General features: G+C 36.7%; 1 long non-coding RNA gene across 8 annotated transcripts; it reads right to left on the minus strand.

The window, feature by feature from the left end:
• Positions 1 to 857: 857 nt before the first annotated feature.
• LOC117244807 lies at positions 858 to 63121 on the minus strand. 8 transcript variants are annotated; one of them, XR_004498586.1, is made up of 8 exons: positions 62144 to 63121; positions 32061 to 32425; positions 26585 to 26703; positions 14908 to 15230; positions 2625 to 14306; positions 1898 to 1971; positions 1742 to 1813; positions 858 to 1657 (listed from the first exon to the last, which is right to left on the minus strand). It is a non-coding gene; the product is annotated as an uncharacterized LOC117244807 (long non-coding RNA). The 8 variants fall into 8 exon arrangements; XR_004498587.1 differs by having other exon boundaries at positions 14908 to 15030; positions 32313 to 32425; positions 62144 to 63120; XR_004498585.1 differs by having other exon boundaries at positions 14908 to 15102; positions 32313 to 32425; positions 62144 to 63120.
• Positions 63122 to 144179: the final 81058 nt, after the last annotated feature.

Raw genomic sequence — 144179 nt, forward strand, 5'->3', positions numbered from 1 at the left:
CCTTCTAGACAGAACATATACCTCTGAGTCTTGCTTTTATATGATCTTTATCTCCCTGCAGTATTTAAGTCTGTAGTAATTCAAATTCCCATTTTTGTAGAAATGGGTAAACCTAAAGATACAGGCTTATCTCTGAACAGCGTTGCTGAGAAATCATTTATCCATGGCAAATCTTCCTTTTAATACTTTACTCTTCTGTCTCTGACCATGATATTATTCAGTGAGCAACAGACCATGTGGGGGGTTCTCTAGTAAATACCGGAATGAAAAGAGATAATTTTCCCAAACACCAATTTTAAATAATGTCCAAATAATTTCAGGATTTATTTTGTTAGTGTGGTTGTTTCTTGAGGAACTGTGGGGTGAGGCATGGGGAGTGGTCTATAAATACTAGTTGCACATGTGACAGAGGACTGATCTCTTTCATGATTGAAATACATTTCTACCATTTAATTAGACTGATAACGGTTAAAGAAGTGACTATAGATGTATTGTCCCATGATAGCCTTGACACTTTTATGGTGTTCAGTTCCTATTGTGAAGCATGGATAAACCAAGCAAGCTCAATACAAAAGATAACTTGTGTGACTGATGTGCTGAGGAAACTTTGTAAATAATCAGATTAAAGTACTGTTTATAAGCACTCCCATAATAAGAAGAATTATATGAGTGATACGATGATATACTGTGAGTTTTCCTGATTTTTTTAAGCAATTCCTGTTGCAGAGTACTTGTGTTGCACTGAGTCTAAAGGCTGAACTTACCTTGGATGATTGTGTGAAGTGAGAAAAGTAGACTGGTCCTTCTGTGTGTCTGACTAGGTTAATAAACGGTTATAAAGAAATAAGGACACAACTGTGAGCTTATTTACATTTTATTTTCTTATTGCAAAACTCAGAGCGTGACATAGGTACTCGGTTTACAATTCAACAACTTTACAATATAACTGCTTTTCCATTATTATTTCTGGATATACATTTCTCTGTCATCTTTCAGATCCCTAAAAATAGCAAATGCAATAGTATTTGTGTTCTTAAAATCAGTTTCATGTAAAATTAATTAATATTTTTTGACATAACATTTTTATCCATAACTCTTAAATCCCATTTGTTCCCAGCTGTATATGTCGTGACAAGTATAGAATAAACTTTTGAACTCTTCAACAATGCCTAGTTAAATGACAACTAAATATTCTTTCCTCTTATGTTAGAGGCCTTAGGAGTGGATATACTTAGTGTCCTATCCTGTTATTTTTTCTGCACACATACTAAATAAGGACTTTCACATTTTCAGTGGCACTGAACCCTGTGAGGACAATACCCAAGAAAAACGCAGTGGGTTTTCTTTTCCAGTCATCTGAGTTAAACACACTCAAAACCAAACAAGCAAAAACTGGATACCCCCAACTATTTTTCTGACCAGAAAACTGTAGTTTAAAAGAAGTGTTTGCTTCTCACTATTGCCTTCAGAGCTGCTACTCCTCTCAACGGCAACTGTACAATGTGAGGCCACAGTTGCATTCATTGTTCAGTGAGCTTGTCCACATAGTTAAACCCACCGACAGCAATGAATGTTGATTGTGACCTTTTTGTAAAGCTTGGCAGGGTGAGGGAGAAACATCATATGATGGTTAGGTTGCTATCTTCGGTGTTAAGGCCTGAAAGCATGAAGTAAGGAGGAGGATGGTTAGCTGGAGGGTACAATCAACGGTCGATGGTTTTCACTTTAATTCCAAACTCACCGACAGCGTTGAATGTTCACTGAAGCAACCACTACAACAGAACTCCATTGACTTGACTGCATCCTCAAATTTCTGAAAGTAGGGGGGGGAAAAATCAAAATTCACACAGTGATTTTAATCATACAGATGATGCAACTTCAATCATTTTTCTCTTACCGACACCAACACCCTTCTCTGCCCATCATGTTTCAGTCTTTCTGCAAGGAGCTGGTAGTTTCCCAGACTTCTTTCTATGAAAAGAAAATATGTTTCAGTTATTCAGGCTTTAAAAATAAAGGTTAGAGATCCAGGCATGAGTTAATGTCTGTTATTTCACAAGACTGAACTTCACAGTAAAACAAAACATGAGATCTCATAAATGAACAGAGCTGGCTAAGAGTTTTTAAAATTAGTGTTGCCAATTAGAGATTGCTCTACTGAACAAAATTTCTTCTATTGACATGGTTCAATTGGATTAAAGCTTGTTTAGGATTGGTGAAAAATATTTTCTTTAAAGAAGGCTTAATTTTTCAAAAAACATCTGAGACAGAAGGCCTTTATTTCCTTACAAATCTTTGCACATGCAGAACCCGTTGTGATAGTTTTCAGGAGGAAAAAATGTCAGTGTATATCATGGCTTGACCTCTAATTATTTTCTTTTTTTTTTGTGTCAGCATGCTGTACACATCCAGCTGATCATCACACAGCGAAGTCCCTATTATTAAAAAATTTCCACAGTAACACAGCACTTTTTCCTAGTTGTCTGCGCTTTCCGACTCAATTTTCGTAATTATTAATAAAAATAAATAATAATTTTGTAAAATTTTTTTTTTTAGTTTTTGTTTTGTAGAAGAGTTTTAGAAGCTGGATATGAAGGCAAAACATGGTAATCCAGAAATTTTACCTTATTTTCATTTGTGAGCAGAATTCTTATGCAGAAGGTGTTCTTGAAGCTCAGCTTGTCACATTTCTGCTAGGTCCGCTCTTGACTGTGCTGAAATTAAGTGACTGGTTCATTGATTTAGATGAATTGCTGTTTGTTTGTTTACTTTATCCTTTGGTTAAAGATGCTCGGTACTTTCTCTCTCTCATGCTTCCATCGTTATTTATAAGACTTTATAAATGTTTGGAGTTTTGTCTGTACTTATGTTAAGGGAGCCCACACTAAAGGACTGGAGTTCATCAGTGTGCTGCCCGTGCCCATTTTGTAAACAAACGCTATGACAAGGACTTGGTCCTAACTGTTTTTTTCAAGTAGTTGCTCTGCATGTAGAGGTATTTATTACATCATTTAACTCAACTGTATTTTCCATCTATTAGAACTAAAAGAAAAAGTCATTAATATAGCCTACTGGAAAACCAGACAAGAATAGAATCAACTCATTTTCTTCTTTATGGTAGATTAGATGTGTTATGAAGGCCACTGTGATTATGAATATAGATAAATCAAATATATTTTAATTAAATGTGGCAGCCCAACTTTCTTTCCCAATACAGCAGCACAGTATATTTGCTGCCAATACTTTAGCTTTGATTATTTTTATTTCTCCATCTATTTGTACTGAAATTTCAAAGGTTTGATTCCATGGATGTTGGGAGAATACCTCTGCACACTAGCATGAGGGATGAAAGAATAAGGCTCTCCAGCTCAGTTTTATGTGTATTTTCATTTGTTTAAGGTCTGACCTGTTATAAGCTTGTTCTCTGTATGTCGTTTCTTTCAGTACTCATTCCTATGCCCTTATTGCCTGCTTCCATCTGTCACTTCATATTTCCATATGGGGGCTTGCCTGGTTGATATCTGGCAATTGGGATGGGGTGGGGTGCAGGGGAAGGAGAGGAGCTGTGTAGAGTTTGTGGCCAGGTAGATTACATTTTAGAAGGAATTACTTTCACAGGTTGTTATTAATGCTTCCCCACCCCCTAAAATAGAAAACCTCAGTATTTTCTTGGTCACCTAGCCTCTGAAATGGGCTGAAACTTCTAAGTACAAAAGGTATTTCTGGGTTCTAGCCCTGATTCATGATGTGTGCAGGTTATGCAGGGTAAATATGCTTTCATCTTCTTTCATCTGGTTTTATTTTTTTAAAAATCACTTACCAGGCTTAGCTAGCTATTACAAATGCCAGGTTTATTTTAAATTTTATTTCAGATCTGCATGCTTATGTGAACATTCAGATTGGATATATTTTTTAATTTTATTTAAGGTTAGTAGGTCATAAATAAACCAAAGCACTTTCCTTGCTTTGAGCAATAGGGTCATGATGTACATGAAATATCGCTTTAAGAAAACTGGAACCTAATGTGAATTGACAGAGGTACATGAGGAAGTAGTTCATTGTGTCGCTACAAAGGCCATAGGGATTTGGACTGCTAGAGCTGCCTGTCTTAGGAATAGATTAGATATCTTGTCTGATGACCTGTACTTAATTTAAGTGACTGCCTTTGCAAGTCCTTCCAGAGGGCAACTGTGTGAAGTAGAGCATCTCATCTTCAGTCCTTTTCCTCCTCTTGATGGCCTGACCTAAATTGAAGATATGGTTGTTGTGTTGCACAAATAGAAAATTAGTTCAATACCATGTGGACTGCACCTTCAGTTCTAATTAATTACCTTTTCCATTTTGACCTTGCTATGTTGAGTCAAATACCAACATTCCAACTTCATTGTATGTTAATACCGGGGAGCTGTTATACAGTGCACTCATGTTAACAACTGCCTTATGTAAAACAGACAAAAGCTCCCTCTCTCTGCTTAGAAGTGGTGGCGCTGTCAAGTACTACTCCGCCCTGCTTATTGCCCCACCTTTTCCTTTCTTTTCTCTTGCTCACACAAATGCTAGATGAGATATGAAAGATGTTAGCCAGATAGAAATCTGGCTTGCAGGCCACTTCAAACAGCTGCCTTAGAACTGTTCCCAGTCTTACTGCTGGTACATCAGGGAGATTGCTTAGGTGAACACACAGAACTCAGCCATGGGGCTCTTGTAGCTTTAGGTACTTTTTCTAATGGTGCATTAAAATAGTCTGTTGAGTTTGCATACTGGTTAAAATACCATGTTAACAAATTTATAAGGTAGATACTCCATGTAGTTTACATCATCATTTCTCTTCTGCTGACATGGAATTGTCTGTTAGTGGAAGGCGGAGTCAAAACTTTCTGAAGCCAAATATTCATTTGTATAAAAGGAAGACAACAGAGCAGTATTCATACTGATACTGCAAAGTTATCTCATGGATGCAGTTGTTGGCTACTTCCACCTCCCACATGCCCTCTCCCACAGTCTGTCAACAGACTTCCAGTTATACACTTGGGGACAGGAAGAAATGCAATGTGTGGATGTGTTTTTTTAATTGTCTTGCAAAAGTGAATTCCAGTGGCAGAGTCTAAAAATGGCAGTAGCACACTTGGGATCAGATTCACAGCGAGAGTAAACTGACACAGCTCCATTGACGTCAGTGGCATTTGCGTTTAACCAACTGATACCTGGATGCTCATCTGGAAAAACGTGAATTAGAATGACCAGTTATTGGTTCTTATATTTTCAATTTTTTGTGTTGTGTTCATCTTTTTTATTAAACCTTTCTAAAATGACAAATTTTCATGTTGTACTGACATTTTACTTTCAATAAATCAGCAGTAATACTAAATCTCTGTAAGTATTGACACTGCTATGCTTCCATCAAAAGGAATTAAATCCAGTTGACTGTAGTTATTAGAAATTCAATTTGTACTTAGATGACTTTGAGTTATATGCTGAAAGGAAAAAATCTGTGCACCTATCAGAAGGACAAAATGAAAAGTATTTGTTTCTTCTATGATCTTAAAAGCTGCAAGAACAGAATCGAATAACAATCACTGTAATCTAAGACTCTCCGTGTACTCTACAGATACTAACTGCAGTTGTTTCTGCAGCGTGTTGGAATGTAGCAGCAGCTCCTAATTACTGATGCAGTAAATCTAAGGCTAATGTTTTTCAAGAAATCCAACTACACAATCACCATGTTTTCATATTCCCTTAGACCTATGGAAACATCTCTGTTAACCTCTGCTGGGAAAAAAAAAAAAAAAAAAGTTTGATGGAGTATTTCACTATTTACTGGAGTACAGCCATCTCTGGGGAAAAGTAGCAGCTGAATAACATCTTGAAGCACTAGTGTATGCCAGCCTGAGACAGGAGCAAAAAACTGTGATTGCCTTGTTTAAATTCTGCATTCTACAAAGTTGCTTTTTTGTACAATCCTGGTTCTTGCTCATGGATTAGGAGGGCAGAAAACCAGAAAACACTTTGAAGTGAAATACTGTACACAAAACTGATTATAAAACTAAATCAAAACTTGTTTGACATGCATAGCCATCACAGAGTGATCTGAAGTTCACTCAGAACTTTTATCAGAGTTCTGATGGCCTAGAAACTGTGACATCTCCAAACATGTTGCTTCATACGTTTGTAGGCTTTGACTAAGTTTTTGAGAAGTTTGCTGTCCAAAAATTGACTGTGGTCTTGAAATTAAACCCATCAGCTAATATTACATGTTTACAACACAGGCTGTGAGGTGGGATACTGATTAGCCAAGCTAATTTAGGAACAGAACAAATGTGAGGAGCAGCAGTGATATTAGCTCAATCAAATATTTGATTGCGCTTCCAGAAATAATTTAATTGCAGTGCTCAAAACTATGCTTTGCCCATTAGAATTTTACCTGATTAGTATTTTGTTATATCTTGATACTAAAGAAACTTCCAAGCCCAAATTTAATGTGAAAGTACACACAGTAATATTGGCTTTTTGCTTACTTTAGCAAAAGTTTAACTTGCTGTGTCTCAGTCAATATAAATTGTTACTCTTATTTAACAAATCATAGTTGCACTCATATTCTAAACAGACTTTTATATCTGCCCTTTTGAGTCTGACTGCAATTTATTACTTTGTGTCATTGGTGCTGTTTGAAATTGCAAGTACTTTTCCAGCGTATGGGATTTAAGGCCGTGGCTCTATGAAATCTGCTTTATATTTTAAGCCAAGAAATTGGTAAATAAATTCTAACACTGCCTGAAATTTCCCAGTCTTTTGGATCACAATTCTTCACTCTTTTTTACTGGAACACATTACTATTTATGGAAGATATTCACATATTTTGGTGTCCATAAATCATATGCAAACATCTGTTTTTCAGATCAGTAGATGCTGTATGGTAACTAGTTCTTACATTAATATCCGTGAAGTAACTCTCACCTATTGATGTTATACTTAAACTTTAATATTTTAGCAAATATTTCAGTAATTCAGCTTTTCAAGACAATGTTAGTCAAAACAGTAGAAATTGCAAGCATAGTTAAGCATAGAGTTAGTTCTGTGTGGCCTGTACCTGAAAAATGCCAAGTGAAAGTTGTAAAATAGAGGGTAAATATTCATAGCATCAGGATCAACCTGGCTAAAACACAAAAGGTTATATTAGTAATTCTCTCTGCACTCATTGCTACCTTTGAAGAGAATTTATTTCCCTCCCCCTTCCTGTGTTACAGCTTTAAACAGGCATCCTTTTCTTATTTGATGAATCTGGACTGTGTGTAGTGGTCTACATTTTTGTCTTAGTAGTATGATCTATTTCCCACATGATTCTGCAGGCAAGGTTCTAAGGGCAATAATTGTGTAGCTGTGCTCTGAAAACATATGGTGTGTGCGGAAACTGGGGCTGTGTACAAGGCAAAATGTAAGAGGTGGGAAAGACAATATTGTACGATAGGACGGACACAGGATAGAAAGGCAGAGGATGAGTTTTTGTATTCTGACTTCAATCTCAGTGTCAGGATTTTTGGATAAAGAGATTTCAGTTGTAAAGAGAAGAATCTTCAGCATCTATCCTGTTTAGTATTTATGTCAAGCCTTTATTTGGTTGTAATACGTATTGTGTGTACATTGATTGTTTTTTAACATCTCCTTTGTGTTTGTATTCTTTTTCAAGAACAGAGCCTTGATGCTTTGAGATTAAAGATATAAATGTCAGCATAGTTGAATTTTCATAGGAAGAATGGATGTATAAAAATGGAGAGCAAAAACATCCCATATTTTGAAAAGATGAGTCCTACTCTAGTCAGCCATAAGACATGAGACTAGTTCTTTTTATGCAGAAAATGGACTTGCTTTTAAGTTGCCTACTAATCTTCTTGGTACAAAAACTCTCAAGCTGCTTTCGAATGAATTCAGAACCCCTTTTAGGATTTCTGGAATACTTCAGTACCATTTGCATGTTGTCTTTTATGTTCTTCACAGTGAATATGTGAAATAGATACATTTAGAAAAACATGCTTGTGGGTTTTCAAAACCTTTTGTTTAATTTTTGCTCCTGATTTAAAAAATAATTTTCTAGAATTTTCTATAGAAGGTGCTGTGAGTATAGGTTTGCTTAAGAGAGCCTCCATGTGTCCATCTCACTGCCAGAGCAGAGTGCAATAGCAATTGGCTTTAATATCCCATCCCCCTCTTTGTTCTGTGTTGCCATAGGAATGGTCTGTGAGAATTACCAAATTCAAATAATTATGGTCCTGCTGCACAAAGTTTCTTTTGATCAAGAGCGAGTCATTTGAACCCTGATGTTTAGTGGGTAATACTTACAGCCTCATAAAAGTATAGTGATGGCTGGTATCTCATAGTGCTTTGAACATGTGAAGTGCTATATAAACAGTATAGGGCTATTGCACAAAACTCAAGCTATTAGCATTTGAGGCACAGTGCCCCAGGCCCTTGGAGGGGAAATCACGTCCTCACTGGAAAAGAGGCACCTTTTTGAGTTCTGTCTGCTTCCAGATTAGGTATCAGGAGCTCTCAAGGTAGCATAGAAATATGAAAGACTTGTTTTTTCAGATACTGTGTCTACTACATTGCACTGGATTCTAATGAGTAGAACTGCAATTCTGAAAATGTGAGGGTGGTAAATCATTGGCTGGTTGCATTATTTCCTTTGCTGTAATTGTATTTTGGCATTTCTGCATTTTTTTCCTTTTTGAAATTTCTGTACGCAAATCTATTTGTTACTAACATCCTCACTTTTTTTTTTTTTAATGTGTAATTTGGAACAGATGAGAAATTATGCTTCATCTTTGTTCCCAAAAATATCACCATACTTTACAGAACTTAGACCACAAATACAATTTGAGAATGTGTAGAACACTCCATGAGTGTCTGTTTGTAAATGGTGAAGTCTTGTTCTTAAGGTAGCAATACGTTGAGAGAACAGGCCATGTGCATCTGCTGCACAGCTGATGTAACTGCCTGTTAGAGCTGAAGGTACTGCTCAGTTGGGAACAATTTTCTTAGGATTGATGGAATTGCCTGATTTGCTTTGTTTTGACTCTTTTTCACATTTTGCACACTCTGATAAACAAGGGCTTCTGCTTAGGTCCCACAAAGTGTACCTATCCTTGCAATCACCATAACATGAAGTCTGGGGCAGTAGAAGGGCTCACGACTATCTTCAGGGAGAAGAGGAAATTCCTTGAAGTCTTTTTATGCCAGTCATTGCTCCAGTTTAAAAACAAAGCAACTCTTGGTCCAGAGCTGGCAAAACATTCTTTTTGCTTTTTGATGGGGTAACTTCTCACCAGTAGAGACTATTCTAAAGGACTGCATTTTTCTGATTGCTTGTTGTGTGGCTTTTTTAATGTCTCAAGCTAAGCTCTTAGGCAGGTTAAATGGTGTAAACAAGTTTTGGATTTTTGTTACTGTTATCTAAGAACAGCCATTCAAAACAAATATGCTATTGGACTCAACTCTAAAAAGCTCTGAACACAGAATAAGCTCAGACTCTGAAGGACTGGGAACACAGCTTTAAATATTTAGCATGGCAAAACCCATTGCAGTACAATTACTTGTACAGGATCCAATGATTTTCAGCACAAATGAGAAGCATAATCCCATGTATTCAGGGAGCAAATGCCTAGTTAGTTTACTGTTTTCTGGTGGCTCTTTTTTATCAAGACCAACACACACAAACACAAAATACCTTTTCCTGCTCTGGCAGAGTTTTTTTTTAAGTAATACATATTCTTCTAAAGAAAAATAGCCCACAATAAGCAGATACAAATTACCAGAACTGTTCTAAAGGCCTTTTCTTTATTACTGAAAAACGGCATGGCCTTTAATGGTTTGTAATCTGCCTCTGTTTTTGTGGCTTTCTCAACATCCTCCTCCTTGTCCTTGTTGAGCTCAGCTACCTTTTGAAAAGCTTTGTGCTCCAGTGACCACTTTAAACTTTCTATTGACAAAATAAAGCTGGACTCCTAATTTATTTTTCCAACAGAAGGTGTGAGTTGAAAGTGGTCATTGGCCCAAAAACCTTTCTTGAAGCCGAATTTGATTTTATGGGAAGGGGGAGTGATGTCTGGTGTCCTTTTCTCTGTCCTTCAATTGCCACCTCCCAGTCCCAAGCAAACTGCAGTTCCTACATCCTTCCCTGAAATCTCCCTTTTCCAACCTCACAGCAGCAAGGTTTCCCTGTTTGGCAGCCATTTGCTGCAGCAAGGAAAGGTAGGCCAGGAAATTGTATTTGAGTCCCCAACTCAAATTGGTTTGTGAATCCAAATTCTGTCTTTTAAAACTGTGGGAAGACTGAGATTTGCAATGAAGTAAATGAGTGAAAGGGATGACAGAAAGCATGTACAGCCAACTAAGTTAATAAATAGAACTATTCTCTTTGCTTCCTATTTTGCACTTATGTGTAGCTTAAAAATACATGCAAGCACATATGCAGACCATTTAATGTGAAAAAAGAAAGGGAAATATCTCTTTGTTTTGGAAATTTAAACAGATTGGTACATCTGTAGCACCCAGAAGCCTCAAGCATTATCAAAATGCATTTTTCTACTACAGGGTCTTGCTTTTCTGCAGTACCCAATACATTTAAATGCAAACTCTGTAATTAATTACTAGGTTTAGGAGTAAGTGGATGGCATTTTACACAGTCAGGACTTCCTGTAAAAGTCTCAAGAGATCCCCTATTACCATCTCCATAATCACTCCAAATCACAAATCATAATCTGAACAATCATAGGTGATACTGGCTATTCTAAGGAGTTTTGTTTCTGCATCAGTACCTCTCTGGATTTATAAACCATTCTTTTGTCAGCACCTGCCCCTTTTCTTGCCAAAGGTAATAAAGGAGCTTGAGGCTCACAAATTACATTTTCTGTGCTGTTCAAAGCTTTTGTATTTTTATTTAGAAATATCTGGAAGAAATTCCATTTGGAGGGAAGTCCCATCCCTTAAGCCCTATGGTAACCCTATGCTCTGAACACCTAAATCAGAGACATTGTGCTGGCTCTTAGCAGGTAGGGTGAATCTCATTTTTATGGAATATGATACAGGTGCTACAAAGATATAGCTGAAAGTGCTGGGTTACAAGCACAAGGCAGCTAGGTGCATAAATATTACATGGCTATATCTTTAATGGGTTCCTGTCATAGGCTTGCTTTTGTTTAAAGATTTTCATAACCCTGCTGATTTATTGCATCTTTTCTAGAAGTATGCTGTTAGCAGGGAACTCAGTTGAAGCACTTTCAATCATGTTGGAGGATCATTATACTTTCACTTGAATAACTAATTAGTTGCAAGAAATTAACCACTGCTGTTTAGCACAAAAACACTTTCAAGAAGGGCATTCATTTTTGTTGTGGAAAATGACCTCAGGCATTCGAGGAGGTGGGGCAGAAAGGAGAAATAATGATCCTGCTGTCTTTTAATATAAGTTTTGTTTTCAGTTCCACCTGATAACTAGCAGGCAGCATAGCTGTCTGAATAGGGCACTCCACTTGGACTTTGGATAAATGTGTTCTGATCTTTCTGATCCCATGGGTCTGACAGCTGACCTCAACCTATTGATTGAGTCTGGTTTAGGGTTCCAAAAGCTGTCACTGAAGGCTTGGAGTACAAGACTGAGGAAGAAATAAATTAGTGAAGAGGGTGGAAGGAATAATAGAATATTGCCAAAGAACGGATATAACCAGTCTCATGGTTTCTGAAACTTAATTTTCTTGTTGTGAAATGTAGGTTTTTTTTCCCTTGGCACATGAGGGTCTTGTCTTGAGCTCAGTATTATTGTCACTTGGTGACAGCACTGGTAATCTAATTTCAATACGGTGAGGAAGGAGAACAAACAACTCAAATACTTAGTTATGAAGTAAAAACTGGCAGGAATTTGAAGACAAATGATTTCTGACATCTAGATTCTTCTGTAATATAAAATTCATTTAACAAGGCAATTAAATGTAGAAGGTCCTAGACACTTTTTTTTGTCTAGAACTGCAATTTTGCAGTTTTTATTGAAGAAATATATATATATATATAATTGATTTTAAATTATAAAATAAGAGCACAATGGGATGCACAGAGTAATCAGTTACCTCCTTTCAGTCTTGTCTGTCTAGGAGGAGAATTCATCAGGTATTGATAAATATTCTTGATAAAAACAAGAAGTATTGGGCAGTAAGGTAAATTTATAATTTATCCTTATAAAAATAAGGAGGAAGGGGGGAGTTTATTGGTATTTTTTGCTCTCCTCTTCCTTCTCTCTAAGCACACTTGCAAGATTAGAAAGTTGTCTTTGATATGTGTATCTGAGATGTGATATGAAAATGCTGGGAATTATTCAGCGCAAAAAGGGAGTGGGCTGCTCATGACAAACTCCACCTGAATATAAAATATAAAGGTTCCTATAATGTTTTTAGCACTTTTACTGTCTCCTCTGTTCTTTGCTGTCTTTCCAATCCTTAAGCACCTATTTCGGGTACCTGAATGTCAGGATCAGAATCTCATTTAGGTCTTTATGATTGTATTAGGTTACCTGCATAATGTGTCTTCTGAAAATAATTACATAAACACAGTACATTCTAGTGGCTATGGGTTTGACTTTTTTTTTTATATATATATATATATATATTTTCAACTTTTGGTACATGAGAATGCAGGAGACTGAGGTTTGCATATGTGCATATCAGAAAATCTAACCTTTTGCTTTCTAGAGAATTCCCTACCAGGCTTTTTAAAACAATACATTAACCTGAAATTGCATGCAGAGAATTTCAAAAGGACCAAGGGATTTTAGAAATTCTCTTTCCTTGATACTCATGGGAATTTCTGCTGAAAATCCCAGTGCTTTTCTTCTGTGCATCACTGAAGATTGAAATCTGAGTGTAAGGATATCACAGAAATCTGTGAAATTTCTTGCGCAGTTTGTCTCTCAAGTGAATACCATGTAATAGCCCATGATACTTTAGTTCTAGACATAGTGAGAGTGTGGTGCTAACACCAAGGCTGTGGATTCAATCTGCTATCAATTGTTCACTCAAGTGGGACTTGATGATCCCTTCCAACCCAGAATATTCTGAGATGTAAAAACTCATTCTTTGTAGTAATTATAGTTGAATAACATAGAACTGAATATAAACCCATTAAGAGACATCCAAGTCAGATGTTAATGACAGGAGTCTCAATTTCCCTTTTTCCTCTATGAACATGTTCTCTGCTTTGTTCTCATTACCTCATTTTGCTTTGCTTGCTCTTTCATTTTGATCTGTAACTGTTCAGTGAGTATAAAGCATCTTCAAATAATAGGTGCTGACTTTGAGGGTGGTTTCAAATTTTGGTTTAGACTTCTGCCTGTGGTTCAGATCGGATGCATTTGAGTTCTTAGATCTAAATCTTGTAATTCCTTCCCACTAGGATATTCTTATTCATGCCACAACAAATACTGACTTGCTAATCTTCTGTCATCACATGTCCCTATGTCATGGAAAATATATGGTCCTTCTTAGTCTTGTGTAATCAAAAGTACTGGAAAATGTGGAGTGTAAAAAACCTGCTTATCTAGGGAGAAGAGAACATAAGACACTTCAATAAATAAAAATTAAATTAAATACATTAAAATGTAAATGAAATACATTAAAACACATAGGTAGCTATGCCTACTTTGCATTTACACTTTAGTTATTGGATGATATCACAAAACCAGAGCTGATCAACATGAATGAATCAACAGCAGAATAGCCCTAGACCTCTTTACTGAGAAACTGCCTTAAAGAAATTCACTACGACCCTGAGGAAAAGAAATATTACTTTAAGTGGACTATAGGAAAAAGCATGTAACTATGTTCCACTTTTTCCATCTAAGAGACTTCTATGTATTACTTGTGTGTAAATGCAGCTAATTTTCTATTTTCAGTAGCTGTGGTCACATGCAGTTGAAAAGACGAAGTGAGAAAGTGGGTTGGGTTTGTCATGCATTTGAGAATCCTTGCTTTCATTGGGCCTATGCCAAATAAACCAAATGTGTAGGGATTAGCTCCTAATGCTCATTACAGGTGATTTCAGGCAAATGGAAAGAAAGTTATACTGTGGGAATTGGAAAAAAGTTCTGAATTGAAGAGACTGTGCTTTCTTGTCTGGTATAGTCCAGAAAGATCTTTTTTCTTTTTACCTTTTTTTTCTTTGCCGTTTTCTCCTCTAGTGAGGATATAAACCAACCTATTTGTCTTCCTTTCTGGTTTACCAACAGATGAGTCTGTTAACATATCCTCACGCCGACAAGTATGGTTCTGCAAAATTTTACAGAGCACAAGCATCCAAAGGCTGTATATCTCATCAGTTAATGAATTTTGACATTCAGTGCAAAACATGGCTGCTTTTCTCAAATGGGCAGCAGCTCTCCATAGAGAGCTGGTGTAGGTGGATTGAAGTTTCTAGCATTCAAAACCCCTTAAGTGCAGTGAATGAGTATAAATCCACTATCTTTACAGTTACAAATTGGAATTTTGCAGTTCTTGAGTGGAATTACGAAGAGTTCCAGTGGTCAAAACTAATCTGTTCTTTCCAGATTATACCATGTTTCATGTAAATGAACAATTAATGGTCTTACTTGCATTATGGCTTGTGTCTGATACTTTCATATATATTATAGATATTTGGCAGAGTTGAATAGTCAGAAGCTGAATGATGAACAGAGCCTGCATTCTCTTGGCTGTGATATTCAGCCCTGAATTTTTACCTTACAATCTCAATTTGGAGGAAAAAAATAAATAAAAATAGTAGGTCTTAAGCCCCAGAACTACTTTATTTCTTATTCTTTCCTGTGCTGTCTTGAGCCTTTGTATAGCACTAGTATCAACCATTCAATCAGTGGCTTTGAAAAGCACCTACCAGGCTGCCAGATTCCTCTTGCAGAGAAGCTAGATGGTGCCAGAAATCAGTCACTCTGTGCTAAATATTGCTGCTGGCTCCACTCCCCGTCTCTCAGAGTCGGTAGAAGTCTAATCTTCTGTTCTTCAGTGAAAAGATGGCAGGATGTAAAAATGCCATGTGAAGTTGCTGTTATGTAACAAATGTTTTGCCATCCTGCACGGTTAAGGAGTTAAATTGGTCTCTGGTCTCAAAGTGTGGGTATCTTCTATTACATGGAATGCTTCTGTGCTTAGCTGATATGGTATTTGTCATTTAGTTCTTCACTTGCCAGACCTTTTGCTCTGTGAATTTAGAAATTTCTCTGTTTTAAGAAAGTGGTTTGCTTGCAGTCAAGTCTAAGTACCAATATCACACAGCCTTGCATGTGCACAGAACACTCCCCAGCAGAGTTTCTATAAAGCAGTTCAGCTACCCCCAGCATCCACCAGTCAGATGATGTTTGTGCACACTTGCCATGCTGAGAATTAAAATAGTGTAATATTAAAATTAAACTTTGAAAAAGTAATGCTGATGGTGAACATGCAAACAAATTAATTCATAATTGCATATGTATCTTCATGGCATTTCCAGTTTCTGTAGAATCCAGGCACCTTTCTAAAAATGCTCAGAGTAAATTGTTTGTATAAGAAGAAATAGAATTAATTTTTCAATCACACTTCAAATATGCAGATAAATGCAGTAGGCATTTAAAACAATCATAACAAAATTTGCCTAGTGTAAGACTGATCAAGCTACTGTATTTCTGTTAAATGTGTTCCACAGCTAGGTTAAGGTGCTTAATTAGCACACAGTACTAAAATACAAAATCTGAATTCTCATAACAGCCCATTCAGTGTTTGCCTCACCAGGGAGGAGCCCAAAGCCACTGAGCACAGAATATCTCCTAGACAACTTCTCTGTTGCTTCGGCCAGGCTGGAGCTGAGACCCCCTCTGCAGAAGTGCCTCACTGGCATCATTTTAGTGTGTCTTGCACAGTAGGCCGACAGTGTGTACAGGTCCCTTTCCCTCTGCTTTCTGCTCCTCTGAGCAGGCACCAGAGCAAATCCTGAAATGAGGGAAGATTTTTGTGTCTCAATTACTGCATGTATTCTTTATTGTCAAATCAACCTTTAAATTGCTCTTTGCTTCTTCAGGAAACATTTGGGAGTATCCCTCAATCACAATGTATTCTTGTAGCTGGGGGTGGGTTTTGGTTTGAAATCCAAGGTCTGGATGGGTAAGCAGTTTCTTCAGAAAGAGGCAGTACAAGTGCCTGCTCCTTGGCCAGTTGGCAAAGAGTTTTCAAGGCCAAATCCCAGGAGAGTTTCTAGCCATATTATTAAATGACCAGCAAAAATTTAAAGGCTGCAGTTCTAGCCCTGTGGCTCTCATTATTCCCCCCATATAATTCAGGGGGACTATATTCAACCTGCAGACTTCTGAGAGCATTTTTATGTGTGCAGTTCTTTAGGCAGCTCTATGTATTTCCCAGATATAAATCTCTATGGATATTTTGGGTATCAATACTTGGAAGATAAGTGCAGCATTTAACTCAACTGTAAGTTCAGACCTCTATTTGCTCTAGCCTATTTTCTTCCCCTTTGCCTTCTAATTAGGAAACGGCTGCAATGATTGTGGGTTATAGTTGACTCCTCTTGTCCTTAACTAAGAAGCTAATGTATTCTTTGCTGGGTGTTCTGCTTTCCTCATAGGTCTAAGCTGATATTGCTCCTTCTGCTGAAGTGACAGCTCCTGGGTGATGTGTGATAGATCCTGCACAGCCAAGAAATCTGCATGCAGAATGTGTTTTCTCCAGCTCCATAGTTTTCTAGGAAGAGGTTTAGCAGGTAAACCAGAGCCCCAAAGTCTGTTTCCATTATCAAAAAGCTTAGCTTCGCCTGTTAATTCTAGAAATATAAATGTATGAACCCAGTATTTATGCATATGGCTTCGATAGCTAAAAATGTTAGCATATGAATTTGAGGGTCTGAAAAGGATTTTTAGAATGCAAATGAACTTTTTGCTAAATCTTACACTTAAATTTAAATATGAGAATATAAAAGAAAGTAATATGAAGCAAACTCTAGGGTTTATTACTCTTGTCAACAAGACAGACAAAAACAGAAAGCTTGTTATATCTTATAAGCTCTTTCCTGGAGAGAAAATGTTGGAAAACAGCTCTGAGAGAAATTTCTTGTTTAAAGATTATTTATATGGAGAATTTATAGTGGGAGCAACCTATAACCTTTTAGGCATTTTTTTTTCCTTTGGTAACCTTTATTTTGGATGCTATGATTTACCTTCAGTATAAGAGAGTTTTAGCCTTTCCTATTTGCAAAGCTGCACCTTAAAAAGTGCTATGCAGTTTTCTTCTATGCTACGTATGCCTACTCAAGCTGGCCTAATAAAGCAGTACTTTCCTTTTCAGGTGGGGATTTCCTATGGTATTTTCCTTTTAAATTGACTCTGGGAGAAGTGAACTGAGTTTTGAGCTTCCTTACTCATGTTGACTGCTTTATGACTGAAACTTTATGCTGATTTTTGTTTATTGTTCAGAAGATCAGGTTAGTTACTCTTTAAATGCCTTTTGGGCATACTTGGAAAAACTACTTGTATAAATGTGCTATAGTGTGAATCTTGCTCACTTTAATTCATTACTTTGAGACAAGTAGAACAAAGGTTGCTTATGTAAAATGAGAGCACAGAAACATGGCAAACATGCCTATTCTTGTGAGAGGTGTGGCGTGTAATAGTTTATGATGAGGTGCATTTGAAGAGTTATTATGACTGAAAAGATGCTGCCTAATACACAGGTCTGGTAGAACTGTTCTACTGCTGGTAGCAGAAGCATCTTCTACTGCTTCTGATTGCATTTCTCCCCTTTACTTTCCTGCTTCTCCCACCACTGCACCACTGTTCTCCATTTTCCCTTCATGACAGAGGAAGTTTATAGGGGAAAACTGGCTGGCAACAGAAGTGTGCTTCCAGCTGGACTCTAAAGATAAAACTCAAAAACATGTTGTAAAAATGCACTGGAAAAAGGGAAATAATAGCCTTGGAAGCTCTCTTTCTGTTGTGAACCGTGACAGCTGGACAGTTGCATTGCAAGAGGCTATGTGTCTGTGGCTTATTACTACTTGGTAATTACAAACTGAAGATAATTCAGTGTATTATTCATATAATTTTTTGTTAAAATTTTCATGGATCTTCACTTGTGATTCTGTTTAGGTTTGGCATTTTCATCGTACTGGTCTTTACATAGTTTCCTGCTTTTCTTATGTTAGGGAAAATTATGATCAGAAAGCTTTTCCTATATTAGGTGATAATATGTTTTTTCAGGACCAGAATGCAGGGATAGATGCTTCTGTGGGTTTGGAAAGTCTCTTTTCTTTTGGAATTGGTTTTGGTTTCTTTGCTTTTCAAGTATTTTCTCCATATTTCTTCAACTCAAACAAAGACACTAATGAAAACTGATAATGTTTCATCTGCTAGGTATGTGATTAAAAATGTTTGTCCAACCCTGCAGCCTAAAAAGAGGTGTCTGGATGAGCTCAGCAAAACAGTTCCCAGATTATGCAAATTCATATTCACTCCAGAGGGTATAATCTGATTAAAAAGTAATTAATTATTGAACTGATATGCAAACTCTTTCTAGTGTGGTAGCTTAAATTTTACTCAAATTTATTTGATCTTCATACCATTAAATCTATAACTGTATTTAAAAATCGTGGATATGGTAGGCCTGCTGCAAGTTTCTCTACAACCCTATGCATTTGAGTGACTGAGCAGTGAAAAGTGTGGACTGGAGGAATAGTTTCTACCTCCTTGTGTGCCCTTCAGTCCTTTCATATGTCCCTGAACAAGGGTGGTTGCTACTTCACTGTGCAAAAAAATGATTAAATATGTGCAGCTGGATTTTTGTCTGTAGAAATTAAGTATTCCAGACAGTCATGCTATCATTGTATGCAAGTTGAAATTGGAAAATGTAGTTGAAGGAGTTTATCTGGAGAAACTAGGGAAATGGTTGGAAAAAATTAATTAATGAATACACAGAAATATTTTATCAGGAAATTCAAAATTTGGTCTCCAAGAACATGACTGAGTGTAAGCAGTTCTGAATAAAAAGACGGTCTTTGAGACACAATATAATATTCTCTGATGGTCAAGAGTGGAGAAGTATCAAACATTTTTGTTTGTTTGCTGGACTTCACAGAGCAAAAACTTCCTATGTAGTTGAGAAAAAAAGCAAAATATTTTTGTATTGATTTTTGTAGAGGCTTATTTCTATCAGCACTCCTAAGCATTTAATTTTGTGTTGTTCTAAAGATTTAATTTTGTGTTGTGTTGAAGATTGAAGAACACATGTATTGGAAAAGTAGTACAACCCACTTCTTTGTGATACATCCTAAATTGAATAATAAAATGGTGTTTTCCTTTGATTTAAAAGGAAAAAGATATTAAAACATTACAAGGTGTAAAATGGAATGCATTCAATTATTAATATCCCTGAAAATCTTGGAAATATGTAGTCTAACATGGGATCTATGATTCGTAAGAGGGTACTGATCATTCTCAGTTGGTTTGTGTTCAAATGCAGTCTCCTTCCTATTCTGTCAGTGAATTTCCTGTTGCCTCATCAATAGGACATATCAGTAAGTTTAAAAATGGACCTGATATCCCACTTTGCAGCCCAGGGTAGAGTAAAAGGTATTCTATTTTTTCCCGAGTAAGCTCTTTCATTCTATACCTGAAACATAGGTTACAGCCAGCTGATTTTGAGTATGAATGAAATGTCTGTGAGGCAATATCACATCTTTTCAAGACGTCTGAGGAGCATATCTGGTATATAAACCTTTATTTAATGGTCAGAGATCACGTTTACTTAATCAGCTAAAGGAGCCAAACTCTATGCAGAAGATCTCTGGTTCCTGAGAATTCAAGCCAAGTATCTTTTAATAGATTATTTTGGGAGGGATTGTCACACTCAGAAACAGTGAGTTGTTCAAGGGCTAGCTCTGGGCTAAACAGTATGTCTTCAAAGTAGATTTTGAAAAGGGCCTGTTGTTACTTTACTTTCCTCTTAGTGAAGCTAAATGGATATTTTTGTGCTGACTTTTAAAGTTGAGTTTAGGAAAGAGTGATTACTTCTGTGCAACGTGGATTTTCTGTTTGAATTGTCAGAAAAAACCATCAGTACTTGTAATGAATCTAGTCCAGGCTGACTTCACCAACTTCTTAAGAGCCTTTGAGGAAGTTGTAGTGAATGACATTAATTGATAAGAAATACTAGTGGGGCATTGATAAATACAGTCAGATTAAAACGATTCAAAAACTGAAAGTATTTGCAAAGGATCGTCCATATCATGATGTGGTGATCGTACCAAGTCACCTGATACACCCTTATCTAGTGGTCTAGTCTAAACTGAGTGCATTTAGCAGTAGTTACCATGGGTAGTATCTGATATACCACAGCTGTTTATTTTTACAAAGGAGAACACATGTCATGAAGAACAGTTAAATGCCACAGCTAAAATGTACATTTCATCCAATTCAGTTATCAGCTAATATAAGCTTCTATGTACAATTTTTATCAAATAAATATATAAAATTTTGCCTTGTATTATTACTGACATGTGAGGGGAGGTTGGTGTCTTTTGTCTTGCTGATACTTAAAATTTGGACAAGTCTTCCAGCACAGGGTAATGCCAGGTTTTTCTCTTGTTTGAGTAGCACACTGGACTAGGTGAGAGACTGAGGTCCATTCCAACCTCACTTATTTCCAGAGTGTCTCTGACTTCAGTCGTGCTGCATATGGATTTATAAATTTTGATTGAACTCCATCAGAGGCCCTTCTGGTGATAGTTCAGACAGCAGAAGACTTTAAAGTAGATTTATTTTTACATGTTTGTCAGCTGCTTGAGAAGAACTTCTGTATCTGAATGATACTGAGCTTTCTGTTCTAAAGGTCAGGAATAATAAATACATCCTTTTGACTATTGACACTTGGAAAAAAACCTCCAAACATTTGGGATCTTCCTATGTATACGTGGCTTTCTCCAGCGTGGTGGCCTTTTGCTGTGGTTTGACTGTGAGAAAGGATGAGTGAAAAGCTGGGTGGAGTTTTGTTATGCTTCCATAGTCCCCTGTCCAATGCAAAATCATTGTAACTTGGGATGATGTTGAAAATGGAGTATGGGAGGACATAAATCACGTGGCATTGGAGGGGAAAACAAAGGAATAAAGAAGCTACATTACTAAGATATTAAAAGCTTTTTCATATAGAAAAAAATAAAATACTTTCAAGATTTCAAAAGAAAATTGTGGACTGTTTTTTGTTTTCCTCTGCTCAGTGACAACAATTTTAAATGTTTAATTGAACTGTTAAATATATTCCGTTGCCTTAGATGTTCTTGGCAAATTTAGAATATGCACAAAAGTTTTTAGTTATTCCTGATATTTAGCTTTTCTGAATTGAGACTATGCCTTTAATAAGCAAAACCCACTTCTGTTTTGCATGTGGCACTAAAAATAAGCCAATACAGAATGAAATGAACTAACTTATTTTTCCTTAATGTACTGAGAGTCTGAGTGCTAGAAATGATGAATTGCACATGCAGAAAGTAGGAAATCATGGAATCTTGAAGATTGTTCCATAGATAAACCTGTCATCTCTAGTGGAGTTGTCCATTTGAGGGATACAATCAGCACACCAGCTTATAGGAGCAGATGTCCCACCATACACCCCCTGGAGTTTCGTGACTTTGAAATAACTTCCTTGAGGTTTTTGAGATTGAAAAAGTTTTAAATGCTGGTAAAAATTCTGAATTTGGTACCTTGCTCTTTAGTGACTTGCTATGACCAGTTTAGTAGTATAATTTAGAAAAAGAAAGGTTTCAGATTTGTCATGCAACTGTTTAGAAATGTCAGTATATTTTCTTTTAAGATGATGTCAAAGAATAAGTTGTTGTTTAGTCAATATTTGTCATTGTGAATTACTGTATGAAAAGGTCAATACATACAATATTATGTTTCTGGGAAACCGTATGTCAGTAAATATGGAATACTTTACTAAAAGTAAATACAAAAAATACCTAATACTCAAAATTACCCAAAAGAAACAAGAAATCGCACCTGATGTAGTTTAGAAAATACTTTGCTTTGAAGCATATTATTTCTAACTCCCTAGCCATATCCTGTATTTTAATTTTAAATTCTCCATGACTTTTTTATCCGCCTCCGTACTATTTGTACATCTAAAAATTTTATTGCTGTAAACAGGAGACTTGGATATGTGATGAATGAAGTGTTGCAGCTGCCTGAGTAAGAAATTTTTGTGGCGCTAAAGATAGACTCATCTCTTATACCTATTCTTTGGCAGAGAAAAAGGGTGATTGAAGAGAAGTGGAGTATATGAAAGCACAGCTAAAACACAGACACAGTGACATTATAATACAGTGTCTCATCGGGTGATGTGGTGTTTTGACTACATGGCTGCAGCAGGTCTATAATTTAAGTGCCATTAATGGCACAGAAAACAATAGCATGGAGACAGGAATACTGTAAAATCTCTGGGTCTGTACTTACAATGCAGATGAAATAGCCCTTTGAACTTGCAGTGCCAAATGTTGTCCAAAGTTACCATTCTTCCATGAGGAAAGCAGTTTGTTTCTGTGGTGGTTTATATCTTCCTTTCCTAGCACAGACATTTTCTGTTTAGATTGCTTGGCTTGTGTCACTACAAAAATCCCAGGCAAAGTGGGGCTGATTCTATTTTGTCTCACTCATGTCTCCTTCACACATTCAGTACAGAATTCGCTATTGTCAACACTCATGACTGTGTTTTCTTTGTGCTTGTTGTCTTTTGAAATGCTTCTTTATACTTTCCCTAAAGTGACACACAGAACTAGTTTCACCAGAAGCTCTTGGTGTTTAGCTGTAACAGAGTTACACACAGTCCTGTGACTGCACCCGAGCTATAATATCTCATTTGTTTCCACTTGGCTGTTGTAATGTTTTCTGCCACTTAGACTTCTTGTCCTTCCCTTTGCTTTCTTTTTTCCTTTTTCTTTCTTGCCCTCATTTAAAATTATATCTGACTTTGTTTTGCTTATTGATAACTGTGTAAGTACATGTTTCTGTACCCTCACAGATGTCAAACATTAATGCACCTTGGTGTAATGTGTGCTATAATTATTTGCCAAATTGGAGTGAGTCTTTCCAGAAGCAGTCCTTAATCTTTGAAAACCTTGAAAAATGTATACAATATGTTGTGACACTTTTTTTTAAAATGTATTTCAAAGGAGGAGAAAAAATGCTGTGTAAGTGAAACTTGTTTAAAGTGCTCCACCACTTCTGGCAGGAGACTGTTAAAATAGTTGCATTGTTTCTTTATCCTGATCGAATGCCTTTGTAAATTTCACTTAGGCTTTTTCTCCCCCTTTAAACTGGTTCACTGTGTGTAGGTCTGGTACTATACCATGTAAATACTTAGTTGTTTCCAATTTTGGCAAAGTGGATGGACTCTTGTCAAAATATTCATGCAGTGTTAACAAAACTTAAAACCAGCTTACACTCCATGAACTATAATGAAACATTAAAAGTTGCTAAAGGGATAGGTACGGAGTTTCAGGAAAGTTGTTTCTCGTTATAGTACAAGTCTCAAATTTGAAGAGTGGTAAATAGGGGTATTTAGGTATGCCTTTCTTTTCTCACTTAAAAACAAATCCTACCTAAAATTCAAAGGGTATGAAGTAGGCATGGATCTACTTATTACTGAAGGTAAATAGAATTGAAGAAGAATAATTAATTTATTCTTCTTCATTTTGTATTAACTTAGAAACTTTGTATCTTAGCAATAATAGTTTATTAAGCATTTTTTTTTCCCTAGTGTCTCAAGTGTATAGAAACAGGGTCTTTCAAATCTGCCATCATCAAAATGGCTATCTACTAAACCTGTGCATTCATAGAACATGTCGGGTTCTTCCAAAATACTGATGCCAATATGTGCAAAAAAGGAATTTAATGAATGTTTTGATCTTGGAAAGCATCTTGATCAGAACAATCAATAAAATCAGAACAATCAGTACAAAACGGTATAATTGGCCAACTGAAAGCAATTGTCTTTATTTCTTTCTCAATACAGTGGGTTGTGCGCTGGCCTGGCCTGCTTGGATTTTCCCTTAACCAAAAACCAAGCCACTTCAAACCACCCCACTCAATAATATTAGTAAAGAAAGGATTTACGTAGGCCACTATTCCTGGCTACTGCAATCAGTACTCTTCAATTTTGTCTGAAGAGAAGTTAAAAATTTGTCTCGCACTTGTTGCCACAAACTCTCAGGAGTAACATGAAACCAAAGCAGAATTTGAGAGCAGTAAAAGCTAGCATTTACCCAAACTTGTTTTTAGTTAGATCAAAATATGAGTTAGTGAAAAAACTCCTCCTTAAGGAGGCAGGTTTGGTAAAATCAGTTTTAGTTATCACACAATTTTTCTGCTTGGGAAATAATTTCTGAAATGAAAGGCAACTATTCATGCTCAATGGGATTTAAATATAGAGCGAATCTGCACAATTTTTCTGTTCAGAAAAATTGTTTTTTCTGTCAGAAAAAACATACGATGCACTTCGACAAATTTTCCCTAATAAGTGCCTTGTACACAAGTAATTTCTTCAGTACCAGGATAGTTTTCTGTGAACAGTCCCAAGTATATTTTATAACCTGAGCACAGTTCATTTCCTGATGTAGCAGTGCAGTCCCAGCTGCCCTCACAAGAGCAAAATTCCAGATGTTCCTGTTTTGCTGTATGGAGTGGTGCTGTGATTGTTGGACAGCAAGGATAAAATTTGGTTTTCTGATAATGCTTTATCTGTAGAAATGCTTTCATTGTGGCTGTAGGAATGGGTGTATACATTAGAAAGGAAACTATATTATGGATTTCAGTCTTTAAATTCATTCATATGGCCCAGGTGATTGCAAGAATCACTTGGATTTGAGACTATAATGATGACATTTCTTTAAGTATCATGTAAGGAAGGAATTAGCCATCATCTAAAGCAGCGTACATGGTAACATAGCCAGTGATTTGAACCTGTCATTCATTTAATAGTTCAGGTTGGAAAAGGCACGTGAGATCATTGTGTCCAACAGCAAGCCTAACACTGCCATGTACACTACTTAAATCTTGTCTCAGAGCACCATGTGTACATGTCTTTTAAGCACCTCCAGGGATGGTGACTTCATAACTTCTCTGAGAGCCCTTTTCCAATGCTTGACAGGCTTTTTGGTGGAGAATTTTTTCCTAATATAAAATCTAAATGGCCCCTGGTGCAACTTGAGGCCATTTTCTCTTATCCTATCACTTGTTACTTGGGAAAAAAAGTACACTTGGCACTCAGACATGCTCTGCTGCAGCTTCCTGTGGGGTAGTTATAGAGAGTGATAAATTCTCCCCTGAGCCTCCAGACTTCATAATGCCAGTACCCTCAGTTATTCCTGGATAGACTTGGGCTCCAGACCCTCCACTTTAATCATGATTTAGTCAATCACTACTTTAGTCATGACTGCAGTTTGTGTATAAACCTATCTATGTAAGTGTTTCTAGATGTTCAGTTTCAGTGTTTCTCCCACTCTTTCGTGGAGCTGTTTCTATTGGACACTAAAAGCTTAATAAAGCTTGTAGCCAGTAAAAACAAAGCATGTGAGAACAACTTTAGTTGTGACTGGGCCCATATTTTTGTTATTTCAGAATATGTCCTACTATGGTCGAATGTGCATCTGTTCAGATTTCTTGAATGTGTTTGTGACTGGGTTGGGTGTGATCCCAGGTTCCTTGCACACTTAATAGCTCCATTAAATACTGTGGATATTCTGATTGTGGGTTATCCCATTTTAAATCATCTTTACAGATAATTTAAATGCCTTAGCGATCAGTTGGTTAGGTCAGAAATCTCACATGCCAACTATGGTTGCCACTTGTAATAGAAAAGATAAAATGTGAATTTTTTTCTGTTCTGAAACTCTCTGTGGCCATTTCTATTTTCCTAATTGGCTTAGACTGAAAATTACTTTTTTTAGCAAGATTTAGCAAGACAGATTCTTGATTTCACATGATGATACCAATGTTTTATTGTAATAAAAATTTGTAATCAAGATTATGGAAACTGTTAACAATATACAGTTTTGCCTTCAGGATAAGAAAAATGAAGATGATTCTTGAAATCCTACTTTGTGGGAGAAAGATTGGAGGGCCTAAGAACATGGGCTTAAGAGTATGGAGAAAAGGATCTTCTCTACCTTTTGGGCATGTAGAGTTGAACATTCAGTTTGCTTTGTGGTCTAGGTTTATTACTAAACTCTTGAGCAAGCCTGGAGGCATTTCCTAAATGACGCTGCAGCTACACAGCTTTTAAACTCTATTACCTCTCTCCTGCATTCTGCATGCCCTGTCATTTCTAATGGGCTTTCTTTGGCCCTGTGAGAAAGGGAGGTGTGGGGGTCACAAGAACCAGCCCCACATTTTATTGTGGTCCTTGAACAGCAGCAATTTAAAGGTTCTCCAGAATATTAAAATGCAAACTTTGCCTAAGGTGGGGGGAGTTCTGGGGAAAAAATAGGTAGTCATTCAACAGCAAAGAAAGAAGTGAGCTTCTACTACCTGGTGTGAGACTTCTTCAGAGTGGAAAGAATACCAAACTGGGCTGCACTTTGTGTCATATCAACAGGATGGGTTGGCCCAGTGTGTTTCTTCCACAGTGATCTTCTGAGGCTTGTGGTCTGCAAAATGCAAACATGAGAGAAAGCAATCCTATCACAACTAATCACGAAAAAAAAGTGTCTTAAGAAAATTGCTATTCACAGGAATACAGACTGGAGTGTATTTAACAGAGGGGTGAAAGTATATCTTACCATTAAAAAAAAAGTAACAAAAAAAAAGACAAAACACCTAATGACTGCCTTAAGAAAAAACCCCTTTGTTAGTCTTCAAGCACAAGAAAATACTTGACCTGTTTTGAACAGCAGTGTTTTTATAACATGCTTTTGTTGGATCACAATCTTTTTTCTCTTCTCTGTTTGATCTAAAAGTCCAACTGCGTTAATTAAAAAAAATAATGTAATGCATTAAGCTTGTAATATGATTAAAGGTATTATTAGAACTTTATAGAAGAAGTTGTTTTTTTTTCTCATTCTGTTAGTTTTTCCCTGCAATTGCAGTTCTATGAAAAACTGTAACTACATCTGGTTGAAAACTGAATCTTTTTTTCCTCTGTGGGGAAAATGCAGGAGGTTTTCAAGAAATGCATATTTCAATGGAAGCTTTTCTGGGAAGGCCTTTTGTGTGAGGAAAGGGAAAAAATCCCCCTTTCTGCCATAGAAGGGTTGATGGCCTGGTGTCTTGGTGTGCCTTCGGAATGTCAGAGCTCTGTTGTTGTTGGAGAAGGGCCTGGAAACCTGCGTTTCTGATACTTGGTGTGAAAGTCTTAATGATCAGACTATCTTCGGTCTGCCTACTTTTTCTCCTCCTCTTTCTTTTATGATAAGCTCCTTTTCCCAAAAGAAAATTAATTAAAATAACTTAGACATACCTCTTTTTAGTCTAATAATAAAAATTCAAAAATCTTTTTATCTCTCTGAGAAAGAAAGGATTATTTTCTGCTCAGTGTTAACCATGATGCATAGATACATTGTTCATGTTGTCTAGTAAAGAAAAAAGTATAATACTGATATAGTTTGCTCTTACTAATGAAATGAAAACAACTGTATGCATATGTAAGGAGGATGCTGTGGCTGAAGAGCTCTGGAGCCTTGAAAAAATCTTGTGTTTCTTCCACTGAGTATTGCAAAGAAACCCCTTGCTGTCTGTGCACTTGTACGTGTACTTATTTTACTTTATTTATACATAGTGAAAAACTAGAACTAATATTGAAAATGTGAGGGCTTCTGTAAAAAATTCAAAACCACACAGAAGTAAACAAGTTTGAGTGGAAAAAAAACCTCTTCATAAAGCCACAGTGACTCTCTATGGCAGAATATAAAATAATCAGTCTGATGTGTCTGGATCCCTTTTCCATTCATACAAAAACATGAAAAAAATCTTAGCTGCTCTAACTATTACATCATCTCTTTTGAAGTACTAATGCTAATTGAAATCAGTCAAATGTCTGTCTAAAAGCATATGTGATAAGATACTACAGATCTTTTTTCTATGTACTAAAATACAGGTATATCTGATTTTCCCTAAAGCTACAATCACTGGGGGAAAGGTGGTCCTCATTTTTAGTACTTCATGTTTTTATGTTTACCACTTAAACATGGTTTTGAATGCGCTTCTGAATCTTTACTTTGCAAAAAGCAACGGACACTGCAGTCCATCTCCAGCTGAGTTTCCACCTTGCTTAAAGACTGGTGTTTTTCTCCTTTATTCTTTAAAGAAAAGATAATTTTTAATTAGATTCTGCTTTCCAGATAAGCTGCTCTTCACCTTTAATTCAAGGGAACAGGAGGTAGTCATTGGTGTATGTTTGATCCCTGAAATATTTCAGTCTGCTGTGTCATTCAGATGTTCGTTGGGAGGACTTGAAAGTATGCTTTGGTTGCTGTTTAGAAAAATCTAGTGCCCTGTAAGTGCAATACATGATAAAAGAAAGTCATGCTTTTTTGCTGGCCTGCAGAAAAGATGGTCTCCACATTTTCTTCCTGTTACTGATGTGAAATTCTTAATTTCAAGTACTTTTTCATTTTGCTTTGACCTGTTTTTATAATTTTAGTGCTGCGTGTTTAACATGTGTGCAGCAAACTGCTGCACTATTGAGTTCCTGCAGATGTTGAGCACCAGTATGACTTTTGTAACTGCCTCTATGATGTTCAGTCACGGAAGCCTTGATTCAGGATGAAGAAACAATGTTCAGTCACAGATATCTTCAAATGTCCTGACCTACACCTGGAGAAAAACATGGCATTTTCTTACACTGTCTTTTAATGCTGAGCTGTCTGGGATGGTTTACTTTTGTAAAGTTTTAAACACATTAGGAAAAGTTTGGAGCCATCCAGTAATTGCAAGTTCCATGTTCCTTTTTGTATCTACAGCAATTCTGTTAATGTTACCTCTTTAAAACTCTTTGTTAGTAAATATCATCAGATAAAAGGCTTTTGTACTCTGGATACAGATGGACTCTGAAAAAGTCCATGAAATAAACACAGTATGACCAGCTGACTCCTGAGTTTAGGTTTACTGGAGGATTTAGCAGGCTGTTAACAACTACAAGTATGGCATTTTTTTTCCTCCTGATTTGGGGGGAATTTTGCTTATCAGATCACCTCTGTTTTCCTGATTCCCATGTGAATAAACTTGCTCTAAAAGAGACATCTCTGACTACATTTTGTTTATTACTATTTCAAAATACCTGCAAATCTGAATATAATTTTAGCAAGAGTATCCCACTGTTGAAATAGTGCCCAGGACAGTGTGATTTTTCATCTGTACTTTGATATAATAATTTCATGTATTTAACATATAATTTTCATAATTTTCAAGAGAAATTTCAGGAAGACAAACATTAAACAGAGTCATATCAGTGCATTTTTCTGGGAATGAGGTCAGACGTAAGGACTGTGTCATGGCCTGTGTTTGTGCCTGGACAAGGGAGTGAAACTGTGGGAGGTAACCTTTCACATGAGTGTGCTAGGTAGGCAGTGTTTGCAGGACCTAACATCTTTATTTGTATGTTTCAGCTGGGTTTTTTTTCTCCCTGCTCTGGAAAATAGTGTTTTGTGTGATGTATCCTAGACCTTTCTCATTCCTCCCATCTCCACCATCAAAGCATCATATCATATCATATGTATATATGCAATATTTTTTCTTTCTTTTTATGGCAGTTTCTAAATAATGCTGCCAAGTTTGTCAAGTCAGATATGTGAACAACTGTACACAGCAGTTTTTTAGAAAGTGGGGTTGAAAGGGAAATAATTAAACCATCACTACTGGCCAAGAGTTGCATTGAGGTGGTTTTCCAGAGGCAAGAATTTTAACTGTAAACCCAGGACCCATGCCCCTATTCTCTGTGCTGGTTCACAGCAGTTTTTGTCCCTTCCTTAGGTCCCACCAAAACTGCTGGCTGCAGGCCCCTCCAGTTTGGGGGTGAGGGGTGTGGGGTGTGAGGAAATTAGAAATATAAAGATTTAGTACTCACTCTTTAAAACTGGTATTCTAGCTCTTTTCCTTGCAAAGGTAGAATGAAAACCATAAACTATTGGTAAATGTCAACTAACCGCTAGACTTGAAAGAACCAGCAGCTGCTTTCTGCTTATGAAGCAGAGAAACTGTGTGGGAGGAGATGTAAAGAACCTCCTCAAATACCCGCTGTAACAGAGGGGCGGGGGAGAGACTGTACTGAATATGGGGTTTAACCTTTAGAATTCTTTTTCTGTTCTCTCATGCTCTTAGACTTGTATGAAAATGCAAAATGGCAATTGATTTTTTTTCAGGTAAAGGCATCAGACAAAGGCCCCATGCCACCTAAAACTAATTTCTGATAAAGAATGGAGTACTCAGCTTGCCTGTATCAATTTTGTGTCTGTTAAAGACTTATGGTATGAATCTCATGAACAGTTTTCAAATGTATTTAATGAATAATTGTTTGCAAAGAGCTTGAGTGTGCCTCAAATCAGATGCAGTATTTCAATGCAGCAGTATTATTAACAGCATCGTTAGTGTAGTATTGAAATGGCAACACTTAAAAATTCATCTACCACAAATCTGAAAGGATGAGTTTGTCTTGAATACAAATAAACATAGAGGAAATAGATTGGGAGGTATTAATTCATGATGTCTAAAATGAGATCAAAAATAGGCCACAGGTTTACGTTAATATAAATTGAGACAAATTCTAGCTTGGCAAAACTGACCTAAAAGCTGTCTATACAAAGCAACTAATCTTTCTTCTGCTTCTAAAAGGAAGTCCGTATCTGCTGTTGAGAAAAGACAAAGGGTTGTTCTGGGATAGTTTTTGGGGTCTTTAAGTAACTTATTTATGCAGTAATTCATAAATCCTTCATTATGTTCTGATATGAAAAAATATGTATACCCTCATTAGCTCATGGTAAAACTATTTTTAGCCCTTTTACAAGTATAATGTGTCTAGAAAGTGAGGTGGCAATCTGGCTTTTTTAATTGGAGACCTTTCTGTACCTAGATGCTGACTACTGGGCAGATGAAACAGCTCTCAAGGAATGATAAATATTGTTCAGCATGAGAAGATTGTTTTCACATGAACAACTCTCATATATGGAAAAAAAAAAAAAAGAAAATAACTTCAACTCTGTTATTTCACCTGCTCTTCTTTTAAACATGTCCTTTCTTGTTTGCTGACTACTCCCACTATGGACCACTTGTCCACAGTCTTGGGAATTACTACTAACTCCCTAACATGGGGGTGGGAAACTAGAACTGGTGAATAGGGGCTGGAAGGGTAACAGCTGGAGGATAGTTGTGACAGATCAGAATAACAGGAAGAGAGAGTAAAAAAGAAATGGTCAGCACTTTTGGCTTTTTAAAAGTGGGGTGCTGATGACTTGCTGTTATGCTTTTGCAATGTCTTGTTTCCAGACTGCTGGCTTAGTCAGCCACATCTTTAATTTGCCCAGTTTATAACAGCTGCTTTGGCTGCTACCACAGAAAGAAAAATTATAATTTCCAAGCCTTCATTTCATCCCTCTTTACCTATAATCCTCAAGTTCCAGTCTGTCTGACCACTTGACTGGGCTTTTTAATTAACAGATCTTCTTAGGGGCCCTTAAATGTGTTTTGCATATACAGGAGCACTAAACAGCCTTGGAAACTCTTGATGAGATGAAAAACATCCTGCTGGGAATATAAAATGGCACATAGTGCCTAGAATAATGATTTCCATAATTGAAATTTTCATGTGCTGTATTAAAAGGCATCATTTACCTGAGGTCCTGTTCTTTTGGAAAAAAAACCAAAACTTTGTTTTGAGAACTTCTCTGTTTATGTCTACATGGTTTTGTTGATTCCTCAAAAGAAGGCTTATGGGCTCAGCAAAAAAGGCACAAAGCTGAAGATGAAAACTAGCATTTGAATATTTTTGTGCAATTGGTGATTCAGATGTACTTACTTGATTTGCTCAAATGAGGCAGGTGGTGGAGTTCTGTAATGATCTTTACTTTGTACCCAAGACCACTGATCATTTGGCTGAGGTGGCACATTGTTAATGATGTGTTAATAAACAAAGTAATTTGGGAAGGTAGACTCTTCAATGGAAGGTAATAGCCCTCCCTGCTGCCAGTATCTTAATGTAATCAAAGAAAACATCTTGTTTTAATCATTTACTTATTGAATGGCACAGCAGCTAATCTCTGGGATGTACCTTGGAGACCCGATTACGCGTTTCATTGACATCTGGGGAACCGACACAGATGATGTTGGTCAAATTGCCCTCAGCTCCCTTCGTTGCTGGTCTGTAGCTCTGTGGTGATTTGTCTAGAAGACAAAGAAATAAAGAATTTTGTTTTATACTTTAGGATATGTCCAATAGATCAGCCAGTAATTGATCTTGACATTCCCCAGGGAAAAATTCCTAGTGTCACTGTAAAAGTCTTAGTGGTTTTGTACAATCTGTAGGAACTTTTTCTTCAGATTTTCTGATAAAATAAGTTTTGCTTCAATCTAGTTCTAAGTGAAATTAGATTATTCATAATATTAAGATGTGACACAATACTGTTATTAAGCCTAATATTTTCAATAGTTTAAACATCATAGTTACATCAGTGGTATTATTTCCATGCTGTTCTGACTTGCTGTTCATGTAGGCTCATTTAAACATGTAAAGCAATAAAAAATTGCCAGAAAATGAACTCCAGGATTATTTTTCAGTCCTACAGATAAGTGTTGGCAAGATCAGTTTCTGGAAAGTCAAATACTAGACCTGTGTGTGTTGGGTTTTTTCCATAGTGTAATTCTGAATTATTTTTTTCTTATAGAAAATTAATCCTGCTTAACTACTGAAATGCAGGTCTAAGTAATAGTCTGATCTTTACTGCTGACATGCACCAATCCTAATGAAACCTGCACCACCACTGCACTTTTTTAGTAGCTCTGAATATTATTCCAGCTTCAGCCTGTGATATTCAAAAGCACATGATGAAATACATAAACGCCTCCTCCGTCCCTGAAGTGCAGTGGGTTAGGTGATGGGATTTTCCAAGCCTTCTAAATTCTTTGCATTCAGAAAAGAAAATGCAAGAGCTCAAGTAACAAATACTTGAATAGTTTCTCAAAGCCACTTTATTAAATTGGACTCCTTTAAACAAGTTTAGTCCCAAGTAAGTGTGGTACATTAGATCTAAAAATATTTTTTTCAAATCTATACTTTTCAGTGGTATAATGGTTACTTTTTGAAGAACTTGTGGCCTTGCAAACTACTGTCATTACATAACATCTTCTCAAAAACTGGTGCCTAGTATTAACCGTCTTGTGGTTTCATGGAAGACATTTTGAGAATTTGGGATCCATCTTGTTCAGCTATGCCTTCTCTATTATGATTAATAGAGGAACATGCACGTTTGAATTCTTTGACTAGCTTTGAAAAGTCTCACATTTTTTTCTTTGTCTATTTTATAGGACATGAAAAAAGCCCCATCATCCCTCAGGGCATTAAAGCACAGTGCTTTAATTACACAATGCCCATTAATGCTAATAAATTTCATGCTAAAGACCTATGCTGTACCAGTGCCAAGTAAAACATAAGTCTCCTTCCTTTTCAAGCCCTGTGCCACACACTGCCTGGACATGCAGCCATTAAAATGAGCTCAGTTGCAACGACAGACATTAGACACAGATGCAAGATTTCATGTTGACTTTCAACAGCTTCCACAGGTTGAAATAATGCTAACATTTGATTTTCAAGTAATCTTTAAAAGTATTTAGATAGGAATAGTGTTAGGTGAGTGACAGAACATATGTGAAATCGGGTGATAGTATTTTCTACTGCTGCACTTTTTCTGTAATCTAACTTGAGTTTTCTCTGTAAAGATTACTTTGTAATGATACTCAGAAGAATGAATTTACCAGCTGTATAAGATAAAGCATGTTTGTAACTGTTCATAAATCTTTCATTCTCTGCTGTTTCTCTTACCTAGTCATTAACTGCAGCCTTTTTTTTTTTTTAAATTTTTTTTTTCACATATCTCTGCTGTTAGCAATTCTAGAATTTGACCTCAGAACTAAATCTCCTTTTGCCTTGGAATATTCATTGAAATCAGGCAGTCATATTACTCTTGATCTATGTGTACAACAACAGCAGTTCTACTTTCATGGTAGGTGGGTTAGAGGAAGAGTTTGGGATTCAGTTTAGGAAATTTGAAGTAAGGAGAATGTATCAGTAGGTGTATCAGTCCAGGAGATGCAGACTTTTTTTCATCTCTGCAGTTAAGAAAACATCCAAGATCTCTTTGTACTAACAAAATGAAAATGTAATGGTGATCTGGTCTGGTTGAGAACGGAGACCAAATGGACACAGCTATGCATTTAGGAGGAGCTAAGTGATGGTTGGATGGCAAAACACATAAAAAAACCCCAAAACAATTTAGATACTGGCTATGAAATGTTAGACTATGCTTAGACTTAGCAAGTGGGACTATAGTGGGATCAGCCAAAGGAATGTAAGGAAATTTCATGAAAAATAAATCTGGATTTGTAATTAAATGGGCAGTGTTTATCAGTGTTTTCTGATGTTCTTGGTACTTCAGCTCAGGTGTGATGTGGAGAATACCATTGGGTTTCGGTTTGGTTTTTCTTTTTTTTATAAATAGTTCTGGACTATTCCCAATCCCTGTGTAACAATCAGTGCTGATATCCTGAAGGGGACTTATTAGTTAGTCAAAGGATTACCAGTCCTTTCTTTCTTAAGTCTTTTGGCAGAGCAGTCTTCAGGAGCAGACAGAAGTGAAGAGAGGTAGCACCTGGGTTCAGTCAGAAATGTGCCACATGCTCATGGGCTGAAGGAAGAGGAACATGAGGAATAGGAGAGGGTGAGCCCAGCAGAAAGCTGAGCTCTCTGAACATTGTTCTTCCTGTAAGGCAGAGGGCCCTTGGGGGTCTTAGAGTGCTCTCAGCAGTTTATCCTCAATCACAAACCTATGTCTATTCAGGGCATTTATCATATTTTTAGAATGTTGTATAACATTTTCTATGTTCTGTTTATACTACATTTGTGTTCTGCTGAAAGACTGGAAGACTTCGGCTGAATTTGAGTGCCTCTGTAGAAGCAGTCTCCCATAAGACAAAGAAAAGGTGTATTGCAAGCAGAGAGTTTTTAAGAATGCTACATGTTGATGAGCCCTAATTATCAGAGCTGGAAGCATTTTGAAAACCTTCCTGATGACTAAAACTCCTTTTTACACCTCTGCTTCCTAAACTGCCAGTCTGGTGTGAGCTTACATTATTTTTAACAATAAGGTCTTTTGCCATTGAGTCCTAAAGGACTGGAATCACACTTAAAACAATAGACTCTAATCTTAGATGCTGTTCTGAATATCCTTCTTATTTTTAAATTAGTGAGAATCTTGAGTTGTCCCAAATCTTCCCACCATGAATTGGACTTTCCCTCAGCTTTGACTAGTTTCAAAGAGAAATCCTGTTGCTTTTTCAAAGTTCTGCCTGCCTACATTCACCTAGCTTCTGCTTATCCTGCTCAGAGGCAGACCTGTTCCAGCTCAGTGAGGAGTGCCAGTCACAAAAGTATTAAACTTGTTATGAAAAGCCTGAAAACATGGATGTACCTAGGTGCCAGGCTTTTAAACTCATTGCAACTTTATTAATGACACCCTGGGAGAAGCATCTTTTAGTAATAAACATAGTCACAGATTTGAGCTAAAAAGCTGGATTTACTTTGTTTTGGTTGTGTACTGAGGCATTATCAGGAGATGATTTAGAGCAATAGCCGTGAACTCTTAGCTTGGATCATGTTAAACTGAAGGTTCTCCGTGACTGAAAATGTTTTTCTGACTTTATGGGAGCTTTCCCTCTCCTACCCCCTGGAGGGTAAGTTTTAAACTTTGCAGTTTAAAATAGCCATATGTTAAATAGCATTTGTTGAGCTTATTCAATAAGCAAATATAATTTCACTTTTTCTTGAAACGTTTATTCCTGCTCTGCTTTTGAGATTACACACGTGCTATTGTGCAATTCTTCTCCCTAGTAGTTTCTACATGAAATCTATTTTCCCTGAAAAAATGGAATCTTTGTGTCTTTGTCTCCTCACTAGCTTTCAGGCATGTTTTGGCAGGGGCTCTGACTGTCGAGGCACTGGAGAGGAGGGGCCTTGCACTCATTTGTCAGCTTTTCTTGCATCTGTAATTTTTGCCCACTCAGCAGTACTGGAGGGGCTTAAAAAAGGGGGAGAACTTGCAGTTGTTGAAAGTCAAACTCCTGAAATAATTGCCAGACTGTAACAGTTTGGGAAAGAGGTGTGTGTGAGAGAAACAACAAACGCTTTGGCTGAAACCAGCTTTAGTTTTAAGGTTTTAGGAACTCTCTATTTCATGTAATTGCATGCCTTTTCCATATAGATCTTTACAGGCAATGGTACTGTTTTTTTATAGATTTGCTCATTATGTGTTGATAAACTGGCTTTTCTTAATGATGATGAAAATAATTTCACTGGTGTTCAAGACTTGGTTGTTTCCAACCAACAATTTAATTAAAAATGCTTAAGTCTTCTCTAACTTTCGTCCTAATCCTTTCCTCCAATCTCCCTTCACAAGCTGGGTGCTTTTATCTCCTCAGGTAATGTAATCAAACAGAAATTAGTTAATTTTTTGATTATTAGAAGACAGATCCCTTCATACTAAGAAAGCATTTTTCCTCTTCAGCTTTTTATGGAATATTAACACTGATCTGTCCTCCTTGTTTGAGTAGGCTATTTAAGCTCAGGGCTCATACTGTGAGCTGTTAATTAATCAGTGTGACAGATGAAGAAAGTATCCAACTATGAAAGAAAACCTTACTTCAGTGACTAACAATAAGGATGTGAGCCCGAGTGATTTAAAGGATTTTTTTTTTTTCTGAATGTGTGATAAGGCGCCTTAAGCTGTTTGAGGCAACGATGGGGTTTTTTTCTCAGATTGTGTCACTGCACAAACATTAAAGGGCTCATCAATATTTTGTCTTGAAAAGTCTAGACAGGAGTTAAAAGAGCCTCTCCTACAGTTTGAAGAGATCCTGTTTCCCATAATTAATAACAGGAAGCCAGTAAATAAGGCTTTACTGACAAATGAAACAGTAACATGTACCCAGAAACATTAGCTCCTGGCTGAGAAATGTAGCTGAGGTCTGCCGGTTTTAGTGTACAGGAAAAGATTGTTGTGGAGGCACATTAGAGCTTTGCTCATGTCTAATTCAGTTATGTGATAGCAGACTAATAGTCAAAAAGTAATGATAATGCATTTTAATTATTGAGAGCGATTTGTGACCTTTGTTTACATTTGTGTTACAGTCCAAGAACTCTTCCCCTGTCATTAATGGAAATTCTTTGAACTCAAAAGGAGATTTTCATGTTTATTTAAAAGCTACCAGAAGGCATTTCAGACATTTCCTGGAACAAACTGTATATATGTATTTTAGGAAGATAAGAAATGAAAGGAAACTTGAGGAAAAGCTTTAAATTTTCTTCCTTTTTGAAGACTGCATTTTCCTTTCAAAGATACCTTTTCAGAAAGTGGTTGGAAACTTTTAGAGTTAAAATCAGTTAAACAACAAAAGGGTAGTTAGACCCTCATCTCTTCTGTACCAGCGTAAAACCAGAGCAGTGCTATTTATCTCACTGAGCTGTTCATTTCAGTAACTCCACACAGTACAGGCAAAAATTCAGCCTTGCCCTTGCCACACTTCTGATTTCTTTGGTTTTTTGGGTTACACTGGAGGGGGAGGTTGGAGGAGGTTTCTGTCTGTGTAGTTGTGGGAGATTGGTTGTTTTCCTAGGGAGCAGCAATGACTGAATGCAATATCCACAAGTACTGGGAAGCACATTTAACTCTGTGTTTGTGCTGGACCTTAAGTCTGGGCTTGAATTATGGGGTCATCATCTGGCATGCTGACTATACGATACAACTGCGTAATACACACTGTCATCTTGGTGCTGACCTTGAAAAGAGATGAAAATAAATTTGTTTCACTGATTCTTAGATACACTGGACAGTAAATTCCTGCTTTAGCTGTTTAATTTACAGTAAACTATTAAATTCTTTCCCCCTGAAGGTGAGCTGTTGGGCTTTCTGCTAAAAATGACAAGATAGGACAAAATAAGCTTGTTTGTAGAGCTGATGTTTTTCCCTTTTCTGTATATTTTAGAGGATTAACAGCCGTTACTCCACAGAAGCATGGTGATGAATACTAAATAGTCCACCATAAGGCATTTTGGAAGGAATTCAGTAAATTCAAAGACACCCCAACATTGTATTCCATAACTTTTCCACTGACTGTAGCTTGAAAGCAACAGACTATATCCCAAAAGAGGACCACACTGTTTACAATACCTTGTCAGGTTAAAATGTTTCCTGGTAGTTATCCTTTTATTGTTGACTGATGAAGTGAGATATTTGAGCACACACATCTAACCTTAAGCACAGGCTTCTCCCATTTTCCTCAATGAGTTTCCATATTTTCACAGTTCATAACTGGACTTCTGTTATCTTCTAAATGCCTTTCCCTCCCCTGCTAAGTACTGAGTTCTGTCCCCTTGAATCATGCATGCCAATATCTAGCTAGACTTACAGCTTTTAAATGAGACAACCTGTGGAATGTGGTGCTACTTGACACAAGTGCTTGGCTTCTTACTGAAAATAAATAGCTCAGATGTCACTTCAAATGCCTACTGTAACAGAGAAAAGTCAGAGACAACTGTTGAAGGTGCACTGTCCAGGCACTTATAACGTATTTTATCAAGTATTTTCCCTAGCTCAGAGCTGTGTGAACTCATGAGTTCCCAATGAAGTTTATTGTGGAAACATTTTCTTTAACACAAAAAAGTTACACTACACAGCAAAGCTGTGAATAAAATTGGATTACTTTTTCATTTATTTTGGACCTTTGGAAATCATGTGTCTTGATCTATTACATGCAGCATATAGGAATAGAATTTTTCTCTAATTAAAAATGAAACAATACACAAGTCTCTTTAATACCAAACTTGAGTATCTTCAATGTCATGTCCCAGAAAATATTCTTATATTGAATCTGATCTTTGTATTCAGTTTTTGATGTGGTTTTGCATAAAAAAAGCTGAAAATTTCCATGTTTAGGGTGCTTCTTTTAGAAAGAAAGGTGATCCATCAGTGAACAGTTTGAATTCTTTGAATTGTCAGATTATATATTACCAGTGCACTGGTCATGTTTAAATGCATGTTTCAGAGAGATTAATGACTATAGTAAATACTAGACTAATGTAGAGTAGGATTCCTGACATAACTTCCATTTACTCTAAAAGATGCTTATATGAAAAGCTACGGTTCTAATAGGAGTAGGTATTTGTGGCAACATTTTGCTATCTTTAATCTTATAGTAAGTACACAGTTTCCAAGTGGAACTCTTGATAACTAGCAGTTTCCCGAATATTATCTAGATTTCCTGTTTATTTTATGTGGTATTGTAAGGATCATCTTGTGCCTTTTTCCAAAAGAATGAAGACTCTTTTTTAATAGGGTATTATCTAAACCCTACTCTGTTTAAGTTACAAGGTTCAAAGTAACTGTAGGAACTCTGATTAAACCTCAACTTTTAATACAATATTTCCTTTTGTCCTCTAGGATCTTTAATTACTTTTAGCATACTTTTCTTTGTGTGTGTGCTTGTGATTGGACTGTCATTTTAAATATTGTCTACTTTGAAGGTAAAGATTTATTTCTGATTCAACAGGAGTCTCCTTGTAAGAAACCTAACCAGAAAAAAGTAAAGGAAAAATAATTTTCATTCAACTTCAAATATTAAAGTTCCTAATTAAATTCCAGACCATTATTTAAATATGTTAAGAGTCTATGGTGCTTCACATTTACTGTAGGAAGACTTTGAAAATGTCTTTAATTCATAGAATTTGGGAAGCTCTGCTTATTTCTTTTAAGCAATAAACATACTTTGGCATAGAATTTTAAGAAGACATTCCTATTCATTCTCCTTTTAAATGAAATAATGATTTTATTGGTGAAAATACTGTAAATTACTGTGAAAGTGTTAAAGTAGAAGCAAGCAGATGGATTAAGACTTAAAGAATTTGCTCCAAAGTTCCTTTTAGCATGACTGCTGTAGGCTGCCTCTTGGAAAGTTTGGCCTACTCTTTGCAAAAGCTCTCCAGGCTGGCAGGGAGCAGGAGAGAGGTGAAATAGAAAAACAGTTCTGAATTGCCATCAAGTAATAAAGTCTAAGGATAAGCCAATAGGATATGTGAGTTCAGGCATTTAAATTTCAAAGGTGTTCACTTTAGAGAATCAATTAAAAAAGAGGTTTAGACTTTCGGTTTCTTCTTTTTAAAATAGGGAACAGAAGGTTCTAATGCTAACATTAGAAAATATCTTTGAAAGGGACAGACACTTACTGCTGCATTTATTTCAGTGATGCTGTAGAGTGGAGAGGCCTCCTGGCTCTCCCAGGTCTTTCTGTCATGCATCTTACAAGGGTTTCAGAAGGAGGGCAATGCCCTGAGAGGCCTCACTGTGCTCTCACTATTGTGACAGTCAGTATGGGGAATCAGAAATGGAGAGAAATTCCAATACTTCATGTGCAGATTCTGGAAGTTAAAACTTTTGCTTTATGAAAAACAGGAATTGGAAAAAAAACCAAAACCACAAACAGTAAACTTTTCTGTAATGCCCTCTTCAAACATTAGAAATTTAAATGCACCACTGTAATCAGAGGAAGAAATAGTAGAATTGCATCATTTTTTTTGGCAGCAGAGGAGTAAGGGAATACCTGCTGCTATTATTTCCTGATGTCCTAGTTTAAGTTCACTAAACCAATGTGCCTCATGTTCTTAGTCCTTTAAACACAGGTACTTGTGTTTTTTGATATGCCAGGAGATAGGAATATGAGAAGATGAAACAGGATTTTTATTTGTTTACTTAAATGTTCTCATACAGGATTTTGTAGCAACCTTGGTCTGTACCTTTCCAGAAGCATTACTTCTCCCAGGTGACCAGGTTAAAAAAAGTGGATTTTTGGGGTTTTTATAATAAAACATATAGGGACATAAAATAAAAGACAGTGATATTTTCCTCTTCCACTGCTTTTCCCCTTAAAGGAGATAATTTTCTATTCTCATAAAGAACAAGTACTATTCTCTTTTGTAACTATCAAGTGCTTTTCTTTTTTACTTTTTTAATGTTCTCATTTATTACTAGACTATATTATTGACATAGGTGTAGTAGAAGCCTTCGTTTTTGGTACAGGAAGGGAGTTTTGTTAAACAACTTTTAGCCTTTTTTAGCCAGGCTCTGTACAGTACTTTCTCCCTGAAGTCATTATAGGAAGTGACAGATATTGCAAACTTGTTTTATAAGTATGTAATATGTCATATAATATTTTGAAATATGCAGTGATTCTTATTTTTTTTAAGTAGTATGGCATACAATGCCTCATTTTACTAATTAAGTTAGCATATACGGACATTAACATTTAAATGCTTCTTGCCTTCAAGTTAGGGCAGGTCATACTTATCAAAGTTTATTTTCCATCTTATTTCACTTTCAGAGTTTCTATCTGCTTCTCACCTGCAGTAAGGCCATAGCTGGGACACTCTGGGGGTGGTTCTGGCTGGCTGAAACAATTTGGCCTTTCATCTGTTCCTCCACCACGAGTTGTACCGATACAGGCAGCAGAGCGGTGCGTGGCCTGGGCAGCATTGCTGCTGTGCAGGTACTACAGCCTGGCCAGTGGGGTTGGTTCATTGAAGAGGTTTCAGCAGTGCATTTCAATCCTTTTAAACTAGGAAGAAAGCTTTTAAATCACTCTCTATCCAGCAAAAACATTTTGCCTCATGATGCTGAGTTCTGACATTGCAGAAGAGTGCTTGGACTCTGCATTTTGAATGCTTCTAGACAAAATTTCTCTCTGAAAAGACAAGCACTATTTAGTGAACTGAGACCTCCTTTGTGTTCCTTTTGTTACTCTTTTTGATTGACTGTTAAAACCATTTTTCCTCTTAATTACTAAACGATGCAGAATTGCATACTCATTTCTTAAAAATGGTTAAGACTTTTCTGCCTTAAAATGTGAAGAGAGTCTTCTGTAAAAATTCATGTAAAGAAAAAAAATGAACAGGCTAAAGTACCAGAATTATTTGAAGTGTATAAATAGTGTGCATTAAAGTTTTACTGGTATTTGGCTTTGGTTTTTGGAGACCCTTTTGTGGGGGTTGTTGTTTTTAATCTGGAGATCTCTGACCTTGATGGGCCTCCATTGAAAGAAGAAATTTTAGTTATCCTCCACCTTCTAATCCCAGGCATGCTGCCATGTACTTGGCTTCCACTTGATAAAGGAGGATACATATTTGTTAAATATTTGTGTGTCTCTCTTTTAATCATATAAACCTTTCTAATTAAATGGTATTGTGTCTCTGTAAAGAAATAACTACATCTTTTGTTGGATAGTATTTATTTTATGATACTGCAATAAACAAACCAGCATTTTAACATGGTAGGCAACTTCCTGGTGTTAAAACCAACAAAAACAAGTCCAGCACATGATTCACAGTGCGAAATTTCTTGTAAGGGATTTGCTCTAAATTTAATGGTAGCTCAAAATACTTGAAGGTTTTGAACTTGTATTTCTTATTAATTCCACAACTCAGACAAATCTTTGAAGAGCCTCTGAAACATTCCCCCTCCTTTTTTAATTTTTTTAAGTGCATACCTTTCCCTCTTCATAGCTTTAAAATGGAAGATGAAGGCTGTAGTAAAAGGCTCTTCAGCTGAATTCCTGTGAAATATGGAGTTTACTCCATGCTAAGTCCCCTGCAATCAGTACCAAATACCACACTAGTATGGCTTGGAAAATACCAGCCTGAATTAACTTTGAAAAAGGCTGAAGATGTTTCTCAAGAAGAGAAGCATCTCTTTAACATTCTTACCTACAATACCATGTTGGAGGTTTCAAAGGCCAGCAAAAGGGTCTCAGGTACCTCCGTCAGCTGCATATTTGCTTAGCTTTGGTCATAAAGCAGAGGCTGAGAAGATATTTATCTTCTCTGGCTTGTTACATGTGTCACTTATTTTGTGATGGTGGAATGATCTGGCAGCAGAATTATTTTTAAAACAGAGCTGAATCTCATTTATTTTCCTCTTCCCCCAAAAATTGCACTAATCAAAGTCCAAAAGTTATCCTTCCCCTCCCCTGAATAAATTTGCATAACTCATAGCAATTGCAATCTATTAAAACACCTGAAAAATAGATTTGGATCTGGGATTGTGATAAATATACTTTATCTGGAGGACTGGTCTTAGGGCATTTCTATATTTTATTAAATGATTTAACTGGATATTTTATTGGAAAATCTGGGATGAGTAGTTTCACTTGTCCTAAATGGACTAAAAACTTTTTCTAGAAATTATTTAAGTTGATATTGTTGCGCATAAGATTGCTTGCAAATTTCCCCACAAATTTTGTATTTTGTTCTGTCTTGAGCTGTTAATTATGCCAAACAACTTTGAGGTACTTCTGGCCCACTACATTAAGTACTAAGTAGCTCAGTGGGAGGCCATGTTGTTGTGCTTGTATGAGGGTGAGATAAAGTAGCATTACTCAGTGTGTTTAATACATGTGACCACTGAATGCCAGATTGCTAATTTATACAAAGTCCTTCACATAAAGAAATGAATCACTGTATACCATTCATTGCTACTTTTTTTTAACTGACAAACTGATAAATATTTCATGACCACAGGTAAGCAGAAAACTCACTTTTTCCAGCCCACAAAACTTTGAGTTCAAAACCACTGCTGTTCTACTTTGAATTTCAGTAAAATTTAGGACGAATGAAGAGATCTGTCTGAAATAGTTGATTTACTGCTAAATGTGAAACAGCTATTTTGGAGTCAGTGTGTCTGTTTTTTGACTATAAATTCTCTTTTAATCCCTGGAAATGTTTTCTGAAGCACTTTTCTTTAAAAATGGTACCACTCCACATGAAGTTTAACTTTATGAATCACCATCCTCCAGCTTGACAGAAAAGCCGACATTCAAAGACTGCAGTACTTGTGAATTAGGAGTCAAACATGAAGTGAAATCTTCTTATGTTTTTGGCGAGAAGTGGCACTTGATCCTTAAGGCAAAGAAATTCACTTCAACCTATATGACACATCACATTACGAGTAAGTGCACTGGCAGGGCTGTAAGATGAAATGCCATTTTCTGTTAAGTTAAAAGTAGGATGTTTTTTCCATTTCTGAGAGTTCTATTGCTTCATGTACTTGCTTTTGGAAATGAAAAATGGCAATGGCCCTGTACAGAAGTGGCCTATGAATTACAGAAAAGCAGCTTACGCTGAGTAGTGTGGCACAAGAAGATGCCAGGCATTTCGTGACGAGAGAATGCAGCACAGTCACATTGAAATTACAGAGCCCACAAAATTTAGTTTTGCTAAGTCTCTTTTTCTTAAATAGAGAGGAGAATGAATAAATATAATTAGTTATGCTTTTTAGCAGGCTTATAGATGATCAATATACTTACAGAACTTGTACAGTTAAGTACACAGAAGAAAGAGATAATACAGGGGTTTTTAGGTTTGTTAACTTCAGTATCCTGATCTAAATTACTGCTGCTAGGGTTTGAGGGTGATGTACAGCTCTGTGTATCATATACCATACAGAACTACCTAGAATTCTCTACTACTCTATAGCAGTGTCCAAAAGATTGTCTGCTTTGGTTTATAGTAGGATGAATAATGGGAATAATCCTAACACAGCTTTACACAGCTTGGGAATCAGAGAATAAACAAAGTGGAATTTCTCATATTATATTCTGAATCTGGAACAGGAGCCCAGATGAACCTGGGTGTCCTGCTGGCTTCACCAGTAGCTTGGTTTTTCCTTAAGGAAGCTTATAAAAAAGTTTCAATCTACAGAAATAGGTTTTATTTAATTGTCATTCTGGCATTTACATTGGAATTGTGTTCTACATATGGATAAAAGCAACTATAAGGCCATAGAGGTGATGGAATGAATGAAGAGAATTTTATTCTTTGCACTAGAGTTTGATAAATTGCTTTAAGATTTTTCTTGTTTTAATGGCTTTGAGACAATTTTATTTTCAAGAGTTTGAATCAGTGGAAAAAGAATAACAAAGACTTAAAAACAAGAAATATACTGCAGTGAGGACTGTAACCCTAGCTCACAAAAGCTTTTGCTTATAATAATAAAGACTGGAGTTGTAATTAGCTTTTTTGGAGTGTTTTTCACTCCAGCTGCACTAGACAATACTCTGACTTGTAGTTAATACATACAGACATATCTACTTATTTTCCTTTGCATTGCAGCATGTGTACTTCCCTAATTGGCAGCTTGCCATTTATATGTGGAAAACAAGATTGTGTTAGCAAGAGGGAGAGAGTTAGATATCAAATGTCTGCAGTGCACAAATATCTAAACTAGATTACTAAAAGGAGAAGATATTTAAGTTTGAATTTAGTTAACTTAGATCATAATGCACTTAGATTTTCTGTAAGGTTAAACATGAGTTACAAATAACCAAAGTCCGACTCAGACTGCCACTGTGAGATTTCATTTTAACACCCATTACTTTAATTTAATGTTGATGTGAAATCTGTGTAGATATCCAGAAAGAGTAGATTGATTCAATAAACCCACTCAAGTTTTCTCTTAATATTGAAACTTATGTCAAACTACTAAGATACTTTTCTCCCCTAATGAAGGATGGAACTGTGAAGGCATTCTGCTTTGGTTTTGGAAGTTAAACATCACAGGTAGGAACAAGATGACTGAATACAATGTTCTAGGAAATAAATGCTCCTTACTCCATACAAGAACTAAAAAATTAGCATTAATATCCCACAAATTTTTTTAAGTGAGAGAACTGATGTAACAACAAGTACTTTATCAGGGACTGTATCACTGCCCTTTTAAATGGATGTATTGCTAATCTGGTTGAGGATCACTTGGAACGAATTTCACGTGGCCTAGCTAGACCAGCACACTCTGTCTTGAAGTAAAGCATTAAAATAAATTATCTTCCCTGGAAAAGTCTTGCTGTGTCTTCAAAATTCTCTTGCTACATGTTAACCGAAATTGATTGTGAGTAGAGCCAACTTTAATTCTGGATCCTGTCCGAGAAGTCAAACTTTTCACTAGTACAAAATACTTACATAAAACCAGCAAGTTTTAACTAAATACCTAAATTCTAGAAGACAGGATTTTAGTTCTTTTTAAGCATGGATCTTGCATGCCTTAAGACATTCATGGCTTAAGGGCAAAGAAATAAAATAAATTTTTTAAATTCTTTCAAGGAGACTCAGTTTAGGACTTCCATTTCCTTAAATTCCTTTTGTCAGTGTCCCTTTTTCTCTTCAGTGTATGACAAGTGCTTGTAGTAATTCAGGTGTTGCAGATGGATTACAAGCTGAAAAGTATTGTGTGTTTTGTGCCTGCCAACATAAGGAACTGAATTAATAGGTTTTGAGTACTCAAAAGCAATGCCTTTCTAGACAGAGTACTTGAATTAGACAAACAGACTCTGAAGACTTTCTGACACAAGCTGTCTGCTATAGCTTGCATAAATCTGTGCTGAATGAATACTTAACTAGAATTACTTGGAAAGAGTCAATAGAAGCACTGCCAAATGAAACAAACAATTCTCTTAGTTCTGTAAAACTAAGGTGGTCATCAATGAACATAGTCACTACTGTATTAATGATTTAGTTATTAGAGGTGATTGGAACAGTGGAACACTGTTGAAATCAACAAAGTTTTTTTGTCTCTATTCCAATCTTGTATTTTATTGTTCTTATCCTAAATTTAGGGAATTCAGTAGCTTCCCTGATGTAATCAGTTAGAAGTGACTATGTTCAATGCATATTATCCACTGTTTTAGCAGTCTGTATGATCTCCACAGATTTTAAAAGAATTTCCAACTGATGGAGCCAGCCTTCAACCCTGCTTTGCTGGGAGCTTATCCAGTTTGTCACACAGGAATTCATTGACTTTCGTAAATTTGAGCACATCTTTTCTTTCTTTGCCCTTTCTGTTTATTAAATGTAGTAGCCCCTATCCTCTAGACAGCTTTTGTCAACTGAAACACAGAAGGTAAACCAGGTAAAGTAATTTTCCAGACAACGCAAAGTGATTTTTAAAGCACCAACAGTAGCCTCTTAAATATTTTTGATTTAGGTGTTTCTGTGAAAATCCTGATGTCCACACATATAACTAGCTTCACCCTTTGAGCTGGCTGGTAAAATGGTGATACTAAATAAAACATAGACTTCAACAGAGTTCAGAAACAGTTGGGTGGTGTTATTGTGTAATTGCCTTTATCAATCTTTACAGAATTGTCTTCTCTCATCAGCACATCTATATCTTGTTACACAACTCTGACTCAGTTAGCCTTACAGTTTTGAGAATAAATTAGTCAGTCTTCATGATCCAGTTCCAGAGATGTAAAGGATGTTTGCCCTGCTTCATTCCACTAAAAAGGTGTTTCCCTTCAAAATATCTGTATTTTTCCTCCTCTTTTCACCCTTGCAGATAAACCAGTCACTTTCCCAAGTGCTCTAATGAAGCAATATCATTTTATTAGGTGGCTTAAAAGACAGCCAGAAAATATTTAAATACCTGCTTACTCTTGAAGTTTACATAATGCTATTTTAGCCTGAAATAAGTTTTTATTAAATTTTCATAATAAGCCACTTATTGAACATTTGTTCCTACTAGGCATCCTTTAAGAAATACAAAAAATATATTAGGATCAGTGTTACAGGACCACGAGTCAATTATCCTTATGAAGAAATAAATGTTAAAGAGCTGTTTGGATAAGAAATGTTAAGAGAAAATTGAGTTTTAATTCAAGAGTATATAGAGAAATGAGATGTTCTTTCAGCATCACTGAGATAAAGTAGTGCTGGTCTGTTGACAAAAGCACTTACAGTTTGTCTTGGAGAGACTTTTTTAGATTTTTCTAATGTCAGTGAAAGGTAGAGTTACCAGCTCTGGAAGGCAAAAGTGCCCAACTTCCGTTTGCCTCAACAAACTTCTGCTTCTGATTTTAATCAATCTGGAAGTAATTTGACTATGAAAATAATTAGCATTCTCATGAAAAATCTGTTTTAATGCTGCTTTTAACTGCTGTGTTTAGGAAATGTGCTCTTGATTTATCAAGATAGGTATTCTGGTAGGTAACAATAGGAATGGCACTATATGAGGGAGACATTGTCTCCTTGTCGTTGTTAGAGCAGGATAAAATCGGAGGCTTCTGAGGCTGTGGGAAATGAGATTTCAGTACAAGAAATGTTTTGACTTTTAGTTAAAAGATTGAGTTCTACAGTGCCACCATCTTTTAAAGATTAAATCCACATGACACTATATGGAATACAATATCCATTGTTCATACTTCTTGAATGACTTGGAATCATGTGTTAACATGATGAAACCAGATGGGATGTTCAAACAGTAAACTCCATTCAGTGGCAGCCAGATGTCTTTCCTGGAGAATGGGGGAGGGATCCTCCAAATTGAAATTTCAGAAGATGGCAACTGTCAAATTTTGAGCAATTTATTCAAGAGATAAATATGTTATATTTGGGATTTAGTAATTGCTTATCTTTTTTTTTTAGGCAAGTTTGATCTCTCATCTTTGCTCCTGTCTTTAGATATGGATGTACCACCTGACCCAAAATGTTTGTTCGTCCCTAGTCCCCCTTTTCCCCTTAAATGAGGAAGTAAAAGTAAAATTAACTTGGCAAGTATGCTGGGAGATACAGGGGTTGCTTTTGTGGCTCAACTAACATCTTACAGACAAAAAAAAAGTGGAAAAAGAGGGCAGCAGAGAACAAATTAGGTAAGTCAAATGCAAACTGCATAATGTAGTACTAACTAAATTTTAAAAAAGTTTATCAAATGGTTAGCAGCCACTCAGAGAGTTTGTATCTCTAGATTAGATTAACAAATGTTTCTATTATAAACCAGTTATATCTGTAGCTAGATTTGCAGGAAATTCATGGATATCTCCTTGTGTCTTAAAAAACAAACCAAACCAAACCCTCTTCAATTGTGCTACCTTTGACCCTTAGAAAAATTCCACTACAGTGAGCTTTCAGCCGTGTGGAGAGACTGTAAATATGTTTAGACAGGTGGTATAGTCTGAGACCATCTTTAAGGAAATGGCAAAGAAGGTCTTCATTTAGAAATGTTCTCATATAATGAAGTATGCCCAGCATACTTCAGTGCAGAATGCCTTTTCCAGTGAATCTTGCTGCTTGTCATGAATTAAAGTACAAGTTTTCAAACAAAACAATTGAAAAGCAGTCTCCCCCACATTTGTCTTTAATGCTATCTTAACATCACTTATTTTACATTTGTGCAGTAAAAGAAATGACAGCCAATTTAAGTTTCTAAATTTAAAGCTACTGGATGACAAATCTTTGGCAAGGAGGGGTGCACAATTCTAGTCTTCGTTGTGCTTGCTTCCTCCTGTTGTAGAGAGATGAGGAAAAAAGGAGCAGGAAGCTCATTAAGATCTTGTAGCCAAAGGCCACAAACCCCTCTCCCATAAAAGTCTCAAATTTTCTTGACTGTCTCCTCTTCCTTTGCAACATCCAAAACACGCAGTGAATCCTGAGGGCATCCAGCAGGAAATCACTGCTGTCTGTTCTGTGTAAATCCAGAGAAGGAAAGAAAAGGACAGGATATAGGCACTACATAGTGAGTTACTCATCAGAGAAGCATTACAGGACAGAGTAGAGACCTTTACTTAATACAATAAAATTTGGGAATTCAGCCAAGTCCCACTGGTCCTTTCAATGGCCTTGGTGTTCTCACAACCTGTTCATGCAAGGCAGCATTCTCCTTTCTCCAGGAGTGTGTTGGAAACATGATGGAGGCCTACCCCACTGGAGCCTTCTGGGGCTAAATGTGATTCCCTGTGCTGGCTGCTACAAAGGTACAGGTGCGTTGCCATCTCCTCAGAGAAACAAGTTGTGTATCTAAGAAGTAGATTAATGAACCTGATACATATTCAGTGTTAGTCCCTGATCCCTTTGAACTATTTCTTGAAGTACAGGATTTTTTTTTATTTTTTTTTTTTATTTTTTGTATAAATTTAAACCAGTATTTCAGCAAAAACCATCTTGATTCCTCTTCAGAAAGGACAGGAACCTCATCAGTTTTTTAAGTAACTTAGGTTTCACTTCCTTCACTAACAGGACGATAGAGTTAATTTATTTTTTTTTTTTTGTTTAGAAGATCTTAAATTACCCCAAATTTAATACTGAGTCTGAAAAACTCAGCTAGAATACTGATATGGAAAGAATAGTCCTGATTATTGATTCTCTAAATGAAGTTGTAAAGTTGAAGTTGTGTAAAATTTATTCCCTGAATATAAGTACAAAACTGTCATAGGATAGTGGTTAGAGGGATATTTTTTCCTCTTTAAAAAAAACAAAACAAAACAAAACAAACACCAAAAAAAACCCAAAAACCCCACAAATCAATGTTTTTTTGTGGAGTTGACCATCCAGTAAGGCAGTAAAACTTTATAATTACAAATAAATACAACTTAAAAATAAGTTTGCCAATGAGGTGAGGAAAGAGGAAGCTTGGATTTACAGACAAAATGTCAGATGAATCCCACAGATTGAAATACCAAAGTTCTCTAAGTTGACCTAGTGAAATTTCATGAGACTACTGCTTGCTTTCCTGTACTATTTTGTATTTTAAGGAAATAACAGAAACTAATCAGATGGCAACCTGGTTATTTTTTGAGGTTTCCAATAAATGAAAATGTAGATCTGAAGTTGTGATCTTGTGTCAATTTAATGAAAGTATTTCTGTGTTTTTGAACTGCTCCATAAAAAGGCACTATTTCACTTGTATTTATGCTTTTAAGTAAAATTTTTAATACTGTCATCATATGTAATGTTGTGTATTTATGTAACTAGTTCCAATTTTTACATCTTTACATTTTGCTGTTTGCAGAGGAATACAGCGATTCAGGGCAGTGCTGTTTAGAAAAGCAGATTGGATGGGGGTAGAGGAGATGGGTAACAAACTGCTAACCAGCAAATGGATTTCACAAGAGAAATTTGTCTCTAGTTTTAAAATTTGGTGAACTGATGCTCTGAAGCAAACCTGAGCTCTGGACCTGACATGAAGAGAATCTGGAAAGAAGGTTGATTTCTCTTCCTTGTCTCTGATATATTAGGAAATAATTTACTTGAAGAAAACTGGAGGATTTTTTAAGCGTTATGCAAGACTTAACTATTACATAAGAATAACAGAAGGAGACACCTGGTTGTTTGGGGTTTTTTTGTTATGGCATTTTTCAACTGACATGAAAAAAAAATATAATTAAACACAATTCAGAGATGTTTTGCCTTAATTTCCTTCTTCAGGTAAAATGCATAGTGAAGGCACTAGCAATGATTGTAAGGTAGAGGATGAGGGAAACATATTCATGAGAAGAAGAAGGTTCAGTGGACAACTTTGTATTTTAGATGCACATATTGCACGTGGGAGAGACTGATAATTCATAAGAGTAAATGAATCAAAGCACAAGAATATTATCCTATTTCTGCCATGTTGTTTTTTCAGCAAATTTAGTTTGCTATCTGACAATTGTAACAAGTCAGTTTAAAATTTACAGAGAATAAGACGGTCTCCTCTGAAAGCTGTAATTTTGACGTTCCAAAATAGCAGAAAATGAATTTATATTTTTTGTAATCTAGTTTTTATTTACTTAAATTAGAATCTTGATTATTTCAGTTTTGTTCATTTTTATACTTGTAAATCATTGTAATGTCAGTCATTTGCAAATATTGCAAAACCTTCATCTTAGTTTATAGTCCTGAAAAAAATTTTAACTAGCCACCTAAAGCAAGATAGATGAAACCACTTTTCCAGTCAAAGGATTCTGAAGTTCTGGGAGTGAAGGACCCAAATCACTGCTTCCACTGATATACAGCAGACTCAAAAGTGATGATCTTGACGAGATGGTAGCTGAAAACTGTGAGAATTTACTTCATTGTTTATTTCAAGTCCAACTCTTCAGTGCCTCTGTGTTTCCTTTACAGAAACAATGTCTGTTTTCAGTCTGCACAAGTAGTTGAATTCTCAGTGTGCAAAAAATACAATTATGACAAGTACACTTGACCTTCAGTGAAATTAAGGAGAATACCACCTGCACTAAATATGTCTTGTAAACAAATCCAGAAATCAAATCCAGTTGCATGTCTTACTGCAGTAATAACTTTTCAGGTTTTTAAAGTTTTGACTTCTAATTGTACCCTACTCTTAAACAAGGAGTGTTGATGAGTTTTTAGCAGCTGCACTGTGGACAGAAGCACTTTTTGTGCTGAGATAAAGCTACTCAGCTCTAGAAATAGTCTGTCACTTCAAACAAACTTTTTTTTAAATTTTTTTTTCCACTATTCTCTTTGAGTTCCAGTGTTTAAATTAAATTGAAAAACATAAGAAAACTGTTTCAGGACACACTTCCCAGGATATTTTGACCTCTTGACCAGTAGCCACTCCTGGAATAAACTACTATATTAAGATCCACATTTTGTTTTAAAGAAAAATCTCCCCCAGAATCAGACCCCTTAAACTATTTAGGTAATAAAGATGGCCTAAGCTATTTTTTATTTAGCAATGTCATTGGAAAACACCAAAATATTCTTTCAGAGAGGTACAGCTGCTTAGCATATCTGAAAGGTAATCCAGTAAAATAAATGTTTTAGTCCAGATGCAAACACATCTCTGTCATAGAAATTCCCTAAATATAAACCCTCATCTGAACTCTTTTTATGTAAGTCTTACCTTGAAGTAATGCTGTGCATAGAAGATGTGTTATCCTGGGTTATTCTGGCTAGACTAGTAGGGTTTTCCATGAAGCCTACCTGCTGCTATTCACCTCTTTTAAACCCATCCTTTTCCTCCTTTCTTTTCCTTCAGTGTACTGAACACTCGTCAGCATAGCTCACTGAGGAAGGAATGTGGAGAATTCAGTTATTTGAAAGTTTTAAATTTCTAAATCATGATTTTTAATCTTTGGAGGGGGTATAGTTAGCTAGTATGGATAACAAAGTGCAAGAACCATGAATTTACAGTCTTGGATTTGCAGTAAGCTTTATGCCACTGGAGAAGGATGAGTTTTAGTAGCTGGTATTACACAGTGAAAATCATCTTCAATGCCAGGTGAAACCCAAAGGAGCCAGAAGTCCAGCAGCATTGTGCACACAGAGGAAAATGGGCTCCTTGCCCGCAGTGGCAAGAAATGCCCACAGAAACCTTTCCAGAAACAACACAACACTTCTAATGGTCTTGAAGATGATGGTACCCAGAATATACTTTCTCCTCAGAAAAGTTAAACTGCAGACCTCAAAAATCTTAGCAACCATCTACTAAACATAAAACATAGAGAAATAATTATTTGTGTACTTTTATATATTCATTACTAAAATCTGTAGAATTTATAGATTTAATACATTATTTTTGTAAATCAAAATTGATATTGTACAGACTTTATGTAGTTTAGCTCTTTTTATTATTAGTTTTTAAAACTGCTGTTTTTCTTTAAAAATTTTATCAGTCCAAATCTAATTAATAACTGTACAAGAAATCTTTTCTTTTCCTGAGGAACATAAGCTGTATTGCCTTGACTATTTTGTAGCAATGGGTTTTGTTTTTCTCTTCCATTTCCATAGCAAAGAGAATTAATTTAAGAGAGATCAATAGCATTGCCGGCATATGTTGCACAGTGTTGGGGAGCATGAGATGAGTTTATACTTAATCTTGTATCTTGTTGTATAGAATTATGTAAATTAAATACCCCTACAAAGAAGCTTTTGTTTTTATTAATTTAATGCAGCAATACTAATAAGGGAAAATGTATACAACAAATCATTGTGTGTACTTAGGATAAAAAAATCTGCAAACCCTTAATATTGGGTGGGCGTAATGGATGTGTAAAGTGCTCTATGCACTTTGCACTGTGTGAAACCTGCAGAAAGTTTCCAGTAAAGCACTTGCAAAAATGTTGCACCTGGAGCAGGGAGGAGTGAAGAGGGCAAGGGTCAGCATTAGGCATTAAGACACTGACTAAACAGACTTTACACTCGGTGAAAAGTCCAGACAACCCCTGCAGTGTCATCTTACAACTCTGGTTTTCTTCTTTTCAGGACATAGTAATCCATAAATACACTCTAGTCACCGGCAGCTTAGCTCTTCCCCCGCTTCTCCCCCTTTTTAACTCTCCTTTCATTTATAATTCTTACATAAAGATCTGAATTTTTAACCCTTTCCAAGTCTTTTAATCAGCCTTGGGAACTGCTTTTCTTCACTGTTCTTCACTTTATTTGCTAGACTTATCTTTTTAAATCCTTTCCTTTGCGAATTTTTCTCTCAGAAAAATTGTTTCAAATATACTAAAAAAAAAAAAAAATGCTTGCAAACAGTAGTACAAACTCAGTGTATGGATAAGACATTCTGGGAAATTATTGGATTTTTACTTCTTAAAAAGGCAGTTATTAAACTCTGTTATCTACTTAAAAGCAGTCTTTGTTTCTGAAGTTTATTAACCAGACACTCTATGTAAAATATCTCATGGGATGTAGTATAAAATTTTTTTTTGCAACTATTTCTGAGCTTATTTGTTTGGATAGATGAAACTAGTTTCAACTGGGATGCTGAAAGAGAAGAATTGTCTTGTTTGCCTTTGTTGTTTTCTTCAGTCACACAAACAGAGAAAAACCTCATCAATTTCTCTAAACTGGAAAAATGCAGAGGTAAAACAAAGAGGTGTTTGTACTTTTATTATACAATTAAGTCTTTCCATTTTGCGTCTATTACGCTTAGTAGATGAACGCATGAGACCAAACTGATTTTAATCATTTTATCTGATCCCATTATCCACATCCCATGGCTTAAGAGACTGGATAGACTCCTAATATAGTCTGGAGCCTTAACAGTAAAAACAGGCTGGTGAAATACAGTCCATCAGTTGCATGGAACCATGCACATTTTGCTCACTTCCTCTCCTTGTTCTGAGCACTGCACGAGGCTGTGCTTCCACGCAGGATATTTTCTTCTTACTCACTTTTCACTACCCTACCCTTCCTGCAAAGCTGCTGAGATGTTCAGCAGCTCTGTTACATTGCTTTTTCATTAATTTTTACATCTTGTGAGCAACACTGATACAAGATAGCTGAAAGTCTGAGTATTTCTTTCTTAGCGTGCATGAATATTGATTAGTAACATTAATAAGAAAATGTTTCAGGTGGTTTTTTTTTGTTTTGCACAGAGATCCCTCATATTTCCTCAGGGTCAGATAACAAAGTTTCCAGTTCATGTGTGTGTCAAGGTCATTACTCAGTCACAAAATGGTGGCCTCAAAAGGTCTCCTGTCAAGTCTCTTGGCCAGTGCAGCTCACTGATTTCTGTGTTCTGTGCAGTGATTTTTAGCGTTGCTGCTGAAGGGATTCTAACTTGGTCTGTTCAGTGGTGGAAATCAAAAAGAAATAGGAACAGAAGGTGAACGTGGGAGCACAATTGAATGCAGGCAGAGCCCAGCGGAGGTATTTATTTTGTATTTACTTTTCAGGGCAATGTGGTCTGTAGAAATGAAAGACCTGTTTCAGCACGTGCTGAACGTCGAGGGTGGAAGTGGTTCTCTCGGTGGCCGACAGGCCTTAGAAGGACGTGTAGGCTCGACGCCATTCCAACATCAGCTCCTTGGTGCAGAGTGCCAGAGGCACTGTGTGTCCAGGGCCCCAGATTTAACTCTGGTCATGCAGTGCAGCATTTAACCTGCTCTGTCTCACCGGTACCCTGGGACAGTCTGTTAAATAAGCCACTGGAGTCAGTGTTTTAGTGGTAGGCCTTGCGTGAGCATTGAATCTACAACATCTTTACAGACGGAGCAGTATCATCCATTTATCCTATATTCTGATATTTTGTTGCAACTTAGTAAAAAAGAAGAAATGAATGTTCAAGTACATGAAGAACTTTAGGATACTAAGCTTGAACTGAATGTCATTGATCTCTTGAGAAAGAGGCTTTGTATCTTGTCTTTTTGTATCTTTCTTGTTGTAGAAATACCACACCAAAAATGATCTCACTTAATAACATAAACAAAAGACCATTGTTCTGTCTAGCATTTTATGTTGTTTTCAAGCATCTGAGGTCTCTCCTGAATCCTTTTCTGTGGTATCTCATTACTGACCTCGTAATTATAATCACACATTCAAAACTTAAATTCTGTTAATGTGACGTAGATGAGAAGCCAGGCAGTTAAATGACTTGCCCAAGGCTATGAAACATCTTGCTGTAGAGCTGAAATCAGACCTTTTACCATGTCTGTCTGGCCAGACCCAAGGTCTGGGCTTTGTTTTATGTTGTCAGGCATGTTTCTTCATGCAAATGTTACTTGGACTGCATGCTTGACATATAGCAAAGGCCATACTGCCCACTGAATTTTCTCTTGGATTGTTTTTCACCTTAACTTTAAAATGATTGGGATTTTAATGAAAACCTTCTTTCTTCAGGTTATCTTAATGAAACCATTTTCATAACTATTTTTCAGAATTTATATTCTACAGGTGTTGTTTATTGATTTAAGCTTATAGTGATGATATGAAACCACCAACCATTGAAGCATAATGTTAAACTGAACTGTGAGGAGTAGAGTGAATTTGTCCAAAACAGTACAGACAGAAGTCTGTTGCTACTTTTTTTTTAACCAAACTTGCTCTATATTGCTCTCAATTAGTCTTTTTCCCTAACCCCTTTTCTTCTGAAGAATTCCTTTTACCCACTTACCTTATCCATCAGCTATGTAAACACGTATGTAGGACTTTGTGCATCCTTTGCATACTCGTTAAATCTCAAATATTGTTATATTGCTTCACACACATCTCATTAAATGCAAATAAAATAGCAGGTAAGGCTGCAGTGATGTCCTCTGGGTGTGTATTTCTGTAGGTAATGTTTGTGTGTGATACACACAGTCTGTACCTTGCATGTAGATCACACAGACACAATCGAGGCTGATCACAACCAACGCAGTGTGGGTGGGATGCGTGTGGGTGAAATCTATGTAGGCAAATTTGAAGCATTTGAAGATTACAGATATTTAAGGGTCAATATTTTGTACAGTGGAAAATTGTATTTTTCAGACTCTTCTAAAAGGTGCTTTTCAAAAATTTATTTAAGTACCATATCCTTCAAATCTGCCTTCATTAGAAAAGGTAAAGCAGTTCATGTTTTAATTCAGCCACATCTTTCAGTCCTTTTTGGTCATTCTTTCCTTCAGTTTCTTTTGGGAGGTTTGTTTCCAGTTTTATGGGGTTTTGTTTTGTTCTGTATTTTTTTAATATTTGGCCATTAAATGATGTCAAGTACCTGCTTTTCTGGTGTCAGACATACATCTTCCTTGTTACATGCACTTCTAAAAGAGGAACTCACTATGAGTTCTGCCTGAATGCTGCTAGATTTGCTGCTGTACAAATAATACAAATTAAATATTCTTAATTATTTTAGCTCATACTAGAAAAGATTCAGGACAAAGGAGAGATTGATGCAGTGTGCCTTACAATGGTCCTACTGATTTCTCTACTGGCCTTTCCTCTGCACATGGTCAATTAGAATTGAAAATCCTGTGCTGATTTCATTCGCTGGAATTTTTAAGCAGGTCAGGAAGAAAGATGTTATTGAAAGGAAAAGTCTCATCTAAATAAGAAAAGAACACGTGGCCATCTGGTCTACACTGTACCATGCTGAAAGTAGTTTTGACTCTGCTCTAGTTTGAGCTTTGCAACAGTTTGCTAAAATATCAAACAGAAATATGTTTACCTTAAAACACTCCGTGCTTTTTATCTGTAAAATTGCTATGTGCAGTTCTCTTCCTATCTGTTAAGTATGAGCTCATTTGACCCTGTTACCTTATTGAGACTGTCTATGTTTCTGGTAGGTTCTCAAGTTACTTCAGCTCTGTAGAGGTATAAGTGAAACTACCAATCTTTTTAAAGTTTTGGAGATAATTCTGAGCACTTTATTCCTAGGATTAAAAGTCACACTTCTGTTTGAACTAGGAAAGGCTCAAACAAGCCAATGCAACAGGAAGCATGGGGGGAAGAGGGGAGAGGAGAGTTTAAAAAAGGAAATTGGAACTAGAAGTCTGTGTGAGTAGCACCATGGAATTTGCACAACCAAATGTAGGCCACAGGCTAAGAGACAAGCTGTAATAGATATCAAAATTTTAAGGAATGGAGTCATAAATATGCATGAGCTTCCATGATTGCATTATTTCAGCATCAACTATTAAAAAGTTTAAAGAAGTCAGTAAAAAAAACAGAGGTGAGCGATTTTCACACCAGGTAAATAAATTCGTCTTCTAAAAAACTAAACCACACAGCTCTAAATCTCAGGTGCGTGGACAACAACAGCAGGAGAGGATAATGCCATCTTTAAAGCAACACTGCTCAGGTCCTTCCTACTCTAGTGAGAGCTGTTGTACCCAGCACTCACAAAACCCAAGAGACCTTACTGGAAGAAGGGGAGAATGTTGAACTAAACATGGAGGCAAGGGCCCTGTACTCATACACGCTGGCTTAATGCTTATTTCTTATGTGATTAGATATTACTTTTGCACTAACAACAGTGCATGAATTGCCAGTTGAAATACTCTTCTAAGGCAAGGTAGTGTGTAAATCACTTCTGAAGTTTAAAGGAATTGATTTGCGTAGGATTTCAGCCTTTAGGAAAGGATAAAAATACGACTGCCTTGTCATTACCTTAAGAAAATGAAAGTGAGCACTTCATAATTTAGCTGCAGGCATTATTTTGAAACACATTTTTTGAAAGAAGTGACAAATTTTGTCCTAAAAATAATATGCAAGGATAAGTAGAAAGGAAATTATCACTTTAATACTACTGAACATGTGTACATACATAAAATTTACAAATATATACTCCTCATTGTGTAGAGTTTGCTTGTGTATTTCATATAAAGTGTGTAAACTGTTCCTTTAGAAATGCATTCAATTCCATATTTACAAAAAAAAAAATATAAAATGCAGGAATACAAATTTGACCACAGCTCTTGATTAATTCACTTAATTTTTCTGAAATCTCTATTCAGGAATTTTGACTTTGCTGTGGATATTGCTGCTACTACGTGCAATCTTTTGTTTGCATGTCTCCATTGCTATTTTGAAAGGAAGTTTTTTTTTAAAGATTAAATATGGGAAACTTATGCTGGGTTCCTTTTCTCATAGTCTTTATAAGCAATGTTAGAGAAAAAAAGCTGAAAAAATTATTATCTTTCCATTAGGATACCTGTTAGAGTAATTAAAATATAGTTTAAACATTTTCAGGGAGTAAATTAAATGCATTGTACGTGTGTGCACGTGGCTGTATGTTTTAAAATGTATTTTCTTTTAAGTCTTTCTCATACAAAGTTCACATTGAAAGGCAAATATTAGTCATCATGTTTATCACACCATAATTTGTACCACAAGACAATGAAATTCCAAAGAATTTAGAAAATAGGTTGGACAGCACAGCATACGTTTAAAGATTAAATAGAATACAGGCTTTGAATCTGCCTTTCCCCTGTATGTCTGCTAACCCCACCCATAGCCACACCAAACGGAGAGCAACTATTTTTGGGTGTACTGCATTCCCAAGCCCAACTTGGTGGCACGGTGACACTGGGCCACTCGGCATTTCTCTGGGCTGTGGCTCGCAGGGCCAGCCCAGTCCCCTCCATGCGCCCCTTCGGATTGAAGAGAAGCTATTCACAAAGCATTTCGCTACTGCCTCGTTTGAAACTATCATAAAACTGTCTAGGAGCTCTTGCTAATCCCTCTAAACGCAAATATCTTGTAAGATTTCAGCTCGACGGGCATTCAGGAATGGGTAGCTGTACAGTAGTTTCTTGCCTTTATGTAATAGATCAAATGCGCATACAAAACCTTTACACGTATTACATATTTGAGAGCTACACAGCAATTATGTAAGTGATGCATGAACTTAAAATACTGCATTGACTGTAAAGCTAGAGTAGAAATCACAGTAAAAACGGGAAACACTGCATGTCCCTAGTTACACTGTGCTGGAAAGTGTGTGCGTGTGCATATGTTTTGTACAATAATGTGTATATATGTTTACAAAGTTTCTTATTTGGTATGTTTTTTTGCAAACCATAACAAGTTGAAACTGAGCCTGGCCGACATAAGGAGGAAAGGCTTGTGTTTGTCTTTAATCTTCTCTGCAGCACAGTTCAGACTTCTGTCTGATCTGCACATAGCAGAGCAAGGGGCTTGCCGTGCATTGCGTGCAGGCTCCTTGATTGTGGAAGGGAAAAAAAATCTGGCTGGAATCCAGACAGGCGAGCGCAGTGCTCTGTTGATCATTGTGTCTAGCCTTCAGGTGTCTCAGCTCACAGTGGGCGGCGGGTGGGGGAGGGGGAGATAACAGGAGGGCAGACAAAGAATAAAACAGTGTATTTACAAAGAAAAAAAAATTCTTATGTAGGAGATTCACGTCAAATCCTTTTTTAAAAAATGCTTCTTTTAACGTTCCTCTCCCTGCAGTGGGAGCAAGCAAACATCTGTCCAGGAAGATTTATTTAAGCCATAATTAGTAGCGTCTGGAGTCTTTCAACAATTTCTCCTTATTGCATGTATTTTTTTATAATTTTTTTTTTTTTTTTTTTTTTTTTTTTTTTTTTTTTTTTTTTTTTTTTGGTAAAGAAGTCCGCTCATCTTTCACTTAGAAACTGTTTTCACTTCATGCATTATTAGAGATCCAGCCCAGCCAGGACCGAATCAGATTTCTATTGTCTTTGCTTTTCCCCTTCTGATCGTAGTTTTCAGAATCTAACTTTTGGTAGGGAAGGGGGGTGGGAAGGATCATGCAGGCAGGAGGGAAAGACCTTATTAAAGGTCTTATGAGCAAGTGGTGGGGGGTGGGGGGGTGAGGGAAGGAGCAAAAATACAAATCAGTGCTGTTTATTATACGGTTATTCATTTGGGTTCAATTTCTTTTTCAAGGAAATTGAAAAAAAAAAAAAAGCGCTGCTTTGTCTGTTGCTTCTGTTTGAGAACTCTCATAAATCTTGCCCAGAAAACAACTTGGGCTTAAGGAGATCTGGCCAGTAAAGCTCTGGGAAACAATTTCAATGTCTCCTGCTATGGATATTCTCTTCTTTCTGGCCCCTTCGTCCCCGCTGCCCCCTCCACCCGACCTTCTGACGTTATACCGTGGAGAGCCCCACACCCTTTCCCACCCCACCAGGAATCTGAGTGAATGCAAGCTGCAATCAAGAGGTAAAGTTGCTTATCAAAAAGCCTGTCCTCATGCTGAGCAGATATTATACTAGTTGTGTGTTTTCAGTCCAGCCATAAGCCTTTCCTAACACTCCCCCCGTTGCCCTGCCTCTCCCCCTCCCCCCGTGGAAGGGGTGGGATGGGAACCTTGCTCGACTTCATTGTTCCAAATGTAAGAGCTATTTGCCCCAAAGTGTCTTCGCTGTCTTTCATAGCTAATTATAATAACTGTCAGATGTCTGCAAAGTCTGGGCTGCCCTTGCTGGCGGAGTTAAAGTTTGCCTTTATGTTTTCCCCTTGGGGACAGATCAGGCCTGATTAGACACAGAGTACAAATAAAAGTGAACAACATACGTGTGTAGGGCTTTTTGTCTTTGTTTTTCTTTATGAACAAAGCAGCACGCTGGCTATGTCAGGAAGCAGTGTGTCATGCTGCATGCATGCAGGCACTGCCCTGGAGGATAACTCGCTTTTGCTTTTTTTTTTTTTTTTTCTCCCTCTTTCTTTTATTGAAGCATGCAAGAAATATTTCTGAATTTAAATAACACTTTAGATACTTGTTTATCTTATAAGAAAAGTAATCATAGATCTGGGCACGTAGCATTTTGACATTTTTAAGAGATTTGTTTTTCTGTGTGAAAATAAAAATAAATAGAGCCCATACTCACAGTTTTGTTGTGCTATGCAGGTCGTTGTCTCCTTCTGCATCAACAAGGAGGGCTGGAGAATGTCAAGGGTGCAGAATCCCAGTTTAATTCAGGAGAAATGTATAAATGTGCTTCCTGAAGTCGCCTGGAAGTCAGCCACTTGTGCTCAGACATCCCATTGCTGCTCTGCACGCTATACTATCTGCAGTTCTGAATTGAACTAAATACTGCCCATGTGAAAGACAGGGGAAACACAGTCATGTGGGACACACAAATCCACTCTATTGGCTCTGAAGGCACAACTTCAGCATTCTTGCATTTCCACCATTGGTTAACAGTTCAAGCTGAAAGAGTCTAGGTCCTCCTAGTGAGTCCGTTTTCCCTTTATGTTGGAAGAATGACTGTAGGATTTTACAGTGACAGGATTAGTTAAGAAAGGGACTGAAGTCATCCCTTTGACTGAAGCTGGTGGGTGGGGATTGGAAGCTGTGCTTTTCTCAAGTCGACGTTTTTCCTTTTTCTGCCTGCATTCTCAGCGTCAGGAAATGCTTGCAGTTAACTTGGCCAGCAGAGAGAAACTGAAGTGACTTTTTCAGGTTCGGGGTTAGGGACTTGACTTTCAGAGTAACACAGTGTTACAGACAGTACAATGATTTTCATGTGAGTAACTAATCTGTCTTACCAAACTTGATATTTTTCCCTTTTTCAGATTTTTTTTTAAGCTCAGAAAGGGCTATATCAGGATCATTTATCCTGAACTTTTGTATCACATAAAGCCAGATAAATGAATCCAGCAGTTTGAAAGCCTAGACTAATAATTTGACAACAGAATAAAGATTTTACAGAATTACTGTATCTCTGGGGAATATTATTATATGGTCTAAGTAATATTTTGAAAGAAGGAACAAATTCCAGAAAATCTGTAATTGCTGATCTCTGAGAATAATGAAGATATTAAGATTAAGTAGGAGGGAAGAAGATTGACTATTCCCTATTTTGGTATTCTGTCATTTGTCTGATTTAGTTATGCCAGCGTGAGCAGTAATTTGAAACGGTACTCAGTCATGTGTGACATACTTCTCCAATTAACCCTTATTAAAAAGACCTTTCCCAAATCCCACATGCAGGTTTTCCTAGAATTACAGAAAACAGAGGTATGGCAGGTTTTCAGGGTTTGTGTCCATCCTCATCTCTAGGCAGATTTATCTCCCCTTATGCGTTTCCAGTGCTATGTCGCCTATAGTTCTAAATACACCCAGCGTGTGACTCCTGTTGGTGGACTGTCGAACTTGGGGCCCAGTTCAACAGTTGAAGTGCTTAAATATGCTTGGAAATTTCCCAGAATAGTTAATCTGGAATAGTAAATTCATTATATGTCTGTGGTGTACACAAGACCAAGGCCAGACTGCTCTGCTGGCAATTGTAGTGTGTACAGGATCCTATTTAGCAGCTTATGCCTGGCCCAGGCTGTCAGGGCATCACTTTGGTTCTTCCAGTCAAGCTTGTTCAGTCCACCTTAAACCAATGCTTCTCCCTCCTCAGAGTTCACCCTCTTAAGCTATTTATAGACTTTTATCATCACCTCACTGACCACCCTTGTCATCACTTAGCTGAACACCATATTCCAGGTGTAGCTGCATAAGATATGGGAACATTCCTCCATATCCTGTGACCTGGTATGGCTGCAGCAAATCAATATGTGTTTGCTTGATATGTGAGCAGGAAAATTACATCTCTTAAAAATAAACTGACACACCTGACAAAGAGGATTTTAAAGAAGATGAAGACAGTAAATATTCTACTTTGAGTTAGGCCTTCTTTGCTTCTAAGTGCTAAGATGCAGAGTGTTTTGGTTTTTTTCCAGAAAGCTTATTTATAAATACTGTTTAATAGCAATATATAAAAGGTGTGGTTTGTTGGGTGGTATTGCCTGGCTTTTTAATCTTCATGAAGAAAGATAATAGTCTGGTTTGGATAAAATAAGGCTACAGCAGTAGCATCAAAACTTTCTCTCCACCCACCAAAAATGTTTTCAGCTCCACTAGGCTTTTAACATCTGGACTCCAGAACACTGAGGGAAGAGAACCGAAAACCCTGGGAGACATTTTCTTTTCTTCACTGCGCTGGTGGTCTTCATAATTTTGGTTGCTTTTTCTTGTTGTTGTTTAATTCAATTAAAGAGTGGAAGAAATACTAATAAAAGAAACCTTACTCTAGAGAGCAGTAAACTCTTTGGTTTTAAGAGCAATGCATGGTCTTGTCTTAAATACATCTTTTTCATGAATGCAATTTCTGATTTTAAAATGCTGAAAAGCTCTTTACAGAGAGGGAATAAACATCTGAGTTCATTTATTATTGTTTAGCTTTTTCCTCAAACAACTCGAGTGGATTTTAGGAAAATCTAGGACTCTGGAGCAATGATTATTTATATGCATTTCTTGAGCCATGAATCGAAGACCTAGATGATACAAGCAGACATTTTTGTGACACATAGTATTTTGGAGACCAAATTAATACTGTTGTATCACTGCTGTCTCCAGAGAGAGAAGTGCATCTTTATATGTATTTGTGCATCTAAATGGACATTTTATTCTCCCAGTCACATCCATTGAAAAGAAAAAAATGAAGATTTAGGCTACAATCATATTCACTCTCCCTGAATAATAAGCTGCTTCTTTTGCCACTATTGTTAGTAAAGACAAATTAATAATTGCAAGAGTCAAAGAATAAAAGCATCATGAAATTATCACAGTGTGAAAAATAAAGTTACTTTGCAAATTCTGTCATTGTAATAAAGTTTAACACAAGAGATAAGATGCTGTAGGAAACTGGGCTGTCAAAGTCTGGAGATCCTACTGCTCTGTGGTCCTCTGTGACTTCATCCTTTAACACCAGAGATCTCCATTTCTGGGTTTGGGTTACAGTTTTTGGTGATGCAGCTTTTTCCCCTGATCTAGCAAAGATTGGTAGAGATGCTTAACTCCTGTCTAATAGAGATCCTATTCCTAAGAATTTCTAAGCTTCCCTTGCCAGGAAAGCTAGGAAAGGAAAAACATGACTGAAGCTAGAAGTTATAGTTGCTAAAGGAGCATTTTCAATATTTGGAAGCATTAGAGAGCAGATGGTTGGGTTAAGGGTGAGGAAAAGTAGGATGGCCTTGAACATATTGTACAGGGTGCATTCACAAATAACTTTTAAAAACAGATATTGATTTTTTTCATGTGGAAATATAAGCTCAATGTCTATTTGGGAGGAGCAGCAGATTTGTCCCTTGGATTCTTCTTAGTAAGGCATACAGCATTTAGAAAGACAAATGTCAAAAATTGAGATAAATTTCTTTCAGAAACAGAATAAAGGCACTAATGCAGTTTGCATGTTGATGTGTTGCATGAATACTTCTGTAAATATGTATTTTAACTGTTCATTTAGACAGTCAATCAAATGCAGTCCTATCACGTGTATGATGCAGATCTCATGTTGCCCAGCATCTTTAAGCCTTTCCATTTTTCTTTCAATGGAAAGGAATTGAACTTCATAGACTGTGTATTTGCTTACAACTTTACCAGAGAATTTTTGCTGTTCTATACACCTTTGCTTTTTATAATTCAGCAGTAGGTGGTATTTGCTAAAGTTTCAAGCTTATATTAGTCACTGCTACTAAAATCCCTTGAGATTGGTAGTGCATAAACAAAGAAGAAATCAGACAAAAAAATAAAAAAATCCCAGGAGAAACTGGAAAATCCAGAAAAAGATGGAGAAGAAGTAAAGTCATTGAAAATAGTTGAGGGAGAGCAAGTGGATAAAGGGCACTCAAGAGCCCATGGAGAGGAATTACCAGGGCCTGGAAATATACACATGCAGTGTGTGCACATATTCTGGAAATGGTTCTGTACCCTGGTTAAGAACAGCCCAAAGCTAACACAAGGAGATTTTCAAATGTGTCTGGTACAAGAGGGTTGTCAGTGAAGGTTTGTTCTCATCTCCTGTTACTAGGAGGGGTGCAAATAGCTGAAATGTCTGAGCAAATCATCTCTGCTGCATATGACCCAGATGGGGAGGCTAGGCTGCAGTATCTGCCATTGCCACAAAGAAAAACTATGGGTTTAGCTGTTAATATCATAATGGATTTTGTGAAACTTTGAGGGGGTGTATATTTTGCTTTTGGTTTTTTCCAACTGAGTCTTATTCCTTGGTTTCCTTTATTTCTGTAGAAGTGAATGAAACCACCATGAGATACTAGGAAGATTTTCAGCAGTCAGAGAGAAAGCTGGGATCCCCTCACTAGTGAAAGTCAGAATGACTTACTCCTCTTTCCTCTTCAGGTCTTCTGTTTGCTTAGGGACAGCTTTTGGTGGGTAGCTTAGATAATATGGCTGTAATTTAACCACTATAAAGAAAAAAGTTCTTGATATCTTGATCTACATAGTGGAATTCATACATATGTTGAGCTTGTAGTTGTTGTATATTTATAAACCTGATTTTGGTTACAGGACTTAGTGAGGAATTCAGATCTCATTCAGGTAAACTTAATACAATGGGAAAAAGTCCAGGATTATTAACTAATTGATCCTAGAATTTTTACTAATTTATTGAAGTGAAAATTAAAATAATATCTTTAAAATTGTATTTGTAAAATAAAAAATCTAGATAAAATGAAATTTTATTTAAACAGTGGGTTGAGTGACATGAGTCTTTTAAAGCTTGGCTACAAATGAGGTCACCATAAAATTAGGCTATCCGGAAAAACTTGATCAATAAAGCTAGAATCAACCATGCTTTTGATCAGATAAACATAAAAATGAAAGTTAGGTAAACAGTTTCTGTATCACATCTGTGTATTCCAGAAAGCCATGTAATTTCTTTTGAATAATGCTTTTTTTCTTTCTAGGGTAATTTCCTTAATTTAAAAAAATTCTTCCATTTTTGTGTCTTTTCTTTAATTATTTGTTCTTTTAAGTCCTTTCAGAATAAAAAAATTATTTTCCCTAAAAGACACTTGCCTGATACTCAGCTGGCTCAGTTTCAGTCATAAAAAAATTAAGGCTTTATAGGGACAGACAAACTTGGTGACCATTACAGGAATTTTTTCCCTCTAACTGCTCTTGCAAGGTTATGCAGTTTTTCTGGTTTCAGATGCAAGCTCTTTCATCCCCAGTTAACCCATAGTAATATATAAATATATATATTTTATAAATTATTTCTCAAACTGTTGTTTCCTTATAGATGTCTGCAACTGGCACTTCCTATTTTAATTTCCTTGTAAGATTGCTTTCAAAATCTAGAACTTATCAAATTATATGCAATCCAGTATTTGGTAAAGAATGATAGTATTTAGCAGTTTCAAATGTAGAAGTCTATTCATTGAAAAAAATCCTGCATGTTCTATTGAATATTTTTCATTGAATCTATTATTCCCTGGGATAAATCATCTGTCTCTTCACAGAGAAAAGAGATGAATGTTGAAGTATTTCAAACTATATGAATTCCCTAAACTAAATAATGTATTCCCTGCACTGGCCCACTCCTACATCACTGGCTGCACAGAACTGTTGTATTCTAGGTGAGATTAAAGCATCACTAGGACACAAGCCTATAGCGGTTGCAACATCTTTTTCAGTAAAAATATATTAATGTAAAATATATGTTCCAAATTTTTCAAATTAATATATTGTTTGTGGACCAGGATAATAAATCTTGGAGATTATTTTTCTTATTTGTCAATAATTTTGATGTAATGAGATTTTTCATTTTTAATTTGTAGTTCTTGTCTGATATCTCAGTCTTTTAGGGATCAAAATAGTAGATAGTTTGCCCCATTTCTGTTCCAGTTTTGGGTGGTCCTAAACCAGCACAGTTTCAAAAGGAACTGTTTTTTTAAACCATCTGCCTTCCACATTTTACTCCTTAATGAAATAATTTATTTTGTTGTTTCCTTAAAGGATGTTAATACTGCATAAAAGCACTAACAATAAGTTTTCCTTACAAGAAGCCAGACCTGTTACTTTAAGGAGGCACATTTTTCATCTGGTAGCTTATGAAAATTTAAATTAAAATGATTTAATAATTTAAGCAGCATAGTTTAGTGACTTGGTGTTGAAGAACAGAGGAGTTTGAAATTGCTAGCAAAACATGAGGCATTTCAGAGAATATAGTTCTAAACTGCCTTCAGGCACTGATCCTTGCTAGGTGCATGCAGGCTACAGATACTTTCAGAAATAAATTATTGTATAGTTGAATAGAACTGCTACTCCAGGAATAAAATTTAATATATAGTTATATACTTGGTATTGATTAATTAATTTCTTATACACTACAGAGCAGGGAATTCATTTACCAGGACGGTTTTGATCTTGGTTAATGAACAAGGTGTAGACAGAGGGGACAAAAGTGGTGGGGCAGATGGAACAAGTAAATGCAAACTGCACTTGTTCAAATATTTCCAGCTGCAAAAGTATGTTTGCATATTTGTCTGATCCTTGTAGGGGAATAAAATCCTACCCTGAGTCCTCCTGCATGTCATCCTACTTAAAATAATCTCTATTGTGTTTTTTACCCTTTTTTTTTTTTTTTAATAGAGGCATCATGATGATATCTAAATATCTTATTACTCCGTCCCTTGTTCTGTATTGTTTGTTCCTTCCCATTGCTTAATTATGGACCTCATTTATGGTATTATCACAGTCTGAACTAGAAGTTTCTTGCTTGAGGGACCTTGACTGAGATCCTGACCTTAGTGAAATCAGGGAGAAGAGTGGGTTTCAGTGTCTTAAGTGGCACCAGGATTTCACCCTGCCTTTATTCAGGACACCTCTGGACAAAGGGAACAAGTAAGAATGAAGTGCTTGAGTATTAAGCCAATTAGCTCTTCTAATTAGAACATGCATAGGGAACTCTTAAACTGAAGAAAGGGTGAAATCTGCTGAATAAATTATACTCAGTAAATAGTGCACCCAGATCTAGTCCTGACAGAGATAAAGCTGCAGTGGCATCAAAGTGTCTGCTCTTACAGGGTGTTGCTCTAACATGGATGTCAAATGACAAATCAACATGAGGTGAACAGATGACTCTTATTCCCTGCCTTGCTCAGCTGGAGAGATTACAAAGGGTGGTCAAATAGGCTCCAAAAATGCTCTTATAACCTCCTTTAGCTGTAAAAGATAAATAAAACTGGCCAGGAGGTAACTTCTGTAATTCCTTAAATCTGCTTTGCAGATACTACAAAGTGTAGACTGCAAATAGCTTGGTTCCTTTTTACCACAGCATGGAGGGAGGCAGGGAAATCAGTGAGAGCTTGTGGCCAGCCCCTCCAAGACTGAGAAGAGACCTGGAAATTAAAACCAGTTCTTCTTGACTGGTGAAATAGGTGTTGCTAAAAAGGAGTTTAGCTCTGGTTCATTTCCCTAGTATTGAATTTACCTCCATATCTTTTGCTGGGCTATGATGAGATACGAATAAAAAGTGATTGAAACCCTATACTGGGGCACAGTATTCTGACTGTCCATATTCTTGAAAAATGCCATGAAATAATAATTTTGTTTGAGCTTCTGTTACCCTGGTGAGTGGCATAAGTACTCAGCCTGTTTCTCATAAAATTGAGTTCTTAATGAGGAAAAATCAAAAAAATATTGGAGAAAAAATTTGAGTATTTCCTGAGGACAGGTATGTAGGGAAGGACCTCATTCATAATATTCATAATTCTTGTAGGACCCTGGTAGAACTGTTCTGAGTGTGTGCTGCAGGAACAGGACAGTCTACGTGCAGAACCTGCCGTGGCAGCTGGGGCACATGGAGTCAGGCAGCAGCTCCAGCTTTGCAGCCTCAGAGAGGAAATCAGAGAATTCAGATCCAATGCCTCTATCCATCAAGATGTCATTCATGCATATTAAATGGCATAACACTGATAAAGTCTAATTTTAGCTAAAATAGTCTTTACAATGCCAGATTTTACTTTGGGTAATAAAACAGAATGATAATTTAAAAATTAGATTCTTTTGCTCATTTCTTCAAAAGAAAACAAAATAAAACAAAAACAAAAACCCCATTACTTTTTCTTGCCTTTTCACCCTCCTTCTTAGAGAAAGCACTACCTTTTTAGTCTTTCTCTTAAATGTAGCATTTTAAACCATAATTTAAAATCAGTTTCGTTTTGTATCATATTTTTGGTATTTTTAATGCTCTTCTAGGAACTCTCCAATGAAGTTGAAATGCAGTTTGCAGTCCTTTAAAATAGTGAAAATCTTTTTTTTTGCAGTGATGGGTTTTCCCAGAGTAAAGAGGATAATTAGGTATCTTGGTTAAATTTATGTAACTTTAATTCCAGTAAGTTTCTAAAATTTCTACCAACTAGTATCTTTCACAAAAGTAGAATTATTCTAAAGATTAATTTTATCATAGTGATAAAAACTGTACATCATAGGCAAACAATCCATGTAGAAATATGTGCTTGTTCCTTTGAGAGAGGTGAATAGATAAACTGTCCAAGGTACAGAGAAATAGAGCATGGATAATGTGGGTTTGAGATATTCTGTTGCTTAAGTGATGCATTAAATCAATATTCTGCAAAGCTTTTTCTTGTTAAGTTATTTACTTGGCTGCTGTCACAATTCACCATTTAGGTCATCATCTTTTTAAAAAATATATTTTCTTGTGGCCTAATTTAACTTCATCTAAATACTCCAGTTCCTCAAGTAATGAAACTGCTTTTCATGCTGAAACCAGCACTGTTTTAATGCCAATATTTACACTCACATTCCTTACTTGGTTAATATGTTAAGGAAAGAATAGAATTTCAAGTGAATTACTCATTTAACTGCATGGAAATCTATTACTACAAATTAATATCAGAATGAATGAAAAATAGTTTTAATAATTTCATTAAAAGGGAAAATTCTTTAATCAAGTTCTGAAAAAAGATTCATTAAAAGAAAGACAAGTGTTCTTTCTTCACCTATTTTCACTTTAACATAATATATGCATAAATGAAATGTCAGAAGTTGCTTCATTTCAACAGTCAAAACCATTCAGAAATGATTCTGGCAGTGCCTTGTTGTAACAGGAGCCGAAGGTATGCACTGGGTGAGGGCACTGCAGGGAAAGCCTCAGCCTTCACATGGCTGAGGAAGAGCTGCACAGCTTCAGCACCCTGGAGGGATTTCGTTTGCCAAAAAAACAATAGGCACATCATGAATCATCTCTGTTGTGCTGAGGTTCTACTGAGCTCCAGATAAAAAAAATCATTTTAGACCAAGCAACCCATTCAATAATTTTTTTTTCCCTTAATCAAGATTCAAAAGGATAAGATCACTCTCTTCCCTTTGTGAAATGTGCTAATGGTCTCTCATCTCTACAGTGCTGTCTGTGAGATACTGTTTACATAAAGGGGAATAAGTGACAGGGTCTACACAGACATGCCTAAGTCTGCACTTCAGTTTAGATGGTTCTGTACTTTTTAAAAGAATTTTTGATGAAACTATAATTAAAATTATACTGTGGAGGTGGTTTTCTTCTATTTTCTAAGTAGTTTCATTTAATTTTAAACTAGACTAAGAAACAGTGTTACCAAAGAGAATTTACTCATCCTTTTTAAGGTATTTAAAAAATATCGGTTGTTCAAATGGTGATGAAAACCGTGAAGTAAATGCAGAGCATTTGTTTGAGCAAAGGAAACTGCAAAGATTATGATTTTTTAAGAAATTATAAGTACTGAAGCTTGTAGAAGAGAGTTTGGAAGTGTCTGCATTCCTTAACTCTCACAAGGGATGATTCAGCTTGATCTGGAGAGATTAGAAAAAGATAGAGCAGATTCATTACTTATGAGAGGAAGTGCCTTTTCATACAATGTGTCATAAAATTGTGGAACTCACTGTCAGGATTAATAAGCTTAGACCTGTCTTAATTACTGTATGAATATCGACTGGTTTGGTCCCTTTGCATTTTTTCTTCATAGTCTCTTCAAATCCCATCAAGTTTTGTTTGTCTGTTTCTACAGTGCCTTTTCTCATTTACCTTTTCCAGTTTGTGGGAACTAAATGCAAAACAAAGAATCTACTGTCTTGCTGCTGCTTTTCTTCAAGCTGCAGAACCTTTTTAAGAACATGCACAGATCAGGCAGCATAACTGTATTTCAGTGAGAGAAGTTAAAATTTTCTGAAGTTCATTAAGCTACTTTTCAAATTAATAAGGCAAAAAGGAACTACTTACATAAATATGTGTATATGTATATATAAAAATAATGAATTAATAAAAGTAGCAAGATGATTTTCAGCCTTCTCTCCCATCAATAAGGATTGGGTTTAATACCTTTTATAATATTTCAACTATTTTTATAAGTATTGTATTATGTTTATTAACATGAAATATGACTATCAAAAGCAGTGGAACTCCATGTTCTGTCTAGATAAGCCACCTAAACTACATGAAGCAACAGTGTGTGTAATGAAAGGACTTGCAGAGTAGAAAAATACATGCAAACTGAATCTCATGAATCTCCTTTTAGTATTTTCTTTACTGGGCTAAGAGGGCCAGAGGATGCTGTCACTGACAGGGAACAAAATTTCAGAATACCTGAACTGATGAGAACAGGAAGTTCAATGAACAAAAAATTCACCCAATCCAAAAATGTGAAGTACTGACCCCCTTTGACCTCAACAAGTTGTTAATTAGCAGAGGATTAACACCCTTTTCATGTGGTGGCAATCACTAGAAAATAATGTGCATGCATCAAAGAACTTCAGGGTCTTCTAACAAAAGATTAAATATAAAGATTCTGTGGATTATGAAAGTGGAATCTGAAAGGGTCACTACACTGTCCTGTTTGCAATTTTGAATGAATTATTGACACCTTAGAAAGTAAAATATTTTGGGAAGAAGAAGACTTAAAACAGATTTTTATACAGAATTTTTATCTAGAAAAATTATTTCTATTGCATTCATTTCTCAATTTTGTGCCCTTTAAAGATTTAAAATAAGAGTTATTAGAGAAAAATCTTTACACATTTTAAAATATTACCAGTTCATTATAGGTAGAAAGAAAGGAATTTTATTTTTAAATTAATTTTTCAAAAGGGATTTAAATCCACAACCTATTATGGGTACTAATATGGGTTTGCTTGGTAGAACAAGCAAACAAAGCCAGAACCTTTTCTAAAAGAGAAATCTTTTTTCTACAAGTTGGTTGCTTCTTAATACTGAAAATATGGCTAATATTGTGAATGCACCTGCTGCTAAATAGAACTGACTTCCTTTCAAGATGCACCAATACTTCATAATTTACTTCTGTAAGAGGTTAACTTTTGTTCTGAGCTGAACCCTGAGGCCTTGAGGGGGTATTGGGGTGTCATCTGTGTGCTGTGCCAGTTTGCCAGTGACCAACAGGGTGCAGAGGGAGGGCTGTGTCCCTGCCGGCTTGTTCTGCATCACATCTGCCTGTGCAGAGTGAAGTGCACACCTCAGTCAAGTGGACAGTGCAGGGAAGCTGAAACCCTATATTGAGCCAAGAATTGTCTGGCTCTCACTCCTCCTAGAATTGCCAGCATCAGAAACTTCTGCAAGTCAGCTGGCCATCGGGGAAATTTATGCACAGCCCTGCCTTCAAGCAATCTTGTGATTTACAACAGGAAGCAGTGGGCTGGATAAGTGCTTTCCTCTTGTCATAAAGACCCTCTCTCATTTCTATATCCAGACAAATATCTGGGTCACTAAGCAAATGAAACTCTTGGTTTGTCTAATCACTTGTAGGTAGTGAGTTCTGCAGGTTAGTTCTGTTGTGAAAATGTATCTCTTTCTTTGTACTTTTGAGGAGTACTTTTGTAACTTCTTTTATCAAAATGAGTATTTCTGCTTTTATAGGGTGATAAATTCCCCTTAGATTATTTTTGCTGGTTGGATTTACTTCACCCATGTCTAGTTTCATCTTATTCAAGTCCCTTTTCTTTTGTTCTTTCCATATTACAGATTTGGCATATTTAAGTCTTCACAATGGATAGGTTATGGAGTGAATTGTATCATGAGAGAGAGGAATGATGATTCCATCTGCCTTTTTCAGAGGTGTGTTCATAGTTGCACAAGTGACATCTGGAGAGGCTACTTTGAACAGAGGCTAGACAGAGTTAAAGGGTATGTATCTGTTGAAAGGCCTTCAAAGGGAAAACCTTGGGCAATGCAAGAGTCTCACAAAGACTACATCCAAGATGAACAACAGACACAAGCTTTTCAGGCAGATAAAAGTTTGGTCTGTATGCATATCAGAAGTTAATTGTCCGATTATAGCTTCAGGTAATGCAATCACATTCCCCCAGTTTGCTCCCCCCAATTCACTTTTTGCTTATATTTTTGGGGGCCTGAGACAAAAAGGTGTTGTTGAGTTTCAGACCTAGAGAGAAATTGTTTTGTGTGAATAAAATTGGAGAAGAGTAACTGACAGGCTATGGAGTTTTAGTTATGCACCAAAGCAGTACTGATCTGAAAAACATAAAAGCTAAAACTTAAGGCATCAAAAGGAGCCCATGCCTTGACTTGTACTTAAGGTTGGTGTCACAGGGCTGACAACTGAGAAAAACACTTTTCAAATAGATTGAGTGAATTGAGTGAATCGGACCTGGAAGTTTTTGAAAGGTCATAAACAGGAAGCTGTGCAACTTTTGGACTTATTTCTTAACAGAGGCACAATTGAAGCACAAAGGCTTTCTCTCTATTGTGAACTTGATCTCCCAATACTTGTGGTAGATTCTGTATCTCCAAGGGGATTTTTCAGTCTTAATTATACTCTGATGCTGACTAGGACATGTTCTCTTTGTATGTTTGGATTGTGTCACTCACCTGTTCAACTAGTGAATAAACTGGAACCTCCTGTGAGTGCATAGGTCTGCCAAAATATACTATATTGACCAGTTAACTCCCTGATTTTTGAAACTTCAAACTTTCAATGTTAACAGCTAAAATTAAAAGATCCAATCTTCTTAAGAAGAAATTAGTGTAATGATCTCTAATCATATCTAAGTGTATAGACAAGCTATTGGTAGCCTAAATAATGAATGTATAAATAGGCACTAATTTAACTCTTCTTATGCCAGGTAAGTAGGAAGTGAATTCAGAAAAGGATCATATATCTCAGCCAAAAGCATGACCATGTGATTCTCTATTGATTCTCTATTATGCTTACTTCAGGATTCTGATTAAATACTGCCTGTCAGTTATATCTCTTCATAATTAGATAAATGTTTCAACTGAAATTCTTGGAGGGCCAAACCTAAACTGTGTTTCCAGAAATGTTCACATAAGCAACTTTTGACATTTGCTTTCTGCAAGTGTTCATGCTAGCAGAGCTGATTATTTGAATACAGTTGGAAAGCAAGCAAATTCAAATATCTATTAATGAAAGGTGTTCCTCTTCCAGATTTAGGAGCCAAGAGTAAAGAGATGTATTGTGTTGGACTTTCACCTGCACAGCTGGAACTATTTCCAGCAAAATCTGTATTGGTTTATACTGCATTAAAATTTCCTCTTTTTTATCTAAGACAGTGGTTCTGTAAATATCTCAAACTACTCAATCCCTGCCTCCCTGAAAGGCAGCACCACCCTTTCCAGTAGAAATATGTAACTGTGGATGAGAGAGGTGGGATTTTCCTTTTCTTTCACTGGTATCATTTTAGATTAGTGTAAATCAAGCATGAACTCTACCCTAGAGTATGATAGAAAAGGAAGAAACATAACCAGGTAAATTCTATTTCATATGATTTCCTTCCACTTGAAATCTTAAAATTAGATGAAGTATTTCTTCAAAGTTCTAATACTTTCAGGACTTCTTACTCTTCAAAGATCATAAGCAACATCTTTTGCTGACAATAACTAAAACTCATAAGTACAATCTAAAAATACTCTAAACCAATGTATGACTTTTTAAGATCCACATTCTTTGACCTAAGCCCATATTTCAGTACTTACTGTCTGTTTACAATCCCTTCTGTTAGCATACATAAACTCAGTTTGCTGCAATAACTAAAATCCATGGGCAGTGAGGCATGCGATACTTAGAATTACTTACAATAAAGATGGTGGCCACAAATATACTCATAGGTTCTACTGGCTTCCCTTTTACCTTGAGCACTAGATCAGTTGTGTCTGAAATACTGTGTGGTGAGGAGAGGTGAAATGCTTTCCATGTCCAATAAGAACAGTCTGTGAAATCCTAAGCCTTTCTTCTAAAATAGCCCTACAGAATTCAGTATTGAAGTGACTGTGAAATGTAAGCTCAGTTCAGTTATGAGGCTGTGAATCAGTCCAAGGTTTGTTCTTGAAGGCACAAGCTTTCACAATTTTGCTCTCTCCTTCCCTGTAGAGGAGTGAGAGGGAAGGAGCCCATTTCCTTGTTTTTCAGAAGTTGAGTCATGTAAAGTTTACTGGATCAACAGAAATAAAAGTGTGGAGAAGATGCTGATACACAATAATCCTACTCTTCTACTGCCTCTGCTAATTGCAAACTTACCTGCTGCTTATCAGATGGTGGGACCTATTCTTGTTATTATTTTCCTTAATGCTGTTCATGTTCAAAGTTATATTAGCAGTGCACATCCCATTTATCACAACTCTGTATGGAAAAGCCATATGGTGATCAAGGCTGGGAATTATGCCCCAAGTTTCACACTAAATGCACTTATTTGGTCTTATGGCCACTTACATTTGGTGCCCATCTGTTAGGATGGCAGGGGGCCCACTGCGAAGCTGGCCAGACAGTTGCCCTTGAGGATAGTTGCCAGACAGTGTTTGAGCTTCCATGGGCAACATAGCAATGGAAAAACCACCTTTGCTTTGCTAAAACTGCCTCCTTATACCAACAATGGCATCTTACATAGTTACAGTTTCTACTTCACGTAGAAAATCTATGAAGTAACAAATGTGGAAATGATGATTTGTGTCCCTTGCAGAGATACACGTTATGCTGCAGTGAGCAGATGTAAAAATCATCCAGGAGAACTGTTCCAAGTCAGACTGCAGTACAAATGTACAGTATGCAGGAGATTTCCTATCAAGTAGGAAACTACAAAACAGACTGATGTAACACATCTGTGGCAAAACTAAAGATGGGAGTTCTAAAAATGCTTCAGAGATTTAGCACTCAGCTTCAGAGAGAGAGGATCCTATGACTCAAGTTGGTATTCACCATGTAGGAGGTGGGATGATCCTTGCTCTTTCAAACACCCAAACATATTTTGCTTCATACTAAAGCTAAGAATGAAAGTATTATTTTGGGAAAAAAAAAATTCTTAAATCTTGGCGATTGAAAACAAATTTGGATTTTGAAGATAGTGCTTGAAAATAAAGGTAGGAAAAGAAAGAGTAAGGAATAACATGATGCATGATATAGCAGATGCATTTTGCAGAGTATAAAAGTAGAGGTTAAGCTGAGAAAAGGAGGAATTAGGCAGCAACAAGAAGGTATCAGAAGTAGGGAGAAGTGAAAAAACCAGGTAGATTTGGTTATATCAATTTTTAAAACTACATTGTACACAAAGTCTTTTGTTTAGACTTGGAATTTGACTACATTGAAGATAAAAATATGAACATAAAAACTTCTTCTTCATGACTTCAGGAGGGAGAGGTAAAACATATGCAGGGAAAAGCATTCAGTCTAAGAAAGAAAAATAAGCTTTCATGTGTAGGGGAGCTGGGGGAAAAAAAACCCCAAGAAATTAAAAGCAGGTGGTTGCAATTGAAGTTCAGCTCTTCCATTGACTGTGAGGATTAGGCCTTAGAAGCTCTGAAGCCTTGATTCCTGAACAGTGTTACTGAGGGGGAAAAAAATAAAAATCTGCTTTTCTTAATTTCTTTCTGGTTCTGGCCAGCTCTCTTGTAGCTAGAAGGTCTACTCTGTCAGAATGTCATCTTTGCCTATACAGATGGTGGTTTCTTTATTGCTTTAGTAAAACTGCCTTCTGTATCTGTAACTTTTCTAGGGGCTTTAAATTCTCATTTGAAAAATCAAATTAAGCAGATTTTGTGTTACTGAAAAATAGCAAGAGCTTGACATTAAGACTTCTCACAGGAGTCTAAGAGTTTTGATAGAGATTTTATTGGAAAAGATTTGTGTCCAGATGGACAAAACTAATTAAGAACATAATTTTGGTGGTCAGAATAATTGCTTATGATGGAGAAAGTTGCATGCCAGGTCTTGAACCTGATTCATTCTAGGAAATATTGATTTCCTTCATGTCAGACAAATGGGCTGGTCTCTAGATTTTCTGAAGGAAATGGTCACTTTTTCCTTATCTTGTTTTCACCTTGTCCAGGATATCTGGAAAACAATATTTTTTTTAAAAAACATAAGAACTTTCAATGTCACAGGTTAAAGAGGACACACACTGTGAAGAGGAAATGAATCTAGGCTTTCACAGACTAGGCACCAGAAGGGTCCAGCAGGTAAAACTCCATTTTCAAAATGTAGATCCATTTCAAAAGGTAGATCCACTGTCAAAACTCCCAGGTTTAATTTCTGCTATCAAGGTGTCACTAACCAGGTCATCCTCTTCAGTCTGAAAGGGACATCCTCTGTTAGAACAAGTTGGCCAAGGAAATGCTTGAAACAGAATTCCTCTTAGTGAATCCTCTCACTTTTCTTCCTTTTCTAATGTTTATTTAATAAATGTGTATTTTCTAAAGTAATCATTCCAGATACTGTTGTGTGCTCCAGGAGATTAGGTTAAATATGTTACATGAAAATGGAACCACTGAATTAAAACAGTAGTTTTTCTTAGAATTACATTTTTGTAAGACACCTTCACTTTGTAATTAAGTTTGGTTTCTTCATATTGGCTTTATGGCATTTTACAGCAATCATAAGATTAAGAGGTTTATTCTGTAATCTTTAATATGTCTTTTGGCTGTATAACATTCATAGAGTCACACTGGAGGTTTTTCAGATGTGAACATAAATGTGAATTTAATTTTGATCTTGGCCCAATATCTAAGATTAACATATGATAACCCAGTTCATTCTGGACCTGAACTCTAGCAAAAACATCTGTCTTTTAAGTTTCCCTGAAATAAGTGAAACACAGCACCTCTTAGTAACCAGATGTAACTGAAGCAAAATACTTTCAGTTTTAACAGATGGGCCCTTCAAAACCAACTATATAAAACTACTTTATTTTGAGTGTTTTCTTCCTGGAGGGACAGCATTTTATTTAGTCATCATAGCTCTTATTTGCATATTGTGTTTCATTTGTTTCATGACCACATTAATTAGAAGAAAAGACTATCTTGCTCTAGATGACATTTCAGTTCCTGAATGAACAGGGACATGAGCTTCAGGCAAGTTGCATTAATTTGGTCTGTATAGAAATTAATAACAAGTGTACTTAAAACTTTCCTTTCAAAAATAATAATAATTTTATGCAAAATTTATTAATGCATAAGAAAAGGCCATCCCTGACCCTTGGCCAAGAGATTATTTTGTTGGTTTATCCCCAAGAAAATATTTTATGTTGACAATCCATTACATGAGTGATATTTTAAACAGAAACAGAGTACATCGTACTAGCAAAGCCTTCATCACAAATTTGTTTTGGAGAGGTTTGATTATGACCTGAGAGGCTAATCTTGATCTTGGAAATTAAATGTCCAATGTTAATTTCTACAAAAGTTCTAGACAGAAATAGCATACTCCCTTATAAAAATCCCAAATGTTGGGTTGTGGGTTATGTAATGATCAAAGGAAAAAAAGAAAAGGAGGAATGTTGATGTAATTAATAGGTTTTTGAAACCAGAAAAGACCATACCCAAGTTAGTTCAGTATATTCCTTTTGAAACTTCTTCCAAAACTACTTGGATAAATGTCTCAAAGTGAGGATTTCCCAATGAACTCCCTCTTACAGTGACTACACTGAAAAAGTGCACTGTTATAGGGACATGTGCACTTCAATGCCATCCTCAAAGAGGAAATTGTGATGGGTAGTGCAAAAGTAGGAAAAATATGCTCAGAACAAGAAATTGCATCATGTGTACCTCATTTCTGGAATGTGGACTTTAAAATCTAAGGAGTTTTATTAGGTATTATTTGGCATAGCTTCAACAAGAAACCTCAAGTAGTCTGTAAAGCCGTGTTAACACAATTTTTTATTTTTATTTTTTTTTAAGATATTGCAATCTCATGCTTTCCATTGGAGGAAAAACCTCTTTTTCCCTCTCCACCTTTCATGCAGTGCTTTTTATTTGCAGACTGCATACCTTTTAAGGTCAAGGAAAGCTGAAGTCATTCTTTTATCTCTTGCTTTCTGATTATTTGTCTGGACTTAGGGCTAAACATCCTGCTCTAAACTTTGCAAGGTTATTCATTCTTATGCACTTTACATTAATAAAAACCTTATCATTAAAGTCATTGTAATGAGGGCATATAAATAGATTTTGTTTAGAAGTTATTTTTTAGTGTAGTTCTGATTTTGGCAGGGAGAAATTTTGTAGCATCTCTATGTTTTGATTTTATTCACAATCTCTTATTTCTGCCAGTCACTTCCACAGGTATTTAAGGAATTTAATTATATTCCTACAATGATAATGTCTTTTTCAGAACCATCTCAGAAAAGACAGATTTAATTTTGACTTTGAATTTTCATTAACATTCTTTTTTTCCTCTTTTCCTTCAAGCTTATTTCCCTAGCAGTTCAGTAATTCTAGTCCCATTTCCAGCTCAACCTGAATGCTTTGACTTTCAGATGGATTGCAAAGGACCTCCTAGACTCTCAAAGAGGTCCTGAATTACAGAGAAGAGGTCAATAGCTTTTTACACTCCTTGGTGTACCTTCTTCTTACCTTAATCTGAAAACAAAATGTCTAAAATTTGATAATAATAATAATAATAATAATAATAATAATAATAATAATAATAATAATAATAATAATAATAATAATAATAATCTAAAAAGCCATATCCCCTTTCATGTTCATTGCAACAATAATTTCTCTAAATGAACAACATAAAAAATCACCCAAAGTAGTACAGATTAGGTTTATTTGGCAATAATGGTCCATCTTTTGCACTTGATTTTACCTGTACTATCAGAAAAAAAGGTGCCAGGTTATGGCAGCTCAAAAGAGGACAAAGCATGATTTGTGACTTGAAATATTTCCTGGGCAGCCCAAAGAAAAGCCTCAGATATTCACAACCATCTACTCCTGCTCCTAAGTCACTGATACTTCCTCTGCTTCTGCAACTGTTGCATGAATTCCATTCATTATACTTATATGTATTTAGATTGTTTCATTCCAGGTTTCCCAATACATTTCTTGCAGATAATTGAACAGCTTACAAATCCAGTCTATTAAAACAATTGTATAGAATTTTGCACCCAGTCTCTGGGTCCCTATTTAATCCTAGAAAATGAACTGTATTGCAGAAGCCATTATGTTGTTAATGCAAGCAAATGATGTTTAAGGGAGCTGGGGTACTCCAGCAAATCTCCTTTTATTCTGCAGCTCTTTTCTTGCTTGAGTTTTGTTAATTTTTGAGTGCTGCTCATGAAGCCAGGAAAGCAGTAAAGTCTTTGAAAAGCATGAAATAAATTCTGTTCAGTGAGTGGGTAATTGTTCAAGGTCATCTGTTCGTTGTCTTTGTCTTGATTGTTTGAATTAGTAGCTAATAATGGGGCTGAACCATGAATGAATTATTATCCATAGGGCATATTTTGGGGAGTGTCAGGAAATATTACAGGGTAATTAAGGTTATCCAATAGCAAGGCTGTGTTACCAGCAGATGTCTAGTAATTACTATGTTTAAAAAGTGTGGGGATTAAACTAAGATTATAGCTTTTATATTGTCTGCCTTTACAAGTCAGACTTGGAATTTATTCAGTTTATTCTGCTGCCCTTTTTCTTTTGTTCTGATTCTGTCACTTAAATTCTAACTTAAACACAGGCCTTTCCTGGTGAATTAAAATAAACATCAGCAGATGGTATGCAGTACATGTGTATACAAAATAGCAGTGTGGTTATTGGGGACTACAAAGATAACTGCATTGATAAATACTGCTACTATGTATTTGTTAGTAAGTTCTGATTCTATTTTAGGGCTTGAACATTAGGTCTTTCAGGTCCTAAAACATTGTAAAGATTACTTTCTCTAAATACTTTTCAAATCTGTAATAGTGTTTAATATTACAGGAGAGCTCAGTTGTTCATTTGAAAAACCAAAAGTCCTGAGTTCAAAGTTTTGTTGTTTTTACTGACCCTAAGCTGGCTTAGTGCTACCAGAGGCCAGGGAAGGGGAAGCATTTGTTTAGTCCCCGATCCAGCAAATTTGATTTTAGCAGATGGGCTGAAGGGAGATAATGTAATGGACAAGTATCTGTGGCATCTGGAATGTCTGGATTTAGCACAGCTGACTGGCACTGGTGTGGGGAGGGCAGCATGGAAGCTGTCTGTGCACAGTGAGCCTCAGAGGTAATGAGAAACCTCTCAGTAGGAAAGGGTGATGACTAGGAAGAAAATGTCAGGACACTGAGTGTTTACAGTATATATATATATATATATATATATACAGTGTTTGTATCTATATATAAAAGAGGAAAAGTAGGAGGTCTGAAAAATGGAGGAAAGCTACAAAATGAACAGGACAGGAAATGGAAATGTGGACAACAGTGAGTAAAAGTTTTGAGTAAGTGTTTATGTGGTTTATGGTACCTCTTCAAAGAGGAACACACTGGCAGATTGTTCTTTTTCCTTAACAGTAATTTAAAAACACAATTGAAATAAAAATTTCATTTTGAAAATTGTAGGTAACACCCCAAAGTCTAAACCCCTTTGATTCTGGCCTACCAAGCCTTTGCATAATTTTTTCATCCAGCTAGCATTAAGCGGGGTAAGCTTTTTATTTATTTCTTTTGCTTGCTGCTGGCAGTGCAAGAGGGGATTAGATAGGAGCACTATGGATTTGGAAGTCTGGCTACTGTGTTACTGATTTTTGTTTGTGTGTGGCTAGCAGCAGGTGAATAGGTCTGTAGCAAATGCAGCTGTTGTTGCAGTCCAAGCCCCTGCTCACTCTACCTGTAGCTATCTTATGCCAGAGATACCCATTGATACAAAAGCTGTTTTCAGAAATTGTTATAGCCACGCTAGAAGGAATCCACTAATACTGCGTTGACAGCTTCTTTGGCTTTAAAATAAGTATGGCAAATGTTGCATGTTTGTGACAAAGGATTGTGGTGATTCAAAAATGCTGATTCTGTACTTACATGGGTGAGCAACAAAAAATAAGCAGCAGTAACCTGACATGCCAATGTGGGGAAGTGGCTTACTGTGGATACAGTACTAGGATGAAGTTTTGTCATAAACTGTCTAGGATGTGCAATGCACATTAATTGTCTTAACTGCATGTGGGTTCTCATTAAAGTCAAAGGCATTTTCCAGTATCTAAAATGATAGGCCATATGAAGTTTTTTACTTGACTAAAAAACATTCTTACAAAATTCTCACCTGAAGAAATTAAAAATTAAAGCTAATACAGGTTCAGAATCAAATCCAAAATCTTCTGATATTTAAAAACTGACTATAATCCAAATTGATTTTATTTGATATTCATTTTCAAAAAACCCCAAAGTTAGGACTTTTCACTTGTTAACCCCAATTGGAATTAATGTTTGACTGGTGTAGAGGAAAGGCTAAGAACATGGAAGGGGAAGGGCAGAAACAACAGGCAAAACATTTGAGATTTCTGGAGGTAAAGATAGAGGTGAAATACAAAGTGTCTCTGAATGTTTCTGCTTGTGATTATTCTGAGTTAGGGTCCATAGTCATCCATATACATTATAATGGGATTTTCATCTGTTTAGGTTTCCTGACTTTTTGAAGTGCAAGCCCCTAATCAAATCAAATAAGAACTTCAATATCTATTGAAGTTCTTCAATATCTATTGATAGAATAAATATCTATTATTCCATATCTGTTAGTCCCTTCAGTGAAATACTGTAATGCCTCTTGTTTGGATTCCAAGTCATTGATATCCATATGTTAACATTATAAATGGCAAAATCTGATGTAAAATGCTCCAAGCCTTGTGAAAGACATCCATATTTCTTGGTTGTCTGGTTATTACCATACAAATGTCTGAGCCAGAGCCTGTTGAAACTTATTGAGAGTATTTTTACTGACCTCATTGTACTTTGGATGCAAATAGAAAACAATATAACTTTTAAATTTTTTTTTTCTTATTAGCAAATTAGTAGTTTTATTTAAAGAAAGTAATGTTCACTTTTTTGGTGGTGGAATTAGTTAAAATACAGCAGTAAGGAAAGAGAAAGTTCAAAAACCTAATCATACCTTTTGATCTGATTGTAAATTAACAACCACCAAATAAATAAAAGCACCGCTGCCTTTATAGCATTTTGTATAGCTGAGAAAGGAGCTTAATGGAAAATCTATATTTTAGCCTAAAGCTCTTCTTTTACTTCATAAGGAAAAGAAACACCAACAATCACATTTCCCTATGCTGAGTTCACTGTTGCAGCAGTAATGCTTTTACTGAAATCTCAACACTACCAAACATAAGCAACAACACACATGGCACTGCATTTACTCCCTCCAGTGTGCTAATAATGACCTTGGATACCTCAGAGAAGAAAAGCAGACTCTGCAACTTCATGAGGCTCTTTATACAAGAATGGGGATAAAATCAGAGTGTTCATTAATAATGAAGGAATAGCCAATGTAAGGAAGATCTGTCATGTCTGAGACCTAGAGAAACCCAGTAAAGGTGGAAAATACAATGGTAGTCATGGGCTAATTTTAGGACATTTGCAGGTTTTCTTAACCTTAATCAGCATAAGGCAAAGCCAGGCTTTTCCTTACTTTTTGAAAACTGTCTGTGTGCTTCTCTAAAACTGGTAATCTTCTACACTTAAGTTAATGTTCAACAATCTCCAACATATATAAGAAAAAAACCCTCCTTCTTGTGATGGGAGATCTGGTTAGAGGCCTCAGAAACCGACCAAAACACTAAAGCAACTTAACAGTGAAAGTTGGTTGAGCTAATGAGGTACATTAGGGACTGTGCAGAACATCCCTGGTTTAAATGTATGCTGTTTTTTTACTGGCATGTGTCATTTTGCTTTTTACTTTGATGCTGTTATGCTGGAGTAGATTGTAGACGGGTTTTTAACCTTTATTGTCCATCTTCTCCAAAAGAGAGTAAAGAGTATAGAAGAAGATATGCAGATTCAAAACTTTGCCATATGATTTGAAGTAGAAGAATGACTATTGGTTTAGTCCCACCACATTTGAGTCTCAAGTGTAGTGAAATGTTGCTATAAAACAGATGTAAAATAATGAAGTTAAGAAATTAAGGAATTCTAGTAGACAAAAAAAGGACTTTTTAATTTTCCTTTTTCAGCATTGGTTAGATTTAAGAAATGGGAGAACTTTGAACACCCTGTGTTTTTATTTTAGCCTCAGAACAAACATTTAAAAGCTGTAATTTTGGGTAGATGATTACTAATGACTTTCTTTGATTTAAACCTTAGATATTTCTAAAATTATCTCAACAGACATAAAATTAACAGTGTATGGAAATGAGAGGAACAAAATTGCTCACATATAACCAGCTAAACATGTGTTGGCATGAGTGGAGTTACAGAGATAGGGAAGTTGCACTGGAGCCCTCAATTTGCCATGCCAAGGTTTTTAGGATTCCATAAAATGTCTTTTCTGCCTGCAATCTGGGCTAGTGGAAAGTGTCCCTGCCCATGGCAGGGGGGTTGAAATTAGATGGTAATTAAGGTGCCTTCCAAACCAAAGCATTCTATGATTCTGTGTGTCCTAAGTCAGTGTTTCCACACTGACCCCATGGCGTGGGCCAGCCCCTATGCCAGGCTTAAAACCAGACATTTATAGCTTGAAACTATTCATAATCAAAATGAAGTTTTAATAAAGGTTAGTTTGCAAATCAAATAAAATATTCTATTATAATTTGATTTAAGCCTATTATTTATTAAAAGGTTTTAGTTAGGCCACTCAAGTAAGACTCCCATTTTTCAGTTTCATTCTTAATATCATTGCATGGAATTTGTGGCTGTTACTCTTGTGCTGATAACTGTGCTAGCAGTACAGCATGTGTGGTAATTCCTCATCTCAAACATGAGCTCTAAGATAAAACATGGTGTGAAAGCCTGTAACTTTAACTGGTTTTAATTTCAATACCTTTCAGATGATTACAGCTTAAATCTGAGGTATATTAAGCAGTTTTGTGGACATTTGTTTTCTATCAATCAAGAATGCATGCTCCAACATGAAATCTTAGAAGGAGGGGAAAGAATTTGCTGTAGTTTCTTCAGATCCCTTTTCTACTTTTGTAAATATCTTTAAAAATACCCACCTAAAGACTGCTTTCTTTTTTGACTTCAAATATAACTTGCTTTAGATAGGAGAAGAAATGATTTGATGTTTATTTTAGATCTACAATTCTCTCATCTGGCTCTGGACTTCATGAGCAGTATGGCCGGTGTTTATTTTTAACATGTTAAATCAGAAAGGAAATAAAAATGGTCATTTTTTGAAACATGATTTGCTGAACTCTTAAAAAGAAAAGAGTAATTTAGAAGGGTATCCTGTGACAGGAAATGACAAGCTGCCTTCACCCTCGTATATTGATTTAGGAGGGAGATGCTTGTGCAGAAAAAGCAATACTTGTTCGAGTCACTGGACAGTCTGAGGATTTGAGGAGGAAGCGGGAAGGGGCTGAGGCTTTACGCAAAAAAAGGCTGGAGTCATCAGACTTTAAAATAGCATGTGTGGCCTTTCTCAGTGAAAATAGAGAGTAACGTGGCTATAAAAAGCAAAGTAAACTACCAGTTGACTGCCTCTTTTTTGCCATAAACATCTTTGAAGGTTAAATTTGTTATTTTAGAAAAACATAGGATAGGTTTGAAAAGAAAAGCCAGGTTGTTTGGCTTCAGTTTTTTATTATGTGAAATCAAAACATCATATCACACTGAAGAAGCAAAACTATCTTTAATACTGTTGTGTTAATAAACAGAACTGAGCTATCTTTTAAAATTCCATTAATAACATTATCTAGCATTTAATGCTTAAGCATAGTTTGTGGACATAAATTTGACTGTCATATTAATTTGCAACTATAAAATGAAAATTCGTAGGTTCACAAGAGTGTGAAGAGCTAAATGTCCATACAGCAAACATTTCCAGTTTTTAAAATCTCTTATGCATCCAGTTTTCTAAAAAATGCTGTGGTTTTCTAATATTAATATTTTGCAGATATGAGAAATGTGCAAATCACTAGTGACCTTTTGATTTTATAGAGTTATTGAAAGAAAATGAAAGAAAAAAGATGTACAGATTTGAAGAGGAAAATGAAAGTAGGCATCTTATTCTCAATATGAAATACCTGTAATAAAGGCAAGTCTCATAAAACTTAGAGACTCTTCTGGATTGCCTGAAATAGTAATGCTTAAAATGTGGTTATCTCATTTGGTTAACCTTTTTTAGAATTTTCTGTTCCTAATGCTTTATCCAAGTAATATCTAACATGATGAGGATCATTTTTTTTAGTTTCTGTCCTAGCAGCAGTGGAGCTCATATATGTAAAGACAGAGTTATGAAAATAGTATACAAGAAAAATCATATTTGGAAATGGGAAAAAAATGCAGGAAACCCTTAAAGTATTTTAGAAGATCTAATTTTATTCATCCAGTGTTGAAAACACACTGCTTGCTCTATTTTATCACAGCCCAAATCTAGTAAGTTCAGAAGTCTCAGGAGTTCAGCTCTGTAAAAACCTCTCTTTTCTCACTGGTCTAGAAACTGTCTCTCTTTGCAAGGATTATTCTTTGGCTTCTTTAGATGTTTCAGCTCTTTGGATCTCAAATCACCTTTGACAATTAGAATTAGTAATTAATGTTCATAATACAATCACCCTTGATTTAATATAGAACAACTGTCTAATTAAACATTTAAACAACTGTCTAAATCTTGTTTCACTTAGGACCAACTGTTTGAGACATCATTTTGTACATGTGAATTTTTTTTTTACAGTTAAAATCATTAATGGTTATAGCAGTTCCAGGCAATTTGATACTGTTGTATCAAATTTTTTCCTTTCTATTCCTCCACAACCCTTCTTAAATACACTAAAAATGACACTTTCAGGGATTCGTGTTCCTTATCTTTTTTTCTACTACACTTTAACTGCCACTCTTCTTTCTTTTATAGGTTATTCTCCATCCTGAAAGTGTTTTCTAATGCTCAGAAAATTGCTTACCAAATTATAATGTTTATTTGGGGAGAATTAGAGCTGTTGGACAGCAATACCTTATCCGTCCAAATTGTTCTAATCTGTATAATTTTCTGACTACTCTTAATGTTACTTTTCCTCCTTTCCTAAAGAAACTTCTTTTTACATCTCAGGCCCTTTTTGTTTTTATATCTATATATACACACACAAATGAATTTAAATAAGAACTCACATCTTTTAATGATTTAATGAACACACAGTGTTAAAAGGCAACTGAGTCATAGCCATGGCATAAAACATTTGGGTGATCTTACACTTTTAACTTTGGGGAGTTTAGTAACTAATCAGTTAATTCACAAATTAGAAATTTTACGTATTTGTGAGTTTTTTTCAAAGTATGATCATAGTTTGTTCTATTTCTCAGTTTTCTATTTCAAAGAAACAATAACATTTTCAGAAAAGCTTATTGACGTGAATGTAAAATAGCTTGCAAAAACACATTCACCTGAAGAAAGTAGTGGAAAAGGAGCACAATAATACAAAAATGCAGGGAGGAGAAATGTAACTTCTTTTGGAGGCTGTGGCACTGAGAATCTTCCCCTTGCTAAGATTATATTGTGAGCTGGTGTTTGGATATAGGTTCAATGTAATGTGATAATCTGAACAGCTCATGTCTGAAGGAAGTTCATATATCTGTTAATTAGTTTAAAATATCTGCTTCAGTGCATGAAATCAATTAGGCTGAACATCTCACACAGCAAACTGATAAATAAACATACAGGTGTTCCAGCCAGCATGCAGATTATTAAGAAAAATATTTTTATTACTGAAAGCCCATTTCTAGTGTTTCTGTCCTTGACATAAGATTGAGTAATTTTCAGGGCCTGCAGGGCTGAAGGGTTTTCCCACTGGTGTGGTCAAATGGGGAGCATTGCCCAGTCTATTCTCAGAGCAGCATAGCTGAGAGTGCACGAGGTGCTGAGCCTAAAGTGAAAGTATCCCTGAATGTGGACTGGTGGTGGGAGTGAAGAGGCAGCAGTCCTTGAGCTGTGCAGACAAAACACGAGAAAGAGGGAGGAGCTGGCCCAAGAACTATTTTATATGGGCTATGTGTAATAACATAGAATGACTGTGCCTTGCTGAGTAAGCCAGGCCAGTATGAGAGCATAATACAGCATTCAGAATATGGTGAACACCATCATCATCTCCATCTGTGCCTCTGCGTTTTCACAAAAATGTAACAGAATATCTTATTTTCTCATGTAAGTGATATGTGATAGCCTTTTTCTGCCTTTTCCCTCTATTATTAAAAAATCAGGGGAGATAAATTTTTATAGTTCTGTGAGCTAATACACCTCTGTGTTAGAAGAGTGTTAAGAGAAAAGTGTGACTGCTTGGTACTTACGTATTTCAGTGGCATTTGTTGATAACCAGTGCTGGAGGCAAGCCTGAGACTGCAACACAATGATGCCACCCCTCCTACAGGGTCACTTTACCTTCTTATAAACAAACCTGTAACACCCAGACTAAAAGGAGATGGCTGGTGTGTTAGGGAACTTGTTTTCTCCAGCTTAGGACTGGAAGGAATTTTCCAGGTCAGAACATTTAGCCAGATGCTGTTCTGTGTATAGAGGGCTGGGAAAGGTGAAATTTTGCAGTAGTTGAAAAAGAGGACAAGAAGCTGGGTCTCCTGTGGTATTTCCCACAGTGAAACAGAAAAATAAAGATGAAAGAAAATGATGAAGCAACAGAGGAAAAAAAAGCCGAAACCACTACCACTACCAAAACCTAGTAGACCTTCCATATTTCACTAAAGGATGTGGAAAGATTTCTACCCTTCCAGGGGTCATTCCTCTTGGAACACTCTGGAACAAGGCACTGTATTGCACCACTTTTTTTTTTTTTCATTTCCTGGGCCAGTGTCCCTTTTGTTTCAGAACCTTTTGGGCAGCCTGTCAGTCTCTGCTGTTACATTTTCATGTACTTAAAGAAGTCTCACTATACCAAACAACCCATAGTACTACTAGAGCATTAGAAGCTTTTCTTTGAACCTGCCAAGTGTTGAAGTGCCACATTGTGGGCAGGGTGACAGACGGTTCTGAAAGCAGCAAGTCTGCCAGGAAGGCAAAGAAGGAGGCAGCTGCCTGGCTATAGCAAAGGAAGGTCAGGAGGATATGGGATTCGGGAGGATGTGGAGTGACAGAAAGGTACCCAAGTACAGCTGGTTTGTTTAGTGTCCCATTCTCTGTTAAGGCTGGCTAGCAAGAGAGCACAACCTGGGTTTTGCCAGATGAGGTGAGACCTGTGGTTCACCAAATGTTAAAAAAAATGCTAAAAAAAGGGTGAATCATAGATGATATGTGTATTTTGACATTTTCCCACCTAGAAATGCTATTTTTTACCTCACAAAACAAACTTTGCTGTATTCTGACACTAGAGGGTCCTTTTTTGCTTCATGATCTGTCTTAGAGATTTGATAAACTCTCCCTCAAGACCCTGTAAGATGATATTAGCCAACAGTGCTAACATCAAAGGTTCTTTATTGAATGTGATCAAGGAACCTCCAATGTCAATACAAGGGGTGTTTGTTTTGCAGCTGGTTGGCAGCCAGCCAGTTGCTGTGCAGTTATGGAGCTCCTTAATGCTGAAGTGGCTTTAAAAGTGTGGTGAAAAAGACTGATGGAAGGCCTACAAATCTAAACTGTGCAGAAAAGGGAGAGCTTGTGTATTACAAAGGTAATACTTTATGTTTAAAAAGGGTGGAAAGGAAAGAAGGAAGGTAAAAAAGCATCTATTTTTTCAGCTGTGTATGCCAACCTGGCAACCAGTGAGAAATTAGTGAAATGTTATCAGTGACCCCTTTCCTCATCAAAGATGGATAAATTAAGTGAGGTAGAAAATTTAACATTAAATATACAGTAGAATAGCAGAAGCTCTTGTGACCCTCCTTGCTAGGAATTTTGTGCCCTGGCTTTCAGTTCTTGTGGTGTGGCAGGCAGAAACACGAGACACTTCTGGCGTGGCTTGATTCACACAGTGAGGGCTGAAAGTGGCAGCTGCCCATGTGAATGATCGAGTGATGAATTCATCCACTGCAAATGATGCATTCAAAGGAAGCTTAACAGCAAGTTATTTTGGAAATTGTCACATTAATATCCTAGACTTGTGAGATGCACTACCACCTGTATCTTGGGCAGTTGCACACTTTGTGGATGTTTCTTTCAGTACCATTTGGATAAATCACCCTAAAACTGCAGTGGTGTTGTCAGGCACCTTCCAGTGGTGCTGGAGGTGTGGAGCTGGCTGAAAGCTGTTTTGATGAGACAGCTGAAAGACAAACTCAAGTTTTCTCTCTGCCATGAGATGTTGGAAGAGTGCTGCAGGAGTCAATGTATCATCCATCTATATAAAGATCAGATACAGATGGTGGCACAGAATAGCTGCAATATGGACAGATTATTTTTACTCAGTTGTGTTTGAATGGATTCTATTCAAGTTACTGTGTTGTCTCCCTGGATTATGTATGTTAATTTTTTACATTCAAAAAATGTGTGTGTCTCTGTCTCAGCTAATGCTCCGTCACATATACAAAAGAAAGTGTGTGAATAGTAAAATCCAGTCTTCACCCTGCTTTCCCAGCCCAAGACCAAAAAACCCACAAGTTAAGACTTTAAGCTACTCTGATGTGAATGAAATAAGACTCCATTGGTTTGGCATATTATCAGCTGATGCTATTGTTACTCATGAAAGCAGGGATAAATTTTGAATACGGCAGTCCATGGGAGCAGTGAGTGAGTCCTGAAAGGAGCGTCAGTGAAAGCTCTTCATCTTACTGCACTTGCTGGCACATAAATGAGAAAAGTTTGGTTTATAATCTTAATGCTTTTATACTAATATTGATTACAAACTCTAAACAGTCTTAATGTTGCAGAATGGGTTTGCACAAAGTCTGGAAGTGCAGGATGAAAGCTGTGACACGCAGCACATTGTGGTGTGTCACTGGTGAGCTGGGGACAGGACAGGGACATTTGTTTTAGTGCACATTTTCGCATGGAGGGAGAGAAGCAAAGTGTGATAGCTGACAAGTTGGAGTTTGGTGTTCACACTGACAGCATATCTATGGATGTGAAATTTCCAAACAAGCTCTTAGGGATGCATAAAAATAAACAATCAAATGCTTATGGTCTGATAAGGGCATGTATTTACCTCTGATTTGGATGGAACAAGCATGTTCCATAATTCTTGTTTTGTTACCAGCAGTAAGCTATTTCTAATAATTTCTAATAATGATCATTTTTGTAAAAATTAAACTAAAATGTGATTGTTTTTTTACAAGGCTATTTGCATGCAGGGTTTAATTAAGATGTGATCATTTCAAGATTTTTTACAAGAAAAATAGTCTTTAAAGTCTTTTATAATTGGTGAATGTACTCATTAAATGAAAAAGATTATAAAATAAAATTTTTAATTAAACAAAAATGTTTAAATAGGTTCTTAATGTCTAAATTAAAATTTTGAATTGAATTTAGGTCATATCCATAGCTTTAGTTGATGTAAAAGTAACTGGAAAAAAATAAGTAACCTGAAAATCAGCTTTTTTGCAATAAAAAAAAATTGTGTATGTTCTATATTTGAATGTTTATCTCATTTGAATTTCTTGCATAAAAAAAGGAGATGTTTTATGAATTAGAAAAGTGAAAAGAAAACATAAACCATAGGATTAACTTGTCTGATGTTTAGACACAAACATTAAGTAGCTGAAAAGCATTAACATCAAACTAAAAAACCTATAATTATGCATTGGAAGTAGAAATAAAGCTATTTTCCCTAAGTTCTACAAAACCATTGGTGATAATCCTCTTCTGATTTTTACTTGATAAAAAGTCTAATGAAAAAACAGAAACCTGGGATTTCAGATTTTTTCTTCAAGATAATCTCCTAAATAAGTAGGTAGAGGAAATAAAAATAGTCACCTACTTACATATCATCTTTGTTGCATCTTTTTTGTGAGTGGTTCTGGACACTGTTCCTTTTTCCCTCCTACACTAAGTTCTTCAGCCTTTTGTCTCTTACTGTCTCTTACAAATCAGCATCCAAAACACCTTTCTGAACTGCTGCAGCAGTCAAGCCCAAATGGTCCTTATTCTTACACCATGAAAAGCTTTTTAATATTGGAATTAAGTACGAATTTCCACTTAGATTTTAACTGTTCACCTAACTTTTGATATTGTCCTATTTCTTTAAAAATTCCATTTTTTATTTTTTCCTGTACTCCTGTAATGGGAAACCTCTAACAAAAATGGTATTCATGTATTTGAATCCATGCTCTAGACACAAAAACTGAATTTGCAGCATCTCATTCTCAGGTTAAGACATATTCCTTCAAAGGTTTGAATGTATTTTACATAAAAGCCCACATGTGAATTAGCACACTTAGTAATTTTAGCAACATAACAAGAGTGTTATCAATCTTATTATTAATGTATTTGTAATGGTTTTTGTTGGAGGGAGAGGAGATGCTGACTGTTGTGTTTGTGTAGTGGCACAACCATTCCATAATCAAGGACTGCTAATAAATATGAACTGATTAGAGTGCCCTTTTTTCCATCTGAGTCTGTCAGAGCTGCAGAGACCACCCTTGAGATCGCTCCTGGCTGCCACACAATCCATAGCTGAGGCCCTTGGCTGGGCATGGGTTTAGTGCCAGAGCACTGGGCACTTTGGATGGAGGTTCCTGGAGGATTCTCTGTAAACCCTTAACATTCATTTTGCTGTTTTGTTCATGAATACCTCAGAGCTAACCTTTCTGGTAAAAATGATTTTCTTTTTAATCTAAATTTAATCCACTCCACTCTATGATTAATTTGACTGAGTGGAATCCTGTGGTTGTGAACAGCCTTCTATTTTAAACTGGGGGGGAAAAAAAAGTTTTAAAATAGGTCTTTTAATGTTTATTTTCCCTTTGATTGCAGACAGTGTCCTTAGACTCAGTAATTATTTCTGTAGCACTTTTCAACTTTAGTCCTTGCAAGCTATCTACTTAACATTCTCTCAGTGATGTTAACCTGTGCTTTATTAGGTCAGAGGATATCAGCAATGACTTTATACGATACTCTTTTTCAAAATTAGCTATTGATTAACTGATTTTATAAATGCATTTCTGTGGGATTTTGTCATCACTATCTTCATCATTTGATTTAAATAAAAGCACTTCTCTTTTTTTCAGAGACAGGGGTGACAACCTTTAGAATTCTGTGTGGAAACTAGTTTGTATTTTCGTTAGAGACAGGTCTAAAATACAGGTGGCAGTTTAGAATTTTTGAATCATGTAATCATCTTTTACCCCAAATGAATTTTGGGAATATTCCATGAAATAATGGTCTATGTTACCAGACTGTGTTGTGTACAGGTTCTTCTGCTGCAGCTTTCTAACAAATAATTAAACCAGATTAGAGAGTGTACAATATTTATAATAGTGAATATGTCACTATTAATACACACTGATTTTCTGGGCTGTTCTCATACTCTCAGTTACTATCTAAAGAAACACTAGTTAATTAAATATTGTACTGCAATTTTGAATAAATTGAATTAGGTGAGTAATTACCCTAGTAAGGTTAAAATATGTTGTTGTTAATGCAATGTGAGTTTAAGTTGGCATTTCAGTGGCTTGCCAGAGTCCTCTGGAAAATGAAAGAAACATTAAATTGCCTAGAAAAGTCAGCAGACAGTGGCTCTTGGAAAAAAGAGCTTTTGTGCGTTTTGGAGGTTTTGAGAAATACTTTTTAAACTTTCTTGTAATTCAAAGAACATAGATTATTCAGAAAAATGGACTGTATATAACTTTATTAGCTATTCATCTTATACTTCATGGAAAAGTAACACCTATTTTTTTTCTTTGCTGTGAAGTTTTCAGTAAAGATCACTTTAATTTTAGCATGGGAAAGAATATATACTGAACTTTTTGGTCACATCTGCTGCCTCCACACACTCAGGACCGTTTTGTTGGGTTTTTTTCTCTATACAATTTTAAAATTCTTTGAGCTATTATCTCCTTCAGCAGCCTGGCATGCAGATATTTGTAAACCTTCTCCCAAATTAGTACTTTTTTTTTTTCTCTCTTTTTTTTTTTTNTGAGCTATTATCTCCTTCAGCAGCCTGGCATGCAGATATTTGTAAACCTTCTCCCAAATTAGTACTTTTTTTTTTTTCTCTCTTTTTTTTTTTTTTTTTTTTTTTTTTTTTCCGGAAAGATGGAAGTGGTGAGAGACCGTTAAAGCAGTGGTTAAGAAGGTAGGTGTCTGTGGGTATTGATGGGAAATAGTCGTTAGAGGAAAGCTGCATCACCACACAGGAAAAAGCACAAAACTCTTGAAAGCATTTTCTCCAGCTGTTGCGGAAGAATAATTTAGACAGTAGAACTTGAAAGCCACAGATCTTATACCTCATTTCTAGCTGAGAGAGTCCTTCCAGAAGAAGGACTGATTAGCTGCAGTCTTTCAACAGCTCCCTCTGAAAGGCTCAGCAGTTCACAGAAAAGATGGGTTTAACAGTAGGGAAACAATAAATTGCAAATGTGTAATCAAATTTATATAGGATGGCCTTCAAACTTTGCAATGAGAAACACAAACTATAGAAGAAAATAGTGAATCTTTGATTTTTGAAACAGAGCATGGCTCCATAATTTATAACAAACCTGCTTGCCAATATATAGCAGCTAGTGAAACTTCTGAAAAATTACATTTAAAACCATTTCTGAGTTAACTCCCCCTTCCCCCCCCAGCCCCCCCCAGTCATACAATTTCTTTATTCTTTCAGCTATTTTGAGTTAAGGGCTGGGCAAAATTTCCCTGTGATATGGAGTCATTCAGTTATCTGCAGGAGCTGTGAGCTGACAGCTTGGTGTTCCTCTCTTCCCCCACTTTCCTTAGACTGTCTCAAAAACTAGACAGACTATTTTCCCCATGTAAATGTCCAGTGTTCTGCCATCAAGTAATGTCATCACTTACTTCCCATGACATATTGTTGGTAGCTATTCTGCTCCTAAAGGATTGCCCACTAGCACCCTTGGAATAAGTTGCAGCTTTTCTTTGAAGTATGTATTTGGAGACAAAACAGACCAGAATGTGCTTTAAGCCAATATTTTTCTTTCAAGTGAGATTTAAGGGAAGCAATATTATAGTTTATAAGAGTAGTACATGATTCACTTAACTGATGGCACATTTTATAGTTCCACTTCTGTTACTGACCTTTTACATCACCGTAGGCAAAATATTTCATCTCTGCTTTTGTCCTTTCCAAGGCAAAGGTGGTCACTATTTTTATTTTTTATTTTTTTTATCTGTATATTTTGAAGCAACATATAGTAAATTCTGTCTTGTGTAGTGAATGTGTGTTCAAGTGTGATGTCAAGTCTTGCAGTATCTTTCATTATAATTTTGCAGAATTTAGGGGGTTCTTTTGCAACACCTTAGAGTGACATTTGTCTATAGAAAACAGCCTGTCTCCACACAAACCCCAAGTAGAAGCCATGTCCCATTGTTCTCAGAGATATCCAAACCCAGGTCCCAAGTACACAGGAGCTTCTCCTCCTCAGTGACAGAAAAACCAAGCTGCACTTGGCGTGGTGTGTTTTTAGACACATTCTGAAGCAAAAACATGTCCCAAAAATATTCTCCAAAAACTAACTACCCTCTAAGCCTGTAACAGTTCAAATATTCAAGCACTTTTTCATGCTCCCTCTAGTGCAAACATCATGTTTCTCTATGTGCTATGTGTTTCTATAACTTAATTTATAATAGTTGGGTTTGAGCTGCTTGTGACACATGCATTGATAAACATTTCTAATTTAAGAGGTATACATTTTATCTAGGAGCAATCTGCATATTTTTGCATGCAAAGAATGAAGAAGAAGGTAGAGATGTGATAGTTCACACGTATTGAGAGGCACAAACTGGCAAACTGTGCTAGAGTGAGAAGTTGGGGGGCCTAACTGAGAAAGGGAAACCTAATGATGCCAGACAGGATTATTTTGATCATCTTTGGTATTCAGGATTTCAAGGCAGTAATAGACGGGAACTTATAGGTAATTTTGTTTGCAAAATAATCTGTACTTCTACTGTAGATTACTTTTCTGCTTTTGTAGGTCATTCCTACTTACAGTCATAGGAAATGAGGCACACGTGGGTTTTAGATGACATTGTTTTGGCACAGTTCTTTGGAAGGGGGAGGCCATGGTACAATTGTTTAGAAAAAGTCTCCTGAATGGCAATAGTGACCCAAAAAACTTAGTCCTGACTAGAAAAATCTAAGAACTTGTATGTCAGCTGAAGAGAAGGACCCAGGATATGGTAAAACATTGAATAGTCAGCTGTTTTTTATTATATTTAGCCTCTGCAAGAATAATCTTAGAAAAAGCAAATTTTCTACAGTACAGACAACCCAAGAACTATGAAAATACATAGATGATGATGCATTTGGTATGCATTAGCTTGACTTTAGTGTCGTGACCCAGAAACACTCTCTCTCATACTGACAATCTGTTTTTTATGTGAAGGAGAAGAGTAATGGGACTAGTACATACCTACCATGGTGCAGATGTTGCTATTTGATACCAAGAACCAAATCAGCTATGCTGTCTTTACTGGAAATCCTAGTTAATGTTTTGCTTGTGTTAATATTTCCATGTGCTGATCCTCTTGGGCAACACCTCAAAGTACATGTGTTTCATTACTAAAAAATTTTAGCCTTTTTGAAAATCATTGGGATTTGAATTTTTGAGGTTGGTTATTATGTTTTGTTTCAAGTTTCACCAATTGCTACATCAGAGCAATACATAAAACAAGGGATTTAACAAGGGATCTTTGGGAAGATATCTAAAAGGTACGTGGTCTGAAATATAGGAAGCAAGACATGACTTTCTTCTCTGCCAGCGATACCAATGTCATTTTGAACAAACCATTTAATATTTCTGTTCCTCACATCTCCAGTAATGAAAGGAAAATTGTGGTAATTCTCTGCTTGGAAATACTACCTTTCAGAGGCCACTGTATTTATGCTTGCATGTCAAATATCTTGTTTTCCCAACAATCCAGTGATTTCTAGTATTGGAACTTTAGAGAAGAAAGTCCTACTGAGGTCTGAACCTTGGTGGGTATAATTCTGTTCTCAAAGGGTCTGAGAAATATTTTAAAGACAATGAAATTCTGTGTCATTATTATTTTAACTCTTCTAATTCAACCCCCAAAAGAAAAGGAGTACCAAGACTTTTTTCCCTTCCGCAGTGGGGGTGGGATGGGAGGTGATGCTCTTCTGTGTGTGTATACTTCATACACAAGTACAACGACACACTAGAGATGTACATGCTTATACGAGCAGATGGTATCTGTCCATAGCTCAGGCAGCCTGTGAAAGCCAAAAAACTTCTGAAAATCTTCCAAGAATAATGACTTGTTCCCCAAGACAAACTTATTCAGGATGCAGTTACCAGACAGAATTCAACATTCTGTATTAAGAGAAAATGTTTGAGCAAAGACAGTTATTACATGCTATGACATTTTGAAAATGAAATTGATGGATTCTTGTCACGTCTGGAGCAGACACTAATGGAAACTCCTGTAAAAGTGTTGAGACCATTTGAAGGAGCCACTCGAGAGCTGACTGCTGAAGCAGCACAGCTCAGCCAAGTCATACCACCAGCTATTACTCTGGGGTTGTTGATGCACGACTCCTCTCCCCACCACCCAAAAAGTCATCCAACAAGGAATCTTATTTGTTGCCAAAACATTTAGGGGAGGAAAAAAAGATGGTGCATACTATTTAAACCGCTTTTTTTCTAGTTTAGAGAAAAGTCTCTGTTTTTATGGCAGTTTGCTTTCAAACACCTTTCTTTGAAAAACTGGTGGAAATTTAGTGTCATGGGAGTAACAAGATTAAGTGACCACAGATATCTGACGGGTTGGGGAAAACTCATATTCCTTTGGCTGCCACTTTTTCTATAAATTCCCTTTGAGACATTGCTCAAGGGGACAGGCAGACAAAATTTTAGTTGTTAGAGTAAGCAAAAGAGAGTTGCATGCTCTTGCTGTCCTTTGCCTTTGCTAACTCACTGAGCCCAACTTAAAGCAAAATTCAGATACTTGCCTGCTGGGATTTCAAATAAACCATCTGTCTAACTAATGTGATAATAAAGTGTCTTGAATTCCATCCCACTAAATTGTCATTTAAAACAACAATGACAACACTTTAGTATTTGAAGTTCTTTTAGTTTTTTGTTGGTTTTTTTTTTTAATTCTGTGTGGGTCATATTTAAATCTCAAAGCCTGGGTAGCTGGGCTATAAGAAAGATTCTTCATTTTGAACTGCTGACACATATTAGTTAAAATTTCGTAGATACTATAAAGGACTGGTTAATTACTTGTTAAATAAAACCAAAACAAAAAAGAAACCCACCCAATATTAAACAAAAAATCTTCAACAGGCTTTCTTTGGAAAGTACTCTTGGTTTTGCACATGTATTTACTAGTCCTTAATTTCACTGAATGGGTAGGATAGAGAGTTTTCTTGTATGGTTTGCAAACTCCTCATAAACTCTGTGCAGTTAAATTTGGGTTGTGGTTGTTTCCTGTTGGCACTTAAATCTATCTGAAAATACGTAGCTAAAATTCTGAATTTTTCCAGCACAAATGGTGAAATTTGGAAGCATTTGATATATTTTAATACTATATAAATATTGTGGAGTTATAAAGTTGTAAAGCACTTGACTAAGCATTGGGCCAGCTCTGAGCTAGAAGGTAAGAACACAGGGCTAAAAGCAATTTCACCAATGTTTCCTCTTTACAGAGACCCCTCTGAACACAGTACAAGCTCTTCCTCACAGTACCCCCTGATGGAGCAGTTGGAGAGTTGTTGAGTGACTGAAAAGTGCTGGCTTACATTAGTAATTCTCATAAACTTGGTGAGGAAACTTCTGATAAAATGTTACTGGAAAAAGAGTATCTTTATAGTTTCTATTGTTTTTTTGTGATTGGCACAAAAAGAGTTTGATTTTTGTGGAAATCACATAACCTAGACATGATCTTAGTAAAGCGTTAGCTAATGAGTTTGTTTTTCTGTGTCTGTCTACGGACAGTTCCCTTTCCATTAATATGTTTTAGGGAATAAAATTAATCCTGTATTTGAAATAAAAATCAGAATTACACAGGTGCTGGCTTGAGATTATTTACTGTTAGTCACCAAAGTATTCCTGCTTAAGCAGGGAGTTTGGACTAGAGAAGCCCCAGTGGTCCCTTTCAACCTTACCCTGTTTGTTACTGTGATTTCTGATAATTACAGTGGTGAGGAGGTGAGCACAATTATCAAACACAGGATGGGAAAAGTCTGTAAAAATGTCATTGATATCTGTATTTCAACCAAGCATAGCAAAATGCAGTTTTGACCAGGAAGTTGGCCCAGATGACCTTCAGAACCACTTTCCAAATTAAACCATTCTATATGAGATGTAGTTTAACTAAACATTACCCTGACCATTAGTCTTGGTTATTTGAACAACAAACTTCTGGTGGGGAAGCTCTTTCCTTTGGTGAGTTATGCTGGAATTAAGGAGAGGGGGAATAGAGGAGCCTAGAAGGTAGTTGGGTTAATTACCTGACAGGTGGTAACACAAATGAAGGTCTGAACTTTGATTCAGAAAATGAGTGACCTGCTTCTCTTAATCTTCCTTTATTTTTGATTGATTGTGAAAGGTCTATTTGTTTTTGATATGTAGCAACAAAAAATTATGGAACATCAAAAAAATGCTGTAAACCTGGCAATTCCTGGTTTCTTGCTAGACATACTCAACTGGACCTTTGACTTTATGTAGTGCTATTATTTCCTTTCCTCTCCCAACTATACTAGAGAATTGCTTAATGTTATTTCTTTCAAATTATATAATTTTAATTAGAAATGTCTATTAGTTACTTCAACATATGTTCTCAAGAGATACATATGTGTGTATGGTTTCACAAATATTTTATGAAAATTATTATTATATTCCACTCAAAATTAGGCTGAGGGGGTAACGGTACAAAGTGCTTATAAGTAATACATGGAGATCTAGCCAGTTTAAGAGTCTGTACCAAAAATATAAAATACTGTCACAAGAATTGCAATAAAAATCATAAATATTTTTATTTTCTGTGGGTAGGTAGACATAGGGTAAGAATAGGTATGAAAATCTCATATGTTTCATTCTTCAGCTGTAGTAAATTAGAGAACAGGCAGATAGATATTGCAAAGTAAATTTATAACAATTTTTTTTCTAGGGAAGAGTCAAATGTTTGAATCTTCCACATCCTTATTTGAATGCCCAAACCAAAGATGTCTATGAAAACAACTCCTTCTGTAGCCCAATAAATTTTTGAGGTCAAGAGTCCAAGTAGCTCACTGCTTGGCTCTCAACAAATGAGAGCCAGGATCTCACTCAGCATTGGATAAAATGAGGGAGCAGCAGGCTGCCAGAAAAAAAGCTGCAATTCTTACTGGTGCTGTGACTGTAGCTCTGAACAAACATTGATGAGACTGTGTCTCAGAAGTGAGACAGAACCAAATGAGGAAACATTATTTGAAAAAACACATTACAATTTAGAGTCTAGTCCTGAAGTGAATAGTTATCATACGCTAATACCCATTTCACTCTTCTGAGGTGCAGGTCTGAGATTTAACATCCTGAGATTGGCTTAATCTATAACATATGTGTTTTCTTTCATTTCACATATGTGTTCAGCATTTCCCTTTTTCCAAGAGCTAGGATCAGCATGATAATATGTTGTGATGAGAGAAATACAGAAAGAATTGTTGTGATACAGCTACAGAAACATTATGGGACCTACAAGAAAATGCGTATGTTCTCCTTTACGGGTTTATTTTGTGGTACAGATGGCATTTCTATTAAGATTAGAAAGGAAAGTTCCCCCTGTTGATCATTCTAATTGTGAGTATGTATGTCCCATTCCCAAAAAATATTTTAGTAATTTAGCTGAACATTTATTAAAATTTCCAGCAAAGGTTGAAATAGCCTGAAATGATAAACCCTGAACATGTGTCTGTCTTCTACCATGGGAATGCTGTAAAGGAGGATTCTGTCACAAAGCTTGGGATCACTTAGATTTTTGTGGGTCTTTGTGTCTGGATCTGTTTAAATCTAGCATTTTAAGACAAAGGACTGAAAGATTTTTTTAAAAATAAAATGATGATTTATAGCATTAGTTTATCAAAGTGGAATAAATAAATAAATAAATAAATAAAACTTGAAAAGATTTCATGTAAATATGTCATTTCCTTTCGATATTAAAATATAAGTCTATCCCATAATATATTCTTTTGTTATGTAGGGCTGCACTAGAGTATAGTACAAAATAAATTAATTCTCTGTCATAAAAATGTGGTATATGCAATTCTAGCAGAATTGTTTGTCCAACACAATTTTCTTTCTAGTCAGAAACCCCCTAACAACCATGCTGAAACTGTCTTTTCTGGCAAAAGAAGCTCCCTTGATCAGTGCTACATACCCACAAGGGATTTTGTCTTCTTTGGTCATAAGGTTGTCTTACTGTCTTAAACTAGTTCAGTATGGTAAATGTAGTCTCAGCTGAAAACTCATTATCTAGCACAGTGCCTCTCCCCATTGTGGTGTTTCCTTTTGCTAGAACCTCTGCTTTTAAATAAGTGAATATGGAAAGTACATTTGAACTATAAATAGTCTATAAAGCAAAATCCAGAAAAGAGATTTGCTGTTTTTTCCAAAAGGAATCAAACATCTTTCATGTGCTTGAACCATTACATTTGCATGGAAATTCCTCTTTACCCTCATGAGAATTCTAGGGAATTCATTGGATTTACTTGAGCATGCTCAATGCTGTTAGGAAGTAATGACAGAGGTTTTCTAAACAAAACCTCCTATTTGATCTAACCTACAGCTTTCTTTAGTCTTCATAAGACTGCAAACATAAAATTCTCTTTTATTATAACAGGCATATAACAAGTGTGGGAAGACCATTAAATTCTGCTGTATAATTAATGCTGAACGTACAGTCTCTATGTTGATACTCTAAATGGAAAGAGTTGGAAAATAAAATTAATAAGTCCCTGATATCATCCTGCACAAATTGAGTAGAGGAAAAGTTTCAATACCTCTAGGCAGACATTTAGGTGGTCTAAATATCTGTGTGTGTTTCCTGAGGGGCTGAGCTTTGTTGCTGAGTATTGACCAAACACATAGTGAGGCAGAAGAGAGGCTATGCAGCCACACCTTCACCAGAATGTGAAATGTATAATGGGAGGAATGTGCACCAGTGCCAGCTCTTTTCTTTGTTTATTCTCCAGGTTTTACAGGGTATCATCTCAGGGGGTTGAGTCACACTTGTGTCATCAAGCTAGAAAAGTCTAGCCTAGATTGGCCTCAAGAACATTATTTTCTGAAGCTTTTCTGCATCTGAAATGGAAATCTTTATGCAGCCTGCACTGCAGTGCAACATGGCCTCTGGTGAAAGAATAATACATAAGGTGCACATTGTTTGTCAGTAATATACAGTGATTAATTTGGCTGGTCTGAGATGACACCCCTAAGTGGCATTGGCCAAATAAAAGTGATTTGCATTATGGTCTTAGACTGTATCAATTTTGCATTGATTGGCATTTGGGAAAGAAGTAAGAAATTACCCACGGAAGTGATTTCTTTGAGTGAGGCTGCTGGGAGCTTCTTCTGTGCCTGGCAAAGGCCAACAGCTGGCTAGTTCTGAGAACTGACAACATTTTGCATCATTTAGAAATTAGATCTGCCTCTGTAAGATCCACGTTTTAAAAACGGCTATCCTGTGAAATGTCTCTCTTTGCTTCCAGCCACAAAAGGTAGCAGAGCTCTGGTGGGGCCGACCCCACTCCCCCACGGCCTGTGCGGCCTAGGGGGAGCTGGGCTGGACCCCAGTGGCTCCTGGGCAGGGGGGCCAGGCCCCAGGCTGGGCTGGGCCACGGCTGCTGACATCTTGCCAACACTAAGCTCCTCCACCCCAACCTGTGCTGAGCCGGCATCTGCCGGACCCCAGGCTGAGCACCCCCCTCCCCGTCCCAGTGACTGCTGAGCAGAGGGAGACACAAAAACCTAGCACGGCTTGAAATCCAACACCATGACTGCTGCATCCACTGCCCAGCACCATCTCCAGTCCTGGGTGAGGTATTAACCCTTTCAGTGCACAGATGAGACCTGCAGACCACAATTCTCCCCTTGGGGGAGAGAAAAAGTGTGACGACACATAGAAAGACAATGTGAAGACACCAAGGTCGGTAAAGAAGGAGTCAAGCCTCAGATGGAAGGAGAATGAGAAGATGCCCTAATGGGGCTGAAAGCCCTTTTGGTAGGGCCATGGAGATGGGCAGTGATATACTGAAATATCCCCTTTAATTCATGAGAGATTATGGGGGGATGAAGCATTCAAACTGTAGATGTGAGCAGAGGCATCCACTGATGAAGCCAAGCAGATGTTGGAATAGCTGTGACCCTATGAGAAGCTTGAACAGAGAGAGAGATGAGAGCTGATCAAGACCCTTTGCCCCCAGGGAGAGAAGAAGAAAACCTCTGTTCCCAGAGATGATCACAGAGACAGATGAAGAAAACCTTTGCCATTGAGCAACTTACCATTAAAGTATTACCCCATGAGTTCATGGCCTATGGACACACCTCTAGGAGGGCTATGAAAATACGAGTAATTTCACAATACAGAACTTTTCCCGGGCAGCTGCTATTCATGGAAATGAAAAGCCATAAAAGAACTGATTCTTGTGGAGAAGTCTGCATGGCACGGCAAGAGAAAACTCCTCTCCCTACAAGAAATTATGAAAGACTATTATATAGTTGGTACTGATTTACCATCCCAGGTTTTGTCTCTGTGTTGTCAGTTGAGAAAGGAAAGAAGATGGGCAGGGAGCAGAAAGGTATTCTGGAGGTTTTATTCCGATGGTTTGTATTCTTGTAGTCCTGTTAATAAAGTTTCTTTATACCTTTGAAGTTTTAAGCCTGTTTTGCCCTTCTCCTAATCCATATCTCACAGCAAGAAATGAGTAAGAGCACTGGTGATTTTAACCAGTGCAAAAACCCACCACACTATTTGGTGCGTTGTCTGGGAATCTCAAATTGGCGAATCTAAACCACTACAGACTTTTACTGCTCAGCCAGAGCAATGGGTTCTTTACAGCACAGTCTCTAAATCTACATTCAGAAATCTTATAGAAACATTCTTCAGATACAGAAATTCACAATTCATCTTTTGTAGTAGTGCTACCCAAATTTAATTTTTTTGGCCACTGTATTGTATAAAGTATGAACATGCAGTTTTATTTTTCACTGGACAAATGTTGGAATTTTATTTAGCAAGTGGGTTTTCCAGTGCAGAAATGCATGTTCTGAAGTTGGACCAAAATTTATGGATTTGTGTACAAAGGAAGTGCATAGCAAGGAAACATCACTATCATTTCTTCTGACTGACTATTACAATGTACAAGCTTAATTTTTTTGCCAATGTATTGTCATGTGACTTGAAAACATTTAATGATGGATGGCTAAGCTTGTGTTATTATTTATACAAATATGTTTTTCAATCTCTTTGTTCTCTGAAATGAATCAAACTGAAAACTGCATGTCAGGTCCTTTGATGATGTGCCTTCTTATCACAAATAGGAAAGTCTGAATTTCAGTCAGTATTTTATCCATCACCTGTATTTAGGTTCTATATCCAAACTACCCCTGTATTTTAGAAGTCAGCATGAATCTACCCCATATAAATATTTCATTTATATTATGAGAAAAGCAACAAAAAATTAGTCTTAGTTATTCTGAGCTAAGATGGTGTTTTAGCAAAAGAAAACAGTTCCAGACAGAAACATAAACATGCTTTAATATCCATATGGTTTATCTTGCTGAGAAGCTAGAGGAAGCTTGATTCCTTAAATCCATTTACAAGTATTAAAAACCTTTCTAACTTTTAAACTTTTCCAACTTTAAAGCCTTTTTAACTTTTCAACTATTCAAAACTTATATTGGAGGGAACTGCCTTGGCAACGAATGAATAATTTATGTGATGGGATTCCATGTTCAAATTCTGTGCTTCTGCAAATTGTATGTGTGATGTTGGGAAATGTAGCTCTTCCTTTTAAAGAGGTTGTTTCACATTGGATAATAAGGCATTTTCACAATTGTTTTTAAGCTATCTATTTAAATAGAGTGAAGTGTTTGAGGGTTGGGGATTTTTAAGCTTGATTTTGCTTTTGTCTTATCTCTGAAAAGAGAACTGCTGTGCAGGAGAATCTATAGAAGGTATACAGATCTAAAGAAGGTGCTGCCAAGAGAAAACAAAAAAAACCAGGAACAAGAAAGAAATCTTTAAAAAAAAAGAGAATATGTATTTTTCTTGTAAAGAGGGCGGGTTCACAATTTACAAGTTAGAAACTCGAGCAAGAGAAGGACCAACTGCGCTGTCAGACTGACAATTGTGTAACAAGCAGTTAATCCAGGCGGGCCCGGGGGACATCATCTGCTCCTCCTCTCAGAGACTGCAGAACACTTCTAATACCCTGTAACAAGCTTAAGCCCATGATAAAAGATCTGTGGTCACAATTACAGTGTGCCACAGGGAGAAGGCAGGAGACTCAGCAGCTTTATTGTTGTCACAGGACATGGCAGTAGCAGGGACTTGCTGAGTGAAATTTCCAGGTGAGCCTGACATGGCAGGCTGGGTCTGTGCGAGCAGGGGAGTCCCGCAGACCCACTTCTGCCCGGCAGTCCTGTGGGGAAATGCCTTCCTGCCTGCAGTCTGGCAATCTGGAAGTGCTTGAGCCAAGCATCACACAAACTTCAGGGATTTTTTTTATCAGTCAAACAGTTCTGTTCCTATTTCTAGCTACAGCTACATTTCTTCAGAAAAATAACCCAAGAGTTAGCTAATGTGTCTCCTTGGGGAAAGTGCTGGGGAGAATAGATGATGGAAAGAAAAGCTGCTAGGTCCTGCAGCAACCAGTGAGAGTGCTGAAGCAAAGGCTAATACAAGCTTAATACAAAGGTCCTATTGAACAATTTTATCACCACCCTTACAGGACATACTAACAAACTGTGTGGTTTTAGAAAAATTCTCTGTCTGCAGAGAGGTTCCTCTTGCTCCATACCCCTCCCCACCAAGCAGTTAGGTCAGACATATGAGGCTCTCTGGATTTTGGTCACTGTGGCCATAAACTGTGGGACTAGAAAGAGACATAGAAAAGGGATTTTCTATGTTTGCTGAACATCAAAGTCAGTCCACATCTAACACCAGCATCTGGCTTCTGTTATGGTTGAATGAAACAAAAACAGAATTCAAGAACACTTGTATCATTAGGATAGTCTCCTCGTTAAACACTTCCCAAAATACTCATGTAATAAAAAGCTAAAAATAAATGTTAACTGCAAATTTGAGATATTTAAGTATTAAGTATTTTTCTTTGTGAATATTTTTGAGAGTGGCCTGTTTTGGAATAAATAATGTTTGACCAAATCAGTTTTTAAGGTGATTGTTAATCATGCATATGTTAACATGTTAATAATGGCTTGTTTTAATTGACACTTCATTGAAACTAGTACATCTTAGCATGGATTTGGTCTTTCTAAACTGCTCTGAACTTTAAGAAAACAGATAAGGTCATATATTAGGTCTTTATTTAACAACACTTTTGTAGCATTAAGACTAAACCCAAGCACCTTTTTATACCTAACACTTTGCATTCCTATTTCACTGTTATTACCCTGGCATGTGGTAACAAGACTGTGACAGAGCAACACAGCCAGGCTCTCTGCACAGGCCTGAGAAATCAACAGCCTACTAATTTTTATGTCTTTCTCACCAAAACACTGGTAATTTGAATTTACCCTTAAAAAGTTTGATGCCTCTTTTATTGTTAAATAAAAACCTGTTTATTAAGCAGTGTGGGTTTGATATGTGTCTGTCTCTAGATGCCTGGTTCTCTTTACTTCAGATATTTAACTTGAATGATCGGTCAATTCCCATAAATGATTTAAAGAATTTGGTATAAGCTGAAATAAGTTAAATGCTTAATTTTAAGCATAGATAATTGAGTGACCCACTTCCTTTCTGCTTAAGACGTTCAAAGAGGCTTAATTTCAGTTTCTGATGGATGTGTTGCTGTTTTATCCAACTCTCTTAATCCCAACCTTATATAAACCCCACACTGGTGTATTACTAAGCAGAGATAGAGACGGGAGTTTCTGTGTGTACACTCAGACAGTGAATGTCTTTTGGCAGCCTGAAAACTTTGAATCAGAAATTAGTATTGTTCCTTGGGACAGGTGCAGAGGAAACATTCCTTGTGCACTGTCTGACAGAGAGTGATGGAGCTGCTGGATAAATCAGCTATTCTGTTACACCAGTCCATTCAGGCCTGGCTTTCAGTGTGGCAGAGTCCAGGCCTTAATCTTCTCGCTTGCTGTATGAATTGCTGTGTAACTCAGTGGGTTTACATTCATACAGGAATGTTTTTATCACTGTCTTAAAGAATTACCTTTTCAGTGCTGCAGAGAAAGAGAACTAGTACTGTGATCCTTGTTTGTCACCCTGAAAGCTAAAACCTTCTGATAATGTTTTCATAGTTTTAGTTACTTTCCCATGAAAGTTCTATAAACATAAGTTGTTTATCACATTCCTTCTAAGAAATGTCTTTTGATGGACATTTAGCATGACCAGTGTGCTTGGGAAGGTGGTAACTGTTCTAACACTGAGAAGTGTTTGTGTGAATCATTTCACGTCCTTTAGCGACACTTGTCTTCAGTAATATTATGTCCTCTCCACACTAGTTCACAAATTATGTAAGGCCAGGACCTCAGAAGGTCAGCCCTGAATCCGGACTTTTCCCAGTGTGAGAAGCTCTCTCCTTGGATTTCAGCTCCACCTACTCTAGAAATAAAGTAATAAAATAAATGACTCAAATGCTACGATTTGAGAGGGATTGGGCTTGTACAACTGGAGCTGGTTAATGTTTAATAGTCTGTGACTGCTTTCCAGTTCTAATGATAGTGATTCTTGAGCTTCGATGGAAATAACTCTGGAGCACAGCTATAACTAGCATCAATCCAGTGTGGCTCAGGGCATTTTAAAGAATTGCCTCATCGGAAGCTGTGCCATCCAGTATGTGACTTACCCAAACAAGCTTTTCTAAAAACACCAGAGTGCCTGTAAGTCAAATGGATTTACATCCTGCATCATTAAACTCCTTCTGGCCTTATATTTTGTTTTCTTTCAGTTTTCCGGCTTGTTAGTCCCTGGTCCCTTTGCTATGCTGCCAGGTATCCCCACATCTCTCCACCTTGCTGGGCTGAAAATAATTTTACAGAATTATTAGTATATTTCATAGCTGTGAGTGCAATGTAAATGATAGTGCAGGTTTTCAGCTCTAAAAATTTATTGCAAACACCAGAAAAACTGAAGTACACTAAAATTTTTGTCAGGTTTTGAATTGCCTTTTCCCCACAATCTTTGAGGTGGTTGCAGTGCATCCAGATCTTAGATTATAGCAGCTCTGAGTACATTAGTCAGAGTTGTGAAAGCTGATCATATTGGAAAACTAAGCAGCAAATAGTTCTCTGCAGCACCTAACAGCAATGGCTCATTGAGAGAAAATGTCTATCTGCTTGGTGGGGGTAGTATTAAAGTATTTAACTTCTCCTTCATTGGGAGGAATGAGGAAGCTTTGATATAAAAGTGCTGATACTTTTTCAGCCTCAGTAAACTTTTACAAAGCTTTTGTGAGCTTTAATACAGCCACAAAACAATGGAAGTTTATACCACATCCTAAGTTTGTATACTGTATCTCAGGTTCAAGTGATATTCTGGAAGCCCTCAAGCTGTTTCAGAAAATTGACTTGGGTTTCTTGTGCATGCGCACTTTTCCAATCTGCTCTACAGTACACTTTCTGACTGTTGAGATTTTTTGTCCACCATTACTAAAATTATGTACTTTTTTTTTCTTTCCTGTCTAGGTCAATTCATTTCATATGTGAACCAAGATACCATTTTTTCCAAAGGTTGTAGATGCTAGCAATGTCAGTTTAGACAGTAGGAACAGCAAAAACAAGATCAGTTAAATAATATCAGAAATAAATTTGGTGACAGACTTTTACAAGAACAACAAAAAAGACTTATCTTTATATAGAAACGTTCTTCAGTACCACTATGCTAATAAATTGCTTTATTCTTGTGTTTTTTCTTTCCCCCTTAAGGCCTTGTGATTATAATTTTATTCTCTAACACCTAAATTTAGTTCTGAATCAAGTACAGTAGCTCAATAGAACACCACATATTAAGATCCACATTGAATTTCACATGACAGGCTTTACATTTGCTGAAGGCTTGGGGGCTGTGGTTTTAACAGTCATCTCACATTTTGGTTGAACGCAGTTTGATGCACGTCTATGAAATTTGTGTTTTGTTCACACAGGGGATGATTCAAGTCTACAGCTGTCGCAAACAGTATGTAGGACCTAATTCATGAATAAGCTGTCAGTTACTATAATCCCAAAATAAAAACAAATTACAATCACAAGAGGAAATTGGTATGAAACATAAGAGTGGAACAAAAAATTAATCCCATTAGTATTAAATTCGGACACAGATTTGCCTTGAAAAATTAGTGTTCCTACCTCTGCTTCAATTTGTATTATTGCATTTTGATCTTTGTAAAGCACACTTCACATATGAATCTAGAATTTTGAACACTTGAATAGTATTATTTACCCTTAAAAATATAATCATTCATTTAACAGTGCTGTTTAAATAGCTATAATGGTAAAATCAATACTGTTGTTGCTGTATTTACCAGCAATCTGCATGTAAGACATACTAAGAAACACTGTATAAGGAAGTTAGTTACCTTTCATAGCTAAGATCAGGGTTCATCAAGAACTTAAGAAACCCAACAATCCTTTCTGAAAGGGTCTGATGTTGTCTTCTAAGGCTGGGATAGAAGCATCCAACACAGAATGTACTTTGTAGCAGATTATGTCATCCTTCTGTGAAAAGGACTCTTCCCATTTGGCCATAATACAGCGTTATTCATTTATTTACAGAAGTTTACTGACATAACATTTCAGATGGTCAAATGACATTTCTAGTCTTTTTCCAAGTGTGAAAATAAGCATGTAGTGCCAATTTTATGGAAGTGCTGATGCACTGAAGTATTTTGAAAGCTATTATTGGACCCAACTGATGGGTTAATACCCAGATAGTAGAAAAATGTATGTATTACTCAAATCAATATGAACGAGGGTAAGTATATATGTGTGATATACAACTAATTAATCTACTACTTGGTGAAGAGTAAAAATTTATAATGATTTGACACCAAAAGATGTTGTACAGGACAAGACAGCCATTATTTTTACTGATGTAAATAAACTCCAGACAATGCCACAAGAAGCATGTTTATTTAGTAGTAGTATCTATGATTTTGGATTTTTTTAGCTCTCTTATTGCAAAAATTGTTCCTAAAAAGACCATTTTCATTCATCTCATCTTGTATGTTCATTTTCACTTGGGCTTCTCTGATGTAGTAATTTTAGCTGTGTGAATGTCATTATGCTTTATGACTAAATCTTAATTTCTAATCTAGATTCAGAGCATCAACATGAATGCAGTTCCCCTGTTTTTCTTCTTTCTGTGTCACTTGAATAACCATTTCCACCCTTAGCCCATTCTTTGAGAGGAAACTTTTCCTGAAAGCTTCTTCAGCCAGAGCTTCAGCAGTACGAAGGTGGCTCCTCATCGTATGAACTTACCTTCCTCTCTATGCTCAGAGCTTGTTTGACAGCCCAGTGCAACTGAGAGTATGCCTGTGGTGACACATGTGCATAGGCTGATGCAGAATCAAATCTCAAGGGACGTGTGTGCCCCAGTTTATACCAGCTGTTGGGTCAGAACAGTTAAATACTAATCTGATAATTATTAGCACAATGTAAGAGTGCAAGATAGTCTGGCTGGTAGAAACAGGTGCAGTTCATAATCATCAATTTTTTTCTATGGGAAAGCTCCATCTGTAGCCATTCCTGAATGTCACGTGTTGCACAGGATTATGGTGTGGCACAGTTATTGAAAATCATAAATTACTGCATTTAAAATGAAACTGAATCTGAACAAACTTGGAACTTAATATTTCCATGTGAAGTACCTATCACCGCATGATAGCAGCATAGTTTTTGTTGAAGACCAAAAGCATGCAACCTGTGTGTCTTGAAACATATATGAAACAAGAACTTTGAAAAATGGAATATCATTGCTACAAGAAAGACTGAGGAATTGTTTGAGGTAATTAAAGCTGCACCACACAACAGTTAATTCGTGTATGTAACTTCACTTCCAGTTCAACTGTCTCTGCGTACAGATCCCTCAAGTGCTCTTATCTAGTTTTCTTCAAGCTTGTTCTGACAAGTTTGAATAGTGGTGGTTTGTTCTGAAGCAGTCAGTCCTTCTAACAATGCAAAGAATTAATCTTTTGTCAGTGCATACCAAGTGCAACAAAGGCACCATTCTGTAGAGCCTGATTTGGTGGCTGTTTTTCAGCAAAGCTGATGACTGCATTTCCAAATTGTGAAAATTTAACACTGCTGGCATGGCTGGAGATTTATTTTTTCTCCTGTGTTCAGTGACAAATAAGCTCACAGTTTAAATTGTTGCTATTTTAGAGGAGCTCATTTTTTAATTATAGTTGGATTTTAAGACTACGTGCCTTACTTTATGGATATACGTAGTCATACTTGATTTTATTTGGCATTTAGGGGAAATGTCATACCATTTTCTAAAATGTCTTGAAATATTTAAAAAATTCTTCTGGCCATAGTTTATTCTTAATTCTCAAAACCTTTAATCTATATTTTTGTATTCAAAGAGAGAATCTCAGGGAAGTCACAGTTGATTATAGTAATAGTTATCAAGATTTATTTTGGTTTATTTTATTTTAATCAGCTTTAGCATAATAACTATTTACTTTTTTTAAGTTACACAAATGTTTATTTTATATCTAAATATAAATTATAGCTTTTGGTTCTTTAGATTCCTATTTTCTGATACATGTTCCTACATCAGAAATTGACCCTACCTCACTTTTATTATGAAGCCTTGGATGATTTTACTTACAGATATATGAATTATTCTCTGTCACTGGAAGTCTCCAATCCTTGCTGTAGCTCATGAAAGACTATTACCTAACAAAATATTATGGGCTGTAAAGAAGTATAACTAGAAGAGATATGAAATAGACTGTGAAACTTAAATTACATCTAATCTACCAGTCACAGGCTAACAAAGACCAATGTTTGTTAATAATTTGCGTGTGAAAACCACCAAGGAACCTGAATTGAAAAATGGACTCCTAAACTCATGACTGTAGGTATAGAGGGGATTCCAGGCAAAGAATAATCCAGCTTGTATTAAGGATAACACTTTTAGTCTAATTTATTTTGGGTTGTTTTTTTGGTTTGAGGTGTTTTTGTTTTGTTTCTTTGTTTTTAATGAGATTTGGATTCTGAGGATACATCTATGTTCACATAGAATTATGTCTCCACTTTGTATTGGTTGGTGATTCAGCACTGTCTGCAATTAGAGGATTTTGAAAGATGCATCAGGAATGTTTCGTTTCCCTTCCCACTTAGTCCTAGAAAAGACAATTGTGGCTTGCAATGCCTACATTCTGTGCATGTCTCTTTAGAGAGTGTGCTGAAGTTACTTTTGCACCAACAAACATTTAATCATTTCAAACATCATCTTTTCTCTGTTGTCCCAGAGTGATCTATTTGATATTAGTCCTCAAATGCTGAGCATTATATTTCTTCAATTTTATTCCAGAATTGACTTGAAAAATGAAAATTATGTTGGAATGTCTCCAAACCTTTTCAGTACATTACAAAATGATAGCAACAAAAATTCATGCAGATTTTGTGAGAAGCATAATCTCCAAGTTTCTTTAATTTTAGTATCACTATTTCAGTGGGTCAAGTGGATTTGAAGCTAATTCTTCCCTCTGGTGAATGGACAAAATTAATGACTCAGAGCTATCACTTCCACAATCTGTCTCTCTAAACACTGTCTTTGAAACTTTGAATGTAACTTTCACAACTAATGGAATTAAAAGCTTCAGGTCTTTATCTGAAGTTTCAGTTTTGGTTTAACAAAAGCTTTCTATGAACTAGCTTAATTTAAACTTCTTCCTAATAAAGATTTCTACCAAAACTTTAATTCTTCTCTCCTAGGAGTTGCATGCAGACTCAAGAAGGTCCTTGTAAGATTTGTGACCTCTTGGTGAGTCCAGTACAAAGGTTATCAGTCATCTTATCAAAGGTTTCAGTTTCACAGTTGCATTTCATTGCTTTCATGTAAAGACCCTGCCATATCCCAGTGCTGAAATGGCTGGGCAGATGCTTGGGAGCAAAAACCATGGAGATTGTTGTGAGGGCTTCTAGAGGCTGCAGGCTTTCAACAGAGATGAAAAAAGGGGAGCACAGGCAGCCTGTGAATTTTCTAGAGCTTCATATTTTAGATGTACAAGTTTCATCTTAATGACAGGGGTTAGGGAGATAGTGTTAAAGCAGTGCTGTAGTACCTTTTTCCCGGGCATATGGTGACTTCCAAATGGATGTAAATGATCCATTCTTTCCTTTGATGTGACATCACTGAACACAGAGCACAGATAAAAAGTTCTCTACAGTTTATTAAAAAATTATTAGGCCAAATTGGAAACCCTCAGGACATACTTGTATCCTTTAAAATTTGCCAAGTGTGTTTAACTGTCCCTGATTCCTACTATTAAAATAGTGTTTGTTACAAGCAAATCTAGGGCCTCCCTTCTCCAAAAGTGGTGCTCTCCAAGCATAATAAAATTTCAGGTCAACGAGATTTCATTCTCTGGTTTGTTGCTTCTAGGTAAACCCAAAGCATGTTCCTTTCTTCTAAATTCTGCTTTTCTTCTTTGCATCCTCTCTCTGACTCTCACATCTTCTTTACTGAACTATTTCAGGTCACTACAGAGTTTTCTGGCTTTTCATCGGTCAGGTACCGATGAAATGTTAAACATATTTTCAGAGGTTATTTCTTGTGGAAGTAGTTCATTCACAGTTACAGAAGGTGGTACTTAGAGAAATTCTTAGCATGTCTAGACAATCAAAAAATTTTCTGAAGAGAGAAAGAAAATAGACCACTGTTTATCTGTAGTAAATTTAGTAGCAAACAGCAAGTCCTTCTCTTGTAAAGTTAAAATGTGATCATTGCATTTATTGTATTTGCATTTATTCAAAAGTGTCTTCACAGGGTGTACATAATAGAGCTTTCTGAAAGATGCTTTATCATTAAACAGTATTTAGTAAGCAGGCTGTATTGTCTGGTATATCAAAGGCAGATAGACATTGTCTCACTTGGAAGAGTATGCACAGATCCCACCACTGTGAAATGGAGTTACATGCCCAAGGCATGTGAGGAGAAGCAGAGAAGATGGCTCTTTAGTCCTCTTCCTGAGCATGCAGGTTAAAGTCATACTACTCCATCAACCTGCTGGAAATCAGCTTCACAGAGAAGGACCTGGAGGTCCTGGTGGGTAACAAGCTGTCCATGAGCCAGCAGTGTCCATGAGCCTTGTGGCCAAGGAGGCCTATGGGATCCTGGGGTGTATTGAGAAGAGCATTGACATCCCACAATGCCTGTTCGCAGCCCTGGAGAGGCACATCTGGAGTGCTATTCCCCCTTCTGGGCTCCTCAGCATGAGACACATAGCTCTTTAAGGGGGTCCAGCAGAGGGTGATGAGGGGACTGGAGCATCTCTGTCATGATGGAAGGCTGAGGGAGATGCTTAGCCTTGAGAAGAGATAACTGAGAGGAGACCTCGTCGGGGTCTGTCAGTGTCTGTAGGGAGGGCTCAGAGCACGGGCCAGGCTCTGCTCAGTGGTGCCAAGGCGGTGGGACAGGAGACAATGGGCAGGAACTGATGCACAGGAAGTTCCAGCTGAACACGAGGAAGAACTTTACTGTGCAGGTGACCACGTAAAGAAACAGATATTGCTCGGAGAGGGTGTGGAGTCTCCCTCACTGGAGAGATTCCAGAACTGTCAGCTGCAATCCTGTGCTGTGTGCTCTGGAATGACCCTGCTTGAGCAGGAGGTGGGACTGGATGATTTGCTGTGCTCCCTTCCAGCCTGGCCCGTTCTGTGATTCAGTGACACTGGATATATGTTGGCAGCATGTTTCTACTGAGGTAGCTGTTTACCTAGACAAGTGTCCATATTTCTGATATATAAATGAAGAAAACCTACTGTAATTAGTAGCAAGTGTTATGAAATAAACAACAGGATTTTTTCTTCAGACATGAAGATACTGGAATTAATCCTGGGATTTTATTATTTCTTTAACCCTGATTAACACTATATTTAGACTAAGCTGAACTGTTTTACCTACCTTGCCCCCCTGATTTGTCAGGTTGCACGACCACTAATGGGAAAGTTTAATCTGAGAGATGATGGAATAACTCAGCTGCTTACAAGGCTATTTGACGTAGTGGTTGCAAGGTTTTACATCTTTTATTTGAATTACAGTTTATATGCAATCTGATAAAGCATAAAAAGTGAGAACACAGGCATTTATCTAAGTATGTTTAATAATACTCCTGTGCAATGTAAACACATTATATGGCCATCCTTGTAGTTTATGTGACAATTGCAAATTCCTCAGTCCTATATTCTATTCTTCAAAAAGGCATCTGTCAATATTCATCTCACTACAAAATCCATGATTCTCAATCATTTTCTACCTTGTAAGCATAGTTCATATGTGTTGACTGGTTAAGGAATGACATGGGGCAGGATGCATGATGTTTCATTTAAATAATGTGACCATATTAATTATCTACAAGAACAGTCTAAACTCCAGAGTGTGTAGCTGGTAATATTTCATCATGGCTTTTTTTTTTTTTTTTTTTTTTACATTTAATTGATTCTTGCATTTTCTTTTAGGAAGAAACCTAGTGAAACTTGTTTGCAGCAAGTCAATAGTTTTTAATATGGAAACTATTTTCTTAATGGAGCAGAAGTTTTACTGTGAAAATGCAGGCTCTTTCTTTGTGGTCTTGGCAAAGACATTTGATTTCAATAAGGCAAACTTCACAGTTATTTTTATAATGCAGGGTTATTCCTGGTCACATTTTTAATTGCAGAGTTACTAGTTGACAATTTATGTAGGCTGCTATGTTTTGTTCCTCCATTTAGAATGGTAAATGTAAGAACAGACACTTGAAGGCAGTCTCTAGCCAAGAATAAGATAAAGCTATTGTACTTTAGGTCCTATTTAGGTCTTTATTCTGCGATAGTTTTAATCTATTCCAGAAGGACTTAGTTGTCTCTTAAAGAAGCAGTTCCTGTGTGAATGGGTCTGTTTCTGGTGATATCTGGGGCCTCTCTGAGATACAAAAATTTCTTGTTTTGCCTAAATGAAGACCGAGAGCTTTGGCAGAGGGCTATCCTGTTCTTTGGCATTCTCAGTGGCCTCTTCATAGGCTCAGTCACCAAAGGAGGAAGGCAGGGAGCTGTTTCAGTTTGAGCAGAACTGTTAGATGAGGATCAGGTTAATAACTTAAGCTAGTTCTACTGGACCAAGAAAGTGAAGAAGCATACCCTAAGAGACAGAGATGATGACTATGCAGAGTGTTAGACAGCAAAACGCTAAAACACTGATTCAAAAAGACAGGAGCTCTTTCTGAGTTTGCCTGACTATCTAGTGAGAGATACACTGGCAATACTACTGTCAGTGTTTGGATGTGCTGCAGTGCAGGGAGGAGCTCTAATGTACACCAGGGTACATCTCGGCTCCTGTGCAACTGCACAGTGATCCAAACTGCTCATTGACCAAGATAACTCTGGGAAATTTTCAACTTACTCTGTATTTAGTATGGGAATTACCTGAGAAATAATACTGAAGAACCACTGCAGGCACAGGATTTAGCTTCAAGGTCTTAATAGGACTCTTCATCCAAAAATCCTCCTGAAAGCACACAGGAATTTTCCTTCCTCCAGTGGCTGCAGAAATAACCTGTCACCATCCCATCTACCAGCAGAGAAGCTTCTATATATTCACACTTCAGATCCTCCTCCTGCTCTGGCTGCCTATTTTGACTTCTATAAGGCAGTGGTATCAAGGTGATAACTGATGTTTCCAGTCAAGCAACCACCCTGAGGGTACCAGCCCTCCCTAAAACACCCCCTCTGGCAACTGGCCCCAGCCACTCTGGCAAGTCAACAAGGGCTTGAGCCAACCTGAGCCCACACGCCTTCTGTCTCCCTGCCACTGGAGATAAACCCTCAGGAACCTCTCTGCACACCACCTCGTGTTTTGTCTGATTTCATTCCTACACCTGCTGATATTTTTATCAGATTAATGAAGTCTTTATATAAGCTTCATGGAAGCTCTAGTCCATATAAAATATTGCAGTAGAAAACAGAGAAAAAGGAGATATTGCTACTGGGGCTATGCATAACCTTTCTATTCTGTTTGTGGTTTTAAAATATATTTGCTCTTAAAAGGCTTTAATTTTGATTTAAAGAGAGATCAAACTTACCTTCTCCTTCAAAATGAGAGATGAGAAAGCCTTTTCATTGCTCTGTTTTTGGGGAATCTTGGTACTTTATTTCAGGCCACAACTGAAAACACAAGGACACAGCACAGAAGGAGGGATAGCTTTCACCAGTTTATGTGTTGGCAGTTTGGGTGCATGTTTCCTTATACTGTAATGAAACATATCTTGCCTCAAGACAGGTCATAGTAAAGGTTGGAAACAAAAATATTTTTGACAGATTACATTATTAGTTTAATAATTGATAAAAATAATTTAATCTATTTAATAATTATTTTTTTAAAGTTTCATACAGAAAACTACTGGAAATTTTACATGGGTGGATTCTCTGGCAGATTACTTATCTGTGTTTGGTTCAAAGATTGTCATGGGTAAGTGAGAATGTTGGTATTTAGCAAGATGATGTTGACAGTACCACAGGTACTGTGGTGTCTGGTGACTTTGTCTATGCTTGTGGGGAATGCAAATTCCATGGATAGATTTCTGCTGTGTTGTATCCATTTTTATTACACGCTGTCATCACAAAATACTGTACTGCTGCATCTTGTTCCTACATCAGAGCCACAGGAACTTTGCAGCTTTACCCCCGGTTTCAGTGTTTTGTTCATCCAATTTGTAACTTTGATATCCTGTTATAAACATATCTGCCCCATTTTGCAAAAAGCTTTTAAGTACTTTTTATGTGATTTTGTTACCCTTTAGTGAATATGGCAAATCCAGAGGCACCAAGAATGAATACAACAATTTAAATGTAAAGGCCCTGAAGGGCTCCTAGCCAGTGCTGATGGTACAAAGCTCACACCATTGGTACTCCACATAAAGTGTCTTGTGGTGTAATAAGGAACTGCAGGCCATGTTTGGAGGCGACAGATACTCAATCATTTGAAATGAAAGGTGTTTACTCACAGAGAAGGAGAAAAAAAGTCAGACTTCTGCTACATTCCTAGTTTCTATGCATTTTATACATCCTTATAGATCAGAGAATCAGCTAGGTTGGGAAAGACCTTCTAGATCATGGAGCCCAACCTGTGACCTCACACTACCTTGTCAACGAGACCATGGCACTGAGTGCCACATCCTAAGTCTTCCCTTAAACATCTGCAGGGACAGTGACTCCACCACCTCCCTGGTGGCCTTTTCCAATGCCCAATCACCCTTTCCATGACAAACTTCTTCCTAATGTCCAGCCTCAATGCTTTATTGGATGTATCAGGATGATATCAAAAATGGCTGAAAATAAGGAGTAAAAAAATAAAAAAAAATTAGTCTGCAACTCCAGCATTTATAAAGAGTTTGAAATACTGTGAGTGCTGAAAAGGTGGCATTTCCAGAAGATGCAGAGATTTAGTGGTTTTTTATAAAGCCTCTTATTGAGCATCAGAGGCAATCTGGTTTCTCCAATGGAAATATTATAGTATAAACCAAATTATTTTCTTTGTCAGACATTTATTTGCATTTTACTGAAATTTATTTGTTTGGAATACCACTGTTCAGTTATATTTGGACAATAGAAAATATGTAGGCGACACCTTAGAATGAAAAACTTGTTAATTTGAATGTGGTTATTAATAGATACCTCATATATTACACACTATAATGGTAGAATCTATTTTTCAGACAAATAAGAAAAGATTGAAAAAAATTATTCCCTTTCATGCTAAATTTACTTAATAATAGTTTTTTTTATTATTATTCTTTCAGCCCCTCAAGCAAGTCAGGCTCGGATTCTGCCTGATGTGCATTTGTTTGTATTTAAGACATTAACTTGTCTAAGAAGTGAATATGATAAAGGATCGTATTTCAAAACTATGAATGTATTCCAGCTTTGTGAATCAAAGACCTTCTGACAGAGCTTTTACTTGTCAAAATAAAATATGTATTTTAACATTTCTATCTGCATACTCTGATGTATATCCTCTTCCAACCCATATTTAAAGTGTCAATTGCCTAACCCAAATTGAGAACATTCATATATGAAAAGACTTTGTCTACACATTTGGAATTATGTCATTTTTACTTAAAAATGCATAACTTAAAAAGAAGACTTTACAGTTTCACTTTAATGTGGATGTTAAAAGCCACAAATATTTCTTAAATGCCTCACTAATTAATTTATTTTAATTGGAGCAAACTTTACTGCTCCGTCACAAGTTGATGTTTTTTCTATCATCATTGCGCTCTCCTGTTTAGGGTTCTGTATGAGTACATTGTACAGATAAATTTAACAGGGTAATGACACATCACAGGGAGCCACACCTCTGTGTCATGATGGTTTTCAAAGACTTCATGAAACAGTATTATGACTGCAAATTGTCTCAAGTTCCAGAAGATTGTTTTAAAGAAAGGACTATTATTATCTTGAATTAGCATATTTCAGGCTCTCAGGAGTCACTTCAACTACAGACCTTGGAGAAGATGTATCCCTTCTATTCTGGTGTCTTTCTCTTAGAAGCCTACAGACACAAACACAGGAAACCGAGCAGGGAATCACAGGAGAAAACTCAGAGCATTTTCAGTTAAATACCAATGTCGTGTTAGTATTCCCTTCAGCCACCTTGCAAATCTCACTGATTTGCCAGAAAGAAGAGTATAAACAAAATTTGCAACAGCACTGTGCAGGACTCTATTAGGTAGAGAAAAAAGTCCTTAAAATCCTAAAACACCTTGCTGGCACTTGAATAGAGATGACATCATTTCTTCTCTCATCATGATAAAACTCATCTTTTTACCAACCTGAGACTGTATTTCTTTGTCAAAATGACAGCAGCCAGGTCAGCTCACTGTAACATGACAAAGCACAAAGGGAGAGACAGTCTTCAGTCAGAAAGCTGGCAGCAAGCAGCAGCCTGAGCAACTGGAGTCCTGCCCTGCACAGGGGCACTGGAGTTGAGGACTGTGTTCCCGCAGCCGGCGCTGCCTGCCCGGCCGCCGCAGAGCGCTCCGGAGGGCGCTGATGCTGGAAGGCACCCTGCCACTGCTCCAAAGAATGTTATTTGTCAGGATAACATGTTTTGTTTGTTTGCCAAAGAATATATTTGATCAAAGATCTCAGGGCTTATATGTCTTAATATTTTTGTCATTGATTATACAATGTCTGTATTTTCTAGGTCACTTACGTATTATGCTTATATATGAGCATGTCAAAGAAATGTATTCACTAATGTATGTTTAATGTGAATGCATCTGAACTATTATTCAAACAATGAATATTTCTTACTATTTCATACGTTCCACTCAATTCCATTTAGAAATTAACATATTTTTTATATATATTATCCGTAATCCCAAATACTATCAGAAGATATAATAGGTCTAAAAAACCGTAACATTTACAGTTGAGCCTTATAGTCTGATGCATTTTTTTTCACTAATTAACCCATTTTAGTTGTTTTGTATCCCAAGACACTCTGTATTCATCATTTATATGCTCTATTTAACTCTTTTCAGGCAGAAGACAATATGAATATATACAAGCAAGCTCCTGCATATGTTACCCTAGTGAATTGCTCATTCTTTGATGAACATGCTAGCTGGAAAGTGATTATTGTAGCTGAATAGAAAATTATTGTTATCTTGTTTAAAAAAAAAAAGGCTTTTTTCCAGGACATGTTGTTCCTAAAAGAGACAGATTGACTCTACATGAAATAAAAAACCCAAAAAACTATATCAAAAATTCCGATTTTTTTATAAAAAGAGGTTTTCAAAATTGTCATAGAGCTAATATATAATAATACTGGAATACTGTATTCTGTAGCACTCCTAAACAACAGACCCTGCACAAACACTGATGTTGCCTCTCTACTGTCTCCACAGAATCTCTGAATGTATTTACATATTTGGAAACCTGTTTTACCAAAAATATTTGAATCTGAAATGTGTGATTCCTATCCCAACAAAGTGATATGGTAAGTAGATGCTATTTCTTTTGAATAATTCAGTAACTTAAAACTGAATTTTTTTAATTGGAATTATCTGGATGTTTTAAACAAACAGACTGTTCCTATAGGAATTTTTCTTTTCACACCTGGAAAGCAAAATGCCACTGACCTTAAGAACTGTAATGCAGTGCTAACTATCTCTGGCAACCAATGTTTGTCCCAGTTGTTCCTTGAGTGAATAATATTTTTAATGTTTGGGAGCTTTGAATGCCTTGTTGTGGTGTACACATCCTTAAAACAGATTTGAAAATCTCGGCTTGCCTATGTGGTAACACAGTTTCACCTTGGATGAAACATATTAAGTGAATGGTAATCTCCAAACCTTCAGCTTTTCTTTTTTTTGAGATGTGGTCTATGGTTATTTCTTTGGACGTGGGTTTCTTGTGACTGGACAGACAAACTGAAATCTCTCAGTACTTAAAGCCTAACAGTCAGATAAGTCAGAAATGGGGAAAAGGAAGAATTCATGGTGCTTACAGAAATCACATATTATATTTTGAAAAATGTATTTTAAAAATCTAAAGTAATGCAAGAATAAACTCCATTCAGTAATGCGTCACAAATACCTATACCTTCCCCTCAGAGTACAGAACATGTGCTGGCTGCTTTTTGCTTTGTTCAGTAACATGAGATGTTGCAGTTTCACAGTGGTTGATAGCCTGATGGACATTTCCTCAAGTCACTAGTATTAAATTTAGAGAAAATACATATGCAGGATGATTTTTTTGAGTATTGAAAACTTTTAAATGGAGGAGAATGAAATCAAGTTAAATAAACTTTCAGGTTTGGTTTGTGATTGTTCTTTTTTTTTGACTATAGACTGTGTTAAACTGAATGGGAAACTATGCTCACTCTCACTCTCTTTATTCTGTATGAGGTGAAAATATTATTGTGATATAATTTATTGCATTGAAAATGTGAGCTATAATTACATTGTTGTTTCCATTAAAACCTATCCTAAAGCTCCTGTTAGAAACAACTAGACAGATTTACGTCACTGAAAGGGCAGCACAAGAAATCAAGCAAAATATAATTTAATGCCTATCAGCAGGTGAGTGAGAATCTTAAACCACCAAAGAACAGAAATTAAAATAATTCCCAAATCAAGCCCAGACAGAAAACCAAAAAAGACAAATTTGAGACTAGTTAGAAAATAGAGTGAGAAAAAATTCTGTTTGGAGCAAATAATTATCTTTTAGGATTTTATCCCACATTGTATGAATGCACTGGTACCCAATTTAGCTTGGAGCACAAATCTTTCATTCAGTACTAAATTCTTCATTTCTGTACATGAATTACATATTATGAAGCAGCATCATGCAGTTATAGTCTTCTTAATATATTGTTTTACAACTTGCCATTAATTTTTGACATTTAGTAATCATCAATGTCTAAATATCTATGTCTGCTTATTTTAAGGAAAATTTCTCTCTCTAAAATAGCCAGTAACATCAGATTAATCTGCAGTTTAAACTTTTTTTGTAAAAACTATGTAATGATAGTAGTTATTTGGGAGAATTCCGCTTCAAATTAGAAATGGGTCATTTATTCAATAAGTCACAGAAGTAGGAAAATTTCTTTCCTCCTTTGGCATTTCTCCCTTTTTTCTTTCATGCATTTCATATTACCAAAGTGCATTTTTTTCCAGCACTCAGTTTTTTCCAGTATGTTAGAATGGTTTTGTCTTGCTGAGATTTGTTACATACATGTTTTATTGTAATTGACAGTTTGGGGTAACGCTGTCCCTTGAGTTTTGTATTTTATTTTCTATTGAAATGTTTGCTACTGTGTTCTGATAATCTCTGCTAGCGAAAGCAGAAAAAAAAAATAAATAAAATAAATGGTTGATGTCCTCATCTTAGAAACACTGCAAGGACACCAAAGATCAGAAAGACAGACACTGGAGGAAGAGTTATTCAGAAGTGATTTGTGAGCAAATGTAAGAGCTGCCTTACTTCCTGCTTAATGTTAGCCATTAAACATGTGAAAGTCAAGTCTTCCATTTGCCTGGGGGAGCTCAAAGAGATTCATAAAGGGGACCATAATTCCTAAAGGAGATCCATCATACAGATCAATAGCTGGGGTGAATTTTGACTGTTTAAAGTTCAGCACAGCATTTCAGGCTGGATGACCCCAAATAGGGATTTACCAGCTTAGCATTTATCAGAATTCAAGTTTAAAACTTAGGGCTTTGTGCAAAGTTAATTATACATTGAACTATGTTATATAACTTGAATATTTTTTGTTGCACTTTAACTGATCCAAAAGGGGAAATATATTGGACATGGACAGATAAAATTATTTTGCCTGGGGAAGCATCCTCACAGTTAGGTTTTTGAGAGTTACAATTAAGTAGGTGCAGTGAATACAATGGTGGTGGGAGACAGATGAAAAGCACTGGCTGTTCCTCAGTGTTCCACAAGATTTCCTTCCTTGGCCTCACTGTGTATGAGAGATCTGAGCTTTATGTAAAACTGGCTCTTATGCAAGGTCTTTGACACTTCTGTGTGCACTGAAAGTCACTGGAGAAGGCTGCAGGTACCCCTCTGCTTTTTAATTTTTTAGTCAAAATATTTAGAGCTTAACAGCTGAATTCCAAAGAAGCAGCAACTGCTGAGAGCATCTTTATTTCACACAGAGCATTTAGCCTCTTTAAGAACTGATGCTTTCATAGATGGATTTGGCATTGTCAGCTTGCTTTCACTGTTATTTTCTGACTGTTTCATCTACATTTTTCCTCTAGTTGTCATTGGTGTCAAAAGAGAAATAAGACAACTGATTCAAAGGTCAGAGACATCATTTCAGATTTGATGAGTCAGTGACAATTGTGCTCAGAGAAGTAGCCCTTGGCAAGTTTAAAAGTAGTGACAGTTTTGATAATGAAATGGTTCTGGGCAGCTGGGAAGCTCTTATTTCCACAGAGGAAGACAAATAATGAGCTAATACTTCTGTTGGTGATACATGCAAAAGTTTGGTCCTTAGTTTTCACAACCTGAAAAGTGAAGAAGGTTTGAATATTCCAGCTGCTCCTATGATGCTCATCAGCTGCTGGTAGGAAACCGATCTGCCAGGATGGAATCTCACCCCTTTTATGACAGAGCCTTTCCCAGCTATATCCCTTCTTTTGCCCAAATATATTTTTAGTTCAAGAGGTCCTGTGCAATTGGGAGACAAGCTGCCTCTTATATAGCACAAATAATGGACTTTTTTTTTTTTCCCTGAAGTGAGGAAGAAACTAGGGTAACAGTAAAATGTAAACCTATGTTAATAAATGCAGGACATTTAAATGTTGAGACTACTTTTATTTGCCCTTCTTCTCCAACTGAAGGTACATTTTAAAATGAAAGTAATGAGCTGGATTAAGTCACACAATTTTTCTTATGTTATGGCAAAAGTATGTGCATTGCTCCACATCCCAGGAAAAAAATAGAGGAAGAATCAACATAAAAACACATTTCTTATAGGGGAAAGCACTGACTCTGTAACCTCTGTGTTTTAGTGTGCAATAGAATTTCACCAAGAATATCCACATCAAATTTCTTTCCTGTTGACTCAAATGCAGAGCCTAAACCAGAGAAGGAATCTTTGATAATATTAGTAAAACTTTCCTGCTTTATGCTTTGATTCTTGCCTAGAGTGGGAAGCTGGTCACAGAAAAAGTAGGTCACTGAAATAATTACTGTATTGAAAATAATACAGCCTGACAGTTCTGGGGTTGAGCTACTGTGTGTCCATTGGGCTGCAGCAGGTTTGGAGAATGTGTATTAACATGAAGATGTAAGTCTCTAGCATTTAACTTTAACAGGGTACTTGTGTCTAACCTTCTCTAAGAGGTGCTTCCTTTTCAGCTAGATGACATCTATTTTCATTTTCAAAGCTACCTGCCAGCTATGTTAAAAAAAAAGTGAGATCATCTATAATTGATCTTGCAAGTACTGCGTTTTTATTTTACCAGAGTATGCATATGTATTTCCTTTCTGGTATTTGCTCCTGTTGTCCAGATTTGTTTAGTCATTTAGCACTTATATCCTCTAATTCTTGCACAAACTTGAAAAATTTATTATTTCTTGTAGTAACATTGCAATTCATTTATATACCCGATGTTTACACTGAATGGAGAAAAAAATAAAAGGTGATGGAAGTCTGAAAATGTATCCAAAGGACAGCTGAAGGTCAGGCTGGACAGTCTTTATGCTGCACTAGTTTTCAACCATTGCCTTATCTTATGTACTGGGTGTATCATAGGAGAAATATTTGACTGTGGGGGATATGTTTTCCTGCATTTGTGATCATTTTGTGACATACAATTTGTGTGTCAAATATGTGCCATGATAATAAAACAAATTGTGGCTCAAAGGAATGTTGTTAGTAAACATATTCCTTTCTATAGCCTTCCAGTAAAGACACATAAATCAACAGGAGAAGGGTCTACAGAAGATAGGAATGAGCTCCAAACCATAGGTTTCACTGAGGACAATATTAGGAAAATAAAATATGATTGTAGTCTTAGAGACAATAATACTCCTTTTTATGTTTCACTATAACACTTTAACACAGCAGAGCTTTTGGCTGTCTAAAAAACTATTTTTAGACAGCCAAAAGCTCTGGTGTGTTAAAAAGCTATTCCTCATGAATTATACATCTGTTCTTTTTCATTTGGCTACAGTGACTTTGTCATATGAGTCCTGAAGATACTGAAGATGTATGTATGGTATGCTGAGATTTTCTGTTGGCAGCATGCACAGTTGTCTGAGCTTTTTGACTTGCTTTGTATATTTATATGTTAACTACATTATAAACTTCCTTTGTGACAGTGATTTGTTGGGGTTTTTTTTAATCTGTATTTTCAGATAGATTTAGTGCATTCCTACTGGCTGGACTTTTTTTTTTAAGTAAGAAATTAGGAAGGTGGGAATCACATTTAAAAAATTTTCTCTTTAATTTTTAAGGACTGGTAGGACAAAACGTTCTTCAATTAGCTTCCTAGCTGCCCCTGAGGCCTACAGAGAGATAAGAGAGACCATTCAGTTTGTTGTCAATGTTGGGCTAAACCTGTTGATCAGATCATGTTGTAAAGTATTTTAGACAACCATCTTAACTCCCAATTTCATGGCAAAGATTACAGCCTGCTTATGCCTGCTGGAAAGAATTTATTTCCCATTTGGTGTTTTATTCCTGGGATTGTGTTACCAAAGCTGTATATCCTTGTGCTGGTATGAAGATGTGCACTGTAATCTCAGCTGTTCACCAGAGCAAGTACCTTTTCCTGCCAGTCACAACCCTCTCCCCAAACTGTCCTGAATGCTAAGGAGATGTTTGGTATATTAAAAAAACAAAGAGAGAGGCGAGTAACCTCCAAAGCTGCTATTTCTCATTATGGTGTATTTGATTGGTGGCATAATAGGTTTTGAAAGGATGGCTTTGCAGCAGTCAGTAACATAATCTAGGCTGTGGGCTTCCATTTGTGTTTTACTAGGGATGATTTGTGTCACATGTGTCAGTAATTTTGTTCCTCTGTCTTCTCTTAGTGCCCTATTTCACTAAAATATTCTGGAGGTAAATAGATCATCTTCTGCGAAGCATTCAGAACCCTCTTCATGGAATTGAGATAAGGATCTATCAGAGATCAATGAATTACACAAAATTACATTTTCTGCCATTGAGAGGACAAATTAACATACTTGTTTCTCATTTTCCAGAAGAACATTTACTTTAGTGTTGAAGGAAAGGCACTGTCTTACTCAAAGTTCTTCCCCAACCTCAGCTTCCATTTTCCTTATCTACTCCATCATTTCAGATGCCAAAGATTCCTTTTCACAGTCACTTATCATCTGTAACACTGAGTATTTTGCTTCTGCCTTTTTGGTCCTGGAAAAGCTACAGATCAGAAATAAAGTCAATTATCTTGCTTTCCAAGTTCAGTTCATTCTCACTATTTCTACTTTACCAGGTCAAAAAAAGTGAAGCTCCTGTCAGATGGGGGTTGTATCATTTGATGATTTGGGTTTGGGTTAATTTTTTTTAAATTTGATTGTGTGTTTTGTTGGTTTGTTTGGTGGCATGACATAAGTTTAAATTGTGAGCTTGTGTGGAGTGAGTAATATTCAACAAAATGAGTGAATACAAGTTAACCATCTCATGAATTGAGACATTTTACCCATGTTACAGTAGTCCTGGTTTCTTCTGTCAAAATATATGATTTATTGCAATTTTAAACACTCAGGAGCTATAAATTACTAATACTTTGACATATTTTTCTTAGCCTCTTTCTTTTTTAATTCTGTGGCCATTTAAAGTAACTAGTCTTTTTCTCCTGAACCATACTTTTGTTTGGGCTCATATTTGCCATATTGCTAAAATCGAGTAAATTTTTTTTGGATCTCGCATAAGCTTTAGAATGAAAATAAGCTGAAGTGGAGGGCAGCTGGTTCCCTGCTGCTGGGATGTGGACAGCAGGGCTGGGTAGGGGACTACAGATTCCCCCACTCCAGGATGGGGAACTCATGCGTGGGGGTCACAGGAACAGGAGATTCCTCCTCTTGGCCCAAGCACCAGGGGGCTGCACCCCAGCCTGAGCCTGAGGTGCAAAATCAAGTGTAAGATTGCTAATACAGCTTTCACCTGCGTGTGAATCCATACAGGGTGTACCCCAGAGTCTGTGGGAACGGAAAAAGGACTTTACACCTTCCACTGGCCTCAGGGATCCCTAAGGACCACTAGAATTATTGCTACTCATAGTAGCAATTAGTGCATTTTTTATACAACAGGAGAAGAAATGTAAAAGGACAAATTACTCAAGGAGATGGGTAGAAGTTCTTGCAGATTCTTACTTTACTGTACAATTTAAATTTATATATAACATTAGGAAACTATGACCTTCATCTGTCTTTATTTTCTTTGTAGTAAACTGAGGACAATTTTAATATGTGTTCAGTTACTCATAGCAGTATTAAATGGCAGAAGTTCTGTAATTAAAAAAATGATAACAGGGCAAACTATAATGATATTTTAGATCATACTTGTGGCAACCCCCTGGTAGGCTACAGCTTGTCTAAATATAGGAACTAACATCAGTAGTTTCCACGTTCTATGTCAATGACATTATTGCACTGCAGATTTCATAAAAATAAATCACAATTGTACCTCTTTCAAATCCTCAGCACAAATGGCTTGTGTTTATACCAGATAGTTCAAATGTTGATTTCTTGTTTTGACTTTTAAAATGATGTTATCATTTTACATTTTTTCAGATATGCTTATGCAGTAAAATTTCCCCTAAACTGAAATTTTGAGTGATGATTGTTTTGAACATGTGCCAGATCTCAATGATAGACTATGGGGGGGTCTCCTTTTTTGTATGGCCTAAAATAAAATTAAAAGGAAAAAATGTATGAAAATAAGCTGAGTATGTCTTTATCTCACATTGGGAAACTGACCTGCAAAGCTTCCTGTGACAGGGTTATGATACTGTAAAACTAATTTTTTTCTTTATGTACTTCATTTTGAAATACTTAAAGTGTTCAACTCAAAAAGCTGACTGAAAAATGTTCAGTCCCTGTATTGTACTTTATCAGTTATTTGATTAGATTAGAAATTAAATAGGCAGTATATGGACAGTGCTAAGATAATTGAATAAATTAACTAGAGAGTATTTCTATACAGAGGGGGAAGAAACAGTTTTGGAGACCAAAAAGTTATGAATGCTACAGTATACTTCTGTTTTTTAACTCAGTTTCTATGATTTTGTTTTCTTCCAAGTACTAATGCTTGACATCACGCATAACTTTGTACATATTTATTATATATACATATTACATTATAGGATATTTTTAGCCGAATCAGAAGATGCCGGATCTCTTTTCCACCACAAATTTGCAGAAGTAGAGGGTCACATGGCTGTCACAGTAGTGTTCAAGCAGCACTGCTAGAAAACTCTCACCAAAACATGAAGTGTGCTCCAGGCCCACCCCTGAATTTCTTAAGTGTTGTTTGCACCATGAGGGCTGCAGGAGGAAGCTGTCCTTGGGGAAGAAGGGACCGGGAGGGAACGCAGGTGAGGCCGAGGAGGGAGGAAGCTGCTCCTGGGGAAGAAGGGACCGGGAGGGAAGGGCAGGTGAGGCCGAGGAGGGAGGAAGCTGTCCCTGGGGAAGAAGGGACAGGGAGGGAATGCAGGTGAGGCCGAGGAGGGAGGGCAGCGGTACAAGCGCGATCCGAGTTGCTGCAATGCGGGAAGGGGACGCTCATCTCTCCTGATGGGCTGCCCTTCCCCACCTCGGTTTATGTGTGAAGCTGTCTGGAAACAGCCCTGGAGGAGAAAGAAAATACTGAGGCTTCTGTTCCCCCTCCAGTTGGGTTTCAAGCACCAATATTCCAAGAGTTTCGTGAAGCACTTTGAGGGACAGCCGTGTTGCCGCTGGGTTTCCTCAGCTGTGTGCCAGCCCAGGCAGCAGGCAGGGGCAGCATTTTCCCGCAGGTATACATGTATATATATAGATAGACAGATATATAGATATAGATATAGATATAGATAGATACAGATATAGATATAGATATAGATATAGATATAGATATAGATATAGATATAGATATAGATATAGATATAGATATAGATATAGATATAGATATAGATATAGATACATATACATGTGCAACTGAGGGGGCTGCGGTGGACAGCGAGGGGATCTGGGCAGCGAGGGGATCTGCAGAACCCCCAGCCCCCAGGCCAGCGCACAAGTGCAGCGTGCCGGCTGAAGCAGCTGAGGAGGACTGAGGGTGTTGCAGTGTTTGCTGACTCTAACCAACAATCCCAGTGGCACAGCACTTGCAGAGGTCATCCCCAGCAGCTCACCTGAGCACAGCTTACAGCTGTTCGCTGTGGAACAGGAGCGAGCACAGCCTTCACAGCTGGGCTGCTGCAGCGCACACAGCACCACATCAGCTCCCTTCAGCTCCACAAGGCCTTGTCTTCAACAAGGAAACACAACAGTAAGACAGAAACATTCTCTCCCCACCCTTTTCATTTTTCCTTTTTGGTTTTTTTTTAGCTTGGGAAAAGATGTCACAGAAATTTTCAGACCACTGGAGGTAGTTTTTGACTGTCAGCTTAATAATAGCAGCAGATTGCATTGTATACTACTTCTACATAAAAATGAGGACAGAATGCTAACTATGTTTTAGGTGGTATTTTAAAATGGTATTTTAGCATGGCATTTTAAAAGTAACTTTAAAAATCCCCCAAGTTTGGCTGAACTTAGATCTTGTTTACACTTATCTTTGCTATGGAGAGACCTTAAAATATATATATTTTTTTTAATATTATTGTAAAGAATGCAGTAAATACTGTGAAAAAGCCAATATAGCTTCCCTAAGAATTTCAGGGTGCAGACTAGACCAAAGTGTTACTGTAATTTTCTTGCATGTGCTGTACCAGTCTATTCTGTCAATTCTCTATTGCTCTTGCCAACAGGGCTTGGAAGGGAATAAATCTACCTTATAGAGGGGAAATTGAACGAAAAGCCATTCAAGCCTCCATGCAATCAACCCAGAATTGTTTTCATGGTGCAAATTGAGTTGCTCTTAACCCTACAATATGTGGGGACAGTGCAAAAAAATGCCTGTCTGTTATGACAATTAAAAATCCAAAGCTTGAAAAGCAATTTGCAGTTGGACTTTCAAGGTAACCCAGAAAGTTTCAGACCCTATCTGGAAAACTCTTCAAAAATTTTCCTAACTAAAGCTAGTTGGGGTTTTTTTGGGGAGGGTTTCTTTTAAGTCGGTTTTTTGTTTTGTTTTGCATTCTTCTTTTAAAGAAAAAAAAAAATGTTGACAACATTAAAAGCAAAGCCATCTGGAAGTGGATCAGTTGTTTGGATAGCATCACCTGTGTGATGTCCCAAGTGCATTGAAGAAGTATTTTTTTTCTCATTGACTTTCTGGAAAAGAAATGCAGAAGTCACTGAAGGAGATAAAACTTTCTTTTTTTTTTATTGCAAAGAAAGAAGAGAAATTAGGATGGCGATTCACAAAAGAGTCTGAGTATAGATTTTTAAGGCCATAATAAATATAAAACTGCAGGATTCATTGACCAAGACACAAGGACATGGTTCCTTCTCATTTTATAAACATGTTATCTGTAATGCCAGAATGATTATTAGCTGAAAATCAATGTTCTTTCCTTGACCACAGATTGGATTAATGGTTGTTCTGGAATGATCGGTGCTTTGCATTCTGGCACATACTGAGAACAGCAGAATTTCCTAACATTTAAATAAAATTGAGCTGCAGAAATGCAATACTTGGAACAGACAGGTTAGATGGATGTTTGCTACAGCATTTGTTGTTCTGTCCATCTGCTTGAAAATAATCAGCTACATTAAATTTACAACAGACATGCCTACTCTCACTCCGTGCTGGCTTGCTGGTAATGTGGAAATAATTTATAGAAGTATAGGTAGCATCATTTGTAATAAAATTATTGCTCATGTACTACTACCTTAGGGAAAATCATGAAAATGGAGAGTTCAGAAATAAACTAAATTAAGTAAATAAAAGACTAGGTATGAGTTGCATAAGATACATACAGGTTTATTTATACTGCAGAAAAGACTCAGATTTAGTCCTCATTTTTTTTGAGGAGAAAGTAAAAATATGACAACAGTTGAAATAATTAATTCTCTGTAAAGGACTATATTATTTTACCTCATTAACAAAAAAAACAAACACAAACCCAAAAAAACAAGCCAGTGTGACATAAGACACTAACATTGTAGCATGCAAATGAAGAGAGAGATGGGGACTGGGGATTATCTTTCTGAAAGATTTTTAAATGTTTCTAAGTTAGATTTTCCAAAAAACCCTGCAAATCCCTTACTTCTGAAACCCATTAAGTGAGTGCAGATGCAGTCTCTTAAACAGTTTTAAATAACGGAATTAATAATATCATTGAGTACCTCTGAGACAAAAAGAGGACAAAATTCCAAACATTTATTTCCTCTTTCTTTCATCACTTTCCTGGAAGACATTACATCAGCTTTTCTTCCTCACACTCTCACTTCAGTACCTCTGCTGGCAGAAGGCAGCCTGAACTTGCAGTGTCTGGGAGGAGAGTGGCCACAGTAGTGACACCGGGGCTCCACGTGTGACCCAGCTGATGTGTGACACATTCCAGGGTGTATCCCTGTGCCCCGGTGCCAGGGAGCAGCTCGGTGCTGTTCCGTGGCATCAGTGCCTCCACCCTTGTGGGGCTGCTGGGCATCTGCTCTGGGCATAGTGGGAGTGGCAGCTTCCTCTGGAGAGCCTCCCAGTACAGCTTGTGGAGTCCACTGCAGAAATATCATGAGTTCTGTAAAATCAATCAGAAAGAGTCAGGTGAGACCTCTTGAGAGAGAATGTGGTGCTTTTTTGAGAGAAGGAAGAATCTGAGATTAAAAGTGATTGTTAAAGCAAAGTAAAATAGGAAGCAGCTTGATAGTACACGGGGGATGGTTTGTTCCAACTTGCTAATTCAATTTGATATTTAAATATCCTGGAATTGTAGAAGTGGCTAAAAAATCATAACAGACAGAGCAGCCAAGCCTATACAATTGCATGAAAACCCAGTTACACCAGCAAGAAGCTGCTCTCAAATGCCAAGCCTGCAAGTAGCCTAATTTGAAATGCTGGTTAGAAGCGATGGGGCTGCAGTTTGCATGCTGACTATCTGGGCATTGGTGATTTTTTCTTATTCTGTGCTGTGCTATCACCTAATAAATGGATTATTTTCTTAGCAATCTTTAAGTTCGGTTATTGGGATGCTGGAGGCAGACGGTTCTTGGAGGAAATCTGTCAGCCCCAGAATTTGTTTCCCTGTTGGTTTGTCAGAGCTATTCTTTTGACCTTCAAGGTGCAGAACAGGGTTCATCTATTCACTCAAGCTTTTGCCTGAGGAGAAGAGACTGAGGGAAATCAAGCCTGTTCTTGGATCACAGTCTATTTGGCTTGACGTTGTCAGTAAGTGTTATATATCACTGTAAATGTTTACTTAGCCTGTTGGTGAAGCACACTTTATAAGATGAAGGATATATAAAAGCGGCGTGGATATGTGTAAAGAGGGAGACAGTTAAATGGCACTAGGGCAGAACAAAGAAGGGAAAGAAATTAAATGCATTGGGGTGGCTTACAGTGAAACATATCTGCACTAAGGTGGACTTCAGCAATTATTTTCTGTGATTTTTGGAGACTAAAATGCATCTACTAAAATGGAAGACTCTTAGGTTTTCATTAAATTGTGTTCTACATCTGGATGAAAATATGTATTTTGATTTAAAATATAACACTGAAAGTTGCATGGTAGAGGAGATATTTAAAGAAGATTGATTTGCTAACCCTTGGTATGTAGACTGCTTAAAAGGAAAAGCTGAGCATGGAAATGAGGACAGCCCTAGTGCCAAGGGGCAGGGGGTCTCTGTTATTCCAGGCTGTTTGTGGTATGTCCGTGCATTCAGTGGAGGTTCTGAAGCCTTTGCATGGCAAGGCTGACTCCAGCTTCCCTACACAAAGTGCTCCCTCTGTATTCCCAGTGGGACTATTGAGAGCCCAAAATTTCTTGGTTAAGAAACTGTTGTCAATGTTTTATCAGACAAAAAGAAGACTTCTCCATGGGTATTTACTTGCACAGATTGATATTCACATTTTAAAAGTTTTAAATAAATCGCTTTTACAGATGTGGTAAGTGGTCATGTTTATAATTCTCAAATCATCTTCAAATTTCAAGTTGTCTGGAATGTCTTGCCTGAAAAACTTGTGCCAAGAAAAGTTGGAGTTTAAATCAAACCAGAAGTTTTGTCTTGTAGAAGTAGTAATTAATGGGTTTTTTAGATGAGAATTTTCTTTTAATTGTGAATTTTCTTCTGTTTCTGCTTGGAAATGAAATATTAAAAGGCTAGATCAAAATTAACCAAAAATTTCCTGAGAAAAATTTTTTTAAAATACTCCCATTTTTTGGGCAGGAGAATGAGTTGCATTTCTAGCTTTTCCTACAATGTTTTATAAATTCAAAATGAGGTATCGTGGAATTAAAGAAGAAAAATAAGTCTTTCCCTGCTTTTACAGATGACACTGAAAAAGTAACTTCATATTCAATGGCCTTTCCCCTGATCCATGTACAGCAAAGGCAGGATAGAGCCAGAGCTGTGCTTCACCCCCAGCAGAAGCAGCCAGAACTCCCCCAGTGGCACAAAGCTGTGCTGAGCCCGAGGGGCAATGGCTAGTGCTGTCCTCACATCTGCCTGAGGCCACTCTTGGGCTGTCCTGGAAAAGCCTTTCTTCACTCACTGTGCTCCAGGAGGGACCTGGTTCTGGTCCTGTGCAAGCCAAAGCAGTGGTAGTTGTGTGATCACAGCCAGCACACAGAGATGCAAATGCTCCTTTCCATTTACTGCCCCTCAGTGTAAAAATGGAGCATGGCTGGATCAGCCTACTGGCTAGACCAGCTGAGTGTGGATGAGAGGGAATGAGAGAGATTTTGTGAGTTTGGTTTATTTTAATAATAATTTCTAAAAACTATAGAAATCAGCTTATGTATCAAATTTCTGAGAAATTATTTTTATTAATGAATCTGATCAATATAAACTTTATACCCATCCAACATGGTGCAAAACCTTATCTCTGAACATGCCTTCAAATGTTCTGAAAGTGCAGATCTGAGCATCCTGGTTATTGCTAACATACAATGTTGCTTCAAAAATAATAATTTGCCATGAAATTCTGTAGGCAATGTGTTAGGAAAGGAATTAGAAAATACAGTGAGTAAGAAATAGATTAGCTTGGGCTATTATAACCAACCTAAATTTTTTAAATGTCTGTCCAGTTTATCTCTCCTGCAGCTGCATCAGACCTTGTAATGGGATTAGGCTTTTCCATAATTTTTTTTTTTTTTTTTTTTTTTTTTCCAGAGCATATATTTCTGGCAGCATATATTTTCTGTATTCCAGTTATCTCTCCCAAAGAGATGATACACTTTAATATAAAAGCAAAGAGGGGGCACCTAAAAGGACTGAATCTGAGTGTGAACTCATTTCAGCATGGTGGGAAGCGGTGCAGAGTGTCTGCCTTCCACAACAGGATGGTCCTCATTTTGTTTAGAGGAAAACACTCTTACTGGAATAATTTTGTGGCTTAGTATTGGCCTGGATGAATGCTACAGAAATCCCATCTCCTCAGTAAAAGAAGAAAAGGAATTCATTGTTAAAAAAAATCCTATGCTTTGTCAGCTCTGACCTGAATAAGGACATGAACTGACCACAAATGCCCAGTAAACTGCAAGTGTTAAGATGTTCCCAAAGGATGGAATTCCTGTAGTTCAGCTTTTCAGTGATCTCAGCTGTAAAATGACTGCCACACTCTATTTGTAAATTTTCCCAGTAAATGGAGCATCCTGATTGTAGAGCATCCTGACACAGCTGGCACCCAGAGTCAAGGGATCAGTTGCAAATAAACAACTGCTAACACTGATAATGAAAAAGCAGAGAGAGGGGTAGGCTCTCTGAGTAAGAAACAGTTGAGGGTATCTCCAGAGAGACCTGCTTTATCTAGCATATGGAATATATCTGGGATATACCAAAAGTCAGCTTGGTCTAGTAAGTTTTTTATTTCTTTGAGAAAGTCAAATGATGCATCTGCAATAGCTGTCCATTCATACCATGGTTTGCGTCCTGGATCCATGGAAAGCACACAGGGCTCTCTGGACACTCAGCATGCTCCTTCGGTGGATGCAGAGGCCTTTCCAGTGCTTCCAAAGGGATCTGCCTGGTCACATACAGAGCACTGAGAACAGTGCTGTCATTGCTCTTAGTGATTTATTTTGCTCCTGATTTAAGCAGGATTATGAATTGAGGTTAAATTGTACATCTCTTTAATCCCTATTGTGGGTAGTTTCAGGACAGATATGTATGTGTCAGGAATTCTTAGCGGAGTCTGAGTTTAACATGGACGAGAGCAGAGAGGGCTGGGCTGCAGAACCTGCATCAAAGACAGATTGAGAAGTGTTGAGTGGGCTTGTTGCTTGGCATGACCTGGGTAATCCTCTGTAGGTGTGGCACAGTTTTTCCTGCCAGCCCAGCATGTCTTTGGGAGAACATCCTACAGTATAATCAGCAAAACATTTTGCCATATTGCACCATTTCTCAGTGTTTCTGCTCAAAATTTAAGAAGGATTTGAAGAAAATGCCTATTGATAATAAAAAAAAATAAAATAATCCATATCTTACAATGTTTTAAATATGTATTAATAAGTAATATATGGAATACATATATGTATGTATGCATACACTCAAATGTGCATATTTGTCCCTGCTGTTAGGGCCACTCCAGTTCCTGGTGTAACATCTGCCGAGGGTCACAGCTGGCTGTGGCAGCAGGGGTGACTCAAAGTGACTCTGACTGGCACAAGTCGGAGTGGGAGTGGGGCAGGTGTTTTTATAGGGCAGGGTAGCATGAGATTGCACTGGGCCATAACAAATGAGGCTACAATATATAGTTACGTGTGTCTCTTACTCCTCTGTGTTACGTGTTGAAACCAGGCATGGAATGTGCTTTAAAAGTTCTTTTGTGTTTGTTGAGCACAGCAATATGCAGGGCCTTATGCATTAAGCATGACAATCTGGTTCTCAAATAGATGCTGTCCTGAATTTATAAGTCCCAATCATCCTTCCTCCCCTGCATATGTGTAGAAAACACTGCTGTGGAGTAAGGTAGAGCCCCTGATCTATGGCTTTTTTTTTTTTCTCTCTTTCTTTATTTTTACTTTTTTTCTTCAATGTTCCATGGCTGATTCCTGTGTAAAATAGTTGCATTGAGTAAACATGATGCTGAGTATGCCCCAGGTCACCTAGACTCCACTAAGATATCAAACTAAACTTGCATGAACAATACTTCCATTGGATTGGGTTGCTTCCAGTAGTAAAAGGGCTGATAATGTATGTTTCTAGTCTCCTGGGAGTTCATTTTATGACCTGTCTTTCTACAAGCTAAGAGGTGTTTGTCTTGTGTCCATATGATTATAAATGAAAAAGCATACTCTGTGCTCTGCTCCAGCCATATAAACAGAAACACAGACACAAGTCTTTATTGAGCTACAGTGAGCTGTTCAGCACAAAATTGAACTCCAGCCAACTCTACCTCTCAACACTGTATTAAAAACAGCTCAGATCCGGTTTTACATTTTCCTATTAGACTTGTGTTGGGATTACACAGGCTAAAAGCAAATGGAAGGGAAAAAAACCTCACCTTGAGGTTCAGACTTTCAGTTAACCAATAAAAGAGAAGGAGGTACTTAGGCAGGGAAAAGACATCCACAGGAGTCTCCTGCTGGAAAAAGGTTAAAAATTGGGAGTAAGAGAATTTGAGTTCTCAGTGTGAATAGGAAGCAAATAAAGTATTGTGGATTGCAGGACAGAGAAAATATGGTAGTGAAACCTGAAATCTTTCAAGAGGATCCTTCAAGAGTCTCTTAAGAGCTGCTGCCACTGCTGCAGAACTACAGGGGCTGTGAGGAAAAGTGGAATAAGCTACATGCATTGCTTGAGCTGTGCCCATTTGCTGCCAAGCCTGCCCATCCTCTTGTGTACCCTGAACCACACAAGGGCTCCAGCAGGGGAGAGATTTTTGATGTGACAACCTCAGTCACTGTTCAGCAAACAGGACTCAGGGACATGGTTGACTCCCCCATCAGGCCCTCTCCAACTGTTTCATAAATGATAATGTGTTCTGGGAATTTCTGGTGGCCTGGACCACAAAGCATGTCACCTTGTTGAGTTGGCTTGCAAAAAAGATAACCTGGGTTGGATCAATCTGCACTCTTGACCCAAGCTTTGACCTGGAATGGTTTTGCTAGTAGGAGCAAGGTAAGAGGAAGGATGGAAATATTTTTAATGCTTTTTCCTGGTTTTTTGTTGTTGCTTTTTTTATTTTTCAGTTTCCAATAAACAGATAAAAGTACTAGTTACAAAGAGTGGTGACTGTTCTTGTTTTTTAGGCCAGAAGGAAGGAGAAGGCATTAGTACAAATGCAAGAAAGCTCATTCTTAGGAGAGATGTGACATAAATTTTAGGCTTAAGAGCAAAAAACAGGCAGCTAAATTTTTTGCATTCTAGTGTCCTTACTTTCGAAACAAGTAAGCACCAGGTACTCTCGCAGTGCTGAGTAGATTTTAAAACTAAACTATCCGAATAATCAAATTTGAGTCTAGCATTAGGTTGCCATATAAAATCAACAAAGAAAGCCCATTTTGGAGACTAAATTAAATGTCTGGCTTCTTGAGGGCAATTATCCTAAACAATTTTCCAGGCTATCTGAAACTACACTGCCATAATTTACAGGAATTCAAACACATTTCAGAAACCCCTAGGTATCATGCAAATGGAATTCATTTCTTATTGTATGAGGGGCTCTGTAAACAAAGTTGTTAAAGACAAGGACTTTCAAAGGTCTTTTTAGGGAAGAAAGACATGCAAGAACTTCAAAAGCTCTTCAGGTTAGAGGTTGTATAAAAAAAGAGAGTTATTTTTGTGCATTTATATCTCTATTTATATTTAGAATATACTTGGCATCAATAATTAACAAAGGTTAACACAGGATTAACACAGGATTACTCCTCTTACTGATATTCAGAATAGTCCACATTTCATTTGAAAATTTGATTTGGTCTGAATATTTTCAGGGTTCTACATTTTCAGGGTTACAGCACAGCTTTGCTCCTTCAAACATCATTAAGGAGGACTTGTTGAGACTGTAATATTTATTAAACAGTTTAAATCCTCCAATTTCATAAACAAATGCTCTGGCATCCTTTTTCATTTATAGAAGTTGCTCATATGCAATTGTTAATTGAAATCACTTAGCTTAGTGACCCACAGGCAGCCTTGATGCACTGTGCATCCCTGATTTCTGATTGTGAGACTAGAAGTCAAAAGCAACAAAACATAATTATTTTATTTCTATTCTTTGTTTTAATTTGTAATTTTCAATCTAAGTGCTTCCAAAGTTGCCTGACAACAGTGCTATTGAGTTTTTAACTGCCTAATGTGAGAAATGTTTGTCAAATGCTGTGGTAACCGAAGAAATACTGCAATTTACTGATTAATAAAAGCCTTCTGTAATTTAGCTTTATGTACCGTGCTGACTTTCAGTCACCCAAGGAAAATGCCCTTTGACATGGCCTCCCTTGCCATCCTTGATCATTTCAACACAGCTATTTATCTGCATTTCAGATCTATTTATGAAAAAAATAAATGCTTTAAAAACAAAAAGCATTCTAAAAAACCCTTGTATGAGCAATATACACAAATTCCATGGATCTTCTGCATGACTTGAGCTGCCTAATTGTACAGTTAGTCTAAAAATGGATGACTTACACAAGGGAACACTAGCCTGCAGCCATGGTTGAAAGTGCATATTTCTGTGAAACATTCAAATGTGAACCTCAGTTTCCAGAGTTAAATTGAAGATTTACATATTTGATAAGATCCGGAATTGCTGTATGTCTTGCAGCAGACCTACATGTCGTATGGGTCACTGGAAAATACACAGATTATAGCAATAAAATGAATGTAATTCAGCAGCAAGAGTAACACAACGTAGACTATCATTAGAAATCATCCCTCTTTATTCAGGTTTCAGTTAAAAATGAGAAATCTTCAAGATGTTGAGATCTTTAATTTGGACAAGTCTTTGTAAAGGAGAGCCCTTATAAAAGGACTTTTTTCTAAAACTAGCAGCAATTGTCTTTAAAAAAAGAAATTCTGGTCTGTATGGAAAAGAATGATCCACTTAATCTGAAGCCTGCAACCAAGTTGAACAGGAAATTACTGTAATGATCATTTATGCTTACCCATCACACATAAAATAACAAATTTTAGAAAGACAGGAAAAGGTTTTTACATGGATAGGTTAATCAAAATCCAGCAAAGATAATGACCAAATTTTTCAATGTTTATGGCAGCTGTAATGTTGGTGAAATAATTTTAATTCTCATTCTAATAGTTTTCCTAATAAATTTTTAGTAATTTACCTGTTCTGTGAGAAAAGGATGTCAGTTACATACAACAGAAGACTTTTTGGAGGGAGTCTGCCTAGGGGCTGTGAGAGGTTTTGTTTTATTTTATTTTATTTTATTTTATTTNATTTTATTTTATTTTATTTTATTTTATTTTATTTTATTTTATTTTATTTTATTTTATTTTATTTTATTTTATTTTATTTTATTTTTTATTTCATTTCATTTCATTTTAAGTATTGGGAGCAAAACTATTTAAGTCATTGTGATGTGAGAAGCGATTCTTTGTTAGGAGTTTGGGTAATGACACAAGCTGGAGTCTGTCATTTATGAGCATATGTCCAGCTTTGTTTGATTGTACTTAAATCTATATGATCAGAACTGGCTACTTGGCAGAGGGGTCCAAATTCCTCACTACCTGAAAAAAATCCATTCCTGAGCACATATTAGTTGTCCAAGTGCTCTTGCTGGCAGCATGCAGAAGGTTTGGGAACCTGTGGCAAACAGCAACATAAACAAAGAGCATGCCTAGAAAAACCCGCCTGTGAGCACAGTGTCAAATATTTATGACTGGATGATCATGGACCTTCAGACATTCAAACCTCTGTGCCAGAGAATGTTGGAGTTTCTTTCAAAACTTGTAAATTATAGATATCAATTTCCTGATTTGATAAGCATACATCTTCCCTGGAAAATCCATAGTAATCCTCATCTTAATGCTTATGTAGGAACTGATCTTGGAATTAAATATTGGTGGTTATCCTGATTATAAAATGATTAGTTGACATATATATGAGTATAATAAAATCCCACCTAGTACTCATAAATCTGTAATCGATTATGAGTTCAGTCATAAGGGAAAAATACAAATATTGATTATACTTGGGCAGTAGTTGGCAAGATTTTACTTTTCTATCCCTAAACCTCAAATCTAGGAAAGAAAGCCTCATACTCATTTAAAAAGAAATATATGGGGTAGGAGGGAAGTGTTTAAATCCAGAAGAAGGATAATTCAGCAAATGAAACTCGAAAAAAAGTAGATCTAATAGGTTTATAAGGGAGGCAAAAAACTAGAAAAAGTCTATAGTCATTAGAGAATGGTAATATATTAAAATTAAAGGAAAAAATCAATTATATATAATTACTAGATGAACAGGTAATGGGAGGAGCAGGTGTTTGCAATAAATATTTGAATTCTATAAGTAGGAAAGCAGTAGATAATATATTAATGGATAGGTTGCCAAAATATTTTCAATTTTTTAAGTTATTCAGGAGAATTTTTAAACATCACCTGAGTCAACAGAAATTTCCCCCCAGATATTTCAGGAGACCTGTCTCATAGAGTATTTTTGACTGTTAGTATTTATTTTCAACAAATCTTGGAAAACTGAGAAAATTTCAGAAGCCTGGGGAGGGAAAAAAATCTCACATCCCCTTGTTTAAAATGTTAAATGGGAGTCAAGTAATTATAAGTGTTGTTCACCTGACTTCAGGCATGGGAAAAATGATGGAATGACCTTTCAAACTCTAATACAGGTTGAAACAATGGTACTGGAAATAATATTGCTCAACAAAAAATGAGAGAAATAAGTTTTTGTCAGATCACTTTATTTGCAAGACTGTATTAAAAATAGTGCTAGTAGTCCTTTATAAAGCTTTCAGCTTAGAATGCTGCAAAAGTTTTAGAAATCAAGTTGCCATGGCACATATAGAATGAGTTAAAACAAGTGACAAAACAGAAGTCTAACCAGGGGCTTGTCACAATGTTTTTCTCCAGCATGAGCCACTGACCATCTGAACTTCAGTCCCACTTCCTATTTCATCCAAATCCATATGAGATACCATGGTTAAAAATATATCAATACATTCTGAATCCAAAAGATTAGGATGTCACTAAATTTGAAAGGCTAGAAAGGACAAGTTATTCAGTGTCAGATGGAAATTAATTAGGATTCTCATCAATGATGAATCTCTTTATGTGCCCCCTGGAGGGAGGCTTCCATGAGTATTTTTAGGATTTTTTGAAGTACATCAACCAGTACACCCACCAACCAGCCAGCACATACCTCAGTCATCCTTCTTACCTCTCACAGCCTTCACCTGTAAAGAAGCTAATTCTGAACTCTCCAAAGGTCTTGCAAATATCACCACCATCAGGCAATTACATCACTTGTACTTGGCAGTCCTTAGAAA

This window comes from Parus major, chromosome 8, assembly GCF_001522545.3.
Source record: "Parus major isolate Abel chromosome 8, Parus_major1.1, whole genome shotgun sequence".
NCBI classification, from domain to species: Eukaryota; Metazoa; Chordata; class Aves; order Passeriformes; family Paridae; genus Parus; species Parus major.